At 37.5% G+C, this 129,847-nt stretch overlaps 11 protein-coding genes across 15 annotated transcripts; 9 read left to right on the forward strand and 2 right to left on the reverse strand.

Moving 5' to 3' along the window:
• The first annotated feature begins 7,684 nt into the window (after positions 1-7,684).
• On the forward strand, positions 7,685-18,372 carry gprc5c (G protein-coupled receptor, class C, group 5, member C). Its single transcript, XM_055043243.1, has 5 exons — positions 7,685-7,826; positions 11,266-12,286; positions 15,188-15,288; positions 16,064-16,189; positions 17,614-18,372. The coding sequence occupies exons 2-5, from the start codon at positions 11,299-11,301 to the stop codon at positions 17,644-17,646; spliced, it is 1,248 nt and encodes a 415-aa protein (XP_054899218.1). The 5' UTR covers positions 7,685-7,826; positions 11,266-11,298; the 3' UTR covers positions 17,647-18,372.
• Positions 18,373-23,871: 5,499 nt separating this feature from the next.
• On the forward strand, positions 23,872-27,647 carry oxld1 (oxidoreductase-like domain containing 1). 2 transcript variants are annotated; one of them, XM_055042724.1, is made up of 2 exons: positions 23,872-24,272; positions 26,904-27,647. In XM_055042724.1, the coding sequence occupies exons 1-2, from the start codon at positions 24,183-24,185 to the stop codon at positions 27,303-27,305; spliced, it is 492 nt and encodes a 163-aa protein (XP_054898699.1). In that variant the 5' UTR covers positions 23,872-24,182; the 3' UTR covers positions 27,306-27,647. The 2 variants fall into 2 exon arrangements, with proteins under 2 accessions (XP_054898699.1, XP_054898700.1); XM_055042725.1 differs by lacking the exon at positions 23,872-24,272 and adding an exon at positions 25,856-26,241.
• A 4,422-nt stretch (positions 27,648-32,069) lies between these two features.
• pde6gb (phosphodiesterase 6G, cGMP-specific, rod, gamma, paralog b) lies at positions 32,070-34,949 on the forward strand. 2 transcript variants are annotated; one of them, XM_055042727.1, is made up of 4 exons: positions 32,070-32,175; positions 33,331-33,548; positions 33,643-33,683; positions 33,772-34,949. In XM_055042727.1, exons 2-4 carry the CDS (start codon positions 33,403-33,405, stop codon positions 33,846-33,848), a joined length of 264 nt encoding a protein of 87 aa, XP_054898702.1. In that variant the 5' UTR covers positions 32,070-32,175; positions 33,331-33,402; the 3' UTR covers positions 33,849-34,949. The 2 variants fall into 2 exon arrangements, with proteins under 2 accessions (XP_054898702.1, XP_054898701.1); XM_055042726.1 differs by having other exon boundaries at positions 32,079-32,195.
• Positions 34,950-36,188: 1,239 nt separating this feature from the next.
• LOC129367985 (elongation of very long chain fatty acids protein 6-like) lies at positions 36,189-45,486 on the forward strand. Its single transcript, XM_055042723.1, has 4 exons — positions 36,189-36,476; positions 40,295-40,426; positions 40,682-40,833; positions 42,453-45,486. The coding sequence occupies exons 1-4, from the start codon at positions 36,394-36,396 to the stop codon at positions 42,881-42,883; spliced, it is 798 nt and encodes a 265-aa protein (XP_054898698.1). The 5' UTR covers positions 36,189-36,393; the 3' UTR covers positions 42,884-45,486.
• Positions 45,487-47,511: 2,025 nt separating this feature from the next.
• LOC129367848 (transmembrane protein 150A-like) lies at positions 47,512-61,373 on the forward strand. The gene is made up of 8 exons (XM_055042465.1): positions 47,512-47,726; positions 49,306-49,426; positions 49,973-50,020; positions 51,914-52,000; positions 53,210-53,277; positions 55,885-56,012; positions 59,613-59,790; positions 60,420-61,373. Exons 2-8 carry the CDS (start codon positions 49,347-49,349, stop codon positions 60,665-60,667), a joined length of 837 nt encoding a protein of 278 aa, XP_054898440.1. The 5' UTR covers positions 47,512-47,726; positions 49,306-49,346; the 3' UTR covers positions 60,668-61,373.
• Positions 61,374-62,156: 783 nt separating this feature from the next.
• On the forward strand, positions 62,157-64,132 carry LOC129368251 (L-seryl-tRNA(Sec) kinase-like). Its single transcript, XM_055043155.1, has 6 exons — positions 62,157-62,611; positions 62,812-63,058; positions 63,161-63,362; positions 63,467-63,542; positions 63,650-63,743; positions 63,829-64,132. Exons 1-6 carry the CDS (start codon positions 62,342-62,344, stop codon positions 64,038-64,040), a joined length of 1,101 nt encoding a protein of 366 aa, XP_054899130.1. The 5' UTR covers positions 62,157-62,341; the 3' UTR covers positions 64,041-64,132.
• A 976-nt stretch (positions 64,133-65,108) lies between these two features.
• Positions 65,109-68,127, reverse strand: LOC129368250 (zinc finger protein Pegasus-like). The gene is made up of 3 exons (XM_055043154.1): positions 67,701-68,127; positions 67,421-67,609; positions 65,109-66,894 (listed from the first exon to the last, which is right to left on the reverse strand). Exons 1-3 carry the CDS (start codon positions 67,867-67,869, stop codon positions 65,981-65,983), a joined length of 1,272 nt encoding a protein of 423 aa, XP_054899129.1. The 5' UTR covers positions 67,870-68,127; the 3' UTR covers positions 65,109-65,980.
• A 649-nt stretch (positions 68,128-68,776) lies between these two features.
• On the forward strand, positions 68,777-73,437 carry acadsb (acyl-CoA dehydrogenase short/branched chain). The gene is made up of 11 exons (XM_055043287.1): positions 68,777-68,885; positions 69,152-69,314; positions 69,392-69,492; positions 70,264-70,470; positions 70,700-70,870; positions 71,034-71,159; positions 71,246-71,338; positions 71,434-71,523; positions 71,624-71,761; positions 71,904-72,003; positions 72,851-73,437. Exons 1-11 carry the CDS (start codon positions 68,853-68,855, stop codon positions 72,925-72,927), a joined length of 1,299 nt encoding a protein of 432 aa, XP_054899262.1. The 5' UTR covers positions 68,777-68,852; the 3' UTR covers positions 72,928-73,437.
• A 4,550-nt stretch (positions 73,438-77,987) lies between these two features.
• On the forward strand, positions 77,988-79,326 carry LOC129368152 (homeobox protein HMX3-B-like). 2 transcript variants are annotated; one of them, XM_055043011.1, is made up of 2 exons: positions 77,988-78,472; positions 78,701-79,326. In XM_055043011.1, exons 1-2 carry the CDS (start codon positions 78,193-78,195, stop codon positions 79,282-79,284), a joined length of 864 nt encoding a protein of 287 aa, XP_054898986.1. In that variant the 5' UTR covers positions 77,988-78,192; the 3' UTR covers positions 79,285-79,326. The 2 variants fall into 2 exon arrangements, with proteins under 2 accessions (XP_054898986.1, XP_054898987.1); XM_055043012.1 differs by having other exon boundaries at positions 78,704-79,326.
• A 2,657-nt stretch (positions 79,327-81,983) lies between these two features.
• bub3 (BUB3 mitotic checkpoint protein) lies at positions 81,984-86,481 on the forward strand. 2 transcript variants are annotated; one of them, XM_055042918.1, is made up of 8 exons: positions 81,984-82,144; positions 82,896-83,090; positions 83,169-83,238; positions 83,467-83,618; positions 83,702-83,860; positions 84,005-84,182; positions 84,577-84,793; positions 85,412-86,481. In XM_055042918.1, the coding sequence occupies exons 2-8, from the start codon at positions 82,896-82,898 to the stop codon at positions 85,419-85,421; spliced, it is 981 nt and encodes a 326-aa protein (XP_054898893.1). In that variant the 5' UTR covers positions 81,984-82,144; the 3' UTR covers positions 85,422-86,481. The 2 variants fall into 2 exon arrangements, with proteins under 2 accessions (XP_054898893.1, XP_054898894.1); XM_055042919.1 differs by lacking the exon at positions 85,412-86,481 and having other exon boundaries at positions 84,577-84,797.
• Positions 86,482-94,999: 8,518 nt separating this feature from the next.
• Positions 95,000-112,618, reverse strand: si:zfos-911d5.4 (uncharacterized). Its single transcript, XM_055042417.1, has 7 exons — positions 112,481-112,618; positions 111,689-111,808; positions 110,794-110,894; positions 110,144-110,292; positions 109,136-109,364; positions 108,748-108,968; positions 95,000-96,941 (listed from the first exon to the last, which is right to left on the reverse strand). The coding sequence occupies exons 2-7, from the start codon at positions 111,805-111,807 to the stop codon at positions 96,774-96,776; spliced, it is 987 nt and encodes a 328-aa protein (XP_054898392.1). The 5' UTR covers position 111,808; positions 112,481-112,618; the 3' UTR covers positions 95,000-96,773.
• Positions 112,619-129,847: the final 17,229 nt, after the last annotated feature.

The following is a 129,847-nucleotide window of genomic DNA, read 5'->3' on the forward strand; positions in this document are numbered from 1 at the left end:
ATGGAGGAGGGAGGAAGATGTGCATCAAATGTCTCAAGGTCGGCAGTTGAACCCAAGATGGCTGCTTTGAGCACCACTTAATGCCCCCAATTAGATATTTTTGAAGTGGTCTTTACTTGTGTCATTAACAATGAATAGTCTATAATAATAGTCCTTATATTTACTATAAAAATTCAGAATATTCTTAACATTTTTCTTAGACAAAAGTGGCTTCTGTGGTGCCTTTGACGAGCAAGCGCCTTCACCTACCTGTCCGATTAAATGCCCTTTTCCTCTCTGCTACTCCAGTGCAACAGCACCAGTAATTAGCAAACACCTAGTAGAACGACACATCTGTGAAGCTTATTATTCAAAGTACTTCTCAGTCCAACACTCCTAAGAATGATTATTAAAAGCATTATGAGAAGAATTGTTTTAATAATGTGCTAAAGGCAGAGTTTCAGAAAGAATAGGAGCTTCTTAAAAAGACAGAGGTCTAATTTCAAGGTGTCAATTTACAAAGTCAAATCGGTTGATACATTCAGGATTTTTATCACAATATAATATAATTTATAAAAATAATATAATTATAACATTATAGTAACAATTATATAATATAATATGTATATAATTTCTAACATAATTTTCTGCTTGTGCTATCAAATGGCATTATATGCTGGAAAATACACAATACCACTTCTTTAGATTGTTTGTGTTGCAGCCAACGCAATGGCAGATCGAGGTGTGCATAGCAGGCAAGCTGGCAGGAGTGCTGCCAGCCCTGTGCCAGATAATTAGGTTTAGCCCTGGCGAGATCCCCGCATGGCCGGTCCAAGTTCAAACCCTCTGAACACCAGTCCATAGTGGTAAACACAACACAGATTAGCTGCCACATCTACTGCCAAGTTACTCTATTTTTAGGAAATTTTCATCAAGAAAGTAATAGTTTAGTAACATCATGTGACCACATGATTTTGTCAGCTGACTACATGAAATATACTTAGTTTTTTGTTTTTTTTCCTGGATGGTGTTTGAACCTATTCTAGTTGCCAATTCCAGGATTCAGACTCAAACTGTTAAAATGAGTGATTCGATAAGAATGAGACATTGTTTTTGGGTTCCTGATGAATCTTCCCGGCCTTGCTGGAGAAGACTTTACACAGTTGTTTAACTTGTGCATTTTCAACAACATTCAGCTCTGAATGGGTATAAATGTTGTGACGTTGCTTAAATTTTCTACAATGAATTGTGATAATCAAAGCTGTTGGCGTAAATATTAAGTGTGTATCTTTTTTGAAAAGTTATACACACTTTCAATTTCTTCCTCCCACGCACTCATATCTGAAGTTCCCAGTGTAAACTGTCTGCTCCATCGTTGTGTTTACAGTAGCAGCAAAAGACATAGTGCTCATTCCTGATGTCAGGCTCATGTGGCTTATGCTTAGACTTTGCGCACAAATGATGATGTGAACTTTTTCTTTGAAGCCGTCTCCTGCTGCCCAGCGACAACAGAAGGGGACAAAGAGGGCATGTAATGACAGAAAGTCGATGCCAATGGGGTCAACAGGGAATGAAGAATGAAGTGTCTAAAAAGGCTTTGATTTGTTAAATCAGAGCTGCTGCTGATGGTGTCAGGCTGCAAAGAGTTCAGGTGGAAAATGCTTCCACCTGAAGCATCTTCTTCAGGTGGAAGACGCTGTGAGGGTATATGCTATACCCCTGCAGCATATAAACCCTGTGGGGGCTTATATGCTTCATAGAGCATATATAAAGGTGTGCTGTATGTGCAGCCACATGTCCCTCTGCCTGTCTACCACCTGTTCTTTGTGCTTGTTCAAACAGCTGCTGATATCCCCTGACTCAGCTCCTATTCAGGGCCTCTTCCTGTCACAAAGCATCAAATGAAACACTTTCAGAGAGTGACAGACTCACACACACACACACAAACAGGAAGCTCAGTCTAATGGGCACTCAAGGGAAGTTCATCCAGTTTGCTTAAAACACATTGTTCCCTGGAAAATTTTCACAAGTGAATCAAAGAGGATGATGTTAGGGGAGGTGGCTAGAACCTCCACATCACACTAACTGAGAAATTCAATTTCATTTTAGGGGTCACCAAATATCTATAACAACAATTAGACATGATCTTCATGCCAACTGTTATTTAAGAGGCAAGTCAGAAAAAGGCATTTTCTGTACTTCCATTGCCAACATAAAGGTGTGCCATTTTATTTAATTTTTTTTTCTGTTTTGTCAGATAAGACAAAGATTAAGCTTTGCAACTGCAAACACTCCAGATGGTTTGAGCTCAAAACAAAGGAAGCTAAATTTGTGAAAAGGAATCTCATGCACAAGGATAACATGGAAACTCCCTGCATGTTCTGGGATTCAAACCCAGACCTTCTTGCTGCAAGGCAACAATACTAATCATCTGTGCAGCCCAATATGTAAATATGCATTTTAATGTTAAACAATTGTATTACATGAAGAAAAGCTTCTTTGAACTGACTTTTGGAACACTTTTGTCATGTTCCATGTTTTTCTGTTGTGTTTATTTGAGTTCTCTGTGTCCTAGTCTCCTCCTTTTCCTGTCTTCCCCTTGACTACTCCCAGGTGTGTCTTGTTCCCTTGATTGCCCTCAGTGTATTTAATCCCTCCTGTGTCCTTTGTTACTGGTCGGGTCCTTGTCGTTTTGTCGTTGTTTGTCGTATGTTGTCGTTTGTTGTGCTGTTTGTCCAGTTGCTACCGGTGTGAGCCCTTGCTTCCGCTCAGCTGTGCTGCCTGGCCGCGAACCTGTTTGTTGACTGTTGTTTTTCTGGACATTTTCATCATTAAACCACCTTTTACATCTACCTGGGTCTGCCAGCGTCTGCCTCACCTCCTCACCTCCACCACTACATAACAACTTTGGGCAGACTTGAAAGATTTATCAAAACAGTTTATCATGTGATTGAGAACATTTTTCAGACATGGAAGCATCCTGTTTGCAGTTGTAGTGCGGGTGTCTTAAAACACTTTACATTGTTTATACCGGGTAATATTCCATTTAAAATACAGCTGCTCAATTAAGAGCTCCAACAAGAACAATTGCTCACCTTTAATGCCTCTCTGAGGATTTGAATTGAGCAGACTGCAGTAATCAATATGAAAACAGTCTAAAAGACCTGCATAGATGATGTAATATAGGATGAAGTCAAGAATGAGATACAGCTGAGCTCAGATGTTTCGTGACGTATATGTGGAAAAAGTCAATCGAGCGACCCAGTGAGAAAAAGTCCGGCCAGATGACAGCTTTTAAGGCCAGGTGGAGGGCTTAATTATGGGGAATGGAAAGCTGACTTCCTATCAGTGGGGGCTAAATGGAGGAGCTGGTTCACTCCACACAAAGATCAGCCTCCCTGCATGCGACAAATTAAGCTGCAAAAACCAGCTCTTGAGTAACAAGTGCAGGTTTCTGCACAGACTGTTATGGAATAAACGTCACACGCCAGCTTGCACTATGAGCATGTACAAGCTGTCCTCAGGAAACCAGCTTACTACATCAGATTAGTGCTGTTTGAAGGAATATAACCAAGCACTCAGCATCAAAAATACATGTTTACCTGTCATTAGCAAATTTAATTGTTTACTTTAAAAAAATATTGTGCAACAGTTATATTTGTCAAGCAGTTAGAATATTAAACTCTCTATAACATGAACATTATAAAATAAATACTTTCAATAATTTCTTCTATAAATGGTGACATTTTTTGATTTTACTGATAATTGAAAAAAACATTTAACAGTATTTTAAAACAATTCCACTGTTCTTAGTGATTATATATTTTTTCTTTATTCTTCATCTGTCTGTTTGCTTACATCTTTTTTCTTAAGCAAACCTGCATACCAAAACTACATTATGTGGCTGTTGTTAATTTGATGAAGATGTACAAAGATTTGTATTCTCACTTTGTGCTGGATGAATGCCCAGCTTCAGAAATGTTGCAATAGATTTGCTTCTTAAACACGGATATCAAATGTTTACATACTCTTTAAAGTGCATTGTCTGTTACTCTTTCTGTCTTTCTTTTCAGCTTTCTCACAGTAGCATAATTATGAATAAAATATCATTTACAATATACACATAAAATTACATTTATCTGAATGGTGGTCTGAGTATTAAAGGAGGTTTTCCATCTGTTGGTCCTTGATTTAGGTTCAGAATTTCTTTTTCAAATGGTAGCAGCTCAAACTCCCCATGAAGCAGATGACACAACAGAAATGTTGAAAACTCTCACCAACTTTTGAAACGTATTAAACTGATTTGATTCACAGAGGAAGAGAAAGGTTTTGTGTATTTTTTTTTCTGACCTCTTCTTCTTGTTAAGGACAATACTAAACATCCTCCACATGATCCCTTTTAATGAGAACCAAAATGGGTGGACTGGACTCCATTTTAAAATCTACAAACAAATCTTTAATTTTAGTAATATTTAGTTTTAGGTACGAGTTATTGCACCACATAATAAACATTCAGATTAAAGTCTAGTCCAGGCAGGTTCATGCCAAAAAATTTACTTGGAAGCAAGGCATGAAAGGTTGGCATATAAATTGAAGAAATTTGTGTGTGGGTGACTATTAATAATAAAACCATGCTTCTTGGAAATGTGTCTAATTTTGCTTAAAAAACATATTATTCTGCCCTTAAACTGTTAAAAATTTGGTGGAGAAATGCATTCATAGGTTGAGCAAAAGTGATGAATATGTGGGTGGGCACCCCAAAAAACTTGTCTCCCTCATGCACTGGAGCCACAACAGCCCGGCATTTCTTTTTATGCTGGTCACTAACTTGGCTGCACAATAAATGTGCTTGTCACAGTGTTTAAAAAACTTAATTTTATGATGAAGGATTTTTTTAAATGAAATTTTCAGTGTAGTGCTGCACATATTCAAGGTGGTTAAACACATCTCTTATCCGGCTGTCAATATACCAAGAGTTGAGCAAAAGAATTAAACCAGCTATAGAAGCAAAATGACAAAGTATAAAAACTGTAAGAAAAAAGGCAAAACCAGAATTTACAAAGAATTCAATAGCACTTTCTATAAGTTTTCGAACTTTCTGGGGTATTCGGTTTACAGTGAATCTCAAATTGTACCTGGTTCAGTTATTTTCTGCCCCCTGGTGGCTAAAGTCAAAATAATTCATAGGATTTAATCTCAGTTTGCAGCTGAGATTTTGTTGGCAGCTATTTGTTATTTGACTTTTTTTTTTTCACCAAAACCTTGACTTGCATTACCTCCACTTCCTTTCTCTGCCTGTTCGACACATGTCAGTTTGCTACAAACTGTTTTGCTTATGTAAAAATGTAACAATTCATTTACAAATCAGACCATACCTTCTGATTAACTTTATTCACTGAGACTGAATATCAGAAATTTCACAGTTTAAAAAAACCTATTAGACAATTTTTGCTTTACTAAAACAGCATGTCAAAAACATAACACATATTTCTGAGTGTGTAAGTAAAATTTTCTTGTCTGTGTTCATAAAAAACAGCTTGAGGAGTCTTTGTCTTTTACTTATTCTGTAGTTGTGTTCTTTTGGGGCTTAAAGAGTAATTCCCTCAATTTCACTGAGCAATATTGAGAGGTTCAGATCATTTTTGCACAAAATACACTATGATGGCTGTTCTGCTGACCAGTGTGATCTTTAAAATCTCATACACTGTCTAAGCCAATATTCAACTGTTTTGAAACTAACAGAAAACATTGTTTTTCTAAAGTCATAAAGTCATTTCCTTTCCTATTTTACACCTCTAGGTGTCTCTGTATGACAAAAAAATATCATCCAAACACACCATAACTTTTTTTGATGACATATAAATGAATAAATAGATCAAATAATAGGTAAACTAACTCATGCAAAAGTTTTCAGAGAGCTGGACATTTAAAGTTTCATAAATTTGTTTGTAGTTAAATCAGGATAAAATATACCATGTCGTGCTAAAAGGTAAAACATCATGAATGCATTGGAAATAAAGAAATTTAAAAAATATATTAAACCTAAATGTGGGCTACGAACAAAATTAAATATAGTTTTCATCTAGAGAGCTGAAAGGGTAAAATGATAGTATTAAGATAATCCTGAAATGAGGAATAACCTAATGAGATTAGTTGTACTGAAAGGATGATTAGGAGACTTTCTATGAAGCTTTATTTCTTTGTAAGAGCATAAAGATTAATGTATTGTTCAAGGGGACTGTTGATTGAATAAATAAACCTTTAAAACGGCCCTTTTCTTTTGAGGCCCTTTTCTTTTGAGGCAAACATAGATGGAATCTCTCATCTATGTTTGCAGTGAGATCACTTACATGTCCGGATTTATGCCAGCAAATGAAGTGAGTGAATGGACTCAGTTTCCATCAGGACTGGATGTTCTCACTTTTTTGCAGTATGTATTTAATTGAATTCAATGGACATTGGACATCTGGTACAGAAAGGAATATCAGCCTTACAGTACATAAACATGAGCAAAATACGCCCTGAGGGTTGACTGAGACTTAACTCTTCAAGCAACTTTTAGCAAAAAAAAGTAAAAATAAAAAAATGCTGTTTTAAAACAGCTTAAGCATCTAAATTTTGCTTAAGCTGTGTCTGTCCTCTGCATTTTGCTTACAGTGTCAGTATACACATGTCTAATCCATTTTTTAATAACAATCTGTTCAAATGGACTAGAGATGTTTCCCTGTAAATTTTAAGAATAAACCATGAGAATGGCTCCCAGTGCAGACAGATGGCAGAATTTGAAGTTACGGTTCAGCTTTAATTTTAACCCAAAAACCCTCTTCCTGTGAGGCAGGAGTTCTAGCCACTACCATACTGATCAACCTGAGCCTGGTTCTGGTTCTACAGCAGGTTTTCTTCCTGTTAAAAAGAGGACTGTCCTTTTCCACTATTGCCACATGCTCTATCTGGATGGATTGCTACCAAGTCAATGACTTGATGCAATCAACTGGGCCACTTAGATAACTTTTCATCAATTAGCCTTATCAGCTGAATTTGATAAATTAATTTGATTCTGTCTTTATGACTGCATTTTATTGAATTCATTTAATTATTTCCTCTGGATATGGATTGGATCTCTTTTACTTGTAATGTGCTTTCAGAGTACTTTGCTGTAACAAAAACAAACTGAATTGGATAGAGTTTTATTATTTTTGTGCCTATCCAGATAATGATTAATATGAAAATGGACAAGCAAAGAAACTCCAGTAGCAGGCATGAAACCATATCTATTCCTAAATTTGACCATCTAACTTATAATGTGTTGAAAACAGCAAGAATAGGACTGTTACTAATACTAATACAGTATCAGTTGTAAGGAAGTCGACATTATGAAGTTGTTCAGAAAAAAAATATATTCCTGTTGCTCTGTAATTTAATTTTTTTTTTTTCAGGTACCATTAACATATTTTTACTTTTTGGGACGCTTCAACTATTTAAAACCATGTAGTTTATCTGCCTACCTTCTGCACAAGACCATAATTTTGCCTGCATATTTTAAATGACTTAATTATTGCGTCACCAAAAGATGGCGTCCTACTGAAGATTGGACATTTCGGTGAAAAGAAACATGACCGTTCGTGTGTGTGTGTCACACAGAAAAGGGGGCAGATTCCAACTTTTATCCCCTGGATTCTCCGTGGAAATGTAGTGGCGTGTGCTCGTATCAGTCCGCCACAGCTCCCTGTTGGACTTCTTTTTCCAGCGGAAGACATTTTTGTCCAACCGCGCGGCGCGTTTGTTTCAGGTGAAGCTGAGCAGTTCCCTCAGAGATAAAAAAAAAAAAAACTACTGACAACATCCAGGTAAGCCTCACTTCGCAGTAAGATAAATCCGTGAAAGCTTTTTAAAGAAATATTAGTTTTTAGTTGAGCGTGCCTTTAGGTTTACGTGTTTTTTTTGTTTTGTTTTGTTTTGTTTTTCTAATTGTGTTTGACGGGCTCTAGCAGCTGTGTCTGTATAAAGGGTCTCGGTATCAAGGCAAAAGTATTTACTTTGAATCAACACGACATTGAGAAGTAGATTTAATGTCATATTTTTTTATATTTTCTTCAAGTTTTAATCCATGTTATTACAATTTCAGTTTATTGATTATTTCGGACCTGTTTCAAGGGTTTGGCTTATGTTAAGCTTTTTTTGTTTTGTTTTATATAAGACATATGAATGTAAAATTTTTATGAATGGAATACATTTAAAGTTAATCAGAATGCTATTTAAATTCAGAAGTGATTTTGTTCACTACTGTGGTTCTTTTTATTCTTGATCTGTGTTATGTTTTATTTTAAGCCATGTTCTCAAAATGCTGGTTGACTTTAAGTATAGCGAGTAATTAATACAGAATAAAAAAAACGGGTTACACTTTCCATTAACTTTTTAATATAGGTCTAACTTTACAGCGTTTAAGTCTGACTTTTATTTATATAATCATGTTTATTTTTGTTAATCAACATGATTGGATATGATTACATGTTTAATTGCATGGAAACCAACCAACTTTCTACTTGTTATTTATTAGAAATTAGTTGTTTTTGCTTAAATTCTTTTGATTTTTTTTTTTTGTTTGTTTTCCTTATGACTTCTTCACAAATTAAGCAGGACTGTTTAACACTGTCATTGTTTATTAGAAAAAGATCAATCTAAACTGAGTTAAACATCTATTTTTCCTCATCTGACAAAGAGATGTGGAGAGCTACACCCTATGACGACCACAAGAAGCAACAGTCTGACTTGATCGGTCTCCATCATCCTTGTAGAGGAAGTTTCATTACTCTTAATCAAGCTGAGATCCAGACTTTGACTAAGCCATTCCAGGATATTGTTTGCTTGCATCTTCTGCCAATATGTTGTAGATTTGCTTCTGTGGTTTGGATCATTGTCATGGTGTTGATCCAATCGGGACCAAATTGTCAACCAGTTAACCACATTTGCATCTAGAATATATTTGTATTCAGACGAGTATTTATTTCTACACTCTATCTGTTTTTGATTTAATGTTTAATTTTATTTGTTGTGTATTTGATGTCATTTTTCTGTTTTTTTCTGTACAGTTTTTTTGCTCCTTAATCCGGTTTCAGTTTTCACAGAGCTTCCCTTCCACTGAGTTACTTTATCTAATCTTTCTGAATTTCATTGTACTGATGGATGCAGTGGCATGTTAGACATTTAAAAACCCCACAAAGTCATGGGTTTCCCACCTTGCATATTCAAAAATACTATAAAACATGTGTTGCTTTATCTTTCTAACAGCAGAGACACTGTGGAACCGCGCATAGGAAATTATGATAAAATATGAGCTCTAGTTAATGACCCTAAAACCTTGGACATTAATTAAAATGTAATTAACAACCAAGCAATATGATTGGGATTATATTTTTGCTTCTTTTAAAATGATTTATGGATTCTGGTTCCATGGCAGCATCAATCAATATCAGTATGATTAAAAATATTTGGTGACCGCAGTTCCATTTAACAAACCTGCTGTATTGAAGAAAGTCTAAAATTTAAGTCTCAGTTTAGAATAATAGGGGCCTCAGACGATATACATCGACATGCGTATTTCCACAAAAGCATTGTACTTTTAGTTTTATTGTTCCACAAACTGTGTCAAGTTAACTGCTTTTACCTACCTAGTCATCTCCTGAATGTATTTTTTCCTTGGGTCATCTCTGCACTAGGTACAAACGTCAGCAGAAACAGCAAGAATATAATATCTCATAAAATATCTTTGTTCTAGAAACATCCTTGGTGTGATTGAATGATGGGACCTCCGTCACCACACTTGTGTCGATCCAGCTCTGAGACTGATCTGAGTTCAGTGTAATTGGATCCGACGAAGACAAACGGGGTCAATCAGCAGAAGAACAAAAAGCTTGACTGTTCATTCACAAAGCAAATATTCATCTTTGTATAGATGTTTGAAATGATTTTAAACAGTATTGTTTTTTGATTTAATTGGGAAACTCAGTTTTTTTTTATTTAGCCTACAGTTTGTATCAGTACAGCCTGTTACTGATTAACCTCAGGGTTGGGAGAAACTCCTCTTGTTCTCTGGTTTCTGTGGTTTGTGGATGACATATCAGTGACATATCTTTCTGATTACATATTTTAAAATCAAACATTCCAGGATGGTGTGACTGGAAGTGTGTTTTGACTCAAATAGATTGAATATTTGACTGGTTGGGTGGAGACTGTTAAGAATTAAAAAAGAGGAATAACTTGATTTAGCTCGTTAATTCATTCCTCTGATCCCGGATTCTTGAGCCTCAGTATGCGCAGGGAGAAAGAGCAATCATACGACGTCAGACTTCAGATATCCAGAGTTTTATCCAGAGAAAATCAATGCAAGAAGAATGTTACAATTAGCATCTCACCTAGATTATCAAAAGTCCAAGACATGACAAAACAGAAACAAATGCACGAGTTGAAAGTAAAGACAGAAAGTACAGACAGAAAAAGCATTTTTTGGAAATTGCGAACTCGGGCAGAAAGCAATTCAAATTTTTTGTTGCAAACGAAAACTTTTATAAGCCTGTGCCTTTCTCTAAATTTAAATATATGCATTAGGAGGTGTGTTTTTCCTTTGTGAGGGCTGTCTTAATGTTAATTTTATTATCTCGTGCTAAACAGTCCCAAAGGCAGATAGCCTATATGGATTGTCAAACTGGGTCTTTGGCGTACCAGGCGTCTCCTGCAAACTCTCCCTCGGTGAAAATTAACGACCTGTGCCTGTTTTGGTTTTCTGCCTCAGTGATTGAACTAGAACGTCTTTGTGTTTTACTGAAACAAAATCTAATGCTAAAAAATGACTATAAGTTTGGATCTAAGAAGTAACTAATTCAAAACATGCTTAAAGAAATATATTAATATGTTTGTTTATATGTTGTAACGGACTTCTATAGTTTTTTAATGTTTGCCTGAACTATTCAACCCTGAGTAAAGAATTTATTGTCCTGATAGCCAATACACTCCCTGTCTGAAACACTCCTTAGGGAGTATAAGACTGCTTTCTGATTTGAAATTTATGTAAGTTTCAGAGAATCACCAGCTGCCCCAGCCTGGATCTTTATATAAGTTTGTCTTAACGTAAAGGTTAGCCTGTGTACTATTGTGCTAATTTAAAATTCTATTTCAACAAGACTAGAGTGTTTAATGAGAGTTATCTCTGAGGACGTATAGTGAGTCTTGAGTTAATATCATCCCAGATCAGACCCTTCTTGGTCACTCCCTGTCTTTCTCTCTGAACAGGCACAGTTCCATCCACAACGTGGTTTTGGCTCCATGGCTGCTAATATGACCCCTGAGGGTTGTGGCCTCAACCTGGACTCCCTCTATTACAACCTGTGCAGCTTCAGTGCTGTCTGGGGCATTGTGGTAGAGGCCGTTGCAGCAGCTGGTGTCGTCTTTTCCTTCGTGCTCTTTGTTTCGCTTCTGGCCAGTCTGCCCTTCATCAAAAGCCCCAACTATAAAAACTCTCTGGCTCTTCAGGCCAGCTTTCTGTTCTGCACTGCTGGACTCTTCTGCCTGACATTCGCCTTCATTGTGGGGAAGAACTTCTCCACCTGTGCCTCCAGAAGATTTCTCTTTGGGGTGCTGTTTGGTGGGTGTTTCTCCTGCCTCCTGATGCAGTGCATCAGGCTGAACATCTTGGCCAGGAGGAATGCTGGACCCCGGGGCTGGGTGCTCTGGCTGGGAGCGCTGGGGATGTGGCTGGTGGAGGTCGTCATCAACACAGAGTGGCTCATCATCACAGTCGTTCGCCACCCACTGCTTCCTGTCAATGCCACGACTGAACCCATCAGAGCAACTGCAACACCTTGCAACATTGCCAACCAGGACTTTGTCATGGCGCTGATCTACGTGATGGTTCTCATCCTGGCTACGGTCATAGGAGGCCTGCCCATCATGGCGGGCAAATATGCAGAATGGAAAAAGGAAGGTGGTCTCATTCTGGTGATAAGCCTGATCTCTGTGGGCATCTGGGTGGCCTGGATCGTCATGTACGTGTATGGGAATGAACAGACTGGAGGCCCGACGTGGGACGACCCGACCCTGGCCATCGCCTTGGTGGCAAATGCTTGGGTGTTCATCATCATCTACACCATTCCTCAGATTTGCTGTTTTAATAGCGACAGCGAGATGGAAGAAGACTACGAGGAGAACGCGTACACAAACCGGGGAGTCGGATATGAGACGATCCTGAAGGAGCACAACTCTCAGAAAATGTTCATGGAAAATAAAGCTTTCTCCATGGATGAGCCAGGCCAAGGTTAGTGGTCTTTATATCTATTCCAAGTTTTTGTTCAAAGAATTTTTATAGCAGGCACTCTTGAATTCAGAATCCTAGGAAGTAGCAAATCTGTCAAAAGAAACCACAGATCTTTTGACTGAAAAAGAAATTACAAAAAATTTATTAAATTCCATTAAAAGTGGCCAATAAAGGAGGTGAGGATGGTTTTCAGTTTCTATACAATTGGTAAATATTTTCAGAAGTTTTTGAAGATACATAAAATCTTCTGAAAAGTGACAAATATGAAGTAAAATAACTTGATCAGAAAGACTAAATACCACAAAAAAACAACAACTTACAAATAAAATAAAGCCATGAACTGTGTTCACGTGTTGGGAATGTGGCTTAACACAACTTGAACTTTATCAAATCTCAGCATATCTTATTAGGATTTTGGGTGGAAGCCAAACACAATAAATTGCATAATATATTGCATAATTTGAATATGTGTGTTTTATTTTACAAATAATCAAAAAAATATGTAGTGGTTTTTGTTTTCACCTGAGTGACCTAATACTACTTTTTGCTCCGGTTAACTTCAGGTATGACCCAAGAGAGATATGTGAAGATTTTTTTGTAAGTTTTGCTGCAAAAAAACTTCTCAATTGGATTTAGGTCAAACTTTTGATCAAGTCATTATACATCATAAATATGCTGATCTATTATTGTAGCTCTGGCTGTATATTTAGCATCATTTTCCTGTTGGGTTATACTTTTTACATCCTGTTATGTGATTTCTTCCTCAATTTGCCTGCAAATGGTTCAGTTCATCTCTCGTTGATTTTAAATTACCTTCTCTGTTCCCATAAATAAAAGCAGGACACCAACACCAACAACGATTGTGCTGTTGGCATGGTACGGTGGATAATCAGTGTTGGGTAGTTTTATGCTTCTCACAAATTCGTAGAAGCATTCCAAAGGAGTGACACGAAATGCTTGCACTTTGTGTTGGGTTATCACATGAAACACCCACAGAATAAAGTTTGAGTTTCTGTTCATTCTGGTTAAACGTGAAGTCCAGATGATATTATAGCAAACTAAATAGAAATATAAGATAAAATGTATAAATTGTATGTACATACAACAACCAAACAAGAAAAAAAGTTTAACTATTGCACTAAATTTCATAAATGGTCTTGAATAACACATTTTTTAACTTACATTAAACTTGTATTTAACTTTTACTGACGTATTGTGACCTGTTGCTTGTTTTCATTATAAAAAGCATCAGTGAATTTCTCTAAAACCTTATTTCTGAGTCCAAGAACAACACAATGATTCAAGAAACGCCTAACATTATTTAAATAATGAGTCATGACCATATTATGTGCTTTTCCTGAGTGATTGATGACATTATCTAACCAGTAAATATTACTAAACATGTCAGATAACCTCACATTCATCTGTATGAGCGGTGTTTATGGTTTCCGCAAAGCAAATACTGACCCTGCCAACAGACTGGACATTTTTCTATTCTTAAACACCCTAATAGGTGAAGGGAGGTAAAGTACAAAAACATGATGAATCGTTCACACCCAGCGTCTCCTCCTTTTGCTATTAAGGCTTTATGTCCACATACTTATCAGATTTCATTTAATGACCTGTGCGTTATGCGACTATTGGAAGAACACCAACGCAAACAGAAAATAAACTGAGACAATTGTTTTCTATCTGCATGATGACCACACAGAATGTGATACGCTGCAGTTTCTCCACAGCATTGCAGAAATACCTGGGCAAATATATAAATCTGAGAAATATATTGCAAATTCACCAGTGGCGCCAAGGTTTGATGACTTGCTTTACATATCTTATAGTGGAAAATATTTTTGTATATGCCGTAAAATCTGAAACTTATCAAGCTTCAGATTATATAACTGACAAATTTCAGATTATATTAAAAGAATTGTACTGTTGGATATCTAGGATATATTGCATCTATATAGTTATAAAATTCAGTGTCAGCTTCTGTTTCCTGACTTGATCAAACTTTGACTTCAGCTGCGAGAAGTAACAAACATCAAAGAATAAATGTCAATAAATTTGCTTAAAAAAGTAGGATAACAATGAGCAACAGTTTCACAATTTTATGGTATCTGCACTAAAAATGTATAACATGAGACAGAAACTGAAACTCCAGTTATTCCTCCTGCTGATATACTGATTGTCACTGTCTTCTACAATATAATTTAATGGATTTTTTTGGGGTGGGGGTTACATGTATACATTTAGAATGTAACTGACCCATACCTCCTGGAAGTATTTTCTGCGAATGTTTAGTTTGTTGACCAATGCGATTCGACGTCTACTGTAGTCAGCCCATGAAGCTGTTTGAAAGACATGAAAAAAGGAAATCTAACTTGACCTGCTTCTGTGCACAGAAACAGTAGCAGGTCAAATTGGAACAAAAGCTTGAAAATAAATTTTTCTTTAAAATACTGATGTCTTCATATTTAATTTGACAAACTATTAACTACATTAGTTAATTCTGAGTAGTGTACAGCACAGAGCGGCATCCTTAATGATTAACTCCTCACACATTCTGTTTCTCTCTTCGAGATCAGGAAACGTCAATGACACCTGTTACCTTGCCTGAAAAATTCAACCCGATACTGAAGGTCTTGGCAGTGTTTTTGTTTGATTCAGATGTCGACACCCTCCTTAATGAGTATCTTATCACCCGACTCTCTGCATCCAATTCCCACTAGATACATCACGTCATGGGTTTGCACTATTTCCACTGAGAACAGGGCGTGGCAACGATTTTGTCAGAGGCAGAGTTGTTTGACGTTTGATGCGATAAGGTGTGAAAAAGTAGCAATTGTTGGGAAGACCACCAAAAGCAAATGTACAATTAATGTTTTTCTGCCTTCTTTGCAGGACACAAGCCTGTGTCTCCGTATAGTAATTACACTGGTCAGATGCGTGCTTCGGTCTACCAACCAACTGAGCTGGCTCTCATCACTAAAACAGTTGGAAATGTGAGTGTTAAATGTTCCAAAGCCACATTTGAATGTCATCTGACTGGCAGCTGCAAAGTAAGCTTTAACCAGCACCTAGTCTTTTCAGGCTGTAGGCAAATAAATATGGAAATCGGATTATGAAAGAATTCTTTTGTTGGAAAGTGACAGAAAAAAAACAAATGAGATGGACAATATTCAGAGTATAGTAACAGACACATGTCAGTATATGAAAAAGGGCTGAAATATTGTTTTGTCTACAGCTGCCCCGTAACGCTTATCCTACTAATTAGATCGAAGCAAACCCAAACACAACTATCAGTGAGTAAGTGGCAGTGGTTATATATGATAAAATAAATGTTAAAAATAAATATTCACACAATTAGATAAACAGAAGCTACTTCATAGATTTGAAAAGCTAAATATCATGTTGGAAAAAGCTACAATCTTTACAACATGATTCGAGACGGCTGCTGAATTCACGTCTTAAATGCATTTATTACTTATATGAGTGACCATAGAGACCGAATTATTTGGAAAACCATCTGGTTTTGTTTACCGATATACATGAATTGATACCGTAAAAAATCTGCCATTGTTTTAGATATTTAAATATTAAAAATTTTAATATGCTAAAATTATAGCAGATAAATGTATTACAATGCAGGACGACTACAAAGAGGATTATTATGTAATTGAGCTGGAAAAGATGGCATCAATTATGATATGGGGTAATAGAGAATGCATCTTAACAGCTTTTTATTTTTCTTATGGCTCTTGTTTTGACTTCACACAGCAACAACGTGAGCAGTCCTCTGACATGATCATTCCCAGAGCTTCCATGGCCTCTGCAGCCAACAGCGGGAGCAGTACTCCCTCAACACACACTGAGCCTGGGAACACTTCACGCTCACAGACAAACGTAGGTCAACCCTCTTCTCCTCCCCCGACACTTTTCCTTTTCTTCACAGTCCCCATTATCTCTTGTTGCCCTCCAGATGCCTTCCTATTCTGCATTTCTGAGCATGTCGCTCTCTCAGCTCCTACTGTGTCCATGGCAACTTCTTCTGCAGTTTGACCATGAATCACTTCTTTGTCTGGATTTTGTTTTCCTTACCTTGAGCTGTCTCTTCTTTCAAGGCCTCGTGTCTCATACCTGCTCTGTGCAGTGCTCAAAACATATTTTTTCTTGATCAAATAGAAGAAATAATTCCAGGAAGAAAGGGATGTTGATTGCGCATCATCTGCCTTTTATGGGGCTGACTGAAAAATTAAGTCTCTATATCTTCAAGTTTAATCAAGAGGTTCTGAGAAATGTGCAGTTTTCCGGTTTGTTTAACAAAACCCAGTGCTTATATAGATCTGTTGAAATCCACAATCCTTACATTTCTATTGATTAACAAGCTTATCTGTTAAACAGTTGAAATGTATGGTCTTATTTTGTTAGAACTCACATGTTCAAAGTCTAACATGGTGTACTATACAGATGGTAAAAATAAATATTGAACATTTCACAATTTTTCATAGTGAAAATATTTCTAACATTGTTATTGACAAGAAATTCTCACTAGATGTTGGTAACAATCCAAGTAACCAAAACAGATAAACTGATCACTGATATACAATCAGTGATCAGTAAATGGGTCATTTAAGTTATGTGAGATAACTTAATTTCAAAAGGTGCTATGAAGTTCCTATTTATGAATACTTAATTTATCTTTATATTATTTTGTGCAAACACTATTTACAAACTTATTTCCACTAACATATGCTAGTTAACTTTGACTAGATCTGATTATCAATCAGATTAATTGATGTTAGATAGTATTGATTAGAATCAGTTAATCAAATTTAAATACAACAACTTATGAGGACATTATTAAATATACTTTGAAACTGTTATTAAGACTCAGTGTTGTTACAAGGTATCTATTTTATTCTCGTGACAACTTAAGGTGTGAAATGACCGAAACTGAATGAGCAGACTGTCTATTGAGGACACATGTAATCATTAACCATCAGTTAGTAATCAAAGTCAAACCAGATGTGACATGCTTTGCTGTCAACATTAAAACAGACCATAATATAAACTATCCAAATATGTGTTAACTCTCAGTATATTACTAAGAATTGATATGCAATCAGTGATCAGTAAATGGGTCATTGAAGTTTTAATAAAAGTTTCTTGGTGATATCCTTCCCATTAATGATCTGAGACCACAGAGAAGGCTGCAGTTTCAGAGTTGTGTTTTATGTCTTGTTCTTTGACATAAATAAATAACCACAAATCATACAATAATATCGTTTGTTATGCAGGAATTCTAACATTTCTGTCTTTCTCTACAGGGTCAAGGTTTGCATAGGACGCCCCATTGGTGATCATTACCCTGCAGCTCAACTCGACATTTGCTATAATTTTGTCTCATTCCTTCTCATTTGCACTGGCTGACTGTTTGTTTGCTGTTTTTCACTGTTCCCTAAGCTGGCTCTAAGAGGAACCCCATGGGCCCCAGCACATGGAGGTGAACGTTAGATCACCCCAGTGATGGTGGTTAGATAAACCCTCTATTGACCGATTGTGTGGACCACTGGGTGTCAGACAGTAGAGGGCTTAATTCAGAGGAGAAATCCCAGAGATGAAGCTTTGCTTTCTGCAACAAAGTCTTTGTTGCAGAAAGAACAAAGACTTTCTGCAACAGACACCATTTGCTGACAACGAACTTTCAGCTCTCAGCTGCAAACACACAGATGCACCAGGATCGTGCTGACAGTGCAAGAATTTTTGGGACACAACGTACTCTATATTCACACTTATGTAATCATTGAATCATTTTCCACCAGCCAAAATAAAGAATCCACTTGCAAGTGCTTATGATTAATGGCTTCAGAAATTTAGGTTCGATTGTAGGAGTAAATGCCATGAATTATGTCTTCACAAAATTTTATTATTGTAAATACAGTATGCTTGTGTCAATATCATTAGTTATGCACTGCATGGAAGTATTGTAATTGTGTAGATTGTAATTCTGTTTAAAGTACTGCTGAGTGTTGTTTAATTGTTTTAAATTTCTACCAATCAAGCAATCATGAGATTTCAGAACTGAATGGTCGTCTTGTTAATTTGCTTCTTTCTTATTATGTCTGAAAATAATGCAGGGACAGTTGAGAAAAAAAAACACCAAAGCACCTGCTCACTGACAGGATGGAAATAAGTAATTTTACAAACATAAATTACTTTAATTAGTCATAAAAAAATAAGACACCCTAATAAATATTCATGTCTTTATCTGGAACTGTCCACATATCAAACTTCTAATTTATCTCTAGAATATAAAGTGATGTTGGTAAAAAGGAATTGTAGGTTTTGAATCATTGTCTTATTGAAGGGTCCTGTTATGCTTCAGCTTCAAGTTTTTTTTATTTTCTTTTTTACACGTCTCAGAATTTCTTTAAACAGACTCTTATTCATGGTAGAATTCACAATTCCTGGTTTCTGTGCTGGAGAGCTGGCCAGTTTCTCCTTCAGTAAAGTATCCCCATCATGACACTTTCGAGTCCAACTTCATAAGTAAATTAATATAGAAAAAAAAATGAACCTGAAATTGTTTAACAACATAACCACCATGAAGATAAGATACACAAGCACAGACAAAAATATTTTTGTAAATGGCCATGTGAATGATACATCAGGGTTTTCAGTGATTTCGAGGACGGACAAAATTGTGTGGTGTTATTGTGACTGACAGGCAGGCAGCAAACCAGTTTCACCCATCGTACATTTACCCAGAGAGTAAATATTGAATAGTTTCAAGGGAGCAAATCAACTATGCAAACTCTATTCCTGTTGATCATGTATTATTTAAAAATAACATATAAACAAGCTAAATATAAATGTACTTATCTAAAATCTTCACTTACAACAATACCTGCCTTTATAGACCAATTGTTGCCTCAAGTTTAACATCATGTATGGATTTTTGTAGAAGGTAACAAGAAAAGCTGTGCCACTGTTGCTTCAGTTAGCACTTCCTCAGCATAGATAAAGCTTATCCTGCTTTTATGGTGGTTGTAGAACACTTCAGAATGGGGGATCATTATCTGTAGTGATTGATCTAATTAATAAAATATCTTCCCCTCTCTCTCTAATCTTGAGGGACTGTCAGCCTCGTCCTCACAGTAAGGATGCTTGGCTGAGGCTGGGATGCTGTTAGTTCCGTGACATAGTCAGAAGCAAAAAGTGTTTCTTTTACTGGAAATCAGGCCCAAATCACACAAAAATTAGATTGTGGTCTCAGGATCAGGCTTGTTAAATAGATTCAATCTCACCACTGACTGTGGTGTCTTTTTAATCTATTTCACTCCCATATTCTTCCTTCATCATGGCTCAGCACTAGCGCTCACATACATCACCCCCTCATGTCTACAGAGTGGATTTGCCACCTCTTCTATACTCGGAAAAGAGAAAAATTTGACTTAAGAAGTAGGAAAGACAGTTAGTCAAAGCTGGAGGCAGCAATGAAGTGTTGGGATAGCCAGCTTCTAGCTTTTTAAAATATTTAACACATTATTATCCACCAACAGTTACGAAGTGTCGCCTGGTTACGTAATCATGCTTGAGTTTCAATGTTTTCCAACAGATCTGGAGCCTCATTTTTCATTGTCTTCAATAAAGCAGTTCAGGCTGCTTGCTGCTGACGTAACACCCTGTTGTGGGGAGAGATTCATGCCGGAGCCACCTGCTGTGGCCTGATAACCTTCAGGTGTCTCCAGGAGATGAGGGGACAACAATCCGTCTCTATTTTTAGCCTGTGTCTGTAACGTGTTTTCGTCAGGAGGAACGAGTCATGCAAAGAAAGTTCCTGCTGGGGACAAGATAAGTGAAACGTTCAATGGTTATAAAAAAAATAATTTTCTTTTAAATTTGCCTTTATATCCAGTCAGATCTTTCTGTTGTAAATAAACAGCTGAACGATCTTGCTATATTTGGTTTGCAGGTGTATAGGGAACACATTTATCTATATTTAATCCCCTCCCCCAAATGTGTCCACATTGTAAAGTGGTTAGTAGGACTATGTTAAATTACATGTAAAAAAAATTCACTCTTAAGAAAACAGTTTAACTTGAAAACGTAATTAATATAAATAATTACATTTTATCTATCTGTTCCTAAACAGGGACAAATTATTTTTCTGAATTATCTGTAAAAAGTAAAAAAATAAAAAGGAATTTCCGGCAGAGAATAAATTTGGCTGATTTTGCAGAAATAAACTAGATTGAGACGAAATTGAAATGAATCGCGAGAAGGTAGATCATGGATAGCACAGCGCTGTGAAGGTTTGAGTTGCACACTTCTGTCTACTTTTTAAGTATTTCCAATTAAAATAGAATTTTTGGTTGTGATATTTTCTGTAAAATTAAGGAGGAATATTATTTGAAGGCTAGTCAAAGACGTGATGTTATTATGGTTTGGGTTTTAAACCATAATAACCTAAACTTAACAGCAATTTGCTGCTGTGGGAAGATGAAGGGAATACATGGTTCCCAGAACAGCTGTGCCTGGTTGTGTGAGGGATGTCTCACTGTGAGCTAATTGATGCTTGGAGCTGAAGCCTGCATCCTGCTGATATCAAGCAGAGCAGCTTGTGCAATCACTTAGAGAAACACAAACACAGTTTGTGATTGAGACCTGGAAATAAACAGCTGAAATATGAGACTAAAAGCTGCATCTACTTTAATATCCTTACACAGTGTGTTTACTTAGCCAACACAGATAGCAAGGTGTACAATGACTGGTTGTTTCCATATTACAAGAGAGCTTGAGAAGGTGAGGCTAAATTTCCAGAAACTACTATTAGTTCGATAACCAGTTCAAACACCAAGCCCAGTGAGTGTTTCAGTGTGTCAACATTTTACCAGAGCTCCAGGGAGAATTCAAATCTGTTGTTTGGTTTGTTCTAATGCTGCATTGCCAACAAGAGGTCCAAATTTATTTTTTTACATCATGAGCAAAGAAATAAGACATGTACATGCTGGCATGCTGTCATTACATAAACAAGCCTTGATGGTTTGAGTGAATAGTGACAGTGCACTGTGAAATTGGGAAATTGAAGAAAAATGAACTCAAGTCTTTGTTTTGTCGCAGATGTATTCAAGATTTCTGACTCATTTACTCAAAAACAAAAGTGCCTTCACTTATTGTGCATACAAAATCTGTTTGTAGTTTAACCTCTGGATGAGTACAGCTGTTCTTTGAAGGCATTTTGAGAACAAACAACACCATGAGACCAAAGAACACAGCAAAATTGTCAATGAAATAAGTTAAACTTTGGATTTGTAGTGCTAAAAAATGTGAAAAGGTTCAATAAACTACAAATATATTTTTTTTTCCAAGGTCCAGTACATATTTCTAAAGTTTATCTAACTATTTTCAAACGTTTCGGTATTCCAGTCATTTTTGTGGTGCTACATAGTAATGTGGCTGTTGAATGTAAATACGAGTTTTAATAGTTGAGTAAATGTTTGTTTTTTTGTTTAATTTTATTAATCTTGGCAAAGACTGATGAACTCAGCACAGGAAAGTCGGCGGCACCTATGTGGTGCAGAAGTCAAAATAACAGCCACCCTCCTCCTAAAGAGAAGCTTCAAAACCACCACAGCATCCAACACCGCAGGCTTTTCTCCAGACAAACAATTTTACAGCTCTCAGCTGCATGAATGATTTAGTCAAAGCTGTTATTTGTGAGCATATTGTTCATTGACAACATGCTGGTGCCCCAACAACAACAACAAATAAAAGTGTCTCTGGTCAATGCCTGAAGGCCTCTGATTGGTCAGCCCACGTGAAGCCCCTCAGAGTAAAACACACGATGCATTCTGCTGGCGGCAGTTTCTCCACTGTCACAGACCTTCTCTTGACTTTATGAGCAAACTGGAGAATGATTTACCAGCAGGGTAAACATACGGTGAAGTCACTAACACGGTTGTCGCAAGGTCATTTTGAATGCCCACATTGAGGCAAAATGTGGCGCATGAATTAAAGTACGTTTGGCCACTGAAACATAAAGGAAAAAACTTGAGCGTCATGATGCATCTTCCAAACAAAAACAAATCGGCCCTTTGCAGAAACAAAAACCTATTTCTTTTTTCTTCTTTATGCATAAAATCCTGGTATTTATCTAGCAGCAGGAAATGCAAATGTTTCCCTCTCGTCATCGGTCGATTTGTTTAGCTATGACAGGAACAAGTTCTACCTAGTACGAGGTAATCCTAACCCTAAGCCTCGTTCTACCTGGTAGAACTAGGTAGAACAAGTACCAGTTTTGATGTTTGCCTGATTAACCAAATAGATTCCAAACCAGAAGAGAAGATTAAAGTCACCAGGAAGCAGATCATCACACTCTGGACTTTAGTGTCGAATGTGCTCCTTCATGAGAATCCAGATAAGTGTTCCTGTTGTACTTCCTGGGAGCTCCTGTTGTTCCCTGCAAACCATCTCTTCATTGCTCATGTTTAATTGGATGTTTCCCATGTGACTCTGTTTGTTGTTATCAACGCATCCTTTGAGGGGGAAGCTTTAGCTGTGCTGTGAGAGTCATTAGAGAATTTGATGAGTCGGTTCAAACAGTTGGGTATGAGGTTTTACAAAATGATGGGATGCTTTGGGTTTTGGTGGAAAACCTTCTTCAGGGTTTTAGTTCCACTTCAGAATACACAACTGTTTGGCAATGAAAACCTCAAAAATGTTGCTTTCTTCTGAGGCATCATGCAAAAACTCAAACGAAATCAGCCGGTAGGGAAGAAAATTGAAAACTTCTATAAAGATTTCTCAAACTGCAGTGATTCCTGAGCCATATTGTATTTTCTCAATATTCTTCTCATTTTTATACATTAAAACAGCTTGCCATATACACTCTGAATTTTCTGCAGTTTCTCTCAAACACAAACATTTTTCTCCTGATTGTTATAAGTCGTCATCCAACCTGTTTCACCCATTAATAAAAGCTCTCTGGCAGCATACAGTGCAGTCTTTGTGCACTTCGTACAAAGCTGGTGCTGTTATTCTGTCAGGAAGACTTTGAAGGATACCAGAAGACTGAAACATGTCTGAAAGTTTTAAATTGCAGCCTGAGCTACACAAACTGAGGCACATTATGCTTTTGCTTCATTTCTGTGTTGCATTTGAAATGCAAGACTTTTTTCCTTTGAACAACTGCAAGAAAAACAGCATCCAACAATGTGTCCACAATGCAACCAGAATTTTTCTTACATTAACATGTGACTCTACAATGACTAATTAAAATTGTTAAATGTTCAGAATGCAACTGATATGTAAACACATCATTTTTTTAGAAAACATAATGTTTAGTCTCTCCTCTTCTAGTGTCACCCTGGGGAATTTCCGTATCACCACTATCAACAACTGCTTTGGACAGATTTTGACCAAATCAGTATGGACAGTTTGCTTGTGGAAATTAAAGAACATCTACAATAAATTAAGAGTTCTGATAAATAACTGAAAACTCTTAAAACACTAAATGAATATGCTCGAGTAGTGTATTTGAAAACTGATTAGCTTTGCAGTTTTTCTGTATATTTCTTTACAATCTCTTTAGGCATTATAATTTTATGCACGAGAAATTGTTTCTCAAAGCTAAGCAAAATACATTTTCATTTACATGACAAAAATTTTCTGTTGTGTAAATTGTATTTTTCTTTGTGTGTGTGTGTGTGTGTGTGTGTGTGTGTGTGTGTGTGTGTGTGTGTGTGTGTGTGTGTGTGTGTGTGTGTGTGTGTGTGTGTGTGTGTGTGTGTGTGTGTGCTGTGTGAGATTTATTTGAATTTCCTTGAACACTCCTCTGTTTGCACAGATATCCTTTGATGTCTGACTGTTTCTCCACTGTGGTTGGCTCTGAGGTATGAAGTTTTGTGTGAGCTCCTGTCTTCCTGTCCTCTGGGTGGAATCAGGGGAGATAACACAGCTTGTCACCATGGACACAAACAATGAGGTCTGTGGGGAAGTCAGCCACCAGCACAAACACACACTCACCTCTACATGTTTTGCTGACTGACTCAAACAGTTGATGTGGCTGGCATTATTAATAGAGAAATACCACATCAGAGGAGGGTTTGCTTTCTTTACTGACCAAAACCAGTTCAACAGAGACTCTTTCAGACCCAGTTTGCTTGAACTTCAGTCAGTGACTTAAAAGGGTTGCTAATTTTTCAGAGGTTTCTACTTTCTTTACAGAATCTTTGTGGAGCTCCCCTTTCCTGTATCAGAACTGGAACCATCATGTGGTCTGCAGTTTCCTCAGCAATTTTTTTTCATTGCAACAAAGCAGACATTTACATACACTGTGTAAAAACACACATAGCCACTTCCCCATCCCTGTCTGAGTTTAGTTAGGATTAAAGCTTTTTTTTCCCTTTTCCAATCATTGAGTTAGTTTTTTATTATTATTTGTCCATACCACAGGAATGTTTAAATCTTTTTTGAGTAATCTTCAATATTTACTATTTTCTTATTATTTTGTAGAATTGGATATTAAACTGTATGACTTTGGTCAAATGTTTGGAGCATGCTTCCCACAACAGTTTGTGGAAATATTGCCCATTTCTCCCTGCAGAACTGGTTAGACTGAACCAGTTTTCTAGGGTGTTTCGGTTGTACACACCATTTTATTTGGGTTTTGTGATGGTCACACCCAAAATATTGACTTTTTCTCCTAATGTTACTTTATAAATAATTTAGTGGCCTGAAAAGCCTTGTGTCTTAAAAGCCCATGGCCTTTTAAGACCATGGGCTCTTAAAAGCTCAAACTTTAGTTTTTGTTCTGGGGTTAATACACATTTTTCACACCAATATGACCAATTTGGACAAAACTGCTGCTAATTTCAGCCCATTTTCTACATCTTTCTGTGCAGTAGTAGCCTCAAAAGATTACCACAACAGAATCCAGTTTTTTATTAGTCACATACTGAATGCTTTTATTTATATTTTTTTCATACATTTTGAAAGTTTCATTGAGAAAAGCAGTCTTGAATGGAACCTCAGACTTCAGAAAGCTGTGTTTCTGTTCAAACAAGGCAAAATAATTTTAAAAAAAGCAGCAGAGGATGAATGATAACCAACCTAAATGGAAAATCTTTTTTATGTTGAGTTTGTTTAAGTAGAACTAAAGACAGTAATTACAAGAATGAAATGTACAATGCATCTAAAGAACACTACATATATGAGACAGCGAGTCATAAAAAAATTTGTCTCGACCTTAGTGATGCTGTTTTGATCAGACATATTCAGACGTATTCAGCTCCCTGCAACTAGTGCCACTTGCTACGTACTTCATGGCAATGAGAGAATATGAAGCTCATATGTATTATGATCTCTGTCAAAAAACTGACTACATTTTTGGTGATGTAGATCACTTATTCATATTTGAAAATAGGTTTGAAAAATTTATCTGTTTATATACAAATCGTATTTATATATGATTTACATAATATGCTCAGTCGCACAAATCCAAAAAATACATTTAAGCTGATTTGGATATTTTTGTGTTACTATTTGATCTTTACTTGAGCATAAATTGAGATGTGGAAATGATGCCATCTGGCGGCCACTCGAGAGAAGTGGCGTTTATCGTGTTCAGCCCGCCTATCGACCGATTCAAGTTGCCCATTGGTTAAAAAGAATGAAGGAGTAGAAATTGATTGGTTATATAATTTTCTATTGACCAACCAAAGCTTGTGTTTACAAGCGTTTGTGAAAGGTGAAAGTTGAAAATAGAAGTGACGCCACAGTTTTTTCTTAGGTTCCAAATACTGAATTTATTTAATCACAGAAGCGAGAAGATTGATAGAAAGGGCGGATAAAAGCAAATGAAAGCAACAGCCATGTAACCGGGAGACCCGCAGACCGAGAAGATGTTCTTTTTCGGGGTTAAATCCGGGAGGTCGACGTTGTCTTTACACAAGGTTGGATGCTAAGCTAACACCTGCTTTATTACTGTTATACTAGAATCAATTTAGTGACGTTTCAGTTACATCAGTTTTCACTTTCCCAGGCAAAAACTGTTTTATTGCTAATCTTATTACCTCAAAAGAATTGTGCCTGAAACGTATAAATCTTCCACTTCAGTGAAGTTTGCTTCTTGCCAGACTAGCATTAGCAGTTTGTACACAGAAATATGAACTAAGATCAGAGAGATTAAAATGTAAACATAAATTCAATGTATATCCTATTTATACTTAGACAATTAAGTAACTAATAAAGGTTGACTTGCAGTTGATAAAGCCCAAAATTCAGTTTTTCAGAAAATCTGAAAGTTATATGTATCTCATTAAGATACATTTACTAGCTTTATGTATGTATGTATGTAATTTATTTTCTTGGCCAAAGAAACAAAGTAGTGTTTGTGAGAAAATCATAGTCGTCTATCTTGCCTTTAAATTTAGTTTAGATGAAAAGCAGAGCATATTTTTATGGAGACATTTTACAGCGTTTTAATCTCTGAAAAGTCAGACTTGGTTCATTTTATCTGTAATCAACTAATAAACTGCTGGAATTTTTTTTACTGTTCCTCACATTTGAAATAAAAAAACCTGATAAATAATTCAAGCAATCTTGTGTTTTCCAGATCTTTGTTGTATCCTTGTTACACATGAAAGCTCATCGCTTCAATCTCTGTCCTCTACATCTATGGAGACATTGTCTTCATAGTGGCATCATTCGCTCTTTGCCAGCCGGACCAGAATCCTCTCCTCCTTCTGCAATGACGGACCTGGCTGACAGCGCCTCCTTAGATCAGAGCCAAGACTCCTCTTCTACTTGGTCTCCTGAGCAAGGACCCCCACCTGCTCCCACCCATTGCTGCATGAGTGGTTGTCATAACTGCGTTTGGATTGAACATGCGGAGCAGCTCCTGGCATATTATCATGATGGAGGAGATAGAGCGCTCGCTGCCATAGAGGAAAATGTTCTTGATGAGAATCTCAAGGCATATCTTACGATGGAGATCAAACTGCTGAAAAAGACGTGATGCTTTCCATGGACTCTCACTCATGCTCTCATCTGGTCAGATTTTTATTCAGTTTATGGGTTTAATATAAGCTCAATTAGTAACTTCTGTTGTATTTTTTATTTTTTTTTGCAAGCAGCCACAGAGTTTTGACAAGAAAATGTTTAAACATCCTTTGATGATGATGCATGTTTCTCTCTAAGTTGTGTAAAGTTTTTACTGCGGAAAGTTTCTTTAATTCACAAACGCACTTTTTTTGAAAATCAGCTGTGTGTAATTTTATTGTAATTTTATTATATTGTATTTTAGTATATTTCTCAGAGATTTTTTTTCATTAAAGTTTGTTCTATTTATTTATTTTAACTGAAGGGTTCCTACGTTTTTTTCCCTTTTGTGCACAGAGAAAAATTCCAAAAAGCCAAACAAACTGGTCAGTTATGACAAAAAAAAAATTAACTATCTGGATAGTTCAAACAGTAAAAAGGCTGAAAAATAACTTGTGCAAGTGAACAGGTAGGGTTTTCTCACATGAGCTGTGTGTGTCAAGAAATATGTCATGACGGCTGCAAAAATGGCACACTTTCTAACCTCAAAACAGGAAATGTCAGTGCATTTTCATGGTCAGCCGTAGCTTTACTTGGCAGAAGTGGTTGCGAAACACAGTAGACGGAGTTTTCATCTAAAAGCTGCTTCCTCACAATTTTCTATCTTGCCATGTATGCTGATTTAACACATTAAACAATGTATTAAATGTGTCTAAACATGAGATCCACTTAGATATTGTGGAAGTCCTCTCTTTGAAGTACATGTGCTACTTTTGATGTACAGGAAATGGAGTGTAATTTGGGATCAGTGATGTGGAATTCACTGTCTTCTATAACATCTTGACACAACAGAAGCCACTGTCTTGTTTAAATGTTTTTCATAACTATTGAGAAACTGTATAATAATGCATTGAGTCTTTAAGTGGTCGCTGAATTATTAGTTAAGTTGAGTGAAATGTTTTTATGACTGTGGGAATGATGAGAGTAATTTTGGGACTGTATTTCTGTGGTATTTTCACAAGTTTGAAAATGTGCCACGAACTTGAGGCTTATGAACATTAAGCTGGTCATCTTCTCATGGTCATTCATATGTCAGTCAGCTTTATTCAAGGGATATGTTAGAATTTTTAAAGTAGCGTTTTGTGGGAAGCTTATGACTACTGAGTAATGTTGCTATATTTGGGGAGATTTACATACATCTCAGTTCTTTTGTCTCAAAGATATTTAACCCACAAATATCTTTGAAACTAACCTGTTTACCCAAAAAGAAGCAAATCTTTTTTTTTAAAGTAATTTTCAGCAAGATATTGATTGGCCGTAGCTTATGATAAGCCTGCTTGAAAATCGGAACATTATCTTCAAGGAGCCAAAACCTGAAGAATGTTGAAGCAGTGTGTGTCTCATATTTATGAAATAACTCAACAACAAGGCTGAGTTATCCCATAAACTCAGCCTTTCTTGCTGGCCATAAAAATTTATGGCCAGCAAAACTTGGTTCAGTTTTTAAATATGAGCAAATAGGAGACAAATAAGAATAAGAGAACCCCCAAAAGTTTAAACTATAGAATTCTTCATAAACATACAAATAAATTAAAACATGATGCCCTGCCTTAAAATTTTAGTAGTGCATCTATACAGCTCTTCTGATAGGTTACAAAACAATCAAACATATCAGTGACCGCTAGAGGGAGTCCTAAACCAAGTGAAAGTTTTTCTGACTACTGAAATATTTTCTGGATTTTTGTCAATAATTTCACTGAAGTTAATGACAAGTTAACTTCAGTTAACTTGTCATTGTTTGCTTCCCTGCTGTTTCTTGTAAAATCCAGCTTCTAACACATTTAACTTTTGAAAACCCTTTCTGTGTCACTGACTTGCACTTCGAATAGGCTATCTATCTTCCAAGTGTTGATGTTCTCCTGATGTTAATAAGACTTAGAGGACTGATGGAGGCACATGCCATTATTGACGTCTGTCAGCCACTTGGCTGGTGAGCGCATCACATCCAGATCACCAAGGTAACGGTGACCCTGATCTGAGTCTGAGTGAGCACTAGCGTAGTAATACAATACAGTTGTACGGTGTTAATAATACAGTGATCAGTGCTGCAGCTTCTGCCTTGCACAGTGATGCCCTGATCAGGGTTATGCATCGGATTTTATTGGTCATACACAGTAGTCTGAACTAGATGACTCTGTCAGTGTCGGATAAAGTCAAGACAGATTATCACTGATGCCGAGGCTCCAGTTTCACTTTGCGTCATGGCAGTGTGTGTTAATTACATGGCATAAATCTATGTGGATGTGCTTTCAAATAATTAAAATCCTCTCACGTTTGGTTGTTGTCAACTTCAACGCTGGCAACAAAATAACTTAACGCTTAGCAGATAAAAACAAATATATCTGAAGTTGTGTTCTACAATTTTGGTCATCCAGCAATTCAATGACAGAGATATGGGAAGAGTTCAAGATGTTCAAATGGAGAAATTATTTGTATAATGAAACAGACCAAGCCAAGATCAAGGCCCTGCAATATTGCAAAAATAAAAAAGCCCCTGTCTTGATCTTGGCTTGTCAGTAACTTTAAAAGCCAAGGGTACTTACTGGTATATTATATGTTTTTTGCAGATGATTTGGTTGAACTGATACCATAAAACCACAACCTTGACAGGTTGACATAGTCTTCTGATTTTGTTAGACATTTGAGATATGAGAATATTTTGTTTCTGTCCTGGTGGATTAAAGGGTTTCACACATTATGGCAGTGTAAAAAAATAAACTATTTATAAGAATAATGTACATTTTTATATTTGACATAAGTGTTCTATTTACACAATCCATTCACCTCTGTAACACAAAGAAGAGTCAAACATATTTTCTCTTCTGACCGTCCTGCTAAGGGATTAGAGCAGGCCTCAAGTCAGCTGCACAGACAGCCTGAAGGCAAGGAAAAAAATTCAGAGCAAAACAAAAGAAACATTCATTCATCCATCCATTGTCTACTTGCTTGTCCTTGCAGGATTACAAAGGGGTTGGTGCCTATCCCCAGCAGTCATTGGGTGAGAGGCAGTACACCAGATCACCAGTTCATTGCAGAGCACTACAGACACACACACATCTAAGGACGATTTGGAGAGACCAATAACCTGACCGTCATGTTTTTGGACTGTGGGAGAAAGCCAGAGTAACAAAGTGACAATATTGCAAAAATAAAATGAATCATGGATGTTTTCTTTGCTACTTTTTTATCATTTGTCCTTTACTGAAAGTCAGAAATCAGATTTGGTAAAGACCCTCACAATTGTCTATTAGATGTTTCATTGACTTGTCTTCATCGAGGAATCTTAACTACTATTAGCAGTGCAAGAAGACAACATATTTTTCAGCTTTTGATGAATTCAACCACTAAAAGATCATGTCCACAACCATTCAGCAAAGTTAATGTCTGCCGTTACTGTACTAGGACACATGATGTCAGAAGTAAACTGTTTATTATTGTCACTTTCGCTTATTTGAGTGGTAGCCAATTTCTAGGTCAGGGTTTGTCGAAACTCCAACTTTAAGAAGCTTCCTGTTAGATAGTTGAATAACAAATCTGGAAGTTCTCTCATAACTGAACACAAATACAGCACAATAACTTCTAACTGCTAGTTTAGCTCCACTGCTAACCTTAGCTTGCACATGAATAAAACAAGTAAAGATTCAAATATTTTTGTGTTTTCATTTTTGTCGACTGCTATGTCTGATACAATTGAAAACATTTTGAAGAATGTTATTTGTAAAAATATCTTTCAATTTATTTATTTTCTGTTGCTGTAGTCAAACGTCTGTTGAGTGAATAGTATGTTATAGATGGTCTATTTGCACTATAGACCATCTATAACACTGTAGACCATCTATAGATGATCCGAAAAAAAACAACTCATACATAGAATGTGAAAGCTACAGCATTTTTATTTTCTTTTAATAATGGATAATAAAGTACTATCTGCCTCTAATTTGCGACCTCTCCGTCTGTCTAAATTGTTGAGTATTTCTTAGGGTAGGAGATGAAACTTTTTCCTAAATGTGCTACTGGTTTTAAAATCGCAATAATACCAGTTTGGTTGGGAAAACTTTCTATATAAACACAGCAGATGTTGGAGAATTGCATTCCAAACAGCCAGGGAAGATTCTGATGGCTTTAGTAATCTTCCTGTGACATTGATAATCTGCATGAACATAATCTGGTCTGTGTTATCTTGTCCTGCATCCTCATTGTCTTCGGTCAGTAGTTTAATTACTGTCCCAGTGTTGACGTGAAATTTCTAGAGCCCTTGGAGACATTTCTGGAACTTAAAGTTTAATAAAAATTTCCTACAAAATATAACAGCGTGTGAAAATGGGAGAAAGCCATAAAAAAAAAAAGCATTTTAAAAATCAGCAAATTATGTTATAGAAATGATAATATAATCCAGAGACTACAAGGTTTTGACAGATTTCTTGACTGTAGATGAGCCCCTTTTAACTCTTCTGTAACAAGAGGCAGAAGTGTTCGGTTAAAGTCATTACAGATTTAGTGTACAAAGTAACATGAAAATTCACAAAACACAATCAAAACTGCGCTAAGATAAAAAGGTATTTGAACCCAGAAAAATTCAGTTTACCTCAAGCCCTAAAAATTGATATGTTGTCATGAGAGTCTGGAGGCGGCGCCTTCATAATCGCCCGCTGGAGTCAGGTTATAAGAGTCCCTGAGGTCCAAACGAGCCCTCACAGCAAGCCTAGCATAGAAGTCCACTCATCTGCTAGACTGAGCAGTGCTGCATCCACATCCACTCGTTTGGCTGTGCTTCAATCAATCAGGTGGTGAGTACATTGGAAGTCAGGTGGGTTTTTTAAGCATAGAAAACTGGGGATGATCTGTGGATGAATGGAAGTCACATTTATCTCTTATTTGCAGATAATTTATGAAATTATCAGACTTTAAGAAAACATAGTCTAATTTTACCAGCTGATATAATACATTTAATTGTACTGTTTTTTCTTTGTCATATTTAAGTTTGAATTAGAATGTAGCTCATTTAATTTCACACCGTCTTTGTCTTTGAATTTCATTGGATTAAATTGTATATATTTTCGGTTTTATATAAATTGAACTTGTTTTTTATGGTAAAGTATCTTGGGTTGTCCTTTCTTCTGAACTGGTACTACACAAATGAAATAAATCTAACAAACTAAATTAATAAATCTAATAAACTGGACGTTTTATTAGAATATTTATAGACAGAAGATAGCATGTGGAAATTTTAATGCTTTCTCCAGATGAAAAAATGTTATGTATTGTAAAAATACAAATATTGATGTACCAGTTGTTTTTTTTGGGGGGGGGGGGATTGCAAACTGAGTGTTGCATTTACAGCTCAGCAAAGACATAAAACCATATTTTATTTTCAAAATGTATTTATTTATTCAGGGTATTTTACAAAAACAATATATAACACCTTATATTACATAAAATTGTCCCAAAGCACATTTGTAAAATCATAAAAAGGTTTCTCTTTGATATAAGCTTTACTATTATGGACTGACATTCAAATTCTGCACCTTTTTATTGCAATCCATCCGCAACATTAAGAGTAAAGAGCCACATTAGTCAGTCATTGTAACAGGGACAGATTGTTCGATTAGACCCTCAGTGCCCAGCTCAGCAATTCCTGCCAGTCGTCCTTGTTTTAACAGGATTACATGAGTGCAACCAGCTTGAAATGCAGAGGGTTAGAACATCTTATCTTGAGCCAGGGATTAGAGGAAATTGGGTCGTCTTTGGTGGACAGTCTGCGGCGTGGACCCCCAAGGACTTTCAGTTACAGGAAAGCGTCAGATCCATAAGAGGATTAGAGCTGATAATGTCAGATAGAGGTGACAGTAAATCTTACATCAAATCAAACTGGACTTGGAGGCAGGAAAGGAGACCGAGTTGACAGTTTCTGTCAAATCATAACATGAGTTCTACTTCCATAGATTTCATCACGACAGCTTCACTTCTGAGAAACCCAAAGACTTACCTGCACACGTCCTTTCAGAGTGCTCAAAATGAATCTTGAGCCTCCCAAAGCTGAAATCAAATCAGCCACCCGTGTAACCGGAGGCCCTGCCACTCCTCGCAAGGGCCCGCCCAAGTTCAAGCAGCGGCAGACCCGACAGTTCAAGAGTAAGCCTCCAAAGAAAGGAATTCAAGGGTATGTCTCGACTGAAGATTTTTCTCCTTCAGGTCTTACAAAAAAAAAAAAAAAGGATGCATGCTTTGAAGTGTAACCTGTGGTGTTCTTTCAGCTTTGGAGATGACATTCCTGGCATGGAGGGATTGGGCACAGGTAAGTTTACAGAAATACTTAAAATCAGAACAGTTCAGCTATTGAGAAGGTGCTTAAACAACTTCATATTTTCCACCTCTATCACCAGATATCACCGTCATCTGCCCCTGGGAGGCCTTCAACCACCTGGAGCTGCACGAGCTGGCCCAGTATGGCATCATCTGAGCCTTCCCATTATGGGCCGAGTGTTTCCAACCACCTGCCTCAGGCTCCATCCCAAACCTCTAAATGGAACTGTTCTAAACAAAAAACCAAAATAATGAACTGTAACAAACATAAAAATCGGAAAAAGAGAAAAAAGTGACCAAAAAAAAGCATGTTCTCTGACTCTGGACTCTCCAACTCTTACACAACATCTGCTTGTTTAGGATCTGTTAGATTTTTTTACAACTTCACTCAGTAGATCTGCTCCGTGACTCCCCCACCAGCAAAAAAGAACATCTATGCCTGCTCTCTGTTCTTTTGCTTTCTCTTCTCTCTCTTCTCTTCTGTCCTGAAAACGGATAAAAGCAAGAAACCTACGCAAGCAAGGCGGCCTCACAGTGAGTTTAAGTGACAGACCCGTGAAACAAGTGGGCTCCCGTTTCACGTGCCTCGGTGCCTCATGCTACATCTTAAGAGGGTTCTTCCATCCGAACACATAAAATCCCGAACCTGAATCCTGTAGAGAGCAGACACCAGCTTGCCATTGCTAAGCGTAAAAACAATAATCAAAGCCCCATGATGCAAAATAAAACTGTCCTTTATACTGCACAAATCAACACTTTGACATCAGCTCAAAAACTGGCATGTTATCACAATTTATCACTGTACCTCTACGGTTGTGTTTTCTAATGAGGCCAGAATCACCCTTCTACCTTGTAAATTTCCCTTGTATGATGTTGATTTATGTCATTGCATGTGCATTTCTCCTACTTCCACATGACACTGTAGTGTCCTGTGAGTTTGTATTTGGTGTTTTGAAGCTCATCATTGTAGCTCGTTTGTTTTTCTTACCTAGAGTAGGACATTTTTCATTTGTAAACTGTCCTTCATCTGCCGTCCATCACTCTGCCTATGATTCATCTCCAAATCCTCTTTGTCGTCCTCACACCAATGACATCACTGCAGAGGAGAAGACGATTATTAATGAAAGAGTGAAAGAAGGCAGAGGGATCAGTGGAATAAATACTAACAACAAAAGCTTATTAAGATGTAAAATGGAGCTTTGTTCTCTCTACAGGATGATGGAACAAAAAAATAAAGAAAAAAATTAGTAAAATAAAACTGAATCTGTTTCTTCAAATAAACCTCTTAGATCATTAGGAAAAAAAGAAAACCTAATCTCTCTCGGGGGAAAGGTAACATTTTATAAAGCCTCAAAATGTTTCCACCTCTATCACAAATGAAAAGAGATACTGTGGAAAGAATAGAGTCAAAAGCGAATAAAAAAAAACAAATGTACAGTGAGGATTGCTCTTAATTTGTATTGTATACAAGTATGTAAACTAACTTAGAAATTAATATAGACAACAAATGTTAAACAAACATAAAAGAGAAATTGCTGCTCTGATTGTTGTTTAATTGGACTGGGGCCCTAAAACTAAACTGTTCAATCTGTTTGTAGGAGAAACAAACTTAAGGGAAAGTCGAGCAAACATGGAAGTTAAAAGGAAAGTGTTCAAGAAAACAGAAGTAAAATGGATCCTGCTTCCGAACCTTTTTTTTTTTTTTACACTGTCTGGTTACACTTACTTAGAAACACAGTCACCAAACCTTTTGAAGTTATTTCCTGAACTTCTTTGATGTTTTGTTTCTTGTCTGTTTCATTTTCAGGAATTTCTGGAATGAATGACCAAAATTATGCACGTGTATCTGTGTTCAGTCTAAAAATGAAAGAGTTTTTAAGTATTTGATTTTATCTATTTGGGCTGTTGACAATTCTAATAGTTCAACTTGGCAAATGAGGAACCTTTCATTTTAGCCATGCAAAACTTAAGTACGACAATTTAATTTTACAAACCTCTGTGAACTGGTCTCACCACTTGGCTTTTGCATACCACGCCTAATTAAGATGCCCAGATGAAACAGACGTTGTGACGCTTGAGAGCTGCTCAAACTTTTCTTATAAATGTGCTTGAATAAAGGGCATACAAGTGAGTGAGTTCGGTTTAAGGGCAGGTAAGACGATTGCACTATAAAAAAAAAGACAATAAAGATAAGATGAGCAGATGTGTGCAGGCATGGATTGCTTTTTGTAGCGCGAAAGAATAAAGATTAAAGCCAGCACCACATACTGTACAGTGAAGTGCGTTTCACTGTTGTGTGTTCTTGTGTTACACATATTAAGATCAAATCATGTGTAATTTTCCCGTACGAGTGTAACGACGTAAAAAAAATCCGATATTAATTGTTTTCCTTTGTCTTTTGTCCCTTTTTGATTTTTGAAACAGCTCTGTGACATCTCCGTGGTGTTTTATTGTGAAAGTCTCAACCGGAAACGGCTAATAAATATCCTAAAGCTAGCTTTATGCGCGTCGACAGCAGTGACAGCGGGACGCTTCATCCGTGCACACCGCATCTTGACCTCCCCTTCAGGACTTAACCAGGAAGCCGGATAAAGCTACAGCGACCGCATTGTAGCTTTCAGTAGACACTATAGTTCTGGTGAATATATTAACCCCCTCCCCCGTCGATAAAATAATCCAAAAAACTTCAACTGCGGAAGAAAATGAACGAGAGCGAACTGAACCTTTTTGATTTTGAGCGACGTTTCGATGAAACTCGAGCTCTGGAATGGATGCAAGAAAACTGGTGGGTGGATTTAAAAGTATCGTGAATAAGATAAAACATGGGTCTTGATTGCTGTGATTTTTTTTTAAACCGGTAACATTCACTACTTTACATTTACAGATTCTTTGTAAAGGCGGGGCATTTTTTTTTTCAATTTTAGGCACTTCCTTTTCACAAGGGTTTCAAGGATGCAAAGTATTACTCAACACACCTTGAACTTTTTAAAATTTTGTTATGCTGTAGGAAAAACCTAAACTTTTATTAATCTAATAGGGAAGACAAAGATACATGATTTAAAAAAAAAATTACAAACACAAACCTTAACTGTACTTTCAGTGATCAGAAAAGCATCATATTACCAAATATGGCATCATATGGCGCTGCCATTACCAAAAGCAGCACAGAAATCCTCAAATCAGGGGGGGGGGGGTCTGTTGACTGGATAGCTCCACAAATCAGGACTATATGCAGCTAGACAGCCAAGAGGAAAGGAGAAAAGTGTTGAGAAAAAGCTACAAGACTGCAGTGCACTACAAGCCATGTGGGACACTGCAAACAAATGGATAAACGTGTCATAATCAGGGGAGATCACAATGTTAATTTTTGACCTGCATAAAAAGTTGGCAAGTAATTAAAACTGCAAATTACATTTAAGATGCCATTACCACTGTAAAACTGTAAAACATACCACTGTAAAGCAGCATGATACTGCCACCCCCATGCCCAGTTTTTCTTTAGGAAAACTGGGCACCTACCCAGAATTGATGGAAAGGTTGATGGAGTTAGATGAAGGGTAATTCAGGAAGGCAAGCTATTGGAGCCTGCATATAACCTGAGACTGAGGCGACGGTTCACCTTCCTTGTCAACAGCCCTAAACATACACCCAATTTGCAGCTGTAGTTGCATAGAACTGCACTCTCTCAGGTGGCAGGATTACAAAAGCAGGGGCATGCTTTGTTTATTAAAAGTGTTTAAAACCATATCTCATTCTCGTTCTATTTTGCATTCACAAAATCCAAAGAAGTTTGTGACTTTAATGTGACAGAATGTAAAACAATAGTGTGAATACTTTCAAAGGGCACAGCTAGAGTTCTTCCTTGTTAACTATCTGTGTTGCAACGACATCTTTTGAATTATTTGGTTGTGCAGCATTCCTCACCATCAGCATCTACGTATCACCTGAACAACACAAAGGCCTTCTCCTTTATCAGTTTGTTCCTTGTCTTCAGATCTGATGCAGCTGCAATGATGTTTCAGAAGAAACTTGATAACAATACTCTAAAATATACTCAATGCCATTTTCAATACTAAGAAAAAAATTTTTTTGAAGGCACAGGATTAATTACAATGACATTATAGCTTCTTTGATTAGGGCTAGAGTAGGAGCTGAATTAGTATAGCCTTAATTTAAAAATAAATAATTTAAAAGTGCCACTTACCTGTTTACAAAACCAGTAGACCAAGTGCTACTGTCCTTTTATGGAAACATATACCTCTGATGAAGATGCATTCTTCCATTTTTCTTTCAATTTGAATATATTTTTGGATAAAAACTAAATTTGCCTACTTAGGGACGTTTAGTTTTTTCTTTCGTCCATGTGGCTGATTGGGAAACTACCTCCAAACAATTCTTGTGCCTCGTCACCAAAAGAAGGGGACATATCTTTCTTTTCTGGGATATATCCTCCATGTAGAGTTTGTGTTTTTAATCAGGTGAGCGACTACAAGGAGGATGTGGGCTAAGAGTATCTGTTATTGGGGCTCTGCTCCCAGAAGAAGTGAGACAATTTGGGAAAATGAGAATGGGTCAGTTTACAAATTTTGCTGCAAATGAATATCTATAATTAATTATTTTTCTAGTATTTCTAATATCAACCTCTAAATGATTTTGACATCCCTGCTCCTCATGCCCCAGACTTTAGTAAGGTCCTTGAAAAAGTTATGTGAGAAGCTGGGGTGAACCCACAGAGTGACCTGTCAGTCTCACAGGTTTGGCTGCATTTTTGAGGTAGATAACAATCCAGAAGATAGTTGCAAGATTACGAAGGTTTTTCTCAGGTAGACAAAATGTTTCTTTCCCCTATATTTTTCAGCAAGTGAAATAATAATTTTCAACCTTTTCAAGATGTTGCTTCAGTAACTCATTGGAAAAGTTCACATTAATATATGATGTACAATGTATAATATACAAAAATGAACAAAGTTTACCTAAGCCTAGACTTTGAAGTCCAATATGGCTATTCTACTTATGCAACATAGTGATGGACACAAAAGTACCTAGATAGTAAATTGTTTATTTGCACTTTTGATTAAGTGTATGCTATTAATCCTGTCTTTCTCATAGTAATAGTCAGTATTCATAAGTAAATATATTGCAAGTGTCTGAATGTGCCTGGGGCAAAAACGAAGTTTGAAACTTTTTACATTCTGTCAAGTTAAAACCACAAACATCACTTTAAATCTCATTAGGATTTAAAGTGGCAGACCGACTATTCATAAAGTAGGAAGATAATTATGCTTGGTTTCCAAAGCTTTTACAAATCCAAATCTGAAAAGTGACATTCCTCTATATTCACACCTGTTGAGGCTGCTATCCCAGAATAGCAGTCTTGTGAAACCCAACTGCTTCTGAAAGTTGCAGATGATGGATTCAATTTTAATCCATCATCTGAAAATGGAAAGAGTTTGGCTCAACTGCAAACATATTGTGTTATGGATGTATGGGATCAATAACATGTGATTAGAATAAGTGAATTTTCCTTCAATTTTCTAATGATTTTTGTTGGGCCACCTGGTAAATAATAAAATCTGTATCTTCTTACAAAAAAAAATAATAATTTATTGAAAAACTCCACGAACCAATCATTTTCTGATTATCACCTGATAGTAACTGTGTCAAACTTGCATAACAGTTGGCTTGTAGAGGCCAAAAAAAGCAGAACTACAAGGCAAACATCTGACTGTCGATTCTCTGAGGCCCTTTGGATAAAAGCCCAGGTTAAAAATACACTGATCTTTACACCTTACTTCCTACATGTGAATATTGAACTGTGGATGAGGTAAATGTTTGATTTCCTAGACTTTGGATCAGGTGTTCTTGCTGCTACCCCCATGACCACGTTCTGAACAAAGTTAAACATATTTTATGGAGATTTTATGTGATAGACCAACATAATAAGTACTGAAAGTCTTTTGGGGTGTATCTTATCTTTACAATTTTTCCCTTGTACAATACCTCAAACTTAGTCAGACTGGTGAAGAGAGTCTGTGAACATTGATTAATTTGAAATAATTCAAAGCATTGTATATTGGTGTTATGTCTGGACTTTGGCTGGGCCAGTCTAACACATGATTATGCCATTGCTCTGGCTATATCCTTAAGGTCAGTCTCCTACTGGACGGTGATCTTACAGATTTATTTATTTATTTATTTTTACCAACTTTGCCTTATATTAAGTTCCTATATTTCAGATGTATGAAACTAACTATAGACCATGAGATTTTAAGATAAAATGTATAATGTGGAGTGTATTAGTTGTGTAATAGGCAGATTTTCCACCAGTGCTGTAAATCTCTGCACCTCCTCCAGAGTTGAGCTTCTTTACTACTTCTTAAAGGCTCTCCTTGACTGGCTTGTTAGTTTAGGATGAAATTATTTTCACCCAACTCTGCTTTAATTTTCTCCACAACTTTATCTCTGTCTTGTCTGCTGTGTTCCTTGGTCTTCCTGAGGCCGTTTATTCGCTATGATATAGGTGCACTGGTTTGTATTTAGGTGTCTTAAATTAATGGTGTGAATGCATAAAAAGCCACAATTTTCACTGTTTCCTTTCTGCAGGAGCAAGTCATTCATATTTTGTGGCCTGTATGCTGCGCTCGTGTTCGGAGGCAGACACTTCATGAGGGAAAGGCCGAAGCTGAACCTGCGCCGACCTTTGGCATTGTGGTCGCTGAGCCTCGCCATTTTCAGGTGAGTGCAACTTGTTCTGCAGTGAACTAAAAGCTTTTACTCATCAACACAGTTGCTGCCATAAAACAGTTAAACATCCAAGATTCTCTGTTTATTTTCCTGCTCTCTCAAATTGTTTCTTTACGAAACAAGTTTTCTTAATAGTTTATTTATGGCATATTGAAGCGTAATTCTGTGTTCTATGGTTTATAAAAGTTTCTGTATTCAATCGAATATTAAAATGTCCTTTTCTCATATTCTTTCTTCACAATTCAGTATTATCGGAGCGGTCAGGACTGGAAAATACATGATGCACATTATCTCGAAGAGCGGCTTCAAACAGTCTGTGTGTGACAATAGTTTTTACAATGCACCCATCACCAAGTTCTGGTCCTACGCTTTTGCTATCAGCAAGGCCCCTGAGCTCGGTAAGATTCCCTCTGTTTATTTTTGTTTATGTTGTGTTTGAAGCTGGATTATAATTCTTGTTTTTATATTCAGAATGCCCTGCATGGTCAATTTGAGTTTGAGCAACACAATGGTATGAACCAGTTCCAAAATGAAAATATCAACATTTATTCGGGAGTTCAGGGAGCAGTAGAATAGCACATATTACAATACAGTAGAATAGAATAAACCTGTATTGTTCTCAAATTGGGAAATTTATAATGCTCATAATGCCTGGAGAGAATCTGTGGCTCAGATGGTGCGATTGATCTATAGAAAAAGAGCTAAATGCTCAGGGAGTGAGAAAATTGTTTTAGTGAAATGAAGAATGTTTCCTCAGCTGCAAGTAGGAAAGACGTAATCACTTTCCCACTGCTTGAAACTGGAGGACGTTTCTTTTTTATAAAGAAACTGGAATTGAAAATCCATGGTTGAGATGTTCAGTTTAAATTATGAAAGTCTCATTTATTCATTTAATTTTTTTTTACATTTTATCAGTTTTAAATAGAGTTGCATAAATAGATTAAGAAAAATAAACAATACAACACATAGGAATTACTTTAATACTTTAGTTTTAGTGGTGACTTAACCCTCATAATATATGTTTTAGAAGTTTTACATCTGTCCACTTTCATTCAACAATTCTTTGTAAACGTTAAGACAGCTCTGAGAAACTAATCTGCACAAAGCACAGTTGTATGCATTCAATTAGCTAAATCAATAAGCTTAACTCCACAGTTTACTACTTAAAAGCCATTGCTCCTTCTGTAAATTCAGCGAGCCATCAGCATCAGTGCTGTAATGTTGCTGACATCCAGCCAAGTTGCACAGCTAATGACATAAGTAATCTCTGGAAAATGACTTTTACAGTAACAATTATTCTAGACTTATTTTTAGAAGCTTCTGATGACTAGCTAATGGAAGTATATGGTTCTGTTTGCAGCAAATACGTTTTTGAAATTCAGAGATTATATGAACAAAGGCCTATTTTGTTCTGTAAAATAAGCCAGTCAGAAGGAACAAATATAGTAGTGGTGCTAAATGGCCACCATTTAGTTGTAGACCCTGCTGAGAAGGTGTGAGTACACATTAAATTACCTATTTAATGAAGTGAAACAGTAATTTCACTGAACTTTAAAGAATATTGAAAAGTAATTTTTGCTTTTAGATTTCTTTGCATATGCAATGCTCACTTTGTTTGGTAACAGTGCTAATATAGCTCTTAAAAGTGGCACAGGGTGGACAAATTTCACTTTCCATTGTGCAACTATGGAAATAATCTTGCGAGTAAAGAAAAATATAAAATGGAAATTTATCAAATTTTGTTTACATTTTGATTTTATAAAGCATATAAATAAGGATAAAATATACAGTAATTTTTTTTTTCAAAAGGAGAAAAGCACTTTGTAAAGAAGACAAGATGACAGTAAATCCTTTGAGACACTTTAATAAAATTGCCATTTTTATACAATAAAATTTATAATTGTGTCCATTAGGCTTTCATAGATAAAAAGATCTAAATTGTGAAAGAAATGTTAAATAATCTCTTACATTATAATTTTTGAAATACAGATTAAATTCTCTTTCCCGACTCACCCAGGAGACACGGCGTTCATCATCCTGCGAAAGCAGCGTCTCATCTTCCTGCACTGGTACCACCACATCACCGTGCTGGTTTACTCCTGGTTCTCCTACAAGGACCTGGTGGCGGGTGGCGGCTGGTTCATGACCATGAACTACATGGTTCACTCCATCATGTACACATATTATGCGGCCCGGGCAGCTGGACTGCGGGTGCCCCGGCCACTCGCCATGATTATCACTACGGCCCAGATCCTGCAGATGGTAATGGGCCTGACTGTGCTAGGCTTAGTGTACATGTGGATGCATGAAGTGCACTGTCCCTCCAACATGGAGAACATCATGTGGGGCACAGTCATGTACCTCAGCTATCTGGTGCTGTTTGCTTCCTTCTTTTACAACAACTACGTAAAGGATCCATCCAGAGACAAAGGATCCAAGGCAGAGTAATGTCTTAGAAGTAGTTTACTGACTGTTTACTGTTTTTCTCACTTTTATTAGACTCTGCCTCTTAAAACAACAATACATCAGTGACAGTAGACAGCTAGGAGCAGGAGAAACATATAGGTCATTCTGATATAAACTCATAAATATTTAGAAGTAAAGCATGAGGAATGATCAAGGATGAAGATAAAAAAGTGTTGTGATAAGGCTCGATTCATAACTTTGCCTTGGTGACTCTCCACCAACATCTGCTATGAACATGTAATGGCCAAATATTTGTGAAATGTGTTCAGCAAATGTTTGTGGTCATATGCTGTAATAAAAATGGCCTTAATGTAACTAAAAAATAACAACTGTGAGATAGGGAACAAACGCACTTACTAATTTTATGTTCTTTAATGAAATGTTCTATTCTATTTTTTATTATTCAAGCTTGTTAGTTGAGAGCCTTAGTGTAACCTATGATTTGAAAAAGCTTTAATCTACAACTTTAACACAAATTTATTTATTATTGTTTCTAATTACTTTAATCTATGAATGATCAGAAATACCTTATCCATTCCATCCAGTTCTATTTTGCCCATCCACTGTCCAAATCTTTGCTTGTTTATATTTGAAGCACAGTTCATCAAATACGTTTTAATAAGAAGACTCCGATAAACACAAATTATAAGTGTTTTTGTTTACATTTCCATATTCATGACCAAAGAATTAATGGTTTCCCATTTTAGTGAAGTACACTTCACTACAGTAAAATATTTTTATTTTAGTAAAAATATTTTTATTTTAGTGAAGTAGATATTTTACTTCTCTGAAGTGGTAAATTAGAATGTATATTTTTCAGAGTATTTTCCTTCTGTTGCACCTGTTATCAATATGATTAATATCTCTGGTAAGATTTTAGGAAATGTCTAAATTGATATTCAACACATAAAAGACAAAGTAGAAAAATTGTTTCAAAAAGATGCAGACTTATTGAGAGGAAATTGTGTTTAATAAAAACAGCAGCATGTTGATCTTCTAAAACATCCACAGCCAGAGTTTCTCACTGATAGCAAAAATATCACAATTATTTTTGTCAGCAAGGAAATCCCACTTATGCAAAACTGCTGCTTATTCAGAATGCATGCAGTATTTTTCCATTTAAAGAAGGAAATAAGTTCATACTTACAAATTTGAATGTATCAAAATTATTCAAGTTAAGATTTTTTTTTTTGTCAGTTCCAATTTTGTTGTGATCATTTGCAGACGAATGTCGAACTGATAAACACTTGCGTGTAAATACTCGCAGGTAAATATTATCCAAATGTTTTTGCTTCTTACTGGCCAGACATAATTTCCTTAGGTGTTGAAATGTAACTTGTCTTTTCTGGTTAGAGAATTTGAGACATTAGCTACATTTTAGAAAATAAACTTTAATTGAACATTAAATAAATACTTAGATTCTAAAATATGGTGCAATATCTGGTCAAATTCAAAGGGCTCAATGATTTTGGCTTTGTCGATGCTTCTTTTAGCACACTCCCTAGAGTGTTTCCTCCCAAAAAATCTTTTTGGCCGTTGAGTTTTCACTTTGACAATTCAGGATGAATGTCTGACAAACGGATAGAAACCGTGCTGATGCTTTTGATTTTAGAACACGCCCATAGCGCAAATATGGTGTGAGCTTGTATGATGAAGTGCATAAGTTTTCATATGTTTTGCCAAGTACACTATGATACAATACAGGAAGTGCATTCTTTGATACCTTCACATTGGAAAGTGTTTCTAAACAAAAATGTTTTCATATTGATGACAGGTGCAAAATCTTTTTTTTTTTTAAATGTCAAATGTTGATAGTTAATAGTTAAAATTATATTTGTCTTCTTACCTTAAAATATCTGTAAATGAATGAGGAGTGTTAAAAGATGAGTTTAGAAATTTCTGGGAATGTGTTGTTAGACAAAGCTTTGAAGGAGAACTGTGAATTTAGCACATTAACATGATGAAATAAGGTCACAAATGCTAGAAAAACCATTGGACTCTTCCTTTCAAACTCTTTAATTTCTGCGCGATAGGCACTGAAAGAGAATGACAGTCTAACAGTAAGCAGTCATAAACATGCACATCACAAAAGCACTGACAGGCTGTAGTAGGGCGACCACGTTTCTCGCTACAGCTGGCACTGCACAGCCTTTTATGCTTTGTCTCTTAAACCAAAACCTGAAACGGTGTTTCACATTTTGCCTTAGAAATTCAACACCAAGGAATTTCCTAAGTTTAGTCTGTGAGGAAAACAAGGAATATTTTATCATTAAGCACTTTTTAAAAAAAATGTAAAACAGACTTAAATGTGAGTCTTGTTCACAGTAAATGTTGCTGCCTTGTTGTCCCTGGAGTAAACTCCAAAAATCAAAGCTCCAGTTTTGCAGGTTTTGCAAGTTCTCGTTCCATTTTATAAAAAAATATTGATGTACTTACTTGTACTTTGAAAATGTTTTTTGGTTTTGCATTGAATTATTTCCGCTCTTATAAAAAAGCATCTCTGTGAAACATACAAATTGTAATTGAAAGAAAAAATAAAGTTAAAGGGCTTCTGGTTGCAATAAACCCATCTTTGTTTTAGCAGACTCAGTTTTTTTTTTTTTTGTCTTTTAGGTCATCTTGTAAATTATTAATCTAATAATATAGTAACTAAATGATTAAATTAATCAAAACATCTACAAGTACATATAATTGAAAGGGTCTATTTACTTTTGGAACCGGCTTATTGCATATTAAATATGGAAAAAAGTTTTTAATTAAGTTATTTATCACTTTTCTATCGTCTGTACACATTTTGGATTCCCTGTACTATAGTAATGATAACATTGTGCAGTAAATTAATATCCAGTTGATTTTCTGACTCATAGAAGCAAAGTGTTCTGTGAAGTCCCATCAGATGTCCCCGATCAGAGAGTGAAGCATCCTGACTGAGAGACAGCCTGCTGGGAGGCCACGGGTTGATGGAGGACAAAACTCTGTCTCAGCTGTGGTGAGAGACGCCACAGATCGTGGCCCACCATATTCTGCATCACAGCTGGTTTTTTAATCCATGCCTGCGGCATTTCTTATGCAACAGTTTTGTTCTTTGTATTTTTCTGAAATAATGCGTTCAGGTTGACGATCTCAACTTGAGATGAGGCAAAGATTTGGATTTGTTTTTCTACTCTCAAATACTCCCACCACTAAAGTTTGCTTGACAACTTGTTCAGTTTAAGATTGTTGCATCTTAAACATTTCTTGAAAACTCAAGAAATGTAACTGGATTGATTTAGAAAAAAAAAAAAAGAGTTCTGAGGAGGTAAATGGGGAATTGGTGCACTGTTACCCATAAATTCAAAGAACACAATCGATAAGTCATGGAAAAGCAATTTATAGATTAAAAAAGGGATGTGAAAGTCCTGGAATGATAACCTTAAATTTCAAGAAACATTTAGGAAAAGTAAAAAAGTTCTGGTGAAGTAAATGTTATTTTTGGAATGTACCCACAAATGTTATTTATATTCATGGGGAGAAATTCTTTAAATTCCATGACATTCATCTGTAAACTTAAAAAAAGTATCTGAAAACTGCAAGAGAACTAACCTGCAGGCTTAGAGATAATGATGTTTTTAAAGTTTCCAGTAAGTTGCAAAACTCCCCCCCAAAAAAGTAACCTTTAAATCCCGGGAAATTAACTTGTAAAATCTGCGAAAATATGAAATAAATTATATATTTCTTTTCTAAAGTATTTCTTATACACATTTTGTTCAGTCTTCTAAACATTTTTATTTTCGAAAGCCTGTTTCCACAACTAAACACTTTGACGGTATATGAAGTACATAGCGCCCTCTTGTGGCTGTGCAAAGTTTGGTTCGCCTTCTTTATTTTTTTATCTCCACTCCGTTGCAGTGTTTCTTGTGTGACTGCCTTGGGTATTTCAGCACGTTGAGGAAAAGCAGCTGCAACTTATCCAGACACTCAAGAATCTATGCGAAACTGTTTTGTAATCTTTTGCTTCATTTTTCTTTCTTTTTTTTTGTCTAATGTAACTTATTTTTTTTACATTTATGGAGGGTTTTGAAGTTATTTCAACTGGTAAACAGATTAATCGTTGCTTCACAACATTGAACTGTCAGTTAGTGTGACATTGCATCTACTATTTGCCTGGTTGTGTTCCATTTTAGCTTTTACCTGTTTACCCTGAAACTGGGTTAAAGCTCAGTTAGAGAGCCCACGGTCTGTTCAAATGTTCTGTTAGGCCAAAAACAAAGTCTAAAGCTGAGAAAAGGCCAAGAAACTTGCATTTGTACTTCTCTAGAAAGCATTTTGGTTTAATGAGGACCATTTTGATCTGGCTTAATGAGAACAAAAACAAGACAGACACACGCTGCAGATTCCCATTTTGAAATCTATTGTCCAAAGAGGACAAGGTGTGCTGAACCTTTAGAGCCACTGGATCCTGGAGTCCATTCCCTCCACTTCAAAGTGGAAAAAAAGGATGAAATTGACCACTTTCCTTACACAAATAAAATGAAAATGAGAGTCAATATGTCCAGCGATAACATTCCATTTACCCTGGGGAGAGAGTGTAGTTGGGAGGAGTTAGAGGTACCACAGTTCTGCTGCTCTCCTCCTTGGATCACAACACATTCGGGAGAGAGTCAGAAAGAAGTGATGAAAGAAGACAAGAGAGACCAGCAGCTGCCTCATTCTTGATCTTGATAAGGCATCAAACTTGTGGCAGTTTTACTTCTGGACAATGAAACCGGCAGGACCAAGGTTTTCTGGCAGTGAGGAAGAACTGAAATGAGACACAGAGACTGAGCCCTTGAATAAAGAGAACAAGGTAAGAGTTTACTGAAGCTGTGCGTGGAGGAAAACCTGGAAAGCATAACTCAGAGCTTTGCTAATGAAAAACATGAAGGCATTCAGGGTAGACTGGTCAGATTATACATTTTGGGTTACTTGGAAGGAAGGCGGTTAGGGGTGTAAGAGAATGGTGTAAGTCCCAATATTTGGATATGATGAGTCAGACTTTTTTGCAATCTCAATCAATAATTCTCATAATGTTTTTCATTATTCTTTATCCTTGACCGCCTTTTCACTAGAGTCTACTTCCCTTAGTTTGCAGTGAGTCCTTAAAATATTTGAGAAAGCCAGGATAATTCAAATTATTACATTATGGCAGACAGCCTGTGACCTGACCAAGAAGAAATGACAACTTGTTTCAGTAGACTAAAGTTACTTCAGAACTTGTCTCTGGAGGTGACAGTTTCAGTTAAAAAGGTAAGAGGCTTTCAGTCCACTGTTCATAATGAGTATGAACTTATGTGATATGCCTTGTTTTTGTGCAAAGATATACAGCTTCATTAGAGCCAAGAGTCATTAAACATCATTATCGCCACTAAAGACTTGTAACTATCACATTGTATTCAAAATCTCAGTAAGTGGCTGCATGCTGCACTGATCTTTTTCTGTCTTATCTTCTTGTGCTTGATAGTTGCATTCTTCAGCATTCCTACATGATTAATCCCTCATCCATTTAATCTGTAAAGTAGCACAAACAGTTTAAAAATTCCCAGATGTCTCTGTTTGTTTGACTGAGAAAAAAAACTCCCAAGAGTTTACAGTAAGTAGAGGAAAACGCTGAACATTTTAGGTGCATTTAAAGTATAAACAGTTTATGATATGATAAAATATCATTTATTCAGTTCTTATAAAAATTTGAAGAACAAAGGTGGAAAGCTGAAATAATGTTCGGTAGTGCATTCAAAGTCGTGTTTATTAGCCCGACATTTTTCTAAAAAAAAAATTGTTTTATTGCAAATGTCAGAATTTTTGTTTTGAGTAAGCAAAAAAAGAAAAAGGTACAGAAATATACGGTTTATCGTGGTTGCAGCTGTCTTATGTACCATATTACTCTGATTTGTGCGTGAATGTTTTACTGGGATGTATTATTGTTTTGGATTATGATATTTCGGGTGGCATCTATCCAAACTCAACATCCCAACTGTGATTTTCCGTGGATTTATTAATGTAAAACAATTTATTGGAAATTGTCAGCTCGCTTTCAACTGATCCAGAATTGCAGCAGAGCAACGTCATGCTTTCATCTGCATGATCAAATATCATTTATGTATTTTATAAAATGCAAAAGACCTAGCACAGCGCCTTGTGGCACCCCACAGCTAATCTTATATAGAGTCAACATTTGTCATCTATATGAATCATTTCCATAAAATTTTTCAACAAGAAAGGAATCAAGACAGGATAATATCTGTGATCGACATGTTGGGATCGGCATTAGATTTTCTTTGGTTTTTAATATGATTTTGTGATCTGAGGTCACTTGAGTATCATAAGTGCATTCTGGTTGTGTGATTAAGAAAGATTAAAATTAGGATGAAATGTTTTTCTCCTGAAAGTCACGGCGGTGGACCCTGATTGGTCCTGCAGGAGTCAGCATATGCCGATGGTCGACATGTCTGTGTGGATGATCCTTCCTGTCACCCTACCAGTCTTCACTATTACAGGAATATGGGTCGTGTGAGTACATTCAGACTTTTTCTAGAAGCTTGTTTCTTTTGTTGAGAGAAGTAAAAAAACAAAACAAAAAAGAAACTGCAGCAAATTTGTCACAATCTAAATTTCTTATTAGTACTTAAGCTAAGCAATGGAGAAGTTTGTAACAAAGCAAGGCTGGGGGAAAAAAAGTTATGTTGCTAAATGACATATTGCATAAAGTAAAAGTGGGGAAACATCAGAGGATGGAGTATTCAGGTTTTTTGAGTGTGCACTTTAAAATTACACCTCAATTTTAGAACAATTTTACCACAACTATTTTCTTGCCTCCTGTCACAGTGCTGGGTAAAAGATAGCCACCAATATTTGACTAAAGCCAATGAGAGAAGGCGCCTCGGGGTGTTTGTCTTACTTAAAGTTTGTAGACCTGAATTCGCCATTAGTCGCATTTTATGCAAAGGTAGAGAATTAAGCAGAATTACACACAACAAAGCAGTGAGAAGATTAATCTTTTTGCTCTCCTGTTTCACTTTTTTTATTATTAATATTATCTTCTTTGTTCTTTTACAGATATGCGATGGCCCTCTACAACCAGCATGTCTGCCCTGTGCACAACTGGTAAAGGACATAAACATGTACACTAATAATAATAATAATAAAAATAATAATTGTTAGAATAATTATGCTGGATATGTAAAACATTTAAAGCGTCCACTGAAATTTGTCAAATCTTACTGGAAGAAACACATAGGCTAATTTATCTTTTTGGTTGCTCTCATTAGATTTTATTCAAAATTGCTCTCATTTTATCTGCATACAGATAAACAAACCCTTTTTAAATGACCAATGTTTCAGATGCTATGGTGAAACTGCTTTAAAACCTCATCCACCCATGTAAAGAGAAACGTATGCAGAATAGCAGGCAGCCTGGGTTTTAGCTTTCAAAACCGAGAAAATGAGTTGTGAAATGTAGACATTTCACCCAAGACATGTTTATTTCCTGAGCAGTCTCCACTCGACACACACCAGCACGTCCTCTCTCCAGGGTTAGTTATAATCCGAAGGAAGGAGAAATTCAGAAAAAATGCTTTTGGAAGTCAAACGTTGATGGGGTTTACAGATTACGGCAAATTATATATATTTGGTTAATTTTCTACTGTCATTTGAGCAAAATGAGAGCTGTGACGTGACAAATGTTCAAGCCGGTTTTTAATCATTAACAATGTGTTCAAACATTTCTTTTGTTCACTTATTTTGCATCAGAAAAGGTTTTATAATGAACATTTAAGGTGAAAATATAACAGGAGATTGGAATAGTTTTCAGATGTCTTATGAATGCATGCAAACACTTGTTGGCTCCCCTACTATATGAAAAAAGCCTAAAAATGTCAGCAAAGTTTCCAGTGACACAACTATTGGTACACCCAACAATTAGTCATACAATAAAAACACACATTTTTCAAATTATTTTACTTTTAAAGTTGATAAGGTTTTCCATATTATCCAGAGTTAAACCCAAAATAATTTAACTTTAAAGTAATATATTAGTTTAATCAACATGTGACTTATGCCTGGAAGTAATGTTTGGTTTTAATTTAGCAAGTGATTTTTAATTTGGGTTTGGAGTGACTGTCTTGAATGTGATAGAAAATCTGTTAAAGGGAATTAAAGATTAGCGTGATGGAAACCCCAAAAATGGGGAGCTCATTTCCGCAAATAATCAAAGCGCCAGCAAAAATGAAGAAAAACATTGAAGAAAGAAAAGAAACACCACTGGAAACCTGCAAAAAGCTAGCCAACAAACAACAGAGAAGTTCTATTTCTGCAATCCCAATGAAGATTTTGACATTGATCATGAAGAATAGTTTAATATTTCAACATATTATTTTACATGAACATTGATTTTTTTCTTCAAAACCAATACTCTTATTAGTACGCTGTTTTATTTGCCCGATTTAGAAAAGGGCGTTTTTCAAAATAATGATTGTCGGGACACCATGGCGAAAGATGTGTCACCAGTGATATTCTTGAAAAAACAAATCAAAAAACTTGTTTGTCGACATGGTAGTTTATCTACATTGATTAAATGTTCTCAATTTAAAGATGATTCTTATTGTTATCAGGCACATAATGAGACTCTCATTTGGATCCAATTAAAATTCAACCAAATACAAACAAAAGTAGCTGATAAAGCTGTCCATCTACGGAAGCCCAGCTGGTTGAACTGAGTCGCTGAGGTGGCAGTGTGTGTGTTTTGACATTTGTCTCATGGTGCTGACCAAGTGGGATATAAAAAGGAATTGCCCCAAGCACCCATCTATGCGGTCCTTCAATAACTAAACTGGTGTGTGAGTGGGATTCATCACTGACACCAGGTGAGTCTTCAGGTTGGAATTAGACTACTGCGACAACAAATTATTTCCTTGTAAAGTTTTCAATATATTTTATTTTGTTCAGGGAATCCTATCTGCAAACTGAATGAGTAGACTACATGGACATGTGTCTTTGCAGGTTGTATAATGAGTCCTGCGAGGAACAGCTCCCATCACAACGAGGACCTGAACTGTGCTGTACCCTGGACAACATACCCCTCATCAGGTCAGCGGTGTCAGGCTTCTTGCATTAAGAGTTCGGCTCTGTTGGATTCACATGCAGATGTTATGGTTTTTCTAATCCCTGTCCTGCTATGCATTTTAAGTATACCCAAGGGGAAACAAAGCCTTTTAAGCTCCGTCAGCATCTTTCAAACAAAAGAAAGTATTCATTGTGAATAATCATACATATCATCTGACATGGCTGTTGGTTTTTTTGCAGTGTGTGCTTTCCTGTCATTTTAAATCTGCTTTTAATTCCCCAAAAATGAAAATAAATGGGAACTTTCTTCCTTTGTGTATGTCCTCCACTTGTTTTTTTTTTATGCAGGACTAGGGATTAAATGAGTATTAAGTTGGAGTTAGAAGTTTATTTGGCAATCAGATTGTATTATTTTGTTTGGAAAAAATATTAAGAAGAAAAAAAAAACTGCTAGGTGTCAATTTTCTAAGAGTACCAGGAGAGTCACACACATGCAGAGGGAGAACATGCTGACATGCGAGTGTGCAGCTCCCCCAGCAAAAAATTATGCTTCAACAAAATATTTTTACATTGTATCATACTAAAAAAATATTTATGTTGCCTAGTTATGTTAGCCTTGACATACAAGATTTAAAATCCTGATAAGTTTGTTTTGTTGACCTTGTGTTAAACATAACCAGCCTGGTCACTTAGTACAGCAATTTTCGAAGTACCCCCTCATTTCCTGACCTTTCATCATTTAGAGTTCCTACCTTTCAAATGAAGAAATTTGGCTAATGAGGGTAAAATCTGCCTAAATGTCGATCTCGACTGAGATGAGAGGGACCTTTTCACCTCCACAGTAAATGGAGCTCATGTTGCCAATAGTAGATCCTTCAGCGCTCTTTGAATTGCCACCGCAGAATGCAAACAACGATTTCCCCCCCTGCAGAGGAATGAACAAGGAGTTTATGTTGGACACATTTCCAGCTTTTTTTCCTCCAAAAGTAACGATGTGGTTTGTTCATAGTTCACATATTACTCCTGATAAAAATCTCACAAAGTTATTGAAGTGCAGCTAAATCACCATTAAACAGCAAAAGTTTAAAATCGTATTATAGTGCAGCTAAGGGATTCAATTCATGACTATTTATGAATGCTGCTTATTATGATTGAATTTGAGTCCAACTGAACTAGGACATTAAACTACAGTGCTTTTCTGTCGGCTCATGCTTCTGTCTTTTTCTGTTGCAGTAAATGTGGAACTCTGCCACCTGAAAGCTGTTTCTTCAGCCTCATATGCAGCACAGGAGCGTTCATGGGCAAGTGTCTTAACAATTAATATTAGAGAGACACCCACTTTTTTGATGATACAGATCAAAAAAGTTCAAGCTTGTTTTCCCAGCTGCAGCAACTCCAGCCTGCTCCTCTCTCCCCAGAATCCAAAGCTTGATCCAAATCTCAGTCCATAATCTGAGGGGGAAAAATTTACTCAGTTCCTTGAAAAGCGCTTTTTTTTATGCCCCACATGAGCCACAAACATTCCCCCTCTGGACAAAAGGGGCAGCTTTTCCATTCCAATGTGTGCCAAAACTTCTTTAAACCATCTATTTTGGGTGGTCCTCTCTGAGTTCAGGACCCATTGTGCTCAGTGTATGTTGGTTTTATGGATTTTTTTAAGGGAGGCTAACAGGGAAGAGGAAGAGTTGGCTGAGAGGGTACAGAAGCTTTTGGGAAATGCTCCACACATGTTCATGTCTTGTTGTACAAGTTTGGAGGAACCGATGTTTGTCCTGGGCTTTACAGAGCACACTTAGTGGGGTTCTGATATCAAAGAGGCAGAAGCATGTGACAGGGATTTTCCTAACAGGACCGAGAACAGTTTTTACTGAAATCAACACATTAGGATTTTATGTTTTTCCCATCTGATCACATAAAATGACTTTTAATCACATAGCCAAGCGGATTTTAGTTGTCCCTAACCAGTGGATATTGGTGGTCCATGACAGTGTATATATATTTTCAATTATGCTATTTTGATATCAGATATAAAGCGTTTGAGCACATAAATGAAATGTTGCTGCAAAATAACTGAATGACTTGGGTCGGATGTTTTGGATTTTCTTCCAGAAGCCTTTCAAAATAGTTTGTGCAATTACTACAGATGGAGCTGGCCTAACTGAGTCAGTTTTTCCTCAAACACACCGTTTGAGCTCTGCTCAAAAGCTTTATGGGACTGAGATCAGGTTTGTTCATGACTACCGCAAAACATTGACTTTCCTCTCCTTGAGCCACTTTGTAACTTGTTTAGCTACTGAGTCATTGTCTGTTCGGAAGGCTAATTTGTGCACAAGCTTTAATTTTCTAGCTGACGTCTCCAAATTTGCACATAGTGCTCTTTCCTCATTGTCACTTCTTTTGAAATGCCTCAGTGCCTTCATGCAATTAAAAAAAAAACCTTACAACATGAGGCTGCTACCCTCATGCTAAACAGTTGTTGATGTTCAAAGGTCTGAAAGCTTTCTTCTTTGTCTATATGGGAAAACATTTTAATTTAGTCTCTTTGTATCACAGAAAAGGTCCTCCAAAAAAATACAATTTTGCTCCAATAGTGCAATTGCTAACCAAAGTTGTAATTTGGCTTTTACAGCAATGCATTCTTCCTCTTTGAGTAGCCTTTCACCTCATGCTGGAACAGAAGTCATTCATTGTAGGTATTGATACTTTCTTGTCAGTGTCAGCCGGCGTCTTGATAAGGTCTTCTGTTTTTGTTCTGATGTCGATTCATACATTTATTACCAAAATACAACAAGAACAAGCTCCTTTTTGAATATAATTATGGCTGGTCTTTCCAATGTTGTGCGGCACCTGGAAATAACATGTTTAAGGTGTTGCCTGCCGAAGCCAACAAACTCAATAAGGGTATAATGTGGGTTTTTTTCAAACTGGTACAAAGTATAACAATTTTAGTTATGTTCTTCAGACTTTGAAGAAAGTTTGTCTCTAGAAGAGAGAGTAAGACAATAAAACCGCAAACTTGACTCTTACATTGATTTTATGTGATAGAATGACACAGTTGTACTATATAACTGCAATGTGAAAGGAAAAGAATGGATCATTTTGATTTTTTATTAGTCTTTTTTTTTCCCAAAAAAAAGTAAGTTGTTAATTATGTGCTTTCTTTTGTTGGTCTTGTAAATTGTTCAGGAATTAAAATATTCCTGCCTCCTTGATAGCAAACACAATCCAGAGTTTGTATCTGTTAGGGGTTTTTTTTGTTTGTTTTTTAACTCAAAGATATTCATACAGACTTGAAGAATGGCATTTGTTAAAGCCCTATAAATCAGAAAGTATGTGCCTTACTGTCCAACTTCCCTTCGAAATGCTCAGAATATCCATAACTTTAAACATGGATTTCATACACAGTGTTCCCTTGATCATCAAAAGCTAACCGCTGCATTCAGTTGGACTGCCAACAGAAATGTCCAAACAGGCTCTCTGAGCAATTTGTAGCATGATGAGCGCCAGATGTGAACGACGACGCTGCTGTGAGGCTTTGATGGAACTGTTTGGTAAACAAATGGCTGGAATCTGCAGCATCACACCACAGGAGAAAACAACGAGCTCACTGCTAATTCTGTCGCAGCTCATGTCATGCAGGTTGAGAAAGCTGGAGTTGCTTTGAGCAAAACTTTTTTTTTTTAAGCCAACAAGCCAACGCTGCAGAGGCAGGTTAGATAAAAACATGGGGGGAGGGTAGGAACAAAAACAAGAACAAAGCTGGCGCTGACAGTGTAGTGTGTTTAACAGAGGCTAAATTTCTTCACCATATTTCCAAAATAAAAACAGAAAAGAAAAGAAGGCCAGGTGCCTAGGAAAAAGAAGATGTGATCATATAATGATGTGTAATTTCCTCTCTTTCTTTTCAGTGATGCTAGTCACTCTGTTGCGTTACGCTCACGTGATTGAGAAACACCAGAACTGTGTTCTGAACATGGCCAGCCTTTCCACCGGGTGGATCTGTGCTGCTGGTCTCGCCATGGTGGGAAACTTCCAGGTAATCGAAAACCTAGGAGTTCAGGGTTATCTCTGGATCCTTACCAGAGAAGCACAGTGAGGGAGAATATGTGTTTAGGATTCTCCTTTGCACACAGGTTTCTCTGGGTCTCTTATCATTTACTGAATGTAAATTAAGAGTAAGATTAGGTTAGGTGACCCGTTATGAATTCTACAGGCTCCAGGTAGTATGCTCACAATTATAGTTTTGAGGTCTAACCCTAAGATACATTCAAATCAAAAAATGAGACCATAATCACATTTTTACATGGAAAAAGAAAATAAAATTCTTAAAAACCTGGTAGCATAACTGTGTAAACTAATTGGTGAGGCACTTTTTTATATGTGTGCAGATTATAGAGAGTCAAAAGTCAGCTGTTAAGAGTAGAGAGACCAGATTGACAGAAAACAAGGCTAACTCAGTATGATTCAATCAAGAACTGCCAATGTGCTGCAGAATTTTCTGGGTAGTTCTGGTTGTGCTCTACACCAAATATATTTTCCATATATTTGGACAAACAAGAAAGGGTTGAGTGAAGCTTTTTCTTCCAAAGAGACCATCCAAGATCTGGTTACAATCACCCAAAACATTGTGGAAGAACTTCTTGTGTTCTGATGAAACCAAACATAAGTTTCTTTTCTCAACAATTCCAAGAATATATGTTTTGAACAAACTACACAGCACAAAAGAGTACAATACCCCAACTGAAACATGGTGATGGTGATATTATGATCTGGGGTTATTAAAGCTAAACTTTTGCCGGGGTTGAAAAATGTATGAACTAAAGTTGGTCAGTTTTTACAGAAAACCATGAGGTTTCTGTTGGAAAACTTAAGATGTATTTTACTTTCCAGCAACATCAAACATCATGAATACTGAAACTGAATCAAAAATGTTTTATTTTCAGGGAGTGCATAGATGATAGATGTGGAAAAGGATTCATAACACTCATTTATTTACCTTAATTAACTATTTTACCAGGCATGTGTAGACTTTTCATATACATAACTGAAAGTCTATGTTGCAAACAACATAGACTGTTGAAAACATTAAATACATTACTTTATGTCTGAAGATGAGATATGAGATCATCAGAATCCATGCATGGAATGTTAAAAGATACAGTAGCAATACCACAGACATTTGTCTTACTGGAATTTTGTGGGGGTTTTTCCTTTTTCTTTTTTGCTCTTTCTGCCGTGACGAGTGGCTGTGAGAAAAACAAACGCAACTCTTATAAAAGTTACATTTATTTTCAGAACATCTATGGAGTTACATAATTTCCAGTCAAACTGTAATCTCATTGTGAGTTATTCACACCACTTCCAGCTTTTGTGCTGTATTTTGTTTGATATTTATGTTTGATCTTGGCAAGAATTTCAACCGTAATCAGGATAAAATACCAATAGGATGTGCCGTTATCGTACATAGCAATATGCTCTTTGGTCTCTAATAAGAATTTATATTTATACTAATATGATGTGATTTCACGCCTCATTGATTAAGAAATGGAATCAACTATTCCATGCAGATGATGATGATGACATAAAACATGATTTATGATTTACTTTGGATTATAGTGATCAGTTTTTGACTCTCAAATGAAAGAATAATAGGAAATCTTGCTCACGTGTCCAGAAGATATGGGTGGCTATGTAGGCAGGAAGTTTAACAGCAAAACAATCACACACTGAACGTCTCAAAAAGCTGTTATTAAATGCCGCTGGGATTGATAACGCTCTCCCATCACGTTCCCATGAAAACTCTGCTGTGTGCTAACTGCTGGGCCCATCTTGCGTTCTCTATTGTCCATTCTCTGTAGACCTTCCAAAATAAATGTTCTTTCATGTTCTGTTTGTTCAGTCTGAAAACACCCTTGCTGGGGTGGGATCTTAAAAAGCATCGTTTCTGTAAGGAGTGCGGGGCAGCTGGTAGATTTATTGAGGCGTCATACATGTGTCTCTTAACTCAGATGTTACAGTGTTGAGTGTCTCGGGATTTTTCTGGCCAAAAAAGTGTGAAAAAGTGGGGCTCGGGGGCCAGTTGTAGCTCCTGGCTCCCAACCACAATGTGAGGGGGTTACATATCTGGTGGTTGGTAGAGGAGGAGATTTTGTTCACTGACCAATTAAAATCTTGTTTCAATAGCAAATGTTAGTAAAAATAACATTTGTGACTATTTGTAATAGTCACGCTTTTTTCTTTTTATACATATACTTGATAGTATTTTTGACCACTTTTATTGAATGACTTTTACTCAAAAGCAAATTTGGGTTTTTTTTGTTTTGTTTTGTTTATTTTTTAAGTTAAGTTTTGCTAATGCAAATATTCCCAATGAAAATTAGTCAAATTCCAAACAAAAAAAATTATACCAAGAAAGTAGAAGAAAAAACATAATATATTAGCCTTTTAGTTGGAGACAATCATATAAAACCCTGAGTGATTATTTTTCTTTTACCTGCAGTCATCTACCCATCCAACTATAAAACACTGACTCCTTTATTTCAATAATCATATCGCATGATTTATTTATAGATTGTGTCATAGCAAAAAAAAAAAAAAATCTACATTTGAATACTTTTTACTTGACAAGTGTGGATGAAAACTTAGGACAGTACTGATTCAGACCTATTCATCAGTGGATCTGGAAAAGTCTGAGATCCCAAAATTTGTTCATCAGTTAGTTTGTCATTCATCTACCCATCCATCCTGGCATCTGTTTCATTTTCATTCACTGCATAAACCTAATTTCAATAACTTCCACTGTTTTTTAATATAGAAGTAACAGAATATTTAGACGTGGGCACCAAACTGGAGATTTTCTACAGAGTATTCCTACTCTCTCAATATGTTGAATCCTTCCAATTTTAGTTAACATTTAGAACTAAAATACATGTGAAAAAAAATCAAGCAGAGTCATTGTAATTCTGTTCATTGTTGTCAAAATTGTATGTACAATAGTTTGAAGCAAACTTTTTATTAAAAAAAACACATTTCTGTATCCGGGAAGCAGTTTTGACTTGATTTTGGCCCATACAAAACCTTTGGATGCAACTGTGGTAAAGAGTTTTCTGGTTCAGATTTAATTTTCCCAACTTGTTCTTGCACTTTCAACTATGTATTTCTTCACAATTGACAGCAAAGTAACAGACTAGCACTTGTAGTTTGAGTATTTGCAATGAGGTTCTGGTCAGCATGTTTAGAAAAGCACTCAGTAATCATTCAATAGGGACGTGTGAGAGGGCTATCTTGATTGGACAAGAATACATTGCTGATCCATATTTGTGGGTCAGAGGTGAAAACAAATGAGGGCTGGTGTATAACCTGAAACAGACAATCTTTTTCTAAACACGTTGGGAACATTTTCTAAAACAATACACGTAATTGACAGGTTAGCAGGAAACATTTAATTTTCTTAGAAGTTACAAGCAAGATTTGTGTCTTGTAGGTATTGTCGTCAGGTCATACGGTCAAGTAGCTTATCAAGTGAAGATGGTACATCAGTGATTAAAAAGCTGAGGTTCAGGAACAATAGGTTTGTAGAAAATAAACTTTGTCCTTTGCCTCTACTCAGATTAGTAATTATTTGTGTTTATTTCAGGTGGATTTTGCCAAAGTCCTTCATTATATAGGTGCTGGAGTGGCGTTCCCATCCAGCATTCTGTTTGTGAGCTTCCAAGCGGCTCTAACCTACAGATTGGCCAAAACCCAAGAGGAGTATTGGATGGGTCACATACGAGCGGGGATGGCTCTGCTTGCACTGATCGCCCTGGTGCTCAGTATCCTCTGTGTGAAATGTTATTATGTTTCTCTAAAGTTTGGATTTTTTTGAGCAGTTCGCTGAAGGCCTTTAGGGTTTTGTTTACTTGCAAAATCTTACTTCTGAGGTTGCTGACCTCTCTTTCACAAGTTCAGAGGTAATTTAACATCACCCTCTGCTGGAGAAGAGACTGCTTTACACACAGGATCTTCAATTTATTGCACTTGAAAAATCTCTGAAGTCTGTCAGCTGGAAACTCCTCCAAATTAAAATGCTTATATTTAAAAGAGAAGGTTTCATTCTTAGACACATGTTCTAGATTTGTTTGCTTCTTTGATTTGTTTGCTTCAGTTTAGTGACCTCCTAAACTGTCTTAAGTCGACTGTGTTTACAGTCTATATTTTCAAAAATTACAGGTCAAATCAGACATGAAATTACATTACCTGCTAATCAACAGACTGTGACAGTAGCAGTTTTCACTCAGAACGCAAAAAAGATCTGAAATATCTCAACACAGCCTCAGATAGCAGTTAACATGACATTTTAAGACTGATAACTCGGTTTAACCAATCAACAAAACTAATTTGCTTTGTCCTACCCATCAGATCTGGGGTCGTGTGTTGTTTCTCCTTAACCTCCCATCACCAGGTGGAGTTTTTTTTTGCCAGGAGAGCTTCTCCCTGCAGCACACCTCCGCCATCTTTGAGTGGATCTACTGCATGGTCATCATGTTCTTCTATGGGACTTTTGCCTTTGAGTTTGGAGGGGTGTCAGCGAACACCCTGATCGTTCTCTCCAAAGGAGGGGGACTTCCCAGCTTCTCCCTCAGTGCTCACAAGCCGGAGATCGGCGGAGGGCCCGTCCTCCACCAGGCAGAGAACCTGTCAATCCTTTAATGGAACATCACTGGAGGTCACTGAGTAAAACATGGAGGAAGACCCTAATTGCTACGCTCGTGTTGCACATTCAGTAGCCTCAGCACCGAAGACACTCATAGACTTGTAGTCTGCTACGCTGCGTAACATTGCACAGTTTCACAAGTGCCCTCTTGCAGACAGAGGCCAGTTACGATCTATACGTGTGGACAGAGTTCTCGTTGTTTGTTTTATTTTGTCCTTATGTAATGATCAGCCTCTGAGTCCTCAGCCGGAGCTGCCTTTCATCTGAACAAATATCTTCAAAAAGTGCCTCAGAAGTCTCTCAGAGTTGAAATGTTCAGACACAGAGCCTGTGTATTGTTTTCTGGCAGGAAATTCTGTTACATCACCAGCTCTCACCCTTTCTGTCTGCACTAAGGTGAGGTTTTCCAAAAGCTTCAGACAATGGGTGGACGTAACTGGGTGCCAATAATAATTTTCTTTCATCTGAAGTGGATTTTCTATCCAAATTTCCAGATATGAGTGTTTGTTTTCACTCTGAACAGCTCATGTGATTTGTTTTTCAGATTATAATATGCTAGCCAATGCAACATAATGTTGAGGTAGATACCTCATTTTTGCATATAAGCTCTGCTCTGTTGTATATTTGATCTCATCAGCTGTTTTGAGAAATAAAATTCTGCATAGAGCATACAGACTAGAAAATAAAGCAAAATGAAAACTGGACGCTTGATTTTTTCTCATGTGTGGAAAAAGAGTGGCCAGACTGTTGCATGGAAGATAAATCTATTTCAGATTGCCATAGATCAACTATAATACAGCAGACGTGAATGAAGGGGCTCTGGTCAGATGAGACAAATAGATATGTGAGCCATTTCGTTTTTGCATTTCCAAGTTAGATTTCTTCACTGCAAGGTGTGCAGAATCTTAATTTTACTCAAGTAAATTGGCCATCATTTAAAGTGCTTTGTGAAATGGAAACCAGCCACTCTTAAGAGCCATTGAATGTAACATGGTTGTGGCAGTATCATGCATATGAAAGCTGGTCGGAGTTAAATGCTTACTGTGGTACTGGAAGAAAACCTGAGTAAGACCACAAGACTTGAGTTTGAGGTAAAGGGTGTCTTCCAACAGGACAACACGATTTGCAGATGTAATTTTAGTGACATTTTTAGTGGTGCAACAAAGTATTATATCAAGGCCCTGAATGCTAAATGAGATTTTTTGTTTGCAGATTTCTTTTTTTCAAAGACTGCATCTTTTCTTTCTGTTTCACATTTATGCAGTTTTTTGTTTCTCAATCCCCCCCATGTTTGTTTTGTTTTTGCCCATAAACATGGGCAAAAACCGCGTTTCACACATTTCCGACAAAAAAGTAAATGCAAAGTTTTTTTTACTTTTGAAGCCCCTCGCCCCAATCCCTACCAGTTCAAAACCCCTGCGGGTTCGTCCATGACGTTTCTTCCGCTGTGCGCATGCGCAAAGAGGAACCAGTCCAGTTCTTCTTCCGGTGTGAGAGCGACAAGCAAAATATGGTTTCCTTAACGACTTATGTATGATGTTTGTTGCTAAGCCCGGGATGGGGCGGCACATTTTCAGCTTACGTTTAAATTTTAGCGCATGACGGTAAATATTTGCAGACCGGAAGAGGACTGAGAGCGGTGGGCGCTCGAGAGCGACGCTTGCAACTGGATGCCGGTCGGTGTTGCGTACAGCGTCTGCTGCCAGGTGCTCTCGGACGTTATGGCCGAAGCTGCGCCCCGGAGGGTCCGCGGGTCTCCGGCCTGTCTGTGCGTCCTCTGCGGACTGCCTGCCGCCGGGAAGTCACAGCTGACCCGCAGGATTGTGGGTACCGCGGCGGAGCACGGCTGGAGGGCAGCGGCGGTGTCCTACGACGAGCTGATCCCCGAGAAGGCTTATCGCACCGAGGTGGAGGAGGATGGCCTCAATCTGACAGACATGGTAGACCGTTATTCTCAAGTCTTTATTAGCTTTCACTGAAAACGAGTGAAAACATCTGCGATTTAAAACAGACCGATATGAAACATGTGATTAATACCTGTTTGAAGGCTCTGGCAAAATCAGAAGTGCATTTTGACTTACATTTCTCTAAATATACGGATTTTCATGAGTGATTATGTATTTTTTTTATTCCCTTATAGCACACTAATTGGAAGTCCTACAGACAAGCCGTGTTGCATTGCATAGAGCAGGTCTTGGAGCGGCCTGAAGTGGTGATGGAGTTGCAAAGCAACCCTCTCATCAATGGAGCTGCATGGCAACCATGTGTTCAAGCTCTACTGCACCCTAAAGAGTTACACACCGATGGGATGCCGCTGCTCTTTCTTTTAGATGACAACTTCTACTACCCAAGCATGAGATACGAAGTGTACCAACTTGCAAGAAAGTGTAAGGACTCGTTGTCAAAAGAACATGCTCCTCAGCACCCTTAAGTGTTTTGTTTTTTGGGTTGTTGTTTTTTTTTTCCAAACATGTCCATTGTGGTTGCAGTGTCACTGGGTTTCTGCCAGGTGTATCTGCAGTGTGATTTAGAGACCTGCATCAGGAGGAACCAAAGCAGACCTAAGCCCATCCCCGTCAAAGTGATCATGGAGATGGAGAAGCGTTTGGAATTTCCGAATCCACAAAAGAACCCGTGGGAATCCCAAAGCATCTCGCTCAACTCGACAAACGATGTATCCAAGTCCGACATGTAAGAGAGCAGAATTAACTGCTTTTGGCCCTTTTTTGTTAAATACAAAGTGATTTATAAAGCTTTTTTTTCTGGGTTTATCTTCCTGTGTGACTTTTTATCAGCCAGAGAGTAATGGATTTGGTCTCTGTGGCATTAGACAATCCATTGAGCCCAGCTGAGGACAACAGCGAACAAAAGGTGTGTTGCAGTTTCTCACATCTGTGAAACGCAGTAAAACGGGAAGTGAAAGATGGAAAGTTGAGATGTGAGCAATTTCTCAGAAATGCACCATACTGATGTTGCAGGAAGCTGATCGTCTCAAGTGTGCCACGAGTGTGGTCCACCAGGCTGATCAGGTCTGTCGGCGTCTGATATCTGAGGCTATGAAGGCTGCCAGAGGTCAGCTGGGAACTTCACCAATTGATATTTATTATATGTGTTCTCCATGTTTCATAATAACGACCTTTGCTGGCTTCATTTGCAGAAAATCAAGTCCCTTCTGAACACATGCGGGTTCTGGCTGCTCGGCTGAACGAATGCAAAGCGACTTTCCTTCACGACTTGAGGAAACGGTTCCTGCAGGAGACGTGTTTCCTTCAAGAGGAGGACATCAGTGTGGAGCAGGTGGTGAATATTTTTGATGACAAAAAGAACGAAATCCTGTCACAGTTTATAAGCAACCACAAAACAATGTGATCTTTTTTTCAAGATAATGTCAAAGAAATTATTACTATGAATGGTTGGTGTCTGTACATATTTAAATTCAAATAAAATGTATTTTTACTGATTATTTGCATTTAAGTTAATTGAATCGTGTTGAAGTAATTTATGACTGGAAATACACATTCTATTCATAAGCTCCTCTAAATACTTTTTAGAGCCTCTGTGTCACATCATATATATACCTCATATATATACCTCAGGGAAACAAACACTAAATACTTTAGTTGCATTTATGAGGGATTGTTAGTCTCCTATATGTGGTTTTATTAAAATTATTTCATTAAATTAGTTGTTTTTACCTGAACTATAGATACAAAACAGACATTTTCCAACTTTTTGTGAGAACATCAAACATGAGTAAAAGATTAACTCAGTTGAAGGCGTTATAAACTTCAGAGCTGAACGTTTAACAGTAAGTTGGCAGTGTATATTTAAAGCTGGATCAACAGATACTGTTTTGGATTCATATGTACAGCAGCTTACTAAGCTGTTGCTGGTAAAATTCTTATGATCCCCTCTAAATTGTCATAAATGCCAAAATGTCGACAAATTTAGACGGGACGTTGAACACGATACACGACCGCATTTACAATCTAGCACAGAGTTTGTGTTACAAACTTTGCGGCGTTTGAAACTGAGATGAAATTTCTATGTTTATACAACAAAACAATGACATGTTTCAGCAGTGAGACATCCTTCCAGTCCAGGTAGACTAAATATTATGTGTTTTGTTTATTGCTGATTAATGCTACAACAAAAATAATTTATTAATATGAAGTTGCAGAATATATTGTGAAAGTACTCTATATTCTGAAGAAGCCAGACAGTAGAAATTCCTTCTAATTCTTACAGCAAAAACCGATAAGTCCTTTGAAATGTCCTGAGTGATGATGTGTCCCTGACTCGGGACTTAGATCCCGAGTCTCTAAGTCAGACCCACAGATGATTTCAGAATTACCACTTCCCTAACAACCCATATGTGCTCACTGTTGATGTAAAAAAAACACACTCTTTTAAATAAATGAAAATCTGAAAAAAAAATAAAAATCTGAAAAGTGTGGTATTCATTTTTATTCATCCCTCTGAGTCGCTGAGAATCACCTGTTGCTGCACTTGCGGCTGCAAGTAAGTGCAGCTGTAAGTGCACTTACATTTGCAGTATGACGAGCAGCTTTGCACATCAAGAGACTGGCAGATTTTTATTTTATTTTTTTTTATCATTCGTTCCAAAACGGCTTAACCTCAATCAGAATGGTTAGACACGTCTGAACATCAGCTTTTAAGTCTAATCATAGATTTTCAGTTAGAGTTAAGTTCTCTAATACATAAATATGCTTTGATATAAACCTTTCCATTGTGGATCTGGCTGTATCTCCTGCAGGAAGGTGAGCATCCATTTAGACTCAAGTTATTAGTTTTCTTCTACTATTTACTTCCGTCAATCTTCACATTAACTGAGTTGTTTTCTCTGTCCCTGCTGAAGAAAAGCATGCCCTTACCATCATGCTCCCGCCACAATGTCATACCATGGAATAGGCACCTCTTACACTATAATGGTCCTTTCAACCTGAGCTCTCAGTGTCTGCAGCTGCTCCAGAGTTACTCGGGTTGTCAGCTAAGGGGGAAAGCCTTATCTGGTTTCCAGCTGTGTTGTATTCTTTCATTGTCAGGTAACACAATGAACAGTGCTCTGTTTCCACGAAAGGTAACGGGACGAGGTGAAGTGACTGTGTTGTATTCAATGAAACCACATGTAGTCTTCACTTAACTTCAAATTGAGGCAGCACATTGTGTTAGTCTATAAAAAAATAAAACATGCAATACATTGAGGTTTACCGTTTTGACGTGACAAATCAGAATAAAAGCGCAGGAAATCCGTAACTTCAATTTCATGAGATTTCTGTGTACTTATTTCACTTCTTATGTTGCCCACGGGCAAAATGACACGCAAAATTGTATTTGTCCATGCACATATGACCACAGATGTTGCATTGGAATGGGTGTTCGTAGCCATGGCAGCCCATGTGGATGGTATAGATTATGTTATCAGAAAAGCGGATATCACAATGCTGGCATCTGTGCAAAAGGTTTTGCTCTTCTTCGCTTGGAGCATTTGCAGCAGGGGTTGGTGTGCTCGCCTGGCTGTTGCTAACACTGCCACTCAAAGTGTTGACGTTAGTCTCCATGCCACAGCCAGACGCAGGACTGTAGCTCTTATGACCTGAGGTGGGAGATTCTTTGGGCGGAAACGTCTGCGCGCCGCTGGAGCAGACTGTCACCTGCTCCACCAGGATTGGTTTTTCGTCCGTTAAGGACTGCCTGTCGGGGGACGTGGGACTTTGAGGCTCCGGGAGAGCCTCAAAGTCCTGACCCGCAAGAGCAGAAAGCTGATCCAGCGAGTTTCTAAAGCCGTTTTCACCACAGCCCCGGCTCTCGATCTCGTCCATCTTAGGGGGCGTTTTGTATTCGCTGCCGTTCAACTGGTGGATTTTGTGTGAAAACTGGCTAAAATAGTCGGACCTGGGCACGACGACTGAGGGAGGGCTGACGTTGATCAGGAGCCGCCGGCCGAATCCCAGAGAGCCCGTCCTCTTCTGCAAAGAGCTCAGCATCCTCTTGTTGGAGAAAGGGGAACGGGCCACTCTGGTGGGCAGGAGCTTGTGGCGGCGGCGGCGGTGGTGTGACAGGTTGCTGCGGTCGCTGCATCGGAAGGCGCAGAGGTCACACTTGTAGGGCTTCTCTCCCGTGTGGGAGCGCATGTGCGCTTCCAGGTGGCGCTCATATGCTGAAGCAAACGGGCACAGCTGGCAGCGGTGAGGCTTTTCACCTACATGAAGAAATATTTCCAGTTTTATTACACAACATACTGCAAAAACAGGTAATAACATTGCATTACATGTATGGTACTGATAAGTACTGTTGAAAACCAGATGCTTGCACACACCAAATAAAATGTCACACACTAGATGAGAAGATGGTAAATGCACCTCATGCTTAGTATGGTAGAGGATCTGTGATCCTGTGGGCCTATTTGTATTGGAAGGGTCTTGCTAACTTAAGATGAAAGATTTTAAGATACAAAAGTGATGATTTCATTTGGACAAAAATAGGTCCATCTATATAGGATAATGCACATAACATTTGGCAGAAACAACAAAGAAGTGGTTTGTTTGAAACATTTTTGTCCCCCCCCCCCCAAAAAAAGACTTAAATTTGAATAAAAGGACGTATTTTCCTTACAATTTTTTTTTTTGCATTTTACACATTTCTATCAGGAATGCCAACAGATTAAGGTTGAAGTTAGCAGCTTGTTATAATGCCCTACAGTATGAAGATGCAACGGAAGCTCTGACCTGTGTGGATGCGTATGTGCTCTATTAAACGAGCCATGCCCTTGTTAGCATAGCTGCAGTAGCTGCACTTGTATTTCCCATCGCAAGTTCTCTCCAGACTCTCCACTTGTATGTCTGATCCGTCCTCCATCGGCAGGCTCACCTCCACAGAAGGGGGGTCCAGGACATTCTGCTCACACCTCGGGGCAACTAAAAACACACACATATATGATAAGACCATGGCTTCGGAGTAGATATTCATCTGACACATATTTCTCTTTTGCTTTGTACTCCTTCCCACCGGCATGAAACGGCTCCGTTGTCTCTTTTTCTCCGCAAACAGAGCCCGAAATCATGTTGACGTGCTGAGTTTGCTGCGTTAGGTATTCCTGAAACTCTTTCACAAAATCCACAGGCTCAGTCTTTATCTCCTCCATGTTTTGTTTTCTCCGTTGAACCTGAAATAACATCCAAAGACGCCTCGAGAGTGTCGTAGCTGCTCTTGTTGTCTTCAGTGGGTATCTATTGGTAGCATTGCCAACGCGTCCTTGTTCTTCCTTAATCTCTCTGAAGTTATTCTGTAAAATTCAAGTTTGAAACCTTCTTCACCCGACTTCCTATTTGACGTTTCGGATTCTAATGTTACGCACAGCAACATGAAGCTTATGTTTTATTGCTAGATAGCCGTTACCATAGCTCATGTTTTATTGCTTGATAGCCGTTACCATAGACATACGGTAACGTCAACATGGCCGCCTTATTGTGAGTGGCATTTAAGTCTAAAACATCTATATATTATTTAAAAATAACTTATTTTCAAGCTTAATAAACTTACATGCTCCGTAATTAAATACGAATGTCTTTAGTTCAAAACAAGCACCTGACTTCTAAATAAGCACTAATAACATTGTTAATTTTATTACACACACACACACACACACACACACACACACACACACACACACACACACACCCTTCAACTGTGAGTTTGACCATGAAGAACAGCATATAAAAAGTATGATATTAACTAACGTATATGTATGTGTCCATCCATTTTCTTAAACCCTTGTCCTTAAGGGGTCTGGAGGGGTTCTCCAGTGAACGTCGCGAAAAGATGCCACTCACAACATGGTGGCCGCTGACGTATGGCTTATTTGGAGGCAGTAAATGCCGCGTCTACCTTTTTACATCTATGCGTTCGAAATGTTGCCTTCTTGTAACGTCAGACAAAGTCAGTCAGTTTGATTCAGGCACAATTTCTTAAAAATATTTTAGACGTTTATACTGGATAAAATTTCCAGTACCTTAATATATTATACTGCAGCATTGATAGAAAGTCTAAAAAGCACATATCTTAAAAAAGAAGCCATGACTTCTGTGTGAAAAGGGGAGATTCCTTATCTCCATGAAGGCACCATCAGCCTTTCCCGTACTCGCAGTTTCATAACAAACCATGGCTGCCCCGTTGGTCAGATTTTTGTCAAAGGTGAGTCTGTGCTCTGCGTTTTCTCTCATATTAGGCTACTACTCAATAAAACGGAAAATCTGTATTTTTCACTTATTTTGTCACCAATTTTACATTTATGTTACCTAGCTAGCTAATCACTCAGTAGATGCTAACGTTTGCTAAAGCATCAACCAACTAGTTGGATAACATAAACAACAGACTGGTTGCAAATGCATCGATGAGCACTGGAAATTACGATGGACACTCGATGTGAATGCAGTGTTTCCTCTCTTGTTGACTGCTAGTCCCTCAGACAGATCTCTCGTCCATCATGGGGGTTATGTCAGTCTGGATTGAGGAGCAGGACGACTTCTGCCCCAGCAGTGGCTCCAAGCCAGGCAGGTGCAGTGGTGGCCTTCCCTCCGCTGCAGACGTATTCAGAGGAGGAGAGCATGATGAGGGACGCAGGTGAGCAGCAAAGCTGTGTTCCTGCTGCTGCAGAGAGCTGGAGGCAAAACCTTCTAATCTTTGTTACTGATTAACAGTGAGGAAATATGCACAAGAGCGCATCGCCCCATTTGTGCCAATGATGGATGAAAATTCTGCCATGGATGAAGAAGTCATTAGATCCCTGTTTGAGCAGGGGGTATGTACGCTGCATCTTAATATATTCCAAAAGAGCATAATTTGTTTTAATTCAGTGATGCCAGAACAGTTCACTATTATTAAATGGCTTATGTTAATCACCTGCACAATGACTTCCAGTTAAGGAAAAATATGCCCACAGAATGATGCTACTACTGCCTTACTTCCCTGTGGGTAGTATGGATCTTCTGGTGATGTAGTGTAATATATATTTTTTTTTTTTACCAAACACCTCTTGGAATTATAGTAAACAAAATTCCACCTCAGTTTTATTAAACCAGAACACATTTTCCCACCAGCTTCTTGTAGACCTAAAATGTGTTTTTGCAAAAAATAAAAACACTAAATGTTTTCATAATGTTACTGACTGTTTTATACATTATTGTTTATGCACTTTTCTCTGCCACACATTTTCCTTCCACACAACCTTCCATTGTTATGCTTGGATACATAAGTTCACATTCTGTCATTGTGTAATCCATAACTGTTGCATAATGTGTGTTGAAGATATTTTTTATGGATTTTCATGTAATATACTGCCTGAGAAACTGAATGTTTTGGGTAGTGGTAGCTCTAACCCCCAATCTTTAGAATTAATTGAATTAAATGGCTAAAATGTGAAATTCTACATATAGTAAAATAATATATGTGCGTTTCATGTTTTAACCAATTTACTAAAATAAACTTTTCAGTGGTCTGTTGGTTTATTAATAAGCAATTATTAAGTAATTAACTTTAAAGCATTTTAGTTTTGATTCATTTTTCTGTCCAGCTTATGGGGGTGGAAATTGACCCAGAATATGGCGGCACTGGCTCCTCGTTTTTCTCCTCGATCCTGGTGATTGAAGAGCTGGCGAAGGTGGATCCCTCTGTGGCTGTGCTCTGCGACATCCAAAACACACTCATCAACACACTGTTTGTGAAACTTGGCACGCCAGCTCAGAAAGAGAAGTACCTCAGCCGACTGTCTACTGATATGGTGAGGCAGTCATTACCGTATCCTAACTCTGAACAAACAATAATAAACTTAAATAAACAATAAATTTTCATTTCATTCTGAATGGAAAAGTGTATGTTTTGATGACTTGGACAAGACAGTCCCAGTCATGGTACACCTGGACAGAATGCGTATTACAAGATTACACTGGTATATTTACCATATCACAGTACAGTTCCTGTAATGCTTTGCATCTTGTGGCTTCTGACAGATTGGAAGCTTCTGCCTCTCTGAAGCCGAATCGGGGAGCGATGCTTTTGCTCTGAAGACACGAGCGGAAAAACACAAGGACTATTTCATAATCAATGGATCCAAGATGTGGATCAGCAACGCAGAGCATGCAGGGGTTTTCCTAGTGATGGCCAACGTAGATCCCTCTGCTGTAAGGTTCTATAAAGCTTTTAAATGAGCATTTTTAATGGCAGCATTCCCCAATCTTGGGTTTGGAGAATTACTAAAAGCTAGTAACATACCAGAATGCACCAGATGGGTTCTTGTGTCTTTGGCCAAGCATCAGTTTAAGGCTTCTTGTTTTTATTTTGCAGGGATACAGAGGGATTACCTGCTTTATCGTGGACCGGGACACGCCGGGGCTCGAGATTTGCAAGAAGGAGAACAAGCTTGGCCTGCGTGCGTCCTCCACCTGCCCTCTTAACTTTGACATCGTCAAGGTGGAGCCAAACACACTGAGCTGAACTGGACTGCTGTAGACCAGGTTTTTTGTTTTTCTCTACAAACCTTCCGTTGTCTGTTGTAGGTGCCGGAGGCGAATATTTTAGGAGAGGTCGGTCATGGATACAAATATGCTATTGGAATGTTGAACGAAGGCAGGATTGGAATTGCTGCACAGGTATGCAGCAGAAATTTTGGACGTTAATGGTTTTCAATAAAAATGCATTCATTACTACTTACTGATGTGTTCACTTTCCCCACCCTGGACTGCAGATGGTTGGCCTGGCTCAGGGTTGCTTTGACCATACTATTCCTTACACCAGGCAGCGGGTGCAGTTTGGAAAGCGCATATTTGACTTTCAGGTGTGTGGGATCTTAAAGACAACTCCCCTCTTCTGTACATGCACATTCACTTTTGAGGGCAGGGTATTGTTTATTAACAACGCACTATTCTGTATCCCAGGGCATGCAGCATCAAATAGCTCATGTAGCGACCCAGATCGAAGCGGCGCGTCTGCTGACGTACAACGCCGCCCGTCTGAAAGAAGCCGGCAGACCTTTCATCAAAGAGGCCTGCATGGCCAAATACTTCTCCTCTGAGGTGTGCTTTTTGATTGCTTAGAAAAAAGGAAGCTGTGTGCATTTTCCTGTCTCTGACCCATTACTCTGTGTTTGTCAAGAAATGACGACATCAGCTTGAGTCAAGCATGGTGAAGTATTTGTGTTTGTTTCATTTTGTCCAGGTTGCAACTCTAACTACGTCAAAGTGCATCGAATGGATGGGAGGAGTCGGCTTCACCAAGGACTACCCCATAGAGAAATACTACAGAGACTGTAAAATCGGTGAGCCTCAGCGAGACGTTGCACCGTTTCACTAAAACTGGTTTGATTTCATGTGACATATAAATAAAAACCAAAGTGGCACATAATTGAAAATTTCTGGTAAAATGGTAAATAATTTTAAATTTCAAAATAAAAATCTCCATTAAAACTCTGTCACAAACAAGCCTAAGAAAACACACTGGCTGTGATGTTTGAGACAAAATCTGAAAATGTCCATGAGGAATAAACACATTTTCAAGGCTCTGTTTGTAGAAAACAGCTGTATTAGGGACACACACATTTGGGTGTTTGTGATTAGACCAAAGGGGTTCAGGGGTGGGACTGTAGCAACTGGAACTGGAACTCAGAAGGAATGCCCCTACACAATTGCTTCCGCCAGTGTCATCACACCAACAGTTTAATGATGCTGCTGTGAAAATAAAAAAATAAGATCTGTGCTCATGACACATGGGCTCCCAGTTTTCCAGCTGGTGTAGAGGAATGTTGACCAGTACTCCAATGCCTGTTAAAGTAAAAACAAAAAAAATATATATATTTTTTTCTTTTTACTGAGAAAAAAGAAAATCTCTACAAGCTTCTACGTATAGAAAAATCTACATGAATAAAGGGATATTAAACACATACTGTGTATATCATCTACAGGTTGCAACTTAATGCAGTTTTGCTTTTATATTTCACGTTTTTGACTTTTCAAAGCTGTTACAGTGAAATCTGTTCAAATAATGAAGCTCGAACACATCTAATGCATAACTGTGTACCAGGGGACAGGCAGGGCTGATGGCATGTGGATTTTTTTTTGTGCAGTCCTGGAATAAAATTTAATTTTTCTGTTTTTCTCCACATATAGGAACCATTTATGAGGGTACAACAAATGTCCAGCTGTCTACTATGGCCAAGTTCATTGATAAGGAGTATGACCGCTGAAACCATCAAGCCACAAACTGATTGATTCAGTTTGTGATTGTTTTGCTGTTAGACTCTGTAATCTTGTCATTTTTGCGATGATTCAACCCTGGAGAATTGTGTTGTTGTAGAACTATTCTAATAGGGTTTTTGTTGTAACGTTACAAAGTAGTTCCTATAACTGATGTCACGAATTCTTTAAGGTTTAAAGTTGAGTTGTTTTGGCATTTTCTGCATGACATTTTCCCAAATCAGTGCAGAAAGGCGATTGGTCACTTTTAAGCCTTCACAGTATCGTGTCTCTACCACATTTGTTGCGTATGTTGATGTCTATTGATCAGTTTTGCGAGCGCAACATCCCCAAGTGTTAGAACATAAGTTTGAATGTTTGAGTTTGATCAAGTTATTCTTCAAATGATTCAGTGCCTTCAGAGAATTTTGTCTTCAGCGGTTGGACTGTGGTTTGTTTCCTTACATAATGTAAGCTGACTGATTTTACATTATAATAAAAACTTCCATAACATGCTAATATATGACCTGTCTCTGTGCCATCTTTACTGTGGTTGAGTTCAATATGGAGAGGGAAAAAAATGTACGCATCATCAATCTGTAGCCTAAACTCATTTGTCTCTATAGTCACAGGAGTCTTGTCCATGTATCTGAGAGTCCAAAACTCTACTTTTTCAAAATAAAATGCTATATAAAGCTTCCGTCCAGCTTTATATTGCCAATCAGTTTGTCCTTGTTATATCATTCATGTTGTCCATTATCCATGTCTTTCCCTTTCTAATCATTTGCCCAACATTTTCTCTCTCATTCATCTGTTTCTCAATTACCTATTGTAATTGATGAACATCTTCTTCTCACCAATTTGATGTTTTTAAGTCGTCTTTCCACCACCTTCTACCAGTTCATCCGTCTTTCCTTCAGTATGTTTTCGCAGGTTTTGTAATGAACTGATTACACTTTAATTACAGTATAACAACCGTCAAATATTCCCGGTGAAGCAAATTTTGCATTATGGACTGGGAACACGAAATTTGAGTCATGGGAAAGTCTGGCATTTGAAACCGCGACTGAAAGCCGATGCCAAATATTTACGCTAGATGGCAGCACTTCGCCAAAACAAGCTCGGCCACTCTGTTTGCGGAGGCAGCTCCTCAATGAGAGACCAATCAATTATTGTGTCTTTTAACAGCCTGTCACCTCTAATGATATTTTATATCAGCTTAATTATCCCGATGCTTCAGATGAAAAGAGCCTGCGTTGCATAATTCACTCACTGATCATTTTGTAGCTGAGGCTAATTAAATTTCCGCAGCCTGCGTCGAGCCGCTCAGAATAAGCTCTATTGTTTAAGCAACGGGCTGTTCCCGAAGAACACAGACCCAGATAGAACATGCAAACACTTAACAGGAATTATAATGTTTCTTGCAAGAACGTCCCGTCTGACGTTAAAAAGAACACCCTTCAAAAATGCATGGAGCCTTAGAGGTTTGTGAGAGAACATAAGCAGGCAAACAGCGTGAAGTCCAAGAAACACAGCCAGTGGATCAGACATTCATTTGTGGGGAGGATTAAAGCAGGGTTGGGTTTTAAAAAGAATAAACAAAGCTTCGAAGATCTCACCAACCACTGTTAAATCTCCTAAACTGACAGACCAGGAGAAGTTTAATGAGAGAAGCAGCCAATAGGTCCATGGTGACTCAAGAGGAGCTGCAGAAGTCCACTGCTCAGTTGGGAGGATGACTATTATTTGTGTAATCTACAAACCTGCGTGTAAAGGTTGAAGGCAGGCACAAGAAGTCCCCTTGGCACTACGAGCTTTATTAGGGACATGGCCAATTTGTTTAAGAAGGTGCTCTGGTCAGAGTTCATGGGAAGATTGATGGAGTTGATTAATTTCTGGGTAACCCAGGGAGAAAACCTGCAAAGGCTGTAAAAGACTTGAGGTGGTTACACTTCAACCAGAAGATCAGGTATATACAAACAAACATATGTTGCACATTGGAATGGTTTAAATCAAAGCATGTTCATGTGTGGAACAGACAAACTCCAGAACTCTGAGTTGTTTTCAAAATTCTCACATCAAATCTGGCCTCCATTTTGCGCCACCGATTACTCGCTTCTCTCCTCTGATCCGTTCTCAGCTGTCTGTTCGGTGAACACAATCTCCTGAAAACACACAACTGCTTTTCACTTTGCCTTTCTAAATGCAGCTCAGCAAGCCTCTTTTCTCCACCCCCATCTTCAACACAGCTATGAGACCTCTAATTATGCAAGGATTCAAGTAGCTTTTCACAAAACACTGTGTTGTCCTTTTGCGTTGGAGAGCGCTCGACGAGTTAAAAGGACAGGCTGTGTGCATGCAGGTTGAGCAAATTCAATTTGGCTGATTAATTCTCTTCGTCTGCTACTGGTTTGGTTTAAATGACAAATGCAGTGCTTTGTGGATTTGATTTTTTTTTACCACTTTTTCTTAAGTAATAATATAAATTAGTTCGGATAATATAAATGAGTACAGATATCCTCTTCCTGCATGGTGACATGAATTAAAACAGAAAACATCTACATTAATCTCACCACCAAAAATCACATTTCACCTCTTTCCACTCATTGTGAGCACTTAGCTGTTCATTTCTTACATTTTTAGGACATCCCAAGCATTAATGTAGGGGGAAGCTACATGGAAACGGTTTAAAAAAAAAAACTTAAAAGCTGAGACATGTTTGCAAATACACTCACAAAAATAAACATTTTCTCAGCTAATGTGTTTTAATTGGCCTATTACCCACTCAAATGTCCAGTGTGAGGCATTCCAAGTACCAGTGGATTTATTCATGAAAAATACCAAGTGTGAAACATTTTTCAAAATAAAATCTTTTTACAATATCAACTATTTGATTGTGTAGATTATCACACAGCTATGTGTTTTCTAATCAAACCAAAACGAATGGCTAAAAAAGCTCTTCTTATTCCTAAATTTAAGTCACTGCTTAAGTGAGAACAGAGGATTTTGTTATTATGTAAAGTTGAGTGGAAGGAAAAAAATGCATAAAAACTGCACCCATGAGAAGATTGTGAAGCAAAGCCAGTTTAAGAGTTCTTGGGGAGATTTACAAAGCAAGATGCACCACACACCTATATAAATCTGGACATGGTTTACTTCTTTGGCATCCCTCTCAAGAGCGAGAGACAAGGTCAAACGCCTTTACCTAGATTAAGAATTTTAAAAAGCATTGAACTCTTTGATTCAAAATTCTCTTTTCAGATTAAAGTTAATTATACATTTAATCTGAAAATCAATATCTAATGTCTGAACTGGGCTTTAGAGAGCTGAATGAACGCTGGGGCACAGAATCAAAATCAAGGTTGCTATTTAAGCAAACTGGGTTGCTTTAACAACTCAGCAGACAAATAGGTTGATTGCCTCCACGCCATGCCGCATTGATGCAGTGCTTCCTATAAAAGGATCCCCAACCAAATACTGAGTGCATTTATGCTCTGCATTGCATACATACTTTTCAGAGGGCAGGCTTTTCTGTAAAAGAAATTCTTATAATAATGACATTTTCTGAAAAATTCAATCTTTGCTTTTCTTTAGCTGTTAGGTCATAATTGTGATAATTAAAAATAAATAAATGTTTGCAATTTATAGTTCTGTGTGTTTTTAATCTATTTACCACAGAAGTTTTGAAGTGAGTTTTTAATTAATAAGACAAGAATGATCATTTTTGTTCACTGCTTTTATTTAACAGCTCTGCATCATTAGTCACATATCCAAGAAATCAGTTTCTTGCTCAGCTTCTTAAAGGAGTGTCCCATTTCACTGTGGAACCTTTCAGCCTCTTAGATCAGCACCAATGGACCAGAGGAGTGCTGTAGGGGACGGATAGCCCTACGAAATAGGATTCAGCCCCACGTGTTTCATTCCACAAATGTCATCTGCTTCATTCATGTGCTTTTACATTTCACCAGGACATTGTATACTGTTGTCATTCGCATTAGGTCACCTGTTGGGGTTTTTAGTCCAAAGCTGACCTGAAAGGGCTTTATCAGGATGGAAGGCATTCAGTTTGTAACTCGCCTGCAGCGTTTCCTGCCTAATAAAATTACACTGAAGTCAATAAGCTCTGGTCCAGGTAAACTGCACATATTTCTCTGCTGAAGGTGGAACAGATGAACCACAGCCTGCATCAGAACAGATACCACTTTAACAAATGAAATCAGTAATTATTTAATGGCTTTTTGTTTTTTTTGTGCTTTTGAAGACACTGTCCAGACGTCCTGTTTTTCAGCAAAAACATAGCTTGGTAATTAAATATTCCACAGCAAGATTTCACAACAAGTAAAGGCTTTAAAAATAAACTTTATAAAAGGTTTCAATTTATTAAAGGACAATGAAAATGTTATCCAAACGTACCTGTCCCTATTAAATCACAAAATATATGACATATGATTTATATTGGTTGATTTCAGAAGTGACACAATGCCTAATTATTGGCTGACCTGTAGAATCAACCAAACACTTTCAGTATCTGTCTGTTGACATGACAACGATCTGAAAAACCAGCATTATGGAAGAAATATATTAGAGAACTCGGAGTCTGGAAAAGGCTAAAGAGTAATTCCCAATGTTTTGGGACTCCGATAAACAGTGAGAGTTGTTATCAAATGAAGTTTGATGTGTTGCTTGGTGAAGTTCTTTGAATACTCTTTTAAACTCCTTTGGTGACGCTGTGCGTAAATGTGTGAACACGGAATTTACAAACCAAACCTTCTCTGTGTCATCCACGTTTACTCAATTTACTGCCAGGTGATTGTGGTTTGCGCGCGGCCTCCCGAGCCCGCACCAAAACCCAGAGAGATTTTCCTCTTTAACCTAATTGGATGATAAGTGGGTGAGTTACTATTGAGCCCGGAGCCAAAACGCTTGCGCGGCCTTCTTCTTCTGTTTGGATCCTGTTCCCGTCACAGCCCCCTTCGCGTTTCTCATTTGCTATTGTACCTACCCAATAGCAGAGACCGAGCGCGCTTTAAGTCAGATGGCATTTCCATTCTCCGTCATTACAATACAGCGCGAGTTTGACGCAGTGATCCCTGCGCTTTTTCACTCCAAATCATCCTCTGGAGAGGCCGGGACGCAACTTCTTCTTCTTTTTTTTCTTTTACATCCTCCTCTTTGGTAGATTTTCTTACAATCGACAACAAGTTGGAAATAAATGTTTTAACTGTTTCTACCTCCAGAACTTGTTGATGGTCCTTCATATCGGACAATAAGCGGTAATGGCAGAATCTGACACGCAGGAGACTCGCCAAGCCGCAAAGGATTCGCCGTTTTCCATCAAGAACCTGCTCAACATCGAAGACAAACCCTCGAAGCAAGCACCCGCCCTCGGGTCCTCCAAAGTCTTTGAAGGCACGTTTTTCTCCAGGCTCAGCGATCTGTCTCTGCCCAGATTTGAGCTGCCCGGGCAGAGGATCGGACTGTCAGCGCAGTATTTGGAGAGAGCGTCTGCCTGGTGGTATCCATACACGCTGGGAGCGCACTTTAGGACTGCGTCGGGTAAATATTTCTTCCCTAAAAAAGGAGAAAAAGTTAGCGTTTTATTTTCTAAATTTCCGCAAAACGGTCTACTTATAATATGTTCTCTCATAAAGAAATAGCATACTGTTCATCCGATTTATTTACAAAACAAACTGATTCGTGCCAAGTTTATGCAGTAAAAACATGTTCACGTGTTAAAGTGTATTTAATATATATATATCCTATGTATATTTTTTTTTCCTTCAGCAGGTTCGGGGAAAATCAGCCAGAGGGAAGAAGACAGGCGCTCGCCGGACCTCCAAAAAAGCGACCGAGATGCCAAAGAGGAGAGCGCCGACGACGACCTGGCGCTGGACGAGAGCGACGCCGACGAGTCCAAGAAGGAAACCGACCCGGAGGAGGACTGGAAGAGAAAACCGGACGAGCTGGACCCCGACAAGAAGCCCTGTCGCAAGAAGAAGACGCGCACGGTGTTCTCCAGGAGCCAGGTGTTCCAGCTGGAGTCCACCTTCGACATCAAGCGCTACCTGAGCAGCTCGGAGCGCGCCGGCCTGGCCGCGTCGCTGCACCTCACCGAGACGCAGGTGAAGATCTGGTTCCAGAACCGGAGGAACAAGTGGAAGAGGCAGCTGGCCGCCGAGCTGGAAGCGGCGAACATGAGCCACGCAGCGGCTCAGAGGATCGTGCGGGTGCCGATACTTTACCACGAGAGCGGGGCCTCGGACGCGAGCGGCAGCCCCGGTACGAACTCGCCGGGCGGCCAGTCACTGCTGGCTTTCCCCCATCACATGTACTATTCCCATCCCACGCCGCTGCTGAGGCCGGTTTAACAGTACTTGTGCTTTTAAACTGGAGCAGTTGAAAAGAAAAAAAAATAATCAAATTTTGTACATTTTGTATATTATTATTATTATTATTATTATTATTATTATTATTATTATTATTATTATTATTATTATTATTATTATTATAAGACCAAAAACATTGTAAATAAAATCTTGCTGTTCATTCCCAAAAATATTTTAATGTATTCAATTTTGGGGGAAACATGAACTTGTTTTAAACGGGGTCGTTTGTCTGAAATTTGCGTCAGTGTTTGTAAAAAAAACAAAAAAACAAAAACAAAAAAACAAAACAAACAAAAAAACGTGGAAATTAATATTTTAGTATCTTTAAACCGTGCAATACTGTTGGCTTGTCAGCCTTTTATTTTTGTCACAGCTCAGTTTCAAAAAGGCGAAACATTGCTCTTTTTTATAGTGAGGACAATCATGTGATTCTTTACCTGAACGCTGTACAAAACATTTATTTGCTTTTTTGTTGTTGCTGTTTTTTGTTGTTTAGTTTTTTATGACGGCTACATAGTTTAAAAGCTACGAAAGAGCCCAAAAAAATAGCCTCGATTTCTGCCTGTTTTTTTCTTCTTCCTGATATTAAAATGCTGTATAGTCCGAAGCTCAGTAAAGTTCATCCAAAAGAAGTTTGCTCATCTGCTATTATTGTGAAGAAATAAACAATTTAATCATTTTTTAAGTTGTACCAAAGTATATGCAACTGGATAAAAACTGAAGACTTTCATGCCTTTATTCTTATTTAAATTAGAAAAACAATTCCATGGTGGGAGCGCATTGTCCCAAGTTAAATATTTGAGCCTTCATTTTCAATTGGGTGCAATAGCCTGTCTTAATTACTCTTTATGCAGATAATTATGCATTGTGGTTAGGTATTTTTTTGAGTTAGAGGCCTCTGTTAGTGTTTATTTTGTTGTTGTTGTTTGTTTGTTTGTTTTTATTAATGTATTTTTATGTAACATTCTGTTATTATAGTTTCCTGAACAGCAACAAAAAGAACAAAAAGCAAGAATCAATCAATTAAAACCATTGCAAAATCTGTCATATCACTGTAAAAATGAATCTTGAGGGGGTATTAAATGTTAACTCTTAAGATTCACAAAATGTTAAATAAGTATAGGTTCCAACTGTAGTTTTAATGGTTACATTCTAATAAAAAAACACCAAGAAACATACTTTTAGTCAGAAGATTCTGATTTGAGTTTAGCTCAAGATGTTTGGTCAACCAACAGAAAATATTGACAGTGTTTTTTTTTTTTTTTTTTATTAAATATGTCACTATCAGAAAGATTGTATAGGTTCAGAACTGCAGGTAGACTTCCTGTTCCAGGAATGTAAGATTATATTTAGCTTTACCTTATTTAGAAATACCACTGATGCTTAGGTCAAATTTCAGAGAAATTGTTCTATGTCACACGATTATTATAGGGAAAATTATTACATGTTACTTTGTCAGGTTAGGTTTTAAAACGTTTAAAACTATTTTTTATAACATTCCAAGGCACAATTACAAACCAAAATTTTTTTTTTTTACTGTTAGATGAGCAAAATTATGAAAAAAAACAAACAAACTAGAATGAGTAAAGTATAATTCAAAAATTGGGTTGAACTTAAACTTCTTTGTCTTTCGGTTTCATTTTATTTTATCAACAAATGTCAAAATTCTGGATTTATGCTCTGTTTTCAGATTTAAGCATTAATGGGAGGCTCTGAAAGTTTGGGGATCCTAAGCAGCTGTTCAGCTCACTCATGAAGGCTCTGTATGACATTACACAATGATAAAACATGTTGTAGAATTTAAAATAACATTACAGACATAATTTGGTTGAATTTAATATTAAACTACTTAGAAGGAAGACCACTTCTGGGTATGTCAGAGATGATAGTGTATAAATCTGGTACAGACAGTAAGATTGAACGGCCAGAGAAGAACGGGGTAAGTGATAGGGTTGGCCTTGAAGAGTTGGGCCATCAAGAGGTTCTTGAAGACAGACAGGACAACACATTCTCACTCCCGACTCGTCATATGTGTTGGACAGGAACATCCCTGTTCTGGTTGCACCTGGTTATTCCACCATCATGGAACAAACACCAGTCCTGCTTTGTGCTAGACCACAATTATTATTACTTTTCAACTGAGACTTCTGTCTTGTAAAAAAAAAAACCTAAATGGGATAGTATGACAGTTTTTAACGATATTCATAACATTTACTAAGCACATTAATATGAGAAACTGCTTACAAATGTCCTCATGAATGAAAGCCACGCTTCACTAAACCAGGATAATCAGGTATATTCTAATATATGCAGGATCTGCCACCAAAGCATACCACGTAATAGAATACATACTGCATTCACAATATGAATGCTTCATGAAAAATGTGAATACTTTTTTATGTCTATCCATATAGTGCCTAACTTAATACTCACTACAGACCAAAGTTTTGCTACCCAGATACTGAAATCCATCTTGATTTTTTAATAATCAAAATTGCTTTTCATTTCCATATAATCGCAAATCAAATTAGGAAGAAAAAAAATGGAGACTCGTGTCACGTGATTTGTGTTGCTTCTACGGAAATACACGTAGAAGTGAACCAATTGGTTCGCTTTTGAAAGCGAACCAATAATGTTGCAGGCGCCAATTTGAACGCTAACGTCATCCAATCAGTGAGTTGATATTGTTCCTTGTGCTAGCAAGCGAACTAGCTACACGCGACTGCCTCGGTTTCTAGCATTTTCTAACTGTATTTAAAAAAATCATTTGGTCTGAGTAGTAATACTTAGTCCTGCGAGACATATTACCCAGTCGCGCTTGTAAAACACGAAACTGGAAGCGGTAAGTGACATGAAAAAGCTACCACGAATGTTTGTAGCCACTTGCTAGCGCTAGCTGAACTGGGCTCGGTGTAATTACTGGAGCTAGCTGTATAAGAAGAGTTATGACTTTAATCCCAGCTAAATGGAAAACAAATGGCTCAGAAACGTGTGCAAGAGTTTGTTAAAGATTGTGTTTATGTCATATTTATTCCGTAAATATTCTTTAGAGTTTTGGAAAGTAATTGCCTTTGCCATTGACTCTTAAACTCTTACTGTCCCCGAGTGGAACACAACGCTTACATACTTCATTCACTGCCTTTGCTATAACCTGAAGCTTTTGTTAATCTGTTTATTAATCCATCTAATTGTCCTTCACCAGTTCATCTGTTTATCAGTCCATTGATGCTTATTTCCTCTCCCGGGCTTTGTTTTTCCAACGTTGCTTAAGTGTAAAAATATCTGCCAGAGATTCATAGTAAGCTTTAAAAAATATGTAAGCCTACTTACCTTTTCTACCTTGAAATTTTTTTTTGCTCTGTTGTTTTGATTTAAATCTTGCTCCATGTTCCATATGACTGTAATAATGCATAAACTATCAAGACTTTGCTACAGATAACTTTGGAAGAGATTGTGTTTTTTAATGTTTCTGTTAGTTACATGGATCTGACAACTATAAACTGTTTTAATCAACATCCAAAATTGTTCTAATCAGTTGTTGACGTTCTAATATTTATGGATAAGGAGATTTACCTTATCCTCCTCTTCCACAGATGACAGGCTGTAATGAGTACAAGCTAAACCAGGGGCCAGAAGACAGCATCTCTGCTGTGAAGTTCAGCCCCAGTACTGCCCAGTTTCTCTTGGTTTCCTCATGGGACTGCACTGTACGCCTCTACGATGTGGGAGGAAACACAATGAGGATGAAGTACCAGCACACAGCTCCTGTTCTTGATTGTGCTTTTTATGTAGGTTGACTTGTCTTTGACATAATGCTGTGACCAACAAGTGTGATGCAAGTGGATAATGTCAAGTTTTGCTTGCAGGACCCGACACATTCTTGGAGTGGAGGTTTAGATTCCCAGTTAAAGACTCATGACTTGAACACAGATCAAGGTACACCTTTAGCATCCTTTAAGTTAAGAGTTATAAGCTTAAAATATGTACTGCGTGGATACACGCTCTGACCTGTCCATACTGATTTCAGACAATTTCTTTTTCTCTTCTGAGCCTCTGATTACAAATCAGGCAATTTTAAATTTGGTTGAATTTATTCATCTGCTGGTTTCTTTGTGTCTTTGTATTACCAACTATTAAATTTGTTTACTTTCATTCTTTGCACAGATACAATAGTGGGAACACATGATGCTCCCATTCGTTGTGTGGAATATTGCCCAGAGGTTAACGTCATGGTAACGGGCAGCTGGGATAGATCAGTACGACTGTGGGACCCGCGGACGCCTTGCAACGCTGGCACCTTCACTCAGCCTGACAAGGTAGCAAAGCACATTAAAGGTAACTGTATAGATTTATTCCCTTTAACGTTTCACTGGTTTTAAACCTGCTGTCTTTTGTGAAGGTTTACACCCTCTCTGTGGCCGGAGACAGGCTGATTGTTGGCACAGCAGGAAGACGGGTGTTGGTGTGGGATTTGCGGAATATGGGTTACGTACAGCAGAGAAGAGAATCCAGCCTCAAGTATCAAACCCGTTGCATCAGAGCCTTCCCCAACAAACAGGTACACTTTGTGCATGACAAAGAAAGGCTGTATAAAATTTCTTCAAGCATTTGCTCTCAACTGAAACTACTGTTATGAATGCATATTTCTTATTGAGATGAAGCTGGATTGCAGTTTACTTTCTGTTTTTCATCTTGGCTTCAGGGCTATGTGTTGAGTTCAATCGAAGGCCGAGTAGCTGTGGAGTACTTGGATCCGAGCCAGGAGGTTCAGAAGAAGAAATATGCCTTTAAGTGCCATCGGCTAAAGGAGGAAGGAATTGAACACGTCTACCCTGTCAATGCCATTTCTTTTCACAGTGTTCACAACACTTTTGCTACAGGTACATAGAGTTTTCAGCAAACTGCATTGCGGTTTGTGGCTGTAAAGTGTCTTTACAAGCCACTATTTTGGTATGATGTATTTGTAAAAGCATTGGAATTACAATTTGGATTCCTAAAACTCCAAAATAACTAGATAAACTTTTTTTTTTCAGGTTTTATATAGGTCGGATATCTAAAGCAAAATGGTCTCAAAAAACCTTAAATTAAATTTTATTTTTACTAGAACTTGAATTAAACAATTTTTCTTTCAACATATTGCTAAACTGATTCTGTTTTGAAAAGTTTCTTTTGACCTTTTGTCACCGACCTGTCACAATCTGCTAATAAAGACCTAATCTCTATTCTAACTGTTTGAAACTTCTGAGGTTGACCTTGAGCTTCTCCTCTCTCCAGGTGGCTCTGACGGCTTTGTGAATATCTGGGATCCATTCAACAAAAAGCGCCTGTGTCAGTTCCACCGCTACCCAACTAGCATTGCTTCCCTGGCTTTCAGCAACGACGGCACCATGCTTGCCATTGCCTCGTCCTACATGCACGAGAAAGGAGACATCAGCCACCCAGAGGACGCCATCTTTATCCGTCAGGTCACAGATGCTGAGACGAAGCCCAAGTGAGTTTTCTAAAAAAAAGAAAATTAACCACATTGAGACATACTGTTTACACCTCCCCCACCCCACCCGTTATGTTTGCAGAGAGCATGTCCAGCTGCAGACACACCGATCTGTATCTCTTTGTCCACTTTTCAATATTTGACAGCTGAAAGACACAGAAGAGCGTTTCAGCTTTCCCATTTGAATTGCCTTTGAAAGTCCTGCTGTAAATATACAGCAGGACCGCATGAGTTAAAACCTGATTAAAATGCAGCCAAATTCATTATTACATATATAAAAGCTTCCAGTTGCATTTGGACTACTGTTGCACTCAGTAGTGTAAACAATTAATTATTTTTGAATGTGTTAATGTTTATGGATGCTCTCATAGAACAAATTGGTTAAATAGAAAAAAGTGACAACTCTATCAATACAATGAGTTTTTGGAGTTTTCAAACATTAATTTTTATTGTTTACCAATGGAAGAAATTGTAAGAAATTAATCTTGATCATGATAGAGGATACAATAAATGCCTAAGTACATAATGGCAAAGTTCAACAGCTAGGATTTCTTTGAAAGATACTTAATTGTTTTCTGTTCTGATCTTTAATGTTATTTTTTTTCTTCTTCTTTAAAGGTCAACTTAAACCTGAAGCGTACTGGACTCCTTCACCATTTCTGTTGGCATCCTGTGCTTTATCACAACTGCTTGTGATGTATGTTTGCTATAACCTGCTTGGTAAATATTTCTTTGTTTCTTGTATTGTCTAGTATTTTCTTCAGCGAAGCTGATTTAAACTTAAATACACCATCTTGAGCTCATTTTCCTACATTTAAAGTTCATAATTTAACATCAAGCTTTTTCTGTCCTTTACTCCTTGTTTTGTCACTGATTCATGGGTTAAGTTTAAGTATGAATGAAAATAAAACCTTTTCATAAACTTTGAGCATGAATTCAATCCTTTCTTTACCTTTTGTCGCATACCAGGAAGAGAACATGAGATGTGCTAGGAATGTGTCAAAGCAGTAGTTTTACTTCTGATGATGTGTCGAGACAAAGTGGGGATTCTGTGGTTATGCTGGGGGCTACACTTGCCCAAGACAGTGACCTGTGCTGATAATCATCACAGTTTTGTGATCCAAGGAAAATTCTTGTTTGTTATTTGGCAAACTGGTAGAAAACCACTAAACTGACTCTCCTGGCATGCTGGCAACTTGCCAACATGGAAGAATGTTAACTAAATCAGAAAGCATCCTGAGATTATTCTAAGACCTTTATGACCTCAATGATGGTGTTCAAATTTCTAAATCCACTTAAAAGTTTTAATGCGCATCATGTATGAATTTGTCCAAATATGTCTAGATTTTACAGGTTCATTGATGTTTTGGAAATGTTTTTTCTGCTTTCTGGAAATGATTGGTTTGGTAAAATTATTGAGCACATTTCTGTGACTATCTGAAAAAGGCCAGCCTTTGACATCTGACTATAGCTTGATATGAAGTGGCTTTCATTTTAGACCGTAATTACAGCCACTGAGGCAGATGCAGGATAGCGGGGAGTTTATTGGGGTTAAAGTGAATTATTTCTTTTCCTGTCATCTCTGGCTGCTGCTGAATTGCGAAGTTGCATTCGGGAGAACATATCAAACCTGTTGGAGCTTGTCTATTTTGTGCTTGCTTTTGGAAATAAAAGTAATTTAGATTTTATTTTAAAAGGTGCACGTCTTCAATTTGAAAACCTGCAATTGCATTTAATACATTTGCCGCCTTCTAAGGTTTAAAACAGCTTTTTTAATGTCTTGCAATCACAAATCTTAATTTATTTTGCTGGAGTTTTGTGATAGACCAGCATAAAATTTGTTATTTTGATGTGGAATTAAGGTTACACATGATTTTTATGATTTGTCTGAAATGTGTGGTGTGCATTCAGATGTGTTCAGCACCTTCACTGTGGCCCCTTTATATAATATCTATATGACCTTGTGCGTGGCATGGAAGTAGCAGCATCGAGATGCAGAGAAGCTTGACTTCACCTGAGATGGGGAATCTGGAATCTTGTTTTGTGTATTGAAGTGGCCCAGACAAAGTCCAGGCTTACATGAATTTAAGAATTTGTGGGCTAAACTATAAAACTGATGTTCAAAGATGCTTTCTGTTCCGTCTGACGGAGCTCGAATTATTTTATAAGCAGCCAAAAAAATCTCCAGATGTGCAAAAACCAATGAAATATACAAGCAGAGCACATTTCAAAATCTTGTTATCCATTCCCAACAGAATGTATAAAACCGAAATTGACACTTTTAAATTTAAATAGTATTAACACATCAGTGGAAGTATTTAATTATGCTTTATTGTCAGTGTCCTACTACAAAAGCCCACCGATTTTTTTTCCAATGCTCATGTGGCACCCATCCAGATAGCCACACCAGTGTGTGGTTTGTGTGGCTGAGCTCTGGTTTCCAGCGGCTGAAGTGTTGCAGACAGTTTGGCTCTACATGAAACCGTTACATGACAATTAAAAAGGGTGACTCCGCTGCAGTGGCTTGTCAGGTGCATTTAACCTGACCACAAAGGGCTCTTATGTTCACTCAAGAGGGCACTGATGACCTTCAGTCAGACACCTTATCCCTCAAGACCGGCTTCTAATACAAAGGCGATGATACCATCCTTCATGAGCCGCTGTAAGTTATGGGAAGTCATGTGACGCGTCAGAAACATACTGACATTTTGTCTTTAATTTTATTACTTCAGACAGTTGTCAGAATGCTCACAATTCATTTATTTATAATTAGAGGTAGAGGTGGAATATTGGATTTCACATTATAAATGAATGCTTTCGTTTAATTTTTTCCTAAACACACTTTTCCATTTGTAAGGGAATTGTTATAGTTTCATGGATGTAATAGTTGACATTTGTATCTAAATTTCTGAATAGATTTTAGAAATTTGTAAAGATTGCATCCAGATTTGGCATCAGTATATATTAACCACGGTCATTTTGGGAGCAAAAACCTTTCACAGATAAATTTTGGATCTGTTTTTCTAATGTATCAAACACTCATCAAAGGCAGTGAACAAGCTTTGGTTTTGCTTGTGAAATTGAACAAAAAATATTTAAAGCAGAGATATTTTACGATTTAACAATGGACATGATTACTTTTTCACAGTTCTAGATATATATATTTTATTTGTTACATTTATTTTGATCAGAACAAATATGATCCTGATAAACTTGAGTATAAATAGTTAAGATGTGTTTATTTTCCAAATTGGAAATTCAGTTGTTTTTTTTCCCCCCCTTTTTAACCAGCAACATACTGTTTCCAGAACATTGAAGCAAAAGATCAGGAAACCTGACCCTTTCTCTTGGACATGGCTGTGGTCTGCCACAGGACCTCACTCCAAGCTGTCCCCTGCTGCCCCAGGGAGGCTTTTAAAGAGCCTTGGCGGGCAAGACAACATCTTCTCGAGAGCATTGTAGTTACATTAGAGCCTAATTAGACGATAAACCTCAAGGCCATGTAACTCACTGCTAGGTGTCACACTAACAGCCATTCATCTCTGTCCAGGCCCGACAGGCAGCCAGCGTGGGTTGACTAGTGAAGGGTGCGCTCACCCGGCAGCTGGACTGCAGTAAATCACAAATCTTTCAGCGTGGCAAGAAGCTGGGAAATATATTTGGGATTCGAGGTTTCAGTTTTGCTCTGAGGTGTTGTGAAGAAAATGAATCAACTGACAAATGGGATGTGTGGAATTGGCGTTACTACAAACCTTTCCAGAATTACAAAGCGCAGATTTGGTTCTTTATAAGCAGCATTCTGTCATTTATTCTGAACAGAAAGTGTGTGTTATGCTGAATCAACACTACACGAGTTAATGACATAGACGAATTGTCCTATCTGCTCTACAAAGCAACACAAAGGAAAAAGAGATTAATAAATCATATCATTGAAAAGTTAATTCATTACAGTAATTCAGTTCAAAGAGTCACTTCTTCTTAAATGACTTAGCGATGTTTTTTTATTTTCAAAAAAGAAGGTTGTGTTCAAAATGACGCATTTTAAATGGTTGAGTGGAAGGAAAAAGTCAAGATGCACCAAGAATATCCAGGACATTAACTACAACTGTCACATTGCTTGTGTTAATCTAGACACAGTCTGAAGTTTCTATTCTGGGTTTGCGGGGGAAATGGGCTGGAGTGCTTGTTCAGCAATCTGAAATCTCCTTATAAGGTAACCTTAAATTTGTATTCTTATTTGTATTTTTTCAATGAATCTTCGGGGTATGTGACTCTGATTTCCAATAAAATGACTCCTCTAAACTCTTGAACGGGTGCTGCTTCAATATCATCTCGTGATCCCAGATACCTTTGTGACTGAACCACTAGTCTTATTCAAGCTTTTTTCTTCCACTCAACCTTAATTTTTTAAAAAAAATCTCTACAATGTTTTTTTTAATCTGAATTACTTTAATAGCTTATGAACTTTTTTTAAACAATGTTGTAAGGCTTAAATGAGCTCAGATGTCATCTGTCAAAATGATAAATGTATGTATAAAGATGAGAAACAGAGGTCAATCAGGTTGTGTTTGGAAATGTTTTGTTTCATAACTTCTAGGATAATTGAATTGAACACAAAATAGGCTAAGAAAACCAACTCCATTTCATCCATTTATTGAAACATTTAGACTTAATTTAGGGTGTTGGAAAACAAAGTTAAAAGTGCAAATAGTTGATAACATTCCCAGGTATTCCCTGTCAAATTCTACCCGATTTGGTTGTGAACGTCGCCAAGGGATGGAACCATAAACACGTGTCCAATAAAAAGTTCAGTGAATTTTCTGCATTAATGACAGGTAGATTTGGCACTTCCAAAGAGAGAAGACTGGAAAAACAGTTGTTTTCTCAATTCAGACAGAAATCAGATTGTACCTTTCTTTGTAGGCTGTCTGTTTCTACCGAGCTCCCTGGGTTATTTAATGACTTCATGGCCACAGGGCAAGGGTTACAGTTTGTCCTTTCCCGCAATTAGCATTCACGGTTAGCTTAGCAGAACTAATGCACCGCAGTCTTTGAGGCTCAGGTTTCCCTTGCGCCCCTGAGTGACTGCGGGCAAGATTTAACTGACTGCTTGTATCCATTTCAAGATGCCTCAATAGATCTTACTTGCAAAATCCCCAAAAGAATACAACATAAAGTTGGCTATTATCAGCGTAGATGTCGCAGTTTTGCTCTTTGGAAGGGGGAAAAAAAAAATAAAAAAATTGAGATTATGATTTTTATTTGTCGGAAATGCTTTTGGTTATTTAGTTACACAGCTGTTGACACAAGTGTCTCAGAGGATGTCTGACAGAGCCGTGTATCCAGATCAATATGACGCAATTATGTCTGCTTTTATCTTTCATATATGTCTCATAACATCATTAATTGATTAGTTTTATGCTTCATCCACTGACATTTAAGCAATTAGTTCAAAACCAACTGATATTATGGATATATTTGCCAGACAGGAACATTTACACCAAAGCCTATTCATATATTTGTTGGGGGGTTTACATGGAAATTCTCAATCAAAATTGTAATTCAGGTTTTACATGAATACAAATACATTATATCACATATATTAAAGCTACACATGTATATTTATATTTTCACAAACTGTAATTTTGCTCCTAAATCATCGACATATCAGTCTAATGGAGCATAAATCTACACGCTTCTGCTATTTCTATCACACTTAAATATTTTAGATCATTAAACAATTTTTTTGTATCAGACAAGATAAGTGTTTTACATGAATACAAATACATTATGTGTGTGATGCTGCCAGCAGCATCACACACAGCACTCTCCCATGAATAAACAGATAAAGTTTCATTTATATCAGGATTTCATTCAAAAAATGAAAAAGCTATGCAACCAAACCTGGCTCTCTGAGACAAAGTCTTTTAAATCCCTTTAGAGAAATTTTGACTACCTCAAATTTCTTGAATTGTTTTAAGTTATATCCTATGTTAAATACAACAAAAGCTGAGATTGACAAATTCGCAACATTGTTAAAGCATTTAAATTAGAAATGAAATTGATGTTAGGTATTGCAATATTTTCTTTTAGAGTCCAACAGCATGTTTTGAGTTCCCCTTTCACCAATTTAATGTCCTTTATTATAGAAGTGGAAAAAATTGCTTTTTCATTTTGTTCCACAATGTGTTTACTCCTTCTTCTAAAATCTATGATATTGAATATAAAGTACATTTGTCACTTTCTAAGTGCATTCTGTCTGAGTGATCAGTGTTTGTCCTGCATTATGGAGGCAAATCAATGCCGCAAAAAGTAAGTATTTTCATAAATAGCTTTTGATTATTGGACATTATTACCGTTTCTGAATTTGGCTAAAGTGAAACAGTGCTCTGCCCCATCGGCTCAATCGCAGATTAGGCAAAGTAATGTGAATGCAGGAGATCAATCCACTCATCTAACAATGCTTCTATGTGCGCTGCAGCGGGGCATTGAGAAGTCTGGTCCTAATTCATCATCGTACACACACATTATTTTATTATTGATGGCTGTTGCCTCGGGCAGGTCCATATGTTTTTTTTCTTTTTCAGTTTTGTGCCAGGCGGCAGAACGCTGGATGGAGGTTTATTCGGGCAGCCCCTGCCAGCAGCATCACACACAGCACTCTCCCATTCAGATATTGATCATCATTTCTCCCGATAATCCGGCACCTGACACATTTTTACAACATTATGTGGAACAGGTCAGGGGACAGTGTTAATGAAACAGCATGATGGATCCACAGCATCAAGAATTGGATTTATAAGCACACAACTGCAACTCTGCAGAGCTTGTGAAGACTTGAGCAGTGAGGTGGTCCAAAATCACACTGAAGGTGGATTTAGCTGTGACATAATTATTTTGATTAATTTGCTGTTTCTAGTACAACCACAAGCTTTAATGCAGGGGATTTCCTGATAGACAAACACAAAGTAGTTCAGAATTGTGACATGGAATGAAAATGATAGTTTTCAAATTTTGTACAAATCTTTGTGGTCTTCTATTGAATTGGATCCCTTTTAGCATGATAACGCCCAAATAAAATATAGGCAATGATCTTTTGGACATAGTCATGAAAAATGCCTAAATCTCTCATTTAATTTATTTTTACTGAATTAAGTTTGTACTATATTTTCGTGTTTTTTGTAGCTCTGACTAAATGTTGAGCTTTGTTGAACCTCCACATTCTTCCTGGTTTCAGTGCATGGCTATGTCTGAGGTTTGTAGTTGTATCAAACTCTTTAAATATTCCAACATTAGACTCAACATTTCTCCATTAGATTCATATTATGTTATTGAGATAAGAAGATATTAATTTCGGGTATTGTTATTGAACCCAACCCTGCTTTAATGTTCTCCAGAGTTTTATCTCTGACTTGTTTTGTCAATTTTCTGGCCCTCATTATGCTATTTGTTTTCTAATGTTCATCTGAGGCCTTCACAGAACACATGGGTTTCTAATGAGATTAAATCACACAACATTTTGGAGATTTTTGATTCTAATACACATTTTCATTGAATTCAGAATTATACTCTGAACTTTGTGGTAGCTGTTCAGTGCAGGTGTGATGCCAGTTTAAGGTTTGATGTTGTAACATGACAAAATGTGGGAAAGTTCAACAGTTATGAATACTTTTGCACGCCAAAGTAGATTTGAATCTGCTCAATGAGAAATTACCAATGAGACAAAGACGAGGTAAAACTGAATAGATGTTTTTCTTGTGTGTTGTTTTTTTTTTCTGTTCAAAAGGGTAACAGCAAGCAACGTGGTAAAAATCAGGCTGCGTGAGAGCACTGGGAGTGAAATCATAAGAGAGGGCTAAAGCACCAGGCGTGAAGTGAGCTGTATGACTGCGAACTCTGTGCTCCACTCCCTCTCCACCATACATCCATCCCTCCTGGCTAATGTATCCCCTCTCAATAGCCCGGGGACAGAGAAGAAAAGACATTGGTTTGTGTGAAGCACAGAAAGCCCCATCATTCGCAGCACTAATTGGCAAGAAAGCTTCACTTCATTCACTGCTGCGTGTCCTTTGTTGTCCTGTAAAGTGCAGTGCCTTTTGAGGGGTTGTTTCAAAACCTGGCTAATTTCTGGAAACCTCTTACCTGAAGCTGCCTTGCGTGGCCATGTCATTATTTGTTTATTTTGTGAAAACACAATGGCAAAAATACCTTTTGTTTTTATGTCGGTGCGTAAAAACTAAGATTTCACAGCATTTCACTGATTTTTATTCTAAAGCATCTGTAAGAAGTAAAATAATAATAATAATAAAAAAAACATTTAATCTCTGATGAATTCTGCTTTTCACACTTGGGGAGCTTTGCAGAGACAGAACAGAGGTCGGTGGATGAAAAGAGATGGCTTGTCCTTCCTTTCATCATCACGCTCGAGTGGTTGTATAAAAGCCTGCAAAATGTAGCTTGCAGTTGTATTTTTGCCACAATTACACTTTTATCCTGTTGTAAAATGCATTCAGAGGTTTTTGACTGTGTTTCATTGATCCATTATTCTTACAGGCTCTCTTAACCCCCTCACACACGAGTTTTGTATTAACCCATTAAGAGTTGAGGCATCCTCTGAAAATGGGAACCACTATAGCCATATGTATCATCAGGTGCTAATGGGTTAAATACAGCTGCTTAACAGCTATTTTATTTCACAGTTCAGCTACTATATGCTGCATTACTTCCACAGCTGGTCCAGGGCTGCATGGAGCTCTGCACAGAGTTCCATTTGTGACCGTCACTAAATTTCACCAATCTTGAAAGTTCAACTAGTGTCCCCTTCATAACATCCATTCAGACATTTGTATTTCTTGTAACATTGAACAATCATTTTGTGCCTAGGGTTGAATTTATCATGGATTTTCTCCTATATGGGCCAAAATATAAATAAAATCCCAGCGAATGTACGAATCCGCAGTGATTTATTTGTTCCCAAGCAAGGTTTGATGTGTACTTGTGATCGTTCACCATCAAATTCAACCAAATGATATAAAATTGGATATGATGTTGAAGATCTTGAGAATTTTCTTCTCGTTACCGACCGAGCAAATATTTTGAAATGCTCATTAGATGTTAAATGAACTCATGCAGGTGTTTAGTATCAAGTGTCATTTGGGAGTGATTTTCCCTTTCTGTCCAGCAGGGGGTCAAATGAGTCACCTGACCTGGAAAACCTCCTGGTCCAGGTTCACGTTGACGTTGAAAGGCCAGAGTTCTGCTTTTTCCCACCTCAGTTTGATGACTCATTGCTCACGTTAGAGGTGATCAGCTGACTCTCTTGTAATGTTCTTCTGGTTTAGTGGAAGAAAAAAAACTGCAGCATAGTTGCAGTTCATTTTATTCAGCAAGAAATTTTCACTCCAACCTGACATTCAAAGAGGGTTTCTGTTTTAATAGAGACCCTCATTGATGGCTTCTGTAGGGAGTGCAGGCTGGATCGGTTTACCTTGTTACCTTGTCACACTCTGTTCTAGTCTGATCCCCTTGTCCATTTCCGCTCAGCTTCCCCTCCCAGTCACGGCCGCATAGCCCAACAGGGTTTTCTTTGTCCCCATGACCAGTCATCCATCCTTAATCCCCAGTTTTTTAACCACACTGGAGACATGCTGCATGCTTTCAAAGAGTGAGTTGTTGATTGATATCCTCAGTCTCCCTAATAATGTTTTGAAGAAGCATTATGGCCCAGTTGTGACAAATGATTGCACGCACAGGTAGTTTCACTAATACATATCCGTCATAGGTCTTACTGAATATTTCTGACAGGATATAAGTACATGTCTCATGTTACGTCCACAAACTCCGATGCATTTTACTGGGAGTTTTTTAAATATAAAAAATGAGGTAGGGTTTAGTTATGGAACAGAAGGAAAATAATGGCTTTCAAAATGTTTTACAAATAAAAAAGGAAAATTGTTCTTTATAATTATTTTATATTCAGCCCTTCTGAGTCCATACTTTGTAAACACAATCATTTGCTGGACGTACAGCTGACAGATTTTATGAAGCAATGATGAGAAATAAATACCGTCCTGAAAATCATCTATAAATTCACTGAAATACAAAGCAAATTAAAGAAAACTGTTTTGTCAATGTACAGAACCCAAACTAATAAAAAACAAAAGTCACATGGACCCAAAAAAAGAGAGAAAAATGTTATTGCTAAACAATGAAAAACCTTTATTATATCACAAATTAAAAAACAATGGCTTAAAAACCAACATAATATTGCATAAACAAATCTGCTAAAGAAAATAATGACAATCCATTTCTATGAATCGCTTAAAGTTTCATGAAGAAAGACTGAAAGGTGTTCAATAGGGAGCAAAAATAAATTAAAATCATGATCATGCATCAAATCAAATCATTATTAGTCTTCTTTGTCATCATTTTGCCAATTTTTCTAAATATCTTTTAGCCAATGCTGTTCATAAAATAGCTGTTGACCATTTGGCTTTAATTTAAGGAATACAATCAATTCATCAAGTTACACTGATGTCGTTTAAAGATGTTCCCGGATTGAGATGTGAGATTCTAACAGTACAATAATTCTTCGAAGTTTTATGGTATTGACAGAAAATTGTGAAAAAATAAAATTGATGAAATAAAAACTGTTTTAATTGCTTTTGTATTTTGCATAGGGCATAATTCGCTTTTACACAAGAAATTTTGTCACAACTTGAACATGTTAACGTAGTCATTGTTGGCAAGATTTTACATGTTTTTACTAAGATGTCTGCCCAGTTACCTCATGCCAGGAGGTCCAGAGGCTTCTCTGTAATCACCCTAATCTTTACCATTCTTCATAGATTCTCTATCACATTATTTTGGAATACTTGACTGGATTGGTCACTCCAAAATATTCCCTCTAATCAAACAATACGTTAGAAAAATGTAAAGATTAAACTAAAATCTGCCATCTGCTAAAATCTTTATACTTTAAACTTAACTGTATAAATATAATAATGTTTTTAATAGGCATTTGTTTAGAAATATAGCTAAAATGTCGTTTTAGCCAGCTGACTGGCAGCATGCAACAACCACCGAAAGGTCCAGAATAGCATTATTCTATGCCGGAAACAGCACGAAAAAAAAACTGCCATCCCTCCATCACTGGCATCTGATAAAAAGGACTTTAAACCACAGGAACATTTTAGCATTTTTACACAGTAACTAATAAAAGCTTTGGTTTACCTCAATGTTTTCAATTGCTCAATGCCAAGACTAAATCCATGCAAACAAGTGGTTTTGATTTTTAAATTCTTCCTCTGACAACACATTAAAAAATCTGCAGAAGTATGGATACACTTTAGCCAAAGGGGATCCCATCACCACAGAAAGTTCATTCTACTGCATTATCTTGAGGTCACCCTATCACAATTTTTTCCCACTACAAAATAAAACCATGGAACTGCATAATTTCATCTGAGCAGTGGAGCACATTAAGATATCAAAAACATTTACTTTCTCTTAACAGTCTGTAAATAACTTCCTATAAAACCCACTGAAACAGTGACATCCTGGATCCTCATCGAGCTGAGGCCACCCGTTTTAACAGCCACAATTAGCACATTAAACACTCTCTGCTCAAACTGATGTGACCCAGTCAGCAGGAATAATGGTTAATTAACAGCTCGTGCAAAGTGGGGGTCGGCCCTGGAAATTCAAAACACGACAAAGTTAATCAGGCTAATTGTCAAAAATCTCATTAACATCATGTTCACTCTCAGAATTAAGCAGAAAAAATTGCAAATGGGATCTTTTTCAAAGTGTGCTCACACAAAGACATGTGGAATATGTTAGCAACACACAACAAAGTGCCATGTCTGCATGGAGAAACATTCATTCATAAAATTTTTTTTTTTTTTTGTTTGTCTTTTTTTGCATAGGCACGTTATTCATTCAGAAAGCTTCCATTAATCCTTTGATCGCCTCCACCGTGTCATATGCTCAGTGTGATACTGTGAATAGTATTCGCTGGGATTTTGGCATCAGATTCCTCGCCACTAACTCTGAAGATCACAAAGGTGTTGGAAGGGATGATGGCGGTGGCATTCAGGGTTTTACCCAGCCAGCCGTGAGGACCTCGTTTATACATTTTAACGGTTACCTGAGGAGTAGAAAGCGGAAAAACACACCTTTAATACAGAAAATAAAGGATCAGGGTGCAAGAATTTTAAATGAAGACTACTAATGTACATGATCTTAAAGAAATCATGATGGGAATTGTTATTTTTTACTGCTATGAACATGTCTGTAACACCTTGAACTAAAATGATGCTTAGCTTCTGGCCTGTAGGATAAACACTGTGTTCCTACTGGGAATATTCACTGCTTCATGTCGATCAGAGGATCTAAAAATATTTTTCTGTGATTTAAACATTTTCCTTCCTTTATCAACTCTTCAAAACAAAAACAACGTTTAAGTAAGGTAGATGTGTTTTTGTAAGTTATGACATAGCTACGGGAAAAAAGCCTCTTGACAAATTTAGCTATTTCTGCAATCAATAAAAGTTACTTGAGGAACATATTTGTAATGATAGCAATAAAATCATTTATATGACCTGCATGCAGTCAGAGCCTCACAAATACAAATATGAGAAATCAAAACTACTAATGATCAAATGGGCATCGTCAGTTATTGTTACATTAAGTGGTGCAACAATACAACAAATGACTGCACAAAATCTGGATTTTTTTTCAAACATCTTTGTATTTTCAAACATAATTGTGTGTATTTATAATATCGTATGGAACAACAATTAAATAGCAGCAAAGTTTTGAATCCCAATCACATTGAGGGATAGTAGATTTGTTTATCATCACAGTTCCTCCCACAGCAACATCTATCCCCAAATGATAGGCAACAATATGATAATTTTCCATCTCTCCACTTCAAGTAAGTCTAGTGTAAAGGGAGCCAAAGCACCCCAAACGTACTTAAATAGTGGTGACTGTGTGATGCTGTAGGCCTTTTTCTCTTCCAAAGACCTTCACTGCTTCTTAGTGTGTGTAATATTATTAAATCTTGGGATTCTGGATAAAATGATCACAGACTCTTGAAAGTAACATAGAAATGGGTCATTAATGAAGGCGATGCAGGATGCTGGCCAAATGCATATGACCTTCTTACATAGCCTTCCCAGCCTAAATCATACAAAATCCCTCTGAAGTGAGCTAAAGAAAAGAGAGTATAATGGAGGACCTAGGATTCTGGAATGCCTTGTGAGATTGTACAATTAGGACCCGCCAAAGATTCCCCTCTCTGTATACACAGGTCTTCTCAAAAGTCAGAGGAACAGACAACAGTAAGTGCAAACAGGATATTTGTACAAAGCAGTAACAGCAGGAGTATCAACAGTTGTGCCAAAGATGATTGTGTTAATTATTTCTGAAGAGAAATAATTGTGCTTAAATTAGAGTTGGATTATGGTGCTGGACTAAAAGAGTAATGCATTTTAAGTCACTTTACCTATTTTTAGTAGATGCGGCAATACATTTGTCAATTTGTGCTGGTAGCACGTTACATGTGGAAAGAATCATGCCTCTATTTAAAATCAAATTAACTATTCAACTGTAACCTTTCCAATCGGCTGTTTTAAACACCGAGCCTCTCAGTCAGAACTGAGATCCAAACAGAAGCCCGGAACTGAATAAATATAAAATTAACCCTATTCTCAGTATGAGCTTTAATTTCTCTCCACATCTTGAATGGAGTCATCCCTCCCATGATTTTCTGTAGGTTGTAGGGCATAATTCGCTTTAACACTACATCAAAACTGCCTGTTATGTTTCAAGCCTGACAATGACGGCCTTAACTAGATTTAGACATGCAGGTAATTGAACCACATCCATTTCAAAAAGAATGCCATGCCACATCTCTTGTTTGGCTGCATTTACTGAGGATAACAGAATATTACAGTGCCTTTTCACAGTTCCATTTTCTTTCACTTTAGCATTAGGCAATTTTTCAATTATTTTTTTTTTCTATGTACTTTCATCCCCGGCTCTCCATAATGTCTGGGCCTTTTAGTTAATGCTAGCGACAGTCAGAGCCTAGTATATCGGCCCCTTGTCCATTTTGCAGGTCATTGTGGAAGCCCAATGGGCCTTTTATTACGGCGACATCAAAAGGCAGATAAGCATTAGAGGTGGGGAAAATACCCTGCACTAGATATGTTCCCTCTTTCTTTTGTCTGCTATTGAAAGTGATCATTTTAATAGTGAAGAGGTTGCTGAGCTTCGGGGCTGATGGGAAGTGCGACACCCCTGACAGCCTATGAGCAAGTCGATAACACACCACAAGCACACAGCACACCCTCAGCACCTGCACGCTCTCGCTGCTAACCTAATTATCTGCAACAAAGGCTGCCATGATTTCACACACACATCTTTCCACCATTTACTTGCTTATTAGTGTGCATTAAAAAGCGAGGTAGGAAGATAGAGGGGGAAAAAAAAAGGACAAAAAGACAAAACAATTGTGTCTTATATTGCAGCCTTGGCCGGATGCCACATGGCTTGTGTTACAATAGCATCAGGCCACTTCAGAGTCAGCAAGTGTCTATTAATTTGGGATGCATGAAAAAGTAGCTTTGTGACAGCTGGTGGCTCAGAGGTTTACAAACCAAGGCAAGAATGTCAGAGTGGAATTATTCTAACAAATTACAGCCAAGTGTAATCATCGCTAATCAGCAATTAACTAATTTTAGGCACAGAAAGCTAGGCGTTTATCTTCTGTGGGTCAGACTATGCAGCTTCTGTATCTTTCAAACAGAACAGATGATGAGACGAGAAACATAATTTGGAGATTTTACCGCAGATTGCAGAAGATCAAAATCACCTAGAAGCATTCTGGCAAAGTTTATGTTTAATCATTGCATCAGTTAATATTATTAAGCCAAAAAAACCAAAACAAAACAAAGCAAAAAAAAAAAATATGAAGGAAGTTATATGTTGCTGAAATAAGAGGGAAGATTCCTGCCACCTTTGCCTGAAAATCACAGGTAGTGTTCCTGTGTGGCAGATGTTTTTCTAATCCAAATAGATTAATAGATTCAGGAACTGGTACAGCATGATGCTCTTAAAGTCATGTAAAGCAACAGTCTGGAGCAAAAGACGACACTGTCAAATTTACAACAGACAAACAAGTCATAAAGGAGGAGCAACAGTGTTTTGCAGATATTTTCACAATTGTTAGACCTTTTACATTTTTTGTTTCGCAATAAAAATTGAGCATCACTTTTTATTGGATTTTTATAATAGACCATCATAAAGATGCATACAATAATAAAGTTGAAGAAAAAATTTTTTTCTGACAGTCATTTTCAATAAATCAGAATATGCTTTGATGACAATTGTGGTCAGAAAATAATAGTTTTTGAACAAAACATCCTGTAACGATGTAACAGTTTTTATATTAAGTTCATATTTCTGTAATGAAATGTTCTAATCTTGTATTTTGCGTTTTCATTAGCTGTCGGCAAAAAAAAAAAAATAAATAAAATAAATAAAAAAATAAAGAAATACTCTACAGCATCATTAAGTAATCTTTGTGTCTTCTTTAGTGAGCCGATGGAATTACAGTTTGTCACAGCTTCACAATCTTCAACAAGCCAGCAAGAAACAGATCAATAGCTAATAAAATTATATCTCACCTTTCCTTGTAAACTGTTCACAAGTACACCATAATAACTATCATTTCAAGCACCAACAGGCCTGAGTGTTTGTGTGACTGTGGGCGTCTGTAGCACTTTATGTTGAGGACAGCGCCCTTGGGGCGAAGGCTGGGTGGAACAGAAGGGGCTGAGAGCTCACCTATCAGTGTCTACCCTGGGCTGCCGCTCTCTTTTTCAGAGATGTTGGGAGTTATTTGAATGACATCACTCCTCGTGTTTCAGACAAACTCCTTCTTATTTACCATCTGCCAAAAGTCTCCACAAAGCAAGAAGGTTCATGCTGCTGATACTGATCTCCACTGGTTTCTTTATCCTTTACCTTTCAGGCCAGCAGGTGTACCGCACATCTTCAAAGCACGTTTGGGGTACATGTGTTGAAATAATAAAACAAGCAAAAAAAAAAACAGATTTTTCTTTGTGAATACACATCGCAAAACTCACTTGTGTTTAAATATTGGGATCTGCCAAGTCTGATTAATGTGATTAATGAGAGGAACCTTGTAACTGGGTAAGGATGTGTCACCGCCTGTGTGTATTGCCATTCACAAAGTTCAGATTCTTCCTCTGATAAAGTCAAAGAATTCCAGCGGGGCATCAGTCAGAAGGACCCGTTACCTGGAGCCATGGGTGCAGTGTTTCAGGTGAACTCTCAGTGAGCGTAACGGCACACCGGCTTCAGACGACGGGCTCTTTGTTCCGTGCCGTGTCTCCCCAGACGCAAACGGAGAGGTAACACAAAGTGACACACTTCTGACAAACCAAACAACTTTGTTGACAGTCCAAAACATCAAGTAAAAGGAGCAAAACTGGTTGGTAGGCAGATATTATTCTGTGAAAAAGTGTTCCACCCTTGAAGATTCATTCTTTTTTCATTTTTTGTTCTTGTTGAACTAAAATGTTTCAGAATTTAAAGTTCTGAAATATCCCTAAGATCAATTTTTTTTTTAAATCAGACAAAAATAATCTATCCAAAAAAATCTCAACCTATGCGCAAATGCACAAATATCATCTTATTAAATCATAGACTAAGTGTATTATTTTTTTTTTTTTAAATAAAACTGAATTCAATTTCAACTCACTTAAATAGATAGTATGCTAAAGGATTGTAAAAGTCCCAAATTATGCCCCAACTTAATCAAATTAAAAAGTGGATACAATATAATTTACACTCAAATCGTTTCAAAAAACAAGAATATACTTTTGCACAGAAAAAAAGCTGCTGGCCAATTCATCAACTACTTCTGCAGCGTTTCTGCACTACTTCCTGCATAAAATATTAATGCATCCTAACAAAGCTTCTGCGTGGTCCAGATATACCTCATGCATTAAAATGATTAAACTTTGATTTGGTGACCATTTACATCAGTAACAACGTTTATCTAAAGCAATAAATGTGAAAACAAAGAGAAAAGAAATTGCACGTTAAATTCTGAATGGTTGTTTCCTAACAGACTGCCTCAGCTAACAGGAAGCCATTAGACTCCCTCCAATAACCATTTGCATCCAGTCACCCTGCTATGACTTTATTTCCATCCACATAAGTGCATTTTCTGAGAGGTTAAAATATGAATCCCCTCCTTTTCTCCTCAATGGGTCTGGTTGTCTGGCTGACTTGAGAGGGTCCAATCTACGACTGATTTAATTTGGTCTTTACGAACATCTCTAACAAAATTAGCCCCAGAGCACACACCGACTGTCCCCATCTGACTCCATTAACTCTCAAATCGGGTTTAAAGACCATATTGATGCCGACTGTTATTAAGGGTGATTATCAAAACAACAGACAATGGGCCAAAGTGTCTGTTAACTAGTTTATCCATAATTTCACATAACCGTAACAGATGGCAGGGCTGTCAATTAAGTATTGTATCTACGGCCCACAGAGGTTGTCAGAACATGCAGTGTACTGACATTTACATTAAAAGTACAACAGACTGCTCACAGGTGGCCAGGAGAAATGAATTAGCACCCAAATTAAACTTTTTTTAAATTTAATTGCAAACACAAAAATGCATCATTCTGAGAAAACCATGACTTCAGCTTGGCTTTTCTTAATGTTAGTAAGGTTTTTCTCTTTGCTGTAATTACAGAAAGAAAGAATAATAATAAAAAAAGAAAAATAATGGCTCTGCGCAGTCTACTTCACCACCTTTATTCACCTCAATTAACGAGAATGGCTTTTGAAGCTGTAATTAAGTGCCTCTGCTCCACTCAGTCCCCTTCATTATTCATGAATCCCTATTGATCATATCTAAGAGCCTGGTTCTGTGGGAGATCTCTGTAATATCCGGAATCCACAAAACAAATAACTGAGGTCTGGAAGATAAAATTAAGATCTTCAATGACAAACAAGGAACAGCTACAGCGAGAGAGCCCTTGCATTTAGTACCAAATTTGAATACAGAGAAAAATCTTTGGTTATGACATTTCCTGATTGGAAGAACAGAAGGGAATTAGGATAAAAATATTTAATTTAGGACGGTTGGACTATTCCTGAAGACTTTGATTTTATTTTCCTCAGGTGAATGGAAAGTCAACAGTTCTATGGTTGACTTTAGCATTAAATTATTTACACCATCTCTTGCTTTTTACTAAAAAAACAAGTGCTTTTTTATGTTGTAAGAAAAAATGTGCAAGTGCTAACGCTAGCTTTTTAGTAATATTTTTTCAGATGTTAGCAGTTATCCTATGCAATTAATACTTTTAGAATGACAGCAAATATGAAGCCAACATCTCTGGCTTTATAAACACCGAGTAGGAAAAAAGGGCAAATGCAGTTAAAATGTAGAATAAATGCAATATACTGAATTTCTGAGCTCAAATTAGCAAAAATATCTGACGTGTGGCTTATTTTGTTTAATTGGAAAAATTGTAAGCAATATTAGAGTAGCTAAAATTGTGCAAAGTTGAGTCTAGAATATGTTTAAGCAGAGGAAGGTCTCTGGAGAGTTGGATGGGATTTTGTTGCTACTGAGGAATGCAGTTAAAGTTCCTTGAAGAAGCCGGCCAGATAAAGATTGAAAATTAATTAAAATAATGTAACATATAGTTTTCCCTTTAAGACGTAGTCCGTTTTTCATTTGTCTCAGTTTGTTTGGCATTTTGTTTTCTGAGTTAATTTTACCATCACAAAAACATCCACTGCCAAGTTCTGTGCCAAAGATGGCTAACAAACTCCAACTGCAACTGTTTTGAATTTTTAATCTGGGTTTTTAATTCATATTTGTTCTTAAGTGGGCTTTGCTTGTATTCTGTACAGCTGCAGGAAAACCCCAGAACCATTTGATGTGACCACCACATGGGTTTCTGGATAATTTGGCAATTAAAAATGCATGAAAGGAGGTCATACAGGGGACCAGGGCTGACTGGAAGGGTTAGATTCGATTTTCAATTGCAATTTTCATATTTCTCCTCCATTGCATTTTCATTATTTTAATTAATTCAACCTTTTTTGAAATCGATCATAGAAATTGTTCCACCATAAGATCTTGCTGGGTACTTGATAAACAAACTGAGCTCAGTATGAATTCAGATGCTAGATTCACAATATTTAGCATCGTGAATTTAAAATATGCAGTTATGAAAAATTGTTTGAGAAAAATGTAATAAACACGCAAAAAAATAAATAGAAGCCAGTAAGGGACAAATGCTTTTTCCACCACTGTACAGTTTAAATTTGTTAATTAGCTATATTTTTGGGGGGATTGTTTTTTGTGATCAAACTTTATATGTGCTAGTTATTGTAATAATCATGAACAATCTCACAACATTTGAAGAATGACTTATCTGAGTTTCAAACTGCTGCTTTATTAGTTTCCTGCAACAGATATCTGTGCTGCTCACTTTATGTAAGCAGCACATAATCATGTACATTTTTATTCAAGCCCTCCTTCATAAAAGGATTTCAGCTATAGCTTTTCTTCACATAATTTTAATTTGATAAAAAATGTGAAAGTCACTTTTTGGAGGGAATCATTAGCAAAATTGTCCTTCCATTTATCAGGCATTTCAGTTGACAGCTTGATAAATAATGAGCTGAACATATATCTTCAAATTCCAAGCCCAGTTTTTATTCCTCTGGCAGTTTTAGGTTTAAAGTCTTTAAGTTCTTTAAACTTTTCTTTGTATCTTTATGAAAAACGGTGTTCTTTACTGCTGCTCAAATGCCATCTCTTTCAGGGAAATAGACGGTATACAGTTTTTAAAGCCACTTTTTGTCAGTTTTTATTTCAAACTTGAGTAAGCTGATGTGAAGAATATTTTACTTTCCTGAGCGATTTTCTTTACATAATTGTATATCACCAGCCTTTGGTAAGTGTTCAGATTTGTTCTGTAAGAAAATTTTAATGTCTGTTCTTGTTGCAGACCAACTTTTGAATGAATATTGATGCCTTTAAGCTTTTTTAAACCTGTATTCAAATTAACTGGAACTGCACGTGTTAAGTAGGATATGTAAAACATGAACCTTGACAGCAGATGTTTAAATTAACAAAAGAGTGGTTGAAGAGCTCTCCAACATGACTGCTATATCATACAGGGGGATAAATTTAGAGGAAAGGCAGAGAGTCATCTTCAAATGGACACAACCACATTCTCTCTGTGGGACTTTTCACTACTTCTCAGTACTTGAGTGGAAAAAAAAAAAAAAAGAAAATTTACCAAGTTTAAACACATCGCAGCTTTCATCATTACCTTCCACTATGTAAGTGGACCATGTCTTTATCAGCTAATCACAGACACTTGTGATGCTGCAGCACACTTCTCTTGTGTAATTACGTTTTCCTCAGCAGCTTCCTACCCACAGGTACACAGATACGCGCACTACAGAGCAAATTATTTCCAATTCAAATTTTCTTTCAAGAGTGATCCTGAAATTACAGAAATTTGAATATCCTGGTGCTTTATTTTGGAAACAATTTTCATTTAAGTTGTAAAAGCTGCTGAGCAAATTGCATAACAGATTCATGGGAGACAAGCTATCATAAAACTTATAAGAGGAACTTTAGAGAATGAATCAGAATAGATTAACTCACTATAGCAGAATAGATTAACACTATAATAACTGGTAAATCCTACTGATCTGGCTTGTATCAAGAACATCGTCATGCTTGATTAATATCATTTCAACAGTTTCAACTTCGGAGGTCAATAGAATGTATTGCATATCTGTGAAGCAAAGATTGGCGTGACAAATTATTTTGAGTTGTTTGGTTTTAAAATCTAAATTACAGATCATGATTTGCATCATACTTACTTTCTAAAACAGTTACTTTGGGCTTAGTAGCCTTACTTGTAAAAATGGCCTCTAACTGCCACCAAAACCAGTCCAGAAAAAGTCAGTGTTTTAAAACCAGGTCCTTACTCTACTAAAAAATGAGAATGTCATTTCTTGTGATACTGCAGATTAGTCAAAGTTGGAGTGGAATATTAAAATATTATTTAAAAAACAGTTTGTGATGTGTGAAAACTTCATTTTTGTTTTTCAAAAAATATATACAGCAAAAATCACATTTTTTGTTTTTTTTTGTGAGCCTAACAAAATATGAAAAGACAATTAAAATTAACAATGTGAGTATTTTGTAACATCTCTCGAAATAATTTGAACTGATCACAAAGAAAGAGCGAATGGCGACAGTCGATCCCGATAAGATCTATTTGGGCAGCAGAATTGTCAAGCTTTGTAAATGACCTGCTCCGGGCCTTTTTAGTATTTGCCATCGTTCATTACCACCACAAAGCAGTTGATGACCCCTCCTCTCAACCTTTTCATTTGCGCCAAGCTCGACACGCACCAGGCTGTCCATTACAAGCCTGTGACACGTGCAGCCCAGGAGACAGCTAGACGGAGAGGAATGTCAGGGTGGAGTTGAATTGACAAGCCGCAATTGTGTGAAACCTGTGGCCTGCCGGGGAGACAAGATGTAGCTCCAGCAACCGAGACACCCGTATTTGTACTGTCTTTATATTAGCAGAGATGTTAAATGGCCGTATGCAATCGGAAACTTTAAGGAACGCTTTTTGAAGAAATGTAAAAATAATGTCATGTTTCATTAAAAAAAAAAACCCTAACCAAACAGGATGTGACAGAGATGAATACAAAAATAAACCTGCACTTTGGATCTTGACGTGAACAGACTTTCACCTCGTACTCTGCCTCCTCAACACACAGACACACATGCAGACACACGTACACTGTAATTACTCCTCAATCCATACAAATTGAATGAAGCCAGGACTGTGGTCTAAGAATATAGACCGTAATTAATAAATTACAGCCACTCTACTCTATCATTCTCCACTTTGGAGCATGTAGACCTCCCATTCACTGCGGAGCAATTACCCGAACTCACGGGTAAAACACACGCGATCTGACGCCCCTTTTAACAGAGCAAACAGATGCCCGAGTGAAACTGTAAGGTCATACCACAGGTTTTTCAGCCTGTGTGTTTACAAGTAACAAATCAAAAGCATGCATTATTTCTGAGCCTTGAAAATATGCCCAGGGGATATATTAGGTTTCCCTGCATCCCCTCAAGCCTCCCTTTTGCAGCAGCTGCACACAAGTAAAGTGGATGTCATCCTGCATGGAGTGGATGGCACAGGCTTCAAGCTGAACACGTTTTATGCACAAATCCATTAACGTTTTCAATTGGTTAAAATATATTTTAAAATATACGAGGTGTAGTACAGCAAAAAAATAAAAAAAATAAAAAAAATTAAAAAAACATATTTTGAAGGGTACGTCAGGCTTTGTTACATATTTGCAATTAAAAATATGTCTTTGAAAACAATATATTTTCTTTTGCTGCATGTGTCCCCATAGGCTAGAAAGGAGTCTGCTGGAGACTGTCTAATGACTGCCGGGTCGTGTATCAAATACACAGCAGCTGGAGGCGAATAGTGAGAGTGCATACTCTGGGGTTAGGTTTTTGAGGGTGGGGGCTGGGTGCAAACTGAAGCCTGGACTTGTACGGGAGGCTGAGGTTCAGTGTTTGGGTGCACAGGGTCGTGAATCAGTAATGGATGGGGACCACAGGTCACGCTCCTTGGTGTTGAAGAAGTAATGTCAACCTTCAAAGCAAATTAACTGACAGTTGAAAGTGATGTATGAGTAGCAAATACATTTTTTGAATAAAAATGTTCAAAAAATACTTTTCAAAGTGTAACTAAGAACAAATGTAGCTGCATTCCTACATACAGATTAATAATTGCTATGGATTTCATGTGGTGTTCCCCAAGTATAAGTGCCAAGACCAATGTTTTTCTTCTAATTAATAATTGTAAAGTTTTCTAATGGCTTCAATTTTTACTGGTAGCAGAAAACCCACATCTATATTGATATGGGAAGGATTGTGTGGAAACAACAGGAGATGACTTAAAGAGTTGATTTGATACTAATGAATTTCAATACAAGTAAAAGTCTTATTATTTTTCAGATTTTTAACCAGGTCTGCAACTAGACTTTTGATAAATATTGCAAAAATAAATTATCTGAAATCTTTTTTCTGGAGCCATTGTCAGCAATAGGCGGTGCTGGAAGTCACATAAATTAAGATCAATGTCAAAGATGTAGATGAAGCTAAGATCAGTTAAAAAATACAGACAAACCAGGTTATAGAGTTATTACTAAGGGAACCTCATCTAGAAATGAACAAGTTGCAATTTTGGGAAGGATGCTTAAATTAGAACTGATTTTATTTACAAAGAACCTTGTGAAGTCATCCCTACTGACAGATAAAGGAATGCATGTCTCACAAAGTTGTGGCTATGCTCAAGTCTGGCTCCACTGAAAAAACAAAAAACAAGAATCTTTATTGCAATCTTCAATTACCGGCATCTACAAGCTGTTTATGGTGTAAGACATTACATGTTTTTTTTCAAGCAATTATATTTTTTAATAGTTATTATGTTATTTCAAGAGTTTGAAAATGACCAATGCTTTCCTATTGGAAAAACAGTATGAAGAATTTTTCATTTAAATGTCTCATAAAAATGTATTGATTTATTTTTTTAACATTTTGAAATAAAGATTTACCTTAAAAAGGGTTCAAGTAACATTTTAAACTCGTGTTGTATTATTCTAGGAGTGCATTCCCAGGCACCACAACAGGGCAGACATAACAAAGAGTTGAGTTAGACAGCCATAAAATACTACTGCCCCCTGCTGGATCATGTCCATCCTTACATTTTACATCATTACATGACATGTAAACTTGTCAGTCAGGTTTGTGAACTCACCTGAGGAACATGGCCTAACAAAGTCCACAATGACTCAGCAGCGAGGGTCTTGACTCTGGAAAACTCCAACGTCTCAGTGTCCTGGCGGTCCAGCGCGAGGTACTGGCAGCCCAGGTAGTCTCCTTTCAGTAGCTCACCACCATGCAAAAGCACTACGTCCCACGTTCCCATCTTCTTGAGGATGCCTCGCACCGACTCCAGCTGCCTGTATGACAGATGACCTGCAGAGCAATAAAAAAAATAAAAAGTACAACTGAATTGTTTGAATTTGATCAATTTAATTTAATAAATTAAACTTGAGACTAAAATTGTGGTTCTGAAAGCTCTTTGAAGACCACGAGGGTTTGAGTGATGAGATACATTTTTAAAGCCTGAAGAATCCATTCACCTGAGATCCAGGAGGGAGTCAAAGCATCAGATATCCAGCCCAGATAGCCCTCTTTGAAAGATTTGAGAAACTCATCTATCTGGCTGGAAGGTACCAGCTCCCTTCTCTTCATCAGCTCCTCATCCAGCTTAAGGTCGGGGGAGAGAAAGATGACTCTGGGGAAGAAGAGACTGTTGCGTACAGGCACTCCGCTCCTCTTCAAATGACTGCATAATTGAGCCGTTTTGCGCTAGAAGAGACAGTTGAACATAATGGAGAAAAAAAAAATTATGTCTACTTTTCTTTTTTGGCTTTTCATTTTTAAATATCACCACAAGGATGTAGACGATACGTTTTCTTTCTTTTTTTTATCCTCCTCTTAAAAAAACATTTTGTAGCTAAACATCTGGAAGGATTCAACTTCTTTGTTAGGCTTAAAAAATGCTTTATTGCCGTACCTAAAATACATTTTAGGGACCAAATGTTTTGGTCATGTATACATGACCTCCATTATAATTATAATTGGAGGCTTTCAAAGAAGAAGAAAGGCTGGTAAGCAGTGACCCTAAAGGCAAGGGAAGTGATGTAACCTGAAGTGTATCTGCAGACTGAACAATTTTACCAGTGCAGCTTGTGTTTGCCAGAATAGTCTTCTAATCAAGCTTCCTGTCATAGTGAAGTATCTATAGAAATGGAAATGAGTGACTCCTAACAGACACAGCAACGTCAGGTCACAGCTGTGTTTAGGCACCTGCCTGCTTTCAACCCCCCCCCCCCCGTACCGCCTCCTCTGTCTGTGAATGCAATTATAAGAGTGCCCACTTGTGAAGTTTAGGTAGCCCTGATGCAGTGTTTGAAATTTCCATATAAATTGTTACAGTGACACAGAGTCTCTTAACCCTGTAGCAGTTTGTATGAATTCAGTGATTTAGATAATTAATTGGACCTTGAGCTTAAGTATGCTAGACAAGCGCCTTTGTTTTCTTTTTTCTTTTTTTTGAAGCAATCTTCTATTAATAGAATGTTTACCATGATAGCTTTGAGGGGATCTTCGACCTGTTCAATGTGAGTATTGGTAAAATTCTCGTCTTTGTCTTTCACTTGCACATGCCAGTTTTGGTTGTGAGCACACGCTGTTCCACTCTGGGGATTTACATCCATGCAGAATATCCCACGACCTGAGAGAAAGAAGTTAAACAAAGGTGAATGTCAAAATCATCCTTTTGTCCATTGATATTTTTCTTTTGTTTTCTTTAAAAATGTGACACTAGTGGAACTTTATTCAAACTAATCAGACAGGAAATGGACAGAGAAAGACGGACAGAAAGCACGTAGCAAAGGTCCAACACAACAGCTACATCAAAGGCCATCATTCTCTGTTCATGGCAATACAACATTAATGGTTTGTAAAAGAAATTGTCACTTACAGGACAAAACAAAGTAATATGTATTTACTCAAATTATCTTTAGCCAGGCTTACCATTTGTCTAGTGATCTGAAACATTTACAGTCCTTCTGGAAAAACTTCCTTATGCTTAAATTTTTCCACAATTTGTTATGCGACATCCTTCTTCCAAATTGTACTAAATGAATTTCTTTCCTCAAAATTCTACGCATAACCTTTTTCACATCCCTGTACAAAAAATGAATAACCGCCATGAAAAGTTACACTTTCAAACCTGTCAGGATGACCATGTTGATGTCATCTTTGGCGGCTTGATGCTGTTCGGGGACACGAAGACTGCAGTGTACATCTTCCTTCCTTAGCCCAGTGAGTTTCCTGCAGAAGACGAAACCAAAAGTTCTTTAGTTCTGGCTTTCATTCAGCTGTAACATGACAAAAACACCTTGTGACAAAATGAGTTTGTTGACAATACTGAGGTTTTTGGATTTTGATATTCCACTCAATATAGGATGTACCACTGTGATGATGAAACTTTTGCTGCAATTAAGGTCTTAATAACATGCATGACACGATTGATTTAGACAATTAAAGTCTAATACAGGGGTGGGGAACTGAAGGCCTCGAGGGCCGGTGTCCTGCAACTCTTAGATGACATCTAAGAGCTGTTGGATTCAACACTTGAATCCAACAGCTGAATCACCTACCAAGTGCAGTCAAGTTCTCCAGACTCCTGCTAATGACCTCATTATTTGACTCAGGTGTGTTCAAGTAGATACATCTAAAAGTTGCAGGAGACTTGAGGCCTGGAGTTTCCCACTCCTGGTCTAATATGAGGCATGTCCAATGACAGAAGAAGATTAAACCTCTCATTGCTTTGATTAGCTATAACAGGATTGAGTATCAGCTGATTGATGAGAGAAATAATAACAGACTTTAAATATACTCCAAAAAATATTGAGGATTATTTCTAGAAAAGGATCACCATGAAGGAGTTATTTTATTGTTGACTAGAATCTAATCACTAGATTCTAGTCACTTGGTGGCTGTTAAGATATCTGATTAGAGGACAGAGTTAAATTCACTATATTTAGTTCAAGGGACATTTAAAAAATGAGTTACATATTTATCCTATTTTGTAAAATCAATACATCGTGTGAAATCATACTTACATGACATGCTGTAAAAAGTCTGAAAGGCTTGGAAGCTGCTTTATGCTTTGTTTTTGAGCACTTTCTGAAGCTTTGTGGGGAAGGTGAAAATGGGCCAAGAGATTTCCAAACTGAAGCATTCTAGATTGTATCAGGACAAAAGATATGAAGTTAGAACACATTCTCACATTGTATTTAAATTGCCCTGCGAAATTGCTTATACTGAACATCAATATTTGAACACTGTTCTGTTAGTCGCCAGATGTTCTGGACATTATTTTATGATGCAACCCTGCTTCAAGCTTCCTGGCAACTTTATCTCTGACCTCTGCTGTGTTCCTCTGTCTTCATAGAAAGTTTTGTTGCAAGATGTTTTCTAACAAACATCTGAGGTTTTTACAGAGTAGCTGGAGTCATATAGATTTTACATCAATTAATTTCACTGAACTCTATTTGGGGGATATTGTGGAGTAAAGAGGACTAAATGCATAAGCCAGTTTTTTTTATGTATGCATTTCAAAACCAGGTCAATAACTTTACGTTTGAGTTGTGCAATCATTTACGACATTTAAGCTTCGTAAGACACGTGTTTTTGCCTAATCATTCCTTTCTGTATCATATTTATGCTAATGGAGCAGGTTAATAACGTTTAGAGAGAAAGAACACGCTCAGTGGAAAAGTGATGTCCTGATATATAACCTTCTCGGTCTTGTTGAGGCCACTTGGCTGTTTGAACTTGGGGAAAACAGAGGATTAGAACAAAGAACCCATGCGTGACACACACACGCTCTCCAGGAAACAAGCTATACTTACTTTTCTTCTCTTTTTCAGGATTAAACCGCTTCGCAAGAGGAAAAGCTTTCAGTCTGACATCTTTCCGGCCTCTACACTCAAACTGTTTTCTCCTAAATGCTGAGTAACTCTATCCAGGAAAACTGTTTCACAATTTAAGCGTCCCCAGCTGCTGCCTTCCAGCTGGACCAACCAAAAACGTTCCTGGAAGAAGTAAACAACAGACCACGTGCGCCACCTGCAGAGTCATATTTCTGCCACGACGTGACGTCAGAGAGGCTCGCAGTAACGCAAGGAGCTAACGAATGGACTTATGAAAGTGTGGCAGGTCATTATAGCATAGAATCAAAACACAGTTCTGTTTGTACTTTATTTTTCAGAAACAAACAAACAAAACGTTATTATTCTTATCAAAATGTCTTTCTGCTTATGAAGATCTGAAATCACAAATATATCAAATATTGCAAATGGTGAGTTTGCTTGATCAACAGCTCTCTATCTCTAGCCTTTGTGAAAGTGCTTGTTTTAACTTTGAGCTCTATGAGAAGAAAGTCGCTGAGTTGGTAATAGTTGGGTGACGACAGTATTAACTCCAAATGTGTAGATATGACCTGGAGAGTGGATCTGTCAGTCTAATCTCTCACGGCAGAGCAAAAGAGGACAGTGGTTGATTTTTAGACTTTTGTTCAGGTAGATAAAATCAGTGGATCAGACTGACTTCACATGGAAGCATCTGCTTATCTCCAAAAATGAAGAACATTTGCGCCAATTTATCAGTGTGCCCCTACTTTTTAGCCTGTCTTTAAGTCCCTAAGTAAAATTCTGTCCACCTAAATCTTTGTCCACATGTGCAGTTAATATGTACATGGAGCTGTTCTGTAAATAACATCATCCCAAACACAACATATTGAAGCGCAATAGTAGTGTCATCATGCTGTGAGATGCTTTTGGCTTTGTTTGGCATTGATGATAAAATGGATCAAGCTCATTATAAGGTAACCCTGGAAGGAAACCTGCAAAATGTTTCAGTTCAAAATAATGATCTAATAATTAGCAAGAATGAACGGGCAAAAGAAAAGTAAAGCAAGAGGAGATATTATATGTTATAGATATATATTTCAAATTAACATAAAGGTGAGCAGCGTATGGAATAAATACAAAACACAAGAGTTGGGTAATATGAGGAAGTTTTCCACAAATCCAAATATTTGACTTGTTCTAACTTGTTTGAAGACAGAGAAGAAATGAAGCTTTGGCTTGTTTTTTAATCTCATTCTCATAGATAGTTGGTAAGAACACATGCTGGAACATCCTGCATGTGCCTGCAGAGAGGATATTACAAAAATGATGAAGAATATTTAATTCAGTAGTAAATGCGCTGCAAAAATCTCAATGTGGTGATAAACAATATCCGGAGAGCAGAAAATGCTGTGAAAGAGCTTAATATCAAAACCAGATAGCCAAATCAGCTCATATGGACTCAATGGAAGCCAATAAATAGAGGCACTCTGCCTCTCCTGACCTTCACTTCTGGTTTAGATTGAGCCGATAAAACAGGCACAACCTCAATAAAACCCATACAATGGAGTGAAATAAATAGATATTAAATTAAAGCAGAGGCGATAGTGGCTGAACTGCTGTTGGAATTCAATGACAAAAGCCCCTTTGTGCTGTTTAATACAGTGTAGAATCACCACCTTATGATATAGTTCCAATCATTTTCATCTCTTGCCTTGATATATCAACACGTATAATCATCTTGTGTTTGAACTCGCAAATGACACATATATGAGTCGCGGGCCATGCTCCAACGGTTTAGCTTTTCTGTTGGCATTGATATCAAATTCATCATATTTCTTATCACTGCCTGCAGGAGGAATTTGTGATGTCATTTTCTGTCTTGCATAAACTTTTTTTTTATTTTTGATGCTTTTGTGTTCCGAGAAATGTAAATTTTTTATGCAGACCTTTAAACTGATTGAATAGCCAGTTCTTTTAATGTCCACTGCCTTCTCCAAGTGGTCCCTGAAGCATTTTGTCCATTGCCTGCGTTAATCGAATTTTCACCTAATGCACCTGGAGAGCTCATGGAGTGCCAGAGGGACATTATCAGGCGTAATTAGACAGCGTTTGAACTCATGGGATTATTATATGGGTGATTTACAACCTAAGCAGAATAATTTGAAGACTGACAATAATACACGTTTCTTTCTAAGCTACAAATCCTTCTACAAGTATTGGCATTCATTTGGAAATGATAACAAAATCATCAAAAAAATAATCAGTGGCACAATTAGGAGTACCTCCAAAGATTTCTATGGCATAAATATAACTAAAGTTTTTTTTTTTTAATTATTTTTGATCATTTTAACCTGATCGGGGTTCAGAGAAACATTTATTTTGCAGTTTAGGTTATAAAGGGAAGTGGAGGCCCATTTCTTTTAGCCACTAATCAAAATGGGAAAGACAGGAGAACAAACCAGTCAAGTAGATTAGATATGTGTTGACATGTTGCGTCTCAAAAGACTCTAGCCCTAAAGCACTCATCTTTAGACATGTTTCAACTCTCAGACCAAGTATGATTTTTCCCGGAACTTAATTTTTTGTTACCTTCTCTTTTGTGAACATTTGTGCAGTAGCAAAGGTTGATCGGGGTAACACCTCTGTCTACAGCAGCGTAAAGTCACTAATATCTGGGTCAACAGGGATTGAGAAAGAGAATCCCACTGCAAAATTAAAAGCCATAGAAAGACGTCTTGTTTTTGAGACAGCATCAATTGTGATAAAAGCCATGTTTTCTAACTATAACTTGTAATTATTTTACAACATTTACACCATGAAACCATATTACATTCCCTTTAAAGTCAGAGACTCTTAAAACTTAAGTCCCAGAGGAATATCACGCAAGCACCCTGATGCAAAAGCATCTCAAATCACAAAAATATGTTGAGCTAAAAGTTCTTGTGGTTGCTTTTATTTGTACAGTATAAAGCATTTTAAACCTTAAAATATTACTTCTAATAAAATATTTGATTGATCGCCACAAACAGCAGTAAACAGATGCTGATGAAAATATTTAGTGAAGAGAAAAATTCATCTGCAGAATAGAAATATTTTAAACTAACACAAATGACTTATAATGTTTAAAAATTCTGACCAATTCAAACCTGTCTTTTATTAGGAGTAACATCGATTTTGGGGGATGATATGAATTAATGATATCAGTAAAGAAGAAAAGGAAGATTTTTTTTTTTGTCCACCAGACATGATTTTTCAAATCGCCACATCTCATTTCCAGAATTAATGTCTGCATGACATCACTAATGCTTGCCTCACTTATTTCTGATCATTTCCACTGCATTATTAATATGATAAATTCTCTATATGCTTCCTCACGTTTTATTTTCCAAGCAGATTAGGACATCTTTCAGACTGACCGCCTCAACTACACAGTGTGATTTCAAACCTGAAATCCGATTTATAAACTGGGTTTTCACCAGGATTAACTCAGACAAATATTATACCTATTTTCAACAGGTTTTTTTATAATGTAGCTTAAAAAGTAGGCGTGCAGTAAAATGTGATCCCCGAGCAGAAATACAAAACAGATTCAATAAGTCTGTCGTTCAATAAATCTGAGATACTATTAGGTCCAAAGAAACTATTACGAGTTTGACCCCAGAGAGCCATTTTTTGTGTGTGGCTAGCCTCCATAATAAGTTCTGCCAAATGAAGAGGTAGTTAGTATGCTAAAGTTTAATTGTTCAATTATGGCTGGATATGAGGGGGGACCTTGTTGGCCTTTCATCGTGTTTGAAAACAGCGCGGAGCGTCACGTGCCACATATTGTAATTGCCGGCAATTACAAAGAGAGCCCTCGACGTAAGCAAGGCCCCACTGAAAAGCCTTTCCCACCTGCTTTGTGCAGCTGCGTGCGCCAAGGAGAGGCTCCAATCGGTCTGAAACAGCAGCGGAACAAGGAGTGCAACTCGCCGAGGATCGACTGCATGAAAACAAGCAGTACAAGTACTGCAGAGTACAACATGTTAAGAAAATATTATCACAGAGTAAACAAGAAAGCAGTGGAGGGAAACTATTTGCACTTTAAATGTAAGCTGACCTTCTGAAAATCTTTACAACAGCGGTTTCAAATAATAGGGAATGTGCAGGGTATGCACAAATTATTTATTTTAATATTTTTCATAGTGTCATTTAAAACTATGCTGTTGCTCAACCGCCTGAGTTTGGCTGCTTAAAATCAAAATGTGCTATGCGGTATGATGTAATCCATTATGCAACAATAGATCTATAGTCAGTTTAAATGATTGTGCAGTTTGTCAGTGATTAGAGTACATTATAACCTTTTAAGGGGCCCAGATGGGAAACCAGGAGGCAAATGAGGGAGCTCTTTACTCTCAACCAGTTCCTTTTTAGCGATATGATGGGTGTCTGCAATACCATGTGCCCAATTTGTGATTGGTTTCAACAGAACAAAGGCCTAAACTTTGAGCTTGAAAGAGGAAATGTCTACAAAACCCCTTATTCTCAGGAGCAAGGAAAATGACAGAATAGGATAAAAACATTTCGTCAGAGAATCAGCCAAGAATCCAGAGATCCACACCTGAGGTGGGAGAATTTGTTGACACAACTAGTGGTTGTACATTCTGCAAGTCTGACTTTTTATGGAAGAGTGGCAAGAGGAAAACTACGACTGAAATAAAACCATGAGAAACATGTTTTAGTTTTGTTTATATATATATATATATATATATATATAATATTTTTGCAAAAGCCTTAAAGGGATTAAATATATATTTTTTACAATTAACATATTATCAGATTCAAGTATTGCTTTTTATAACATTACATGTATTTCCAATGCTGTGATGAATCTTCTTCTGGGCAGTGAATAGCAAAAACAAAGCACCTTTTTATTGAGTGATTTGTTAAACCAGAGCAATAACAACATCTACTTTCATTTCTTTACACAGCAAATGTCTCTTTCATGTTCTTCCAACCTGGTCTCACAGTCTTAAACAAAACTACCGCAGTGAATGTCACCAAACAAGAACAGTTTCTTCTTTCTCTTACTCTGAAAATTCCTCATATCATCTCCACACAGATGAGCAATTTGTCTGTCATGACGTCTTGGAGGATCGTTCGACTCTGGGCCTATTGCACTGACAACACTGTTATTAGAGGTAAGTCGAGCCAGCCGTGAATGAATCTGCCTTCTGTTCAGAAGGCCGGGGCTCTTTTCAGCGATTAATTCGATAAATATATTAATTATGAATCTGGATGACAGTACAATCAGATTGCCAGGCTTCCAGACGTGGCCTTTTGTGATAATTCAGCTTTGAGATCGGGGTCTCCTCCGGTTTCAGGAGCTATCATTGCCGAGACTCAGCCTCTTATCAGCACCTGACCCATTCACTCGGTAATTTCCTGTGTGTTGTAATTAAATGGAGGCTTTCTGATTGCAAGTGACTCCCTTTAAGAGGTGCTTCTCCGGTTTCAGGCAAAGAGGATGGTCAGTGGTTTGGTTGTCTCCACTTTCGCCCTCTGTTGGACTAAAAGCTAAGGAGAAAAAAAAAAAATCCTCGTATTTCACAGAAATTTTATGTTACAGAATATCACATCATTATCAATGAAAATAATGTGTTTTTTAAAGTATTGTACAACATTTCTCTTCTCAGGCTTAGTTCAAGATTCGTCAGACAAGATGGAGACAACATTCAAAATTGGTTTCTGAGAAAAAAAACATCACAAAAGAAATATCACAACTCTTACCCTTTGATTGATGTAGAAATGTACCAGTCGCTTTCGACAATGTTAGGATGTTAGGATGGATGCTATAGTCTAATCAGTCAGGGGAAAACTGCTGACTTTTGTAGAAGACGCTCATTGACGGCCTCCACAAGACGGGCGAGCCCGATAAAAGGTAAATACAGAACAAACTAGCTGCTAAGTGAGTTACAGATTTTCCTTCTACTGAGCTTTCCATTATGCTTTTACCCTCTCTGGAGAAGGTTTTTCAACGTACTCTGCTTTTAGATGGTGTCAATAACTGTCTGTTGAATTTGAGGTTTTCATTAGGGGTGAGACTAAATCATCAAAACTAACAGACATTGACACATTTCGAGTGTTTATGTCTGTTGGTTTTGATGATTTAGTCAGAGTGCAGTACAAATGTATTGCACTCTGTGTGCAATACGTTTGTACATGACTTCAATGATATTCGAATATATTGAGACGCACCTGTATCTACTTGCCTTTAAACAACTCAGTCCCTGAAGCAGAAGCAGAAATTAGCTCTGAAGAGCTGCCCCTGATGACACTCAATATTTCCCCACTTCTCTCTTTCTCGGCTCGTCCCTTATAATTAAACTCACTTCTTTTTCTATGCGCCCGGTGAGCATCATTAATTCAGAGAATAGACCCATTATGGAGGTTGCCGCTCCCTGGGTAGCACTGAGGAAGAGGTGGGGCGGTGGCTTTTCAACATTAATGCCCCCCTCCCCATGTGTGCTGGCTATTAATCTCAACAAGCAGTGAAGTGGCTTCACCACAGCTGCAGCAGTGGCGTAACGTTCCCAAAGCACAGGAAAAGTCAAATATTTAGTCCTTGGTTCATTGTTGTGACCTCTGACATTAACTCTGCGCCAGTTGCTCATTCAAATTTCTCTTACGGCAGCCTTACACAAACTAGAATTAGCTACTTGTTGCGATTACCTTCTGTGATGAAAACATTTTCCATAATGCAGTACTTCAGCCCATCCAAAGTGCTTCTTGGCTTTTTTTACCTTTTCCTTATTTTTAAAGGTGTCAAATACATCAGATATTCATAACCAGCTGCACATAAAATTTACAAACTCGTCCATCAACACAGCAGAAAATTAAAATGACCTGGTAAAAACCCGGCACTGATTTCTCTTTGTCACAAGGAGGCGCCGCAGGTTAAATTTCATTCACTTCTGAGATGAGCTTATATGTAATATTGCAATATTCCACGAGGAGGCAGGAGTGCATAGTTTAAGAACTGAACTCATGAACCTCAAAAGATGTTCTTTTTTTTATATATAAATAACCCGCCCACTGGAATAAAAAACGAGATTCCCATCTTTTGTTTTTTGGACTTGCGCAAGAGTATCACAACGATTCAGATGAGGTTGCTATGCATAATTTAGCTTCATCATGTATTTGAGTAATTACGACCAGCTTCCTTCACATTCCTTCAGATGATCTTATCCTTCAGGGAAGAGATCAGGTTTCCATCTGTAAGCTGTCACATGTGTCACAAACCATCACATCACAATCATAGAGCTGCAGCTTCAGAGGAGACACACAAAACCAGAAGAGAGGCCTTAAATGGTTCAAGGGGCACAAACTCTAATTACCCTCCCTTCTACATGTAATCACTGTTCTAATAAATTCATCTCCTGACGTTAATTTATGTTCTCATCTTCGGTGGGAATCCGTATGCGCTGGCTGACTCAGGCTGTTAATAAAGGAATAATTAAGCTTCAGCGTTGAAAATTAGAGATTTTCCTCTCAGAGGTGAATGAAGCGGTGGTTAAAATTTGCGAAGCTTCATCAAACTACTGTGAAATCAAGTGAAGTTGGTGGATTGATCCTCTGAATATATTAGAACAAGGAATGAGAAAACTGACTTTCTTGAACCAGAAAAGCTACTTAAGGAGAAGAGAATCACAGAAAAAAAACTCAGACACAATTCAAGGCTCATGAGTTCAAATCATCTCATCTCTTGTTTATGATGTGCAGAGTGGTGTGCACTGTTATTTTTTTGTGCATGTTGGCCAAAAGGTTCAGCTTTGAATCACATGACCAGTGTACTGCACACGTGTCTGCTTCTTCTACATAACTTTTGGGAAAATTTTAACTGTGCCCTTTTGTGGTGCATTTTTACTGGAAAGCTTTGTTTTTTTCTTACTCCAAATAATTTGTTTCTTACAGAAACACACGAAAACAACATCCACTCCATCATAGAGAAGATATTTAAAAAATGAAAAGGCACACACAACACATCATGCCCAATAAACAGATAAAATAACTTTTATACTACATATTTGCATATCCTATTTAAAACGATTCTCACTCCTTTTCCTAAAGGTTTCACAATAAACTAGCCTTTTCCTTTTTCTGGCTGGTGGGATTACCTACATTTTTAGGTTAATAAGAATAATTAGAAAGACGATTTTAGGTTTCAAGGATAATATAATCCAGACCCAATAATATTTTCCTGTTTTGAGAGGATGTGCTGGAATTCCTCAAACGGGGAGATAAAATGTCTGAACCGGAAGAGCAGCTTCGTCAAGTTCCCCCTCATGTTAAGGCTGAATCCGGTCATTATATAGAGGAAACTTACTTCAGGATCCCAGTCAATACATTTCAGGTGATGATTGTTTCTGAAATTCAGTGAAGCACAGGCTTTACAGAGCAATTAAGAATGTACTGTGATTTAAATAAAGTTGTGAGAGAGTCTCACATTTGATTCACTGAAAGAGTTTAATATGTTTTGTGTGTTGAATTTGGGCAAAACTCCCTCTGAAATAAAACTGCACGTTTTGCTTTGTTAGTGTTAGCCAAGCTTTAACTCATTCCACCTCTTTTTTGTTTGGTCCAACAGTAATACATTTGACTATAAATCTGACAAAATGCTCCACAATCTGGGCAGCAAATGTCACTGAAAACTTTTCATCTAAACGCTGTGATAACAGCTTAATCAGACATTCTCCATGCACAAACAAAGCAGCTTGAAGTGCCATGTCAGCACCCAGAATAAAATCTCCTGCAAAAGCAAAGTTCTTGTAAGAATCGCCCATTTGTAGCCTTCAGCACGCACCGCCAGCACTCTGAAGCTGAAATTAAAAAACGTGCCGTGTGTTCAGCGCTGATTGTGAACTGCAGATGGCAAGCTCAGATGTGGTGCTGGGTTTCCTCAACATTGGCTCAGCTAATGCAACGAGACGAGCCATAGATTGTGTTTGGATGGTGCACTGCTAGGCCTCAGCATATACAGCTGGAGAACGAGGATAAAGCCTCTTATCAGAGAGGCTTTTTTCATGTGGTTCTTTGAGTTTTATGAGACAGTCAAATGGTAATATTGCAAATGAAACATGCAAATGAAACATGAGTAGAAGCAAATACCTCATTGAATACGGTACTCATTAAAAGTACCAAAAAATGTTTGTTTTTTTAAATGATTTAAAATGCTAATACATTGTTGTTATATCTGTTCTAATCAGTCATTTGCTAAACAGTGTTTCAAAGTCTCTAGTATATGAGTTTATTATTTTTGATAATATGCAAAGAAAAACAAAAGAACTTTGACATGTTTTTTATTATTATTATTTGTGTAAATCACAACAAAAAGCAACACATGTCCTCTGCCATATTTTTATGGGCATGAGGTACATTTTTACATATTTGCTTGGTTGCCAAACAGCTGAAAATTTTTTTTATTTGAACAAAGCACGTGTTTTTGTTAAAGACAAATTAGTGTTTCGCAGACTCCTCAGGTTCATGTTTACGATGTGGGGACAGAAAAAAGACGTCATGGAAACTTTGTGACCAGAAGATGCTACTCTTTGCTACAGTTCTCCTCCAATGTGAAATGGTTTTGTTTCACACTGTAAAGATTTGTTTCCACATCCTTAATCATCGTCCCATTTTGAATAGGGGCCAAGAGAAAAGAGCCTCTGACTCAAATCTTTATACCCCAGAGGGACATGAAATCGTTGTGTACCAACTAAAAGCTCCTCAACACGTCGATCAGCGTAAAATAACAACACCCCATCCAGAGACGGCCCAAGGCAATGCCAGCTAAGTGGTTGGTTAGAGCATCAAAGCAGCTGGTTTTAGGAAAAGTAATTTCTATACTATTTTTACAGTTGGTACACAAAAATTAATACTTTTCTGCTGTTGGTTGCTGTCACTGTTGGGGAAGTAATAAGATATCAAATTTGTTCATTCGTTTTCTGTAATTTTTTGTTTATCAATTGGTGTTACTTTTAAGTAGTTAAAATTCTATGGCACACCACACTTAAATACCATTCTGCATATCAAAATTCAGTTATTCTTATTATTATTTTTAGTTTGCTACTTCGGTATAGTTAAAACCAATAGCCTCACTAACACTGGCTAGTTACAAATGTCAGTAATGATAACAGGTATGTTGCACACATATCAGTAAAGTAGCTTAGTAATGATGAAGCATCTGGTGTCAACATGTTGGGGCTCCAAGAGCTATTGTGCTTAAGACCCACTAAAGCTTGGACTGGCCCTGCCCCAATCATACCATTACATGTAAAACTTTGTTTCAGTGGCATAAGACAATACCTTTATTTTAATAAAACTCCAGCACTGGCTTTTTTCACATCTGATTCTGTTGCGAAATTGTAATGTTGCAGTGATGCTCCATAAATAGCATTACTTTATCTCATGCTAAATTATGCCACTATTCTGATTCACACGGCTTTTTACTCTGAGGGCTCAAACCCTTGGCAACCTGCCATGCCGTCTGATTAAATCAGGTTATAATTATTGTAGAATTGAACCTTGATTCCCAGATGGCCAGTTGATATGCAGATCCAAATAAATAAATAAACAAGACTGTGTTGTCACATTGAAAGTAATGTAACCTGTCAGGATGCTTCATTACATCCTTTGTTTAAATAAACATGCCACTGAGATGTCAAAAGTGACAGGAAGTCACACACAGTGTGTTTCATTTCCTAATTTTCACAGTCAATTACCAATTATGTTTTTGTAAGCATGTTTTTATTGGTCTGATATATTAATTCAGTCTTAATTTAACCTTAAATATTGTGTTTCCATATAAGAGATGAAAACATCCATCTGTGTATAATTTATATGTACACAGACACACACGCACATGCACACACATGGATATATATATATATATATATATATATGGTGGGTACCATAAATTGTTATTTGAATACAAATCTCCCAGTTGTTTATTTTCTTGCAGCATGATTGCATTTCTTTGTGATTTATTATGCAAAACTATCTGCAAAATATCTAAATGGGCTGCATGCTGGAAGTAAGCTGATATTTTGTGAAGTAGCAGTAATAAAAAGAGTAAAAGGGAAAACAACCACAGTAGCACAATCATGTGCGGACATTTAATCACAGGAAACACCGTTCTGTGTGTGTGAGATAACATATTTATCAGCAGGAAGAAAGCCACATTATACCAGTGATAATAGGGTTGATCTTCAAAGCATAACGCTGTTGTGGAAAAGCAACCGTGTTTTGTTCAAACAAGCAGACAGGGTCGATCACAGGATGTAATCACAGAGAAAGACACATCTGAAGGTGGTGTTTAGTGCCTTTCATCTTCAAATGGATTCTAACAGTCTCATCAAGCCAGAAGCTGTCCTGATCTTTCATTGACTCAGCCGTACACTAATTGAGGCCTGTCTGATGAGAGCAGTTAGTAGAAGATGCTGCAACAACAAAAAAAAAAAAAAGTCCATCATGAGTCCTTCAAAACTCTACTGTTTGTTGCCATTGATTACTGTAATTTTAAATATCAAAAAATTAAGCCATTTAATTGCCAATTAGTTAAATGTAATTATAATGCCGGCCTTACACAACGATGTTGCACATGCTTCAGAACGCCGTGCTGTTTCTATGCTACAACATATTGAGGATTGGGAACATGCAAGCTATAGAAGCTCAGCATGATTGCAGTTATGATGACTAAGCCAGGAGGAGCAGGAAGATGGCCTCTCAGCATTATTGTTAGCAGTGTCAACACCTTCACTTCTCCTTACTTACAGGCTGACATTTCACTCGTTTTATATAAAGCTTCTTGTCTGAGCGAGTGTCCCTCCTGTCTTCACCACTGAGACCTTTACAGGCTGCATGACTGCAGTGTTAACAGTGCATATGGTTTAGAGTACACACTTTCTAAACTAAGTAGCATATTGTGCTTCTGCAGGAGCCTGATATTTTTCGTCATTCTTTTCAGTGTCTTAATTCAATACCCAAGATTGTCTGTGAGCAGCAATTTGCTTTCGCGTTGTTGCTTTTGCACTTTGTTGACCCGCTGTGGTCATACGGTATAGTGTGAAGAAGTTCAATGGTTGTGAATACTTTTGCTTGGTGGAGAACTGTATTAAAATCCTTCATAACGTTCAGATAGAAGTAAAAGCAGAATAAAAGCAGAATTGTACACCTAGATTTTAGGAAAGTTTGCCCATCGAAGGGAAGTCGAGTGTGGAATCAAAACTGGCAGCGAATTCAAATCCACTCTGTTGCAGCATAAAGGAGGAGCGCTGCAGGCTCTCTGTCATTCTACAGTCTCTCATAGTCAAGTCCGTCAGTAGATTTCCTGACAGGAAACATTATCCTCAAAAATCGACGGATGTTACGCCTTCTCCTGACCGTACAAAACATTAACGATTCCCTATTGAAACCACATAAAAGAAAGCTCATTTAATTCTGTTCACTTAGAAAAACAACAGTGATAAAACTAATACACACCGGAGGGGTTGTGTGTTTGCCTGCTGCATTTGTCTCTTCCATCTTCCATGTTCAAACATAATTTTAAGTTGGAAAAACAAAGATTTCTAAAACATCTCTACAAGTGAGAATTTTAAAAACAATGCTTTACCATCTATATAGGTTTAAACAATTGAAACATTACATTTTTATCAAGTGCATCAAAGTGTTGGTCAATGCATCGTTTATTGTGGTTCAAAAGCAACCCAAAGCAGATAATATAACACATCCACCTGTGCCCACTTAAAACTTGGTGCGTGCCTGGCTGCACAGTTCTGAAAAGTGATCAGATAACAAAAACCATCAGTTCGCTGATCACAGTGACAGCACTGAAAGCCGTGAGAGTGGTGATGGGACCAGAAGCTGCAAGGGCGATGCTGAGGAATGCACAGGTGGGAGAAGCAGTGAACATGTGAAGAATGGTCTGAATGGGCTCACCCTGTGGTGAATGGGGATGAAGACTGAAGCTCTGGAGACGAATGCAGCTGTAATGCATCTTCAGTTTCTGAGATGATGAATGCCCTGGGAAAGATGGTGACTGCTAACTGTTTGGAGAGGATGGCTGGAGTCCCGGCTTAGCCTGTGGATGTGACAGGATGTGACTCAAGCTGAGAGGAAACAAGGCACTGTCCAGGCCCACTGTAAAGTGAGTGAGACATGTTGACCCAAGGCTGGCAGAGAGGTGTGATGGCAGTGTCTAGTGCGCCATATTTCGGGTCGCAGCATGGAGGTGAATGTGGCTACTGCGACCCTGGAAGCTGCCAGGGCTGCATCTAGGAGTGTTGGACATGCACTGCTGGCTGACAGGAGACGTTAAGCTCAAGTGGGAAGCGTGGAACGTGACTGGATGGTGAAGACAGCCGGGTTTCCAGGGGCCGTACCTGAGGGTACAAACTACGTGTTGATTTAGAGGCGGACTCAAATGTATGCAGGTGGCGGGCGGACTCATAGGGAAAGCAATGCTTTAATAAAAAAAAGAAAAGAAAAAAAACACAGTTCAAAACGAACAGAAGGAGAAACAAAAGGAATCCAAACTGAAAACACATGGCGAAAACATGCAGTATGAGAGGATAGACTTTACAAGAAAAACAGGTAAAAACAGGGCAAGAGACACAATAATGTAACAGAACTGGATTCATCAGAAAATAACTAGAAATATAAAATACACCGTAACACAAAGGTACTGAAATCCAGTCAAGTCAAATCTGCATGATGTTTTATATGAGTAAAAAATATATAAGATAGTAATAAAAATTGATTACTGTCCATTACTCAAAATATGTCCAGGCATGTAAAGACTTAAACAGAAATGAGAACACTTTATTTGACAGACTGTGAGTAAGACTGTCTTTACACTGTCATAAACTTGACATAACACCTGTCATGAACATGAGTAAGTTTATGTCAGATTATAATTTCTTGGTTAATGTCAGGTTGACATAATGAAGACATTTTGAATGATGTCAACTTTGTATTAAAAGTGTCTTGATTTACCGAATAACACTTTATGACAAGTATCATAAATATTTATGAAGACTTACTCATGTTCGTGACAGGTGTTATGTCACGTTTATGACAGTGTCATGATAGTCTTTTTCACAACCTGTCATATAAAGTGTTACCCAGAAATGCACATCATGGGAAACACTGCATTGTTATATAATTTTTGCTCAAGTGTTGTTTTACTAATATTTGTCAAGTGGGTGACTCATGCTTAGACATACAATGCTTTCTAATGTTTGCACCCCACAGCAGAATAATAATCTTTACAACAGAAACTGAATACTCTGTGAGACTACAGATCATTTCTTACCTGCCTTTTGATTTGGTATAAATATTTATGTGTCTTCCTAAATACCCTTATTACATTAGTTAAAGATAAGTAATAACTATCCAAATGCAATATCCACCAAAACACTACGTGTGTGCAGTCTTTACAAAAACATTTTACAATTTGCTCAGTCTTCCCTCCAAATTTCATAAAATTTATTTTCTACTTGTTCTCAATTACCAATACATGTTGGCTATGAATAAAGACGTTTTTTACTTGAAAAAACTAAATCCATGTGTATGAAACATTATCTGCATGCACTTCTATTTAATATTGTAAAAGGCCGGATATGAGAGATTGTGTGTTTTGCAAAAATCTTAGAAAGGAAAAAAAAAAGCCCTAAAAATCAATCAATCAAAGCTGTGTTTTCTCACCTATGTACGTTACATAATCCATCACTCATTATCCTTCAAGCTATAGAGACTGATCGCTGTGTGTGTGGAGCTGACATTTACTCATGAAAAGAATAATTAACAAAACGCCTACAAATAGATGCACCTGTGCCTGAGATCAACTGGTGGCACTGTGTTGATAAGGCCTGACAAGCATGACAGTGCCTGACTGTGTCTTCCTTCAGAGACTGAGTTACCCATAGCATGTTTAATGTATTTAAATATCACATTATTCTGCAAATTCAGTTTAAACAAGGATTTGGCTGCTGGGAGATTCTCATGCTGTGATAACTTTGAGTGAAAACACCACCGTTCTTGGTTTTTACACATGCTGTGGTCTTAATATTCTTATATAAAACACAAAGTTAAGTTATTTATGCTACTTACCACAGCAGTATTGACAATCACAGCACAATTATTTGACTCTGATCAGTGAATTTCCCTCACTTAGGGACATATTTAATAACATCCTGAAAAATCCTGCTATTCACAGATTTTTTAAAAAAAATTTATCCAACATATCTAAAATATTTGAAAGAAAATGCAGCTTGGGACACTTAAGTAACCTCGCCACAATGCGACATGATATACTATTGGCTTTCATTTTAACGCACACATCCCAAAAGCGGAAACAAGAAGGGCCGACTGTTAAACCCTAAGTACCTTTAGAAGTACTTTCTGCCCGAATATACATGACAAAATATTCGTTTAACCTGGTTTTATTTATTTTTTGTTTTATTTTTCACAAAATCTGTCACGCCACTATGAGAAAATAGTACCGTAAACCCCTAGAATTCACAGAGGTTAGAGACAACAAACATCATCTAACAGGTAAATTTTGCAAGTACTTGAGATTTTTTTCTAAAAATGTTTTAAAAAGCCTATTTTAAAGTAATGCCAGGTTGGCATCATGAGAGGTAATGCTAACATCTAAAAAAGAAGTTATATAATTTTACTGTTGGAGGCCTCAGTACACCTAGGAACCACTGTACAGCAGGAGTAGTTTCTAAACCAAGCAGCCAGCTTTGTAGGTGTTCAGCTTGCAGCTTGCTGCTTTGACACAATGGTGTCACATCCTTACTAATAAAATGCCACGTGTGTTTGTGCAGATAGCAATAACAATAACTCTTCTTCACCCGCATCTCTGCCCTCTTACCACAGCATTTTATCTGGCTCCAGTGCCTTGTCGCTCACGTGCCTCAGCAGCAGCGTCACACTCTGACGAGTCCCATGTTTCAGAGGACCAATTCTCCACGCTTCTGGTCCAGAGCGGCAGCAGAGTGTGGGGGCGTCATCCAGCTTCTGAGGAAAAAGGAGGATGTTCCTCCTTATCAATCTGATGAGGCAGATTTAACAAGAAAAGAAGTGATGATGACGAGGATGTGCAAGAGGGAAGGTTATAACTTGGACATCAACGCAAGTGTTACAGCAATCAGTTTGATTTGGTATGAGTTCTGATTAAATGAGGCTGGTTTTTAAAAGGATTTGTTCTTTGGGGATTGCAGACAATTCAGACACATTTCTTTGTAAACTATAAACTGCTGCTATGCAGTTTATGAGTTGTTTGTGCTAATTGATATTCTTACAAGGTTTTTATTAGAATGTGATCAAAAGGTAAATGTGACTATCACAAGTACAGTTTGGGATTTCTGTGGTGGGAATCTGTTACATTGTTATGAGCAAGATGTATTATTAGCACTTTCTGAACCTTTTCACATGCTATGTGACTGACCAATACAGAGTAGCGCATAATTGTGAAATCGGATGAAAGGGATGTATGGTTTTACAAGCCAGATATAATAAGTTAGATTAAAGACAATTAGTGAACATATACAACTTTGTGAAGAGCTTAAAACACGGAGACAGGACGGGAAAGAAGTTGTGGAGAAGTTTATAACAGGACTGAGTTATGAACCAAATTCCTAATCCTAGACTGTTTTGGTGAATTCTGTTCAGTCCATCAAGTTGCACCACTTTCCTCCTGCAGACCAACCAGACCTCCAAACATGATGCATCAACACCACTTCTTCACGTTTGGATTGTGAAGTTGTGGTGTTTTTGTACAAAATGTAATAAAATGGCCATCACATCCAAACAGTTCAGTTTGAATCTTTTGTTAGTGTGAAATTTGAGATTGAAATGAGGTTTCTAATTGTACCTGACTTAAAACAAAAGGTTTAAGCCAATTTAAAGTCAGACAGTGAGAATCAAAGATGTTGCTTTTAGATGGCTGCAAATAAAAAATAATGATTGCGTCACGGTTCATTTTGTGTTTTTATTTGTGAATAGAACATTTAAATCGTTGCACAACTATTCACTCAATGTTTGCATCTCTACTTTTATTCAAATTGCCATTTATATAGAAATATAAATGGCGATTTATTTATTTATTCATTTGTCCCCTTTTGTTTTCTTACAGAATAACTTACATCGGCATTCAACGTGGCTGTGTAGCTGTGCTAGTATTCAGAAAAGATCGGGGACAAACGGAGCGGTCCACACAAGGAGTTGTGCAGTGTGCACGGAGGGGTGATGCCTGGAGAGCGAGGCATCACAGGATGACAAACTCCCCACTGCAGGGCGCAGCAGCTACTAGAACAGAGCAGCTGCGGC

Source organism: Poeciliopsis prolifica, unplaced genomic scaffold (assembly GCF_027474105.1).
Source record: "Poeciliopsis prolifica strain line A6 unplaced genomic scaffold, Auburn_PproV2 SCAFFOLD018, whole genome shotgun sequence".
NCBI lineage: Eukaryota > Metazoa > Chordata > Actinopteri > Cyprinodontiformes > Poeciliidae > Poeciliopsis > Poeciliopsis prolifica.

Excerpts from the sequence above, each read along its gene's own strand:
- gprc5c (XM_055043243.1), top strand. The coding sequence starts at position 11,299 with ATGGCTGCTAATATGACCCCTGAGGGTTGTGGCCTCAACCTGGACTCC. Across the intron at positions 12,287-15,187 it reads CATGGATGAGCCAGGCCAAG|GACACAAGCCTGTGTCTCCG; the intron begins GTTAGTGGTCTT and ends CCTTCTTTGCAG. Across the intron at positions 15,289-16,063 it reads TCACTAAAACAGTTGGAAAT|CAACAACGTGAGCAGTCCTC; the intron begins GTGAGTGTTAAA and ends GACTTCACACAG.
- oxld1 (XM_055042724.1), top strand. The coding sequence starts at position 24,183 with ATGAAGTTTTGTGTGAGCTCCTGTCTTCCTGTCCTCTGGGTGGAATCA. Across the intron at positions 24,273-26,903 it reads CCATGGACACAAACAATGAG|ATCTTTGTTGTATCCTTGTT; the intron begins GTCTGTGGGGAA and ends TGTGTTTTCCAG.
- pde6gb (XM_055042727.1), top strand. The coding sequence starts at position 33,403 with ATGAATCTTGAGCCTCCCAAAGCTGAAATCAAATCAGCCACCCGTGTA. Across the intron at positions 33,549-33,642 it reads CCAAAGAAAGGAATTCAAGG|CTTTGGAGATGACATTCCTG; the intron begins GTATGTCTCGAC and ends GTGTTCTTTCAG. Across the intron at positions 33,684-33,771 it reads CATGGAGGGATTGGGCACAG|ATATCACCGTCATCTGCCCC; the intron begins GTAAGTTTACAG and ends CTCTATCACCAG.
- LOC129367985 (XM_055042723.1), top strand. The coding sequence starts at position 36,394 with ATGAACGAGAGCGAACTGAACCTTTTTGATTTTGAGCGACGTTTCGAT. Across the intron at positions 40,427-40,681 it reads CTGAGCCTCGCCATTTTCAG|TATTATCGGAGCGGTCAGGA; the intron begins GTGAGTGCAACT and ends TTCACAATTCAG. Across the intron at positions 40,834-42,452 it reads CAGCAAGGCCCCTGAGCTCG|GAGACACGGCGTTCATCATC; the intron begins GTAAGATTCCCT and ends CGACTCACCCAG.
- LOC129367848 (XM_055042465.1), top strand. The coding sequence starts at position 49,347 with ATGCCGATGGTCGACATGTCTGTGTGGATGATCCTTCCTGTCACCCTA. Across the intron at positions 56,013-59,612 it reads CCATGGTGGGAAACTTCCAG|GTGGATTTTGCCAAAGTCCT; the intron begins GTAATCGAAAAC and ends TGTTTATTTCAG. Across the intron at positions 59,791-60,419 it reads ACTGATCGCCCTGGTGCTCA|GTGGAGTTTTTTTTTGCCAG; the intron begins GTATCCTCTGTG and ends TCCCATCACCAG.
- LOC129368251 (XM_055043155.1), top strand. The coding sequence starts at position 62,342 with ATGCCGGTCGGTGTTGCGTACAGCGTCTGCTGCCAGGTGCTCTCGGAC. Across the intron at positions 62,612-62,811 it reads GCCTCAATCTGACAGACATG|CACACTAATTGGAAGTCCTA; the intron begins GTAGACCGTTAT and ends ATTCCCTTATAG. Across the intron at positions 63,543-63,649 it reads AGGACAACAGCGAACAAAAG|GAAGCTGATCGTCTCAAGTG; the intron begins GTGTGTTGCAGT and ends CTGATGTTGCAG.
- LOC129368250 (XM_055043154.1), bottom strand. The coding sequence starts at position 67,869 with ATGTTATTTCAGGTTCAACGGAGAAAACAAAACATGGAGGAGATAAAG. Across the intron at positions 67,610-67,700 it reads AACGGAGCCGTTTCATGCCG|TTGCCCCGAGGTGTGAGCAG; the intron begins GTGGGAAGGAGT and ends GTGTGTTTTTAG. Across the intron at positions 66,895-67,420 it reads GCACATACGCATCCACACAG|GTGAAAAGCCTCACCGCTGC; the intron begins GTCAGAGCTTCC and ends TTCTTCATGTAG.
- acadsb (XM_055043287.1), top strand. The coding sequence starts at position 68,853 with ATGGCTGCCCCGTTGGTCAGATTTTTGTCAAAG. Across the intron at positions 70,871-71,033 it reads CCAACGTAGATCCCTCTGCT|GGATACAGAGGGATTACCTG; the intron begins GTAAGGTTCTAT and ends TTTATTTTGCAG. Across the intron at positions 71,160-71,245 it reads TTAACTTTGACATCGTCAAG|GTGCCGGAGGCGAATATTTT; the intron begins GTGGAGCCAAAC and ends TGTCTGTTGTAG.
- LOC129368152 (XM_055043011.1), top strand. The coding sequence starts at position 78,193 with ATGGCAGAATCTGACACGCAGGAGACTCGCCAAGCCGCAAAGGATTCG. Across the intron at positions 78,473-78,700 it reads GCACTTTAGGACTGCGTCGG|CAGGTTCGGGGAAAATCAGC; the intron begins GTAAATATTTCT and ends TTTTTCCTTCAG.
- bub3 (XM_055042918.1), top strand. The coding sequence starts at position 82,896 with ATGACAGGCTGTAATGAGTACAAGCTAAACCAGGGGCCAGAAGACAGC. Across the intron at positions 83,861-84,004 it reads GAGCCTTCCCCAACAAACAG|GGCTATGTGTTGAGTTCAAT; the intron begins GTACACTTTGTG and ends TCTTGGCTTCAG. Across the intron at positions 84,183-84,576 it reads TCACAACACTTTTGCTACAG|GTGGCTCTGACGGCTTTGTG; the intron begins GTACATAGAGTT and ends TCCTCTCTCCAG.
- si:zfos-911d5.4 (XM_055042417.1), bottom strand. The coding sequence starts at position 111,807 with ATGCTTCAGTTTGGAAATCTCTTGGCCCATTTTCACCTTCCCCACAAA. Across the intron at positions 110,293-110,793 it reads CAACATGGTCATCCTGACAG|GTCGTGGGATATTCTGCATG; the intron begins GTTTGAAAGTGT and ends TCTTTCTCTCAG. Across the intron at positions 109,365-110,143 it reads ATCCCCTCAAAGCTATCATG|CGCAAAACGGCTCAATTATG; the intron begins GTAAACATTCTA and ends TGTCTCTTCTAG.